Here is a 143846-nt window from a genome sequence, read left to right as displayed (position 1 = left end):
ATTAGATCTCAATTACAGGAAAAAAATTGTTAAAAATTCAAACACATGGAGGCTAAATAACACACTTCTGAATAACCAACAAATCATAGAAGAAATCAAAAAAGAAATGAAAATATGTATAGAAATGAATGAAAATGAAAACACAACAACCCAAAACCTATGGGACACTGTAAAAGCAGTGCTAAGGGGAAGGCTCATAGCATTACAGGCTTACATCAAGAAACAAGAAAAAAGCCAAATAAATAACCTAACTCTACACCTAAAGCAATTAGAGAAGGAAGAAATGAAGAACCCCAGGGTTAGCAGAAGGAAAGAAATCTTAAAAATTAAGGCAGAAATAAATGCAATAGAAACTAAAGAGACCATAGCAAAAATCAACAAAGCTAAAAGCTGGTTTTTTGAAAAAATAAACAAAATTGACAAACCATTAGCAAGACTCATTAAGAAACAAAGAGAGAAGAACCAAATTAACAAAATTAGAAATGAAAATGGAGAGATCACAACAGACAACACTGAAATACAAAGGATCATAAGAGACTACTACCAGCAGCTCTATGCCAATAAAATGGACAACTTGGATGAAATGGACAAATTCTTAGAAAAGTATAACTTTCCAAAACTGAACCAGGAAGAAATAGAAGATCTTAACAGACCCATCACAGGCAAGGAAATCGAAACTGTAATCAAAAATCTTCCAGCAAACAAAAGCCCAGGACCAGATGGCTTCACAGCTGAATTCTACCAAAAATTTAGAGAAGAGCTAACACCTATCTTACTCAAACTCTTCCAGAAAATTGCAGATGAAGGTAAGCTTCCAAACTCATTCTATGAGGCCACCATCACCCTAATTCCAAAACCAGACAAAGATGCCACAAAAAAAGAAAACTACAGGCCAATATCACTGATGAACATAGATGCAAAAATCCTTAACAAAATTCTAGCAAACAGAATCCAACAACATATTAAAAAAATCATACACCATGACCAAGTGGGCTTTATCCCAGGAATGCAAGGATTCTTCAATATCCACAAATCAATCAATGTAATACACCACATTAACAAATTGAAAGATAAAAACCATATGATTATCTCAATAGATGCAGAGAAAGCCTTTGACAAAATTCAACACTCATTTATGATTAAAACTCTCCAGAAAGCAGGAATAGAAGGAACATACCTCAACATAATAAAAGCTATATATGACAAACCCACAGCAAGCATCACCCTCAATGGTGAAAAATTGAAAGCATTTCCCCTGAAATCAGGAACAAGACAAGGGTGCCCACTCTCACCACTACTATTCAACATAGTGTTGGAAGTTTTGGCCACAGCAATCAGAGCAGAAAAAGAAGTAAAAGGAATCCAGATAGGAAAAGAAGAAGTGAAACTCTCACTGTTTGCAGATGACATGATCCTCTACATAGAAAACCCTAAAGACTCTACCAGAAAATTACTAGAGCTAATCAATGAATATAGTAAAGTTGCAGGATATAAAATTAACACACAGAAATCCCTTGCATTCCTATATACTAACAATGAAAAAACAGAAAGAGTAATTAAGGAAACAATACCATTCACCATTGCAACAAAAAGAATAAAATACTTAGGAGTATATCTACCTAAAGAAACAAAGGACCTATACATAGAAAACTATAAAACACTGATGAAAGAAATCAAAGAGGACACAAACAGATGGAGAAACATACCGTGTTCATGGATTGGAAGAATTAATATTGTCAAAATGGCTATTCTACCCAAAGCAATCTATAGATTCAATGCAATCCCTATCAAGTTACCAACGGTATTTTTCACAGAACTAGACCAAAGAATTTCACAATTTGTATGGAAATACAAAAAACCTCCAATAGCCAAAGTAATCTTGAGAAAGAAGAATGGAACTGGAGGAATCAACCTGCCTGACTTCAGGCTCTACTACAAAGCCACAGTCATCAAGACAGTATGGTACTGGCACAAAGACAGAAATATAGATCAATGGAACAGAATAGAAAGCCCAGAGATAAATCCACGAACCTATGGACACCTTATCTTTGACAAAGGAGACAAGGATATACAATGGAAAAAAGACAACCTCTTTAACAAGTGGTGCTGGGAAAACTGGTCAACCACCTGTAAAAGAATGAAACTAGAACACTTTCTAACACCATACACAAAAATAAACTCAAAATGGATTAAAGATCTAAATGTAAGACCAGAAACTATAAAACTCCTAGAGGAGAACATAGGCAAAACACTCTCCGACATAAATCACAGCAGGATCCTCTATGACCCACCTCCCAGAATATTGGAAATAAAAGCAAAACTAAACAAATGGGACCTAATGAAAATTAAAAGCTTTTGCACTACAAAGGAAACTATAAGTAAGGTGAAAAGACAGCCCTCAGATTGGGAGAAAATAATAGCAAATGAAGAAACAGACAAAGGATTAATCTCAAAAATATACAAGCAACTCCTGCAGCTCAATTCCAGAAAAATAAATGACCCAATCAAAAAATGGGCCAAAGAACTAAACAGACATTTCTCCAAAGAAGACATACAGATGGCTAACAAACACATGAAAAGATGCTCAACATCACTCATTATTAGAGAAATGCAAATCAAAACCACAATGAGGTACCATTACACGCCAGTCAGGATGGCTGCTATCCAAAAGTCTACAAGCAATAAATGCTGGAGAGGGTGTGGAGAAAAGGGAACCCTCTTACACCGTTGGTGGGAATGCAAACTAGTACAGCCGCTATGGAAAACAGTGTGGAGATTTCTTAAAAAACTGGAAATAGAACTGCCATATGACCCAGCAATCCCACTTCTGGGCATACACACTGAGGAAACCAGATCTGAAAGAGACACGTGCACCCCAATGTTCATCACAGCACTGTTTATAATAGCCAGGACATGGAAGCAACCTAGATGCCCATCAGCAGATGAATGGATAAGGAAGCTGTGGTACATACACACCATGGAATATTACTCAGCCGTTAAAAAGAATTCATTTGAATCAGTCCTAATGAGATGGATGAAACTGGAGCCCATTATACAGAGTGAAGTAAGCCAGAAAGATAAAGAACATTACAGCATACTAACACATATATATGGAATTTAGAAAGATGGTAACGATAACCCTATATGCAAAATGGAAAAAGAGACACAGAAATACAGAACAGACTTTTGAACTCTGTGGGAGATGGTGAGGGTGGGATGTTTCAAAAGAACAGCATGTATACTATCTATGGTGAAACAGATCACCAGCCCAGGTGGGATGCATGAGACAAGTGCTCGGGCCTGGTGCACTGGGAAGACCCAGAGGAATCGGGTGGAGAGGGAGGTGGGAGGGGGGATCGGGATGGGGAATACGTGTAAATCTATGGCTGATTCATATCAATGTATGACAAAACCCACTGAAATGTTGTCAAGTAATTAGCCTCCAACTAATAAATAAATAAATAAGCAAAAAAAAAAAATATGATCTTAGGCTTCCCTGGTAGCTCAGGGGTAAAGAATCTGCCTGCCAATGCAGGGCACCCAGGTTCAATCCCTGGTGTGGCAAGATCCCACATGCCTTGGAGTAACTAAACTCGTAAGCCACAACTACTGAGTCTGTGCTGTAGAGCCCAAGAGCTGCAACTACGGAAGCCTGCTCGAGCTACGGCCTGCACTCTGCAATGAGAGAAGCCACCACAATGAGAAGCCCGTGCTCTGCAACTAAAGAAAAGCCCTCGCAGCAGCGAAGACCCAGCACAGCCAAACATAAAGTTTTTTTTAAAGTATGATCTTCTCAGCTGAATTTATAACTAGTTGCACTTCAAATGAGGGTGACCCAAATGAACCCATATCTGATTTTTTCCAAATACTCTTATTTGCAAACATTTTATCCTACATATCATAAATATGTTCTTCCTTGTTACACTGTAAGTTTCAGTCACCTGAAGCTTAACATAATAATGTTATCTTGGTATGACTTTTGTTCTTGGCTGTATCTTGTGTATTTCTCAGCAATGATTTTGAGGCTAACGGAATTTACATAGGAAAGGAATGGCACACAAGCAACATCTGGCCCACAGATACCTTTTCTTCGACCTGGGTAGCATTTTGCAATTTTTAAATTACTTACACTCAAAATTTGCAAATTTTTACATAAAATCACAGGCTTCTGGCGCCTACTAAAAAAAACTTAAACGACCTTGGCAACACTGAGCCCTGAGTCCTTGTTGCTGCCTGCAGGCTTTCTCTAGTTGCAGGGCAGGGGCTTTTGGGGGGGCTTCTCTTGTTGCGGAGCACGGGCTCTAAGCACCCGAGCTTCAGTATTTGAAGCGCATGGGCTCAGTAGTTGTGGCTTCCCGGCTCTAGAGCACACACTCGGTAGTTGTAGGGCACAGGTGTAGCTGCTCTGCAGCACGTGGAATCTTCTCGGACCAGGGATCCAACCCGTGTCCCCTGCCTTGTCAGGTGGATTCCCAACCACGACCACCAGGGAAGTCCCACTGAGTCCATATTCTTTATGTCAGTCGATATTTATCATTATGCTTGTGTGGTTGTTTCCCTTACTGTGAAGAAAAGTTTTTCAAATTCTCCTCTACTATCCAATCTATTATGTTTACAGTTTTCCTTCCTGATCCTGTTATCAAATTGAGTTTGTGCCCCAATTCTAGGATGTCCAGGAAGGTACACTAACTACTTTGGTTGATGGAATCAGACATCCTGGACTTGAATGTAGACTCCCACAATTGAGTTTCAGGTTTTCATCTGTAAAGTGAGGACAGCAGCAATATTTACCTACCTCACAGGACTGAGTTAATAAATGTAAAATGTTTAAGACAGTGCCAGCAGTTTTATCAAAAGGAAATACAATGGCCCAGAAGCCCAGGGACTATGACTATCTTACTTAACACTGAATATCAGTGGCCAGCACAGAGCTTGGAAGGTCAATGCTGCTGCTGCTGCTGCTGCTAAGTTGATTCAGTCGTGTCCGACTCTGTGCGACCCCATAGATGGTGGCCCACCAGGCTCCTCTGTCCCTGGGATTCTTCAGGCAAGAATACTGGAATGGGTTGCCATTTCCTTCTCCAATGCATGCATGCATGCTAAGTCCCTTCAGTCGCGTCTGACTCTGTGCGACCCCATGGACAGCAGCCCCCCAGGCTCCTCTGTCCACGGGACTCTCCAGGCAAGAACACTGGAGTGGGTTGCCATTTCCTTCTGCGTGGAAGGTCAATAAATATTTTTAAGTAACTGGGGGCAGGGGAGGAGGGAGGAAGAGTCCTAACAATGTAGTAGTACTTAGGCAGAGGACTGACAGGGTCCACTCTCTTTGGTAGGGACACAACCACGTTATACGGAGCACTTGAAGCAACCGAGGACACAGAGCTGAATTAGATCTGGGTGAGGAAAGACTGGTTGGGGGGATGTTATTCTCACATTTTTTGCCATTCTGGGAAAGTGTAATTTTCTCACAGTCTCACTGGGGAAAGTAAGGACGAGGAGGTAGCAATAAGAAATGAACTTGGCTCTTTATGGAAAGGTTTTCCCTAGCAGCTCTGGTAAAGGATCCGCCTGCAATGCAGGAGACCCCGGTTCGATTCCTGGGTTGGGAAGATCCCCTGGAGAAGAGAGAAGATACCGACTCCAGTAATTTGGCCTTGAGAATTCCATGGACAGACGAGCCTGGCAGGCTACAGTCCATGGGGCCGCAAAGAGTCAGATACGACTGAGCTACGGAAAAGAATACGCAACCAACTCTACTAGGTACCCTGAAACGAGTACTGTGACTTTCCCGGAGGCGCAAATGAAGTGCGATCACCAGACGGAGACGCAAAAGCAGGAATTCTACCATAACGCTTTAGATTAGGGCTTCGTTCGATTAGTGAGAGTCTGGCGGGAAGAGGAGAAGGCTGTACAAAGGAAGTGATGTAAGGTGTCACTCACTTGACGCGAGTGAGAGTACACGGGCTGAGATGCGGAAGTATCGTCTTGATTGGTTATTTTCTTGAGACATCGTCCTATCTCGGTGGTTCTCGGCCTTACTTCCGTTTGCGCAGTTTGTTTTGCCCTTTGTAATGATGGCCGCCGGAGCTTCTGGCTCTCACCGGAGCAGAGGGCGAGTTTTCAGGAGCTTGGCCCCGAGAAGACAGGAAAAGGCGTAGATTCGTGGGCACTGATTGGCTGAAGCCCTAAGCGTTCTGGATGCTGATTGGCTCTGTCCTTCGCGGGAAGGAGTTTGTGGCGCCAGCGAAAAGTAGATACAGCGCGGCGGGAGCGGCAGGGGTGTTGAGGGGGTCGGCCAACCCACCAGACGGGAACCTTCTGGAACTCTCTCCTGAGAGAACCGTGTCGAAGATGTGGAACAGTATGATGGGCGGGGCGCGTGATGAGAATCGCAGAAAAGATTTAGCAAGGCGCGGGGTGGGAGAGGCCTGTGGCGGCGAGGATCGGGGAGGAGCTGGGGGCCGGCTGAGGGGGCGTGTGGGCCGGGGGTGGTGGGATGGGGCGGGGGACGGTTAGGGAGACACTGGGATGGTTAGGGTGAAGTCTGGGGTGGGGGTCGGGTGGGTTTTTCAGAGGCTTGGAGGGCGGCACAGGTGTTTATACTGTTGTTGTTTAAAACCAGGTGGATTTGAAAGCTATAGCACCTCCTCTTTCGGAGGAGCCAGCAGCTACACACAGTCTCCTGGGGGCTTTGGATCGCCGACAGCTTCACAGGCCGAAAAGAAATCCGTAGGTTGAACGCTTTTTCGTTTTATTTTATCCTTTTCTGAAATTCTTAACTCACCTGTGAGAGAAAATCTATGAGACGAAGGAAGGGTGTTAAACCTGAGCTGTAATTGTCAATTATTATCGAATTTTATAATTGAATGCTGTTAGTATTGAAAAGTGATGTTTTCCCTAATTTTGCATCCACTGTTAACTTGACTTTATTTTTAAATTTACCAATAGAACTAATGAGTCAGTCTTGTGGGAAAAAAACTTGCTTGTATAGCCTAGTTTGCATTCTTCATGTATTGAAAGTCAGTTTTCAATGAAATGTAATGAGGTGCTCTGAAAAGTGAAAGTTATCAGTCCTTTCCGACTCTTTGTGACCCCATGAACTATACAGTGCTTGGAATTCTCCAGGCCAGAATATTGGAGTGGGTAGCCTTTTCCTTCTCCAGGGGACCTTCCCAACCCAGGGATTGAACCCAGGTCTCCACATTGCAGGCAGATTCTTTACCAGCTGAGCCTCTAGGGGAGCTGCAATGAGGTGCTTCCCTGATAGCTCAGTTGGTAAAGAATCTACCTGCAATGCAGGAGACCCTGTTTGATTCCTGGGTCCAGAAGATCCCCTGGAGAAGGGATAGGCTACCTGCTGGAGTGTTCTTGGGCTTCCCTGGCAGGTCAGCTGGTAAAGAATTCGCCTGCCATGTGGGAGACCTGGGTTCCCTCCCTGGGTTGGGAAGATCCCCTGGAGAAGGGAAAGGCTACTTACTCCAGTATTCTGGCCTGGAGAATTCCATGGACTGTATAGTCCATGGGGTTGCAAAGAATCGGACAAATGAGGTGTTCTAACGCAGTGGAAAGAGCTTGGTCTTTGAAGTCTAGTGGATATATTATATGTTGAACCGTTGCTCTGCCACTCCTTGTAGAGTCTCATCGGACAAATTTCTTAACTTTGGGAGTCCGTTTTGCACCTGCTAAATGGGATTAATAATACATACTTTACAAAGTTGTGAGACTTAATATTATAGTAATATAATTATGCCTATCCCAGAGTTGATTTCAATAAGTGGTCCCAGAGAGTATTATTGAAAACAGCTTGAGTTTTGGAGCCAGAATACATGGTGTCCAGAATCAACTTTGCCTTTTAAGTGTTGGTGTGAGTTTAGTGAAGCAACTTACATCCTTAGTTTTGGTGGCCCTTGATTTTTCTCATCAGATAATAGTACTAGTACTACTCATGTCACAGGGTCGGTCTGAGGCTTGATAAATAAAGTAATGTATAGGAAAGTGATCTGTAAAAAGCTACCCAAATGCTTGTTATTCACTCTTTCAGAAATAAGTTTGCATTTAATAGCTGCTGTTGATTTCATCTTTTTAAAAATACAGAATTTGGTGTTAAGATTCAGTATTAGTCGGTTCCGTGTTTTTTGTCCAGGTTGATAAGCTTTTACCTGAGCTATTGATTCACAGGTGTGTAGGAAAGAATTCATTGATAATTCCCATACATTTGGGCATTGTTGTGTATTTTTCATATGATTATTTTATATAATCCTATAAGAGACTTATTATTTACTCCATTGCACAACATAGGCTCAAGGTGATTAAGGGACACCTGAACTTGCATAGCTAGTAAGACAGTGCACATATGATGCTGCACAAATCCAAAATCTGGTGAGCAACTTATGTCTGTTATATCTTTTTCCCAGGAAGACCAGAGGGAACTCCAAGTCCTCTAAATTTGTCTTCTTTGAGGCTGTAAAGGAAAACATAAAAGATAGATCATTGGTTCTCATCTTTTCTTCTTAAGCTTAATATTTTTCTTCATTTCGGGCTGTTAGAATTTTTATCTCAGCATCTCCACCTGACTGGGGCTGTATATTAAGACCAACTCTCAGAAAAGTGATAGTGATGGTTGTAAGCTGGAGTCTCAAACCCAGGTCTTTTGTGTTTAAATCCAGTGCCTTTTCCATAGTAAATTAGGTTAACACTCTATCTAAAAGGTCTCCTGTTGACTATAAACCTGTTATATTTGATCAATTCATGTGAAATTTCCAAAATTTATCATGTTTTGCCTTTTAAAATGGTGGGTTTTTTGTTTTTTGGGTTTTTTACGGTATTGTCAGAGTAGCCAGTGGTTCATAGTCAACTAAAAAATAATTTTTTTTCAAAATTAAACATACTTGTGCTTGCACTCTCTCTGAGACGCTTTGGAAGAAACCGGGACCTCTTTGTGATCAGTTCCTGGCGCATAATAGGTGCTCGTTAAAACACAAGAGGGCTTCCCAGGTGGTTCAGATGGTGAAGAATCTGCCTGCAATGCAGGGGACCAGGGTTGGGAAGATCCCCTGGAGGAAAGAATGACTGCCCATTCCAGTATTCTTGCCTGGAGAATTCCATAGACTGAGAAGTCTGGTGGGCTACAGTCCTTGGGGTCACAGAGTCAGACACGACTGACTGACTAACAAAACACAAGAATCCTCTGTGATTTGAGGCAAATTTGAAGGTGTTACTAACACCTCAGTAATTACCCATATATAACATTTTTACCTGAGGAATAATAATTTTTATTGAATACATATGGCTATATATAGAGATTGATATTAGTGCTTTTATGTACATTATATGTTTTGTTTACAGCTCCACAGGTTGATATCCTCATTTTACAGAATAGGTGGCAGTGTGTCCAGGGCTGTGGAGGGGGGTTTGAACACAGGTTATAGGACTGTCTGGCTCCAAAGCCATGTTCTTGCTGCTCTTACCATAGTGGCTCCTAAGTTTTCTTATGCTAAAGATACAGTGAAAATCTCAAGTGTGATAGATGAAAACAGAACCTCCACAGATTTTAAATGTATAAATACTAATATAGCATATAACTTCATTTACCAATACCATAAAATTGGAAAACATAGTTTGTTCCTTTACATCCTTATTAAAAGCTATTGCAGATAGAAAGAGTGAGGAACAATAGCTGGCCTAATAATTGCTGATATTTCTTGAGTGTTTATAGTGTGCCAGATAGTCTAGGTACTTCACCATATATTTACTTCTCATAATGATTTTTAGTGATTTTATCATTCCTTGTTTTATAGATGAGGAAACAGAGGTAAACAGATGAATAGAGAAAAGTGATCAAGGGCACACTACTCCTGAGTGGTGGAGCTATAATCTTTACCCTCAAGCTTCGCTGCCACCTTTTGTGACATATGTGCTGGTAGTTGGCTGGGCTTACTTTCTACTATCCTGGCAGTACTCACTATTCAAAATTATGCTTCAGTAAAGTGAAATGTTGCTAGTATCATGGACCTTCAGAGATAAGCTTTGACTTCTAAATCAGTTTTACATATAGAACAGTTACTGGGTTTACATTTTACTGATTTCCAACAGGAAGAACCCTCATCTTTAATGCACCTTGCTTTTTCTGTTTTGTATAGAGTCCTTCCTAAAGAGTCTATGAAAGTACATATTTGCTCTCAGTCTGTAATGCATGTTCCTTACCCACTGTTTTTTCACCATCAAAATTTTTATGCTTCAAGGTCCAGCCTAAATGCTCCCTCTTCTTGAAATTTCCAATAAACTTTCCTGAGATTCCACATAGAGTTTCTCATTCTGTAGTGTACAAAGATCAAGATAGTTGTTTACATTTGTACCCCCTCTAAGCTAGGAGTGTGTTGAGGGCAAATCCTGTTCCATTATACTCATCTTTATGTCCTCTGACCAGTGGTAGGCAAAATAAGAGTTCACGCTGTTGTTAGGTTGCTTCCGGATGTGAGTTGGGTGTCTGTCCTCTTCTGCCCATTGCCTCCTGTCCCTTTCCTTTAGGATGTCCAGTGTGACCACGCCTTAATCCCAATTCCCCCATACTCGTGTTTGATTGTCAGAACATCTATCCTAAAGCTGTACGTCTAAATTTCTGTTGTCATTTATCATGAGACTTAGAACAACTCCAAAGTTCTCTCTGTGCTGACCATTTCTCAGACCCCTTCTCATCAGTGATGAATATCCAGCTCCAGCTTGCCTTCATCCTGAAGGTGGAGTTTCTTCTTAAAAGTCTGTTCCAGAAGCAGGTCCTTACGCTGTCCACAATCTGGTCTACTCATTTTGGTGATCCCTAGTCCAGCACAGACTTATCCATTCATCAGGAACTTTGGAGTCAGACAGACCTGGGTTTGAAATCTAAAGTATGGCATTTGTTAACTATATAACCTTGGTTTTCACCTGTATGAAGTAGAGATAGGATCATATTGAAGATTCAGTGTTATATGTATAGTGCTTGGCACATAGCAGGTGCTAAATGAACAGTAGTTAATTATTTTCTTGATTGAATTTATGCATACTTTTTTTTTCAGAGAGCTCGAGCTCAGCACATTGTACCCTGTACCATATCTCAACTGCTTTCTGCTACTCTGGTTGATGAAGTATTCAGAATTGGAAATGTTGAAATTTCACAGGTATGGAAAATAATTTGTGCAAGAGTCACTTAACATGAAGAATGAAATAAAACTAACATCATTTAAAAATACATAAATGTTACTTTGGTTTCCAAGAAAACTAAACTTTTTTTCCTTCTGGTCTAGGTCACTATTGTGGGGATAATCAGAAATGCAGAGAAGGCTGCAACCAACATTGTTTATAAGATAGATGACATGACAGCTGCACCCATGGATGTTCGCCAGTGGGTTGACACAGATGTAAGTAGTTGTTTTGGAATCAGGGTGGGGTTATTTTGGGACTTTGGAGATGTCGAACTTTTTTAGTTTTACTTTTTAAAGGCGGGTCTTGTTATAAAAATAAAACATGAGCAAGACGTCAAACACAGAAACCCTAACATGAACGGTCAATACATTTTATTTCATTAAAATTTAAAATCTTTGAAACTTCCCCAAATACTATAAACAAAGTTAAAGGGCAAGTGACAGGACATACTAGAATGTAAACTTTGTGAGTACGAAGATTTTTTATGTTGGCATTGTATCCCAGTACCTAGAACAATGCCAGTTACATAGTGGGCCCTGAGTAAATATTATTCAAATGAGTGGGAAATTTTTTTGCAACATATTACAAACATTTAAAATTTTTAATTAATGAAAGTTCTTACAAAGGAAAAAGCAATTGCACCTTAGGAAACAGGGAAAGAAATGCACAAGTAATTCATAATATGTGAAATATAAATTGCAACAACAATAAAAAAGCAGGTTTACTGAACATTAAGATACCACTTTTAACTTATTAAATTGGCAAAGAAAAAAGAATGGCAATGTCTACTTCTGTTGAGAGCAGGAGGCACTTAATTTGGGGAATGGTTTGTCAGTGTTTGTCTGGGAAAGAGTATACCATCCTACCTTGATGTTATGAGTATAACCTTTCTCAAAAATCAGCCTATGATCAAGGTCACCCATCACAGAAAACTTGACCTAGCAGTCTACTGCTGGAAATTTACATTAAGGAGATAAAGATGTGTGCAAAGTTTCAGTTGTAAGTTGATCATCACATTATTTATCATAATGGAAAACTAAAAGGAATCTTGATGTTAGCAATAGGATATTATTAATTAAACCATGGCATAAATTTAAAATACTGCAAATGATGTAGAAATGTATGCATTGTCACAAAGAAGTGTTTACCATAAATGTTGAGAGGAAAAGAGCTTGTTAAAGATAGTATGTGTGATGTGGCCCCATTTTTGCAAAGCAACATGTATCTGAGTGTATGTATAAACATGGAGAAAATAGACTGAAAGAAGATATATGCTTCTTACCCTTTTATTTTTTAATTGGGCAGAAGCCTTCTAGGTTTTCGTTTTTGCTGCACTGTGCAGCTTTTGGGATCTTCGTTCCCTGACCAGAAATCAAGCCATGCTCCCTGCAGTGAAAGCATGGAGTCCTAACCATTGGACCTCCAGGAAGTTCCCAGATTCTTCATTTTTTAATGTTGTTTTAAAAGTGCATTCATTTTATAAAATTTGGATACTTTGTATGCTATTTTCACTTCAAAAGCTACAATCATCTATGAAGAGTTAACTTGATAGTTATGCGTTCTTTATTTTTTGCACCTCAGAAAAATATAGGAGAATTTATTGAACAATTATAATTGGAATACCGATTCTGAACTAGACTGCTTGATTCCAGGTAGATGAAGAATGTAACCACACAGTCCCTGCCATCAGGTGGGGAGGTGATTACTAAAGATGCCTAATACTATGTACTCATGTGAAGTGTATGCTGCTCACTTTTATAATAAGTGAGCATTTAAAGATTACCTGAAATCCCACATCCCAAAATGATGACTGTTACAGTGAAAGTGAAGTCGCTCAGTCGTGTCCGACTCTTTGCGACCCCATGGGCTGTAGCCTACCAGGCCCCTCCGTTCATGGGATTTTCCAGGCAAGGGTACTGGAGTAGGTTGCCCTGTTAGAGTACATTTTGATAAATACCCTTTCAGACATTTCTCTCTGCATACTTGTACATTTATGAGATGGATGCCTACAGTTTTACATAAAGGATAATAGGATATTCAACTGCTTCATTATCTGCCCTTTTCACTCAGAACTCCCCCATTTCTGGTGACCACCTATTCCATCATAAGGATACATCATCCCTTGCTTCTAGACCCAGTCAGAACATTTAACTTATTTCTATCATTTGTTATTATAGAATAGGCCCCAGTGAGTATCTGTGTGTATATTTCTTCATGATTATGAAATAATCTCTTTAAGATGAATTAAACTAGGTTTTCTGGAGGAAATTTACATTTTAAAATACTTTGTTTTTTGGTTAATCTTATATTTACGATTTTGCATTTTTTTATTTAATTAGTGCATGAGAATGCCCAGTTAGTTCCCCACACCCTAACAGTAGGTTTTATGAGTCTTAAATTTTTGTATGATAGTTTAAAAAATACAATCTTGTCATTGAGAATGTTATTTTTATATGTAATTTAGTTTTAGTGAGATTGAATTTTTTTTAACTATATTTAAACAAGACTGGGTGCTGACTGTGGCTCAGAACACAAACTCCTTATTGCCAAATTGATACTTAATTTGAAGAAAGTAGGGAAAACCATTAGGCCATTCAGGTATGATCTAAAGCAAATCCCTTATGATTATACAGTGGAAGTGATAAATAGATTCAAGGGATTAGATCTGATAGAATGCCTGAAGATCTCTGGATGGAGGTTCATGACATTGTCCAGGAGGTGATGATAAAAACCATCCCCAAGAGGAAGAAATGGAAAAGGCAAAATGGTTATCTGAGGAGGCTATTTGTAAGAATAGCTGAGAAAAGAAGAGATGCAAAAGGCAAAGGGTAAAAGGAAAGATACCCATCTAAATGCAGAGTTCCAAAGGATAGCCAGGAGAGATAAGAAAGCCTTTCTAAGTGAACAATGCAAAGAAATAGAGGAAAACATCAGAATGGGAAAGACTAGAGATCTCTTCAAGAAAATTAGAGATGCAAAAATGGGCACAATAAAGGTCAGAAACAGTGTGGGCCTAACAGAAGCAGAAGATATTAGTCAGAGACAGCAAGAATACACAGAAGAACTGCACAAAAAAGATCTTAATGACCCAGATAACCATGATGATATGATCACCCACCTAGAGCCAGACATCCTAGAATGCGAAGTCAAGTGGGCCTTAGGAAGCATCACTACAAACAAAGCTAGTGAAGGCGATGGAATTCCAGTTAAGCTATTTCAAATCCTAAAAGATGATGCTGTGAAAGTGCTGCACTCAATATGCCAGCAAATTTGGAAAACTCAGCAGTGACTACAGAACTGGAAAAGGTCAGTTTTCATACCAGTTCCAAAGAAGGCAATGCCAAATAATGTTCAAACTACTGCATAGTTGCATTCATCTCACGTGCTAGCAAAGTAATGCTCAAAATTCTCCAAGCTAGGCTTCAAGAGTACGTGAACCGAGAACTCCCAGATGTTCAAGCTGGATTTAGAAAAGGCAGAGGAACCAGAGATCAAATTGCCAACATCCATTGGATCATAGAAAAAGCAAGAGAATTCCAGAAAAACATCTACTTATGTTTCATTGACTATGCTGAAGTCTTTGACTGTGTGGATCACAACAAACTGGAAAATTCTTAGGGAGATGGGAATACCAGACCACCTTACCTGTGTCCTCCACAACCTGTATGCAGGTCAAGAAGCAATAGTTAGAACCGGACTTGGAACAGTGGACTGGTTCCAGATTGGGAAAGGAGTATGTTAAGGCTGTATATTGTCACCCTGCTTATTTATATGCCAAGTACATCATGAGAAATGCTGGGTGGGATGAAGCACAAGGTGGAATCAAGATTGCTGGGAAAAATATCAATAACCTCATATATGCAGATGACACCATAACTATGGCAGAAAACGAAGAACTAAAGAGCCTCTTGATGAAGGTGAAAGAGGAGAGTGAAGAAGCTGGCTTAAAACTCAACATTCAGAGAACTTAAGACCATGGCATCTGGTCCCATCACTTCATGGCAAATAGATGGGGAAACAATGGACACATGAGAGACTTTATTTTCTTAGGCTCCAGAATCACTGCAGATGGTGACTGCAGCCATGAAATTAAAAGACACTTGCTCCTTGGAAAAAAAGCTATGACAAACCTAGACAGTGAATTAAAAAGCAGAGACATTACTTTTGCCAGCAAAGGTCCATCTAGTCAAGGCTATGGTTTTTCCAGTAGTCATGTATGGATGTGAGAGTTGGATCATAAAGAAAGCTAAGTGCCAAAGAATTGATGCTTTTGAACTGTGGTGTTGGAGAAGGCTCTTGGGAGTCCCTTGGACGGCAAGGAGATCAAACCCGTCAATCCTAAAGGATATCAACCCTGAATAATCATTAGAAGGACTGATGCTAAAACTGAAACTCCAGTACTTTGGCTACCTGATGGGAAGAGCCAGCTCATTAGAAAAGACCTTGATGCTGGGAAAGATTGAAAGCAGGAGGAGAAGGGGACAACAGAGGACAAAATGGTTGGATGGCATCACCAACTCAATGGACATGAGTTTGAGCAAACTGTGAGATAGTGAAGGATAGGGAGTCCTGGCGTGCTGCAGTCCATGGGATCGCCTAGAGTCGGACACGACTGAACAACAACAACAAAATGTAAATTTGTGGGGAGATTTTTTAGTTGTCTGAGTACTTTGATTCCCTAGGAATGTTTATTTTTGTTTGCAAAAGCCTGAAAAGTAGTAATCTTTTATCATAATTATATTATTTCTCTAGTTTGTCTTTTGACTTTGAAAAGCTTTTCCTTGTTTCAAATTATTGTTTTTTAATTGTTCATTTTTCCTTCTATAATTTCTATGGTTTCTTTTCATTTTTCTATATATGATTAAGCCTTTTTATAATTAAATGATATATTTTAGTAAAAGGAAAGAAGTATAGATCCAGCTTTACTTTTTCCAAGTGGTTTTAAAATGTTCTTTGTGGGAATACAGAGTTTTATCTGTGGTATAGATTCAGCTATGTAAAGTAATAGAATGAAATGCAAATAGTTGATAACCTCCAGGTGATGGGAATTGGAATGCTTTTTATGTTTAAACATCCAGATTTTCTATTTATATTTTATATTTCTTTTTATACTCATGTATTCTCTTAAGTGGGCTTCCCAGATGGCGCTAGTGGTAAAGAACTCACCTACCAATGCAGGAGACAAAAGAGGGTTTGATCTCTGGGTGGGGAAGATCCCCTCAGGAGGGCATGGCAACCCACTCCAGTATTCTTGCCTGGAGAATCCCGTGGACAGACAAGCCTGGTGGGCTATAGTCCGTAGGGTCACAAGGAGTTGGACACAGTTGAAGCGATTTAACGCAAACACACGCATTCTAGAAGCAGAAAAGAACTGAGTCAGCTTATATATTTTTCTTATAAATAATAGGTACATAGCCTAGAAAACCCATAAAGAAATATTAAAATCATTTGTAATTATCCCAGTTAACTTTTGTTAACGTTTTAACATGTATGTTTCACCTCGTGGGAAATAAGCTGAGTCCCAATTGATGAGTCACAATTGATATTCACAGACAGTAAATAGAATTCTCCATTATCCTTTGCAGCAGTGTAAAGTATCCCGTTATATGAATGTGTACTTTTTGTTGGATATTTAGGTTGCTTTAAATGTTTCAGTAGTATTCATAACTATGCTGAGATGACTACTCTTAAAGCTAAATCTTGATTACATGTTGTTAGTAATTTTCTTAAATTTCTAAAAGTAGAGTTGCTGTGCTGAGAAGCATGTCTTACCAGAAAGTTGTGTGCCTGAGAACACTGAATGAAAAGTGCCGTAATTGTTTGCTGGTTTTTTTGTTGTTTTTTTTTTTTTATGTAGAACTTGGAACTGGAAATTACCTTTAGAAATATTATTCTAATTCCTGATTTTATTTTTTAAAATATTAAATTCTAAAAGGCAGGGAAAACTAGTTAGTACTACATTAGGATCCTTTAGCTCTTATTTTAACTTTATCTTCATAAATTTTAAAGAGGCTTTCACCAGTATCACTAAAACCTAAGTGTGTGTTTGTATTTTTTCTGTTAGGATGCCAGCAGTGAAAACACTGTGGTCCCTCCAGAAACATATGTGAAAGTGGCTGGTCATCTGAGATCATTCCAGGTAAAGTGAGAAAAAAACGAAAACAGTTAAAATGTATTTGCATGAAGCAGTTTCTGGAGTCATGCCTACGTTTGGGATACTTAAGACTTAACTAAGTCTCTGTGTTTAATGGGAATTATATTGAAGTTATTTCATTATTTTCTTCAAAAGGAAATAATGAGTTTTTTCAATTTAAAACAAAAAGGTAGAGAAAGAACAAGATCTCAGCCTACAGTTGCCAGCTATGACATTCATTAGGTGTGGAAGGGTAGACACTGGATTTAGAGACTGGACTCTTTGTTTAACCTTGGGAAAATCATTGAACATCTCTGAGCTAGTTTTGTTTTTTTGACTATATTTCATTGACTATATTTGAATTAACTTTGAGCTGAAAATTTTCAATATCTAGCACATTTTCCTCATTTAATAAAATACTGTAACCAAGAAAAGAGCCATGATCTTTTGGCCTGAAATTGACTCTAATGTGCTTAGCCTTTGTTCACATTTTTCTCTTTATTTTAATAGAACAAGAAAAGCCTGGTAGCCTTTAAGATCATGCCCCTGGAGGATATGAATGAGTTCACCACACATATTCTGGAAGTAGTCAATGCACACATGATGCTGAGCAAGCCGAGCAGCCAGGTGAGCAGTTTCGCGCTCATCGTTTTTTCTCTTCCCTGGAGGAACTGCTTCTGTGTTCGGGCTTTGATTTCCTTAACATTTTGCAGGTCGAGCCAGAAGACACGCATCATTCAGTCTTAAAAAAATTTTCTCTGTGAGCTTTGCCATGTTACTTTATTCCAGATGAAACACTAATATTCCTCTCACAATACCTCTCCACTGTCTTGAATGGTTGAGGCCCAGACAGACTTCAAGTGTAGACCCATCATGATAAGCTTAGCTCTTCGCTTAAGGATTTTCAGTCCATATTCAGAGAAAAACTCCAACTAGGACAGCATTTTGCTGCTTCCCTTTCAACCTATTGGCTAAACGAGAAAATTTATTCACCATTATTTTGTCCCTGAAATTATGTTTCTTGTTTCATGTTGAAATTTCTCAACATTTTTTTCTGTAGTATGAATTTAGTTTGACAAGTCCATGTAGGACCACATAAAAGGTTTGTTGATCTGAGCATTAGAATGCCCTTAGATGATTCTGGTAGCAAGGTAGAGGACTGGTTACAGTAGGAGGGGCTGGAAAACTGGTTTGCTTTTGCATCCTGTTCTTTGCCAAGTGTTTTGCTAAGCATTGGGGATACAAAGAGAAATTCATTCAATTTATTGAGGATAGCATATGCCTGTCATTATTCAAGGTCCTATGAACACAGCAGTGAACAAGATGGATTAAGTGTCTGCACTCAAACGTACATTCTTGAGAGAAATGGATCGTAAACAAGAAAATAAATATATAATTATATATTGTTATAGATACTCTGCAATAAGGCAGAGTAGGACAGGACAGTGATGGAGGAAAACATATGGTATAATTTTAGGTGAGAAAAGAACATTCCAAGCTGAGGAAATAAAAAAACCAGAAGCCATGAGATTGCAGCAAGCTTGGCATATCTGAGACCATTAAGAAAGCCACACTGTCTGCAGTGAAGCGAGTAACAGGAGGATGGTAGAGGGATGTAGACAAGGAAGCGGGACCCAGATGAGGTAGGGCTTCATAGCTGTAGTAGGAATTACTTTCTTCTCATTGATAGTAAACTTTTAGAAGATTTTGACTAGGGAGTGATGTGGTGTGATTTACCATTGCAAAAGCTCATTTGAGCTCTTGTATGGAGAGCAGACTGAGGCTCCAGCAATAGCAACAGCTATAATTTAGGGGAATGGTAGCAGCAACTGGGAGAAGAGGTTGGATTCTAATCTGTTTTGGAGGTAGAGCTGCAGGACCTATTGATAGTTTAGAAACAGGATCTAAAGAAAAAAGAGGATTCAGATACAATTCCTAGGTTTGGGGCTTGAGTAACCAGGTGGAGCTAGCAGGTTTTGAGGATAAAATCCAGAATTCTGTTTTGGACTTAACAAATGTGACATGCCAGTTAGACACCCAAATGGAGACCGGAATGGAAGGTTGACTGAATAAGGCTGAGACTCGAGGGAGGGGTCAGGGCTAGAGAGAGCACTTTGAGAGTCATTGTGTAGATGGGATATAAAAGCTTCAGATGAGATGAGATGAGATAACTAGTGAGTTATTAGAGACCTGAGATCTGGAACACTGACCTTTAGGAGTGTGGAGGCACAGGAGCCAGGGAAAGTCAAAGAAGTTGTCAGCTGGGCAGGAAGAAAACTGGGGACTGTGATTCCATAGGATATTCTAAAAAGAGTGTTTTAAGGACGGAATGGAGTTCACCTGGAGAATGCTGCCCAGAAGTCAGGTAAGATGATGAGAGGGGTCTGTCGAATTTGGAAACGTGGATCTCCAAAAGAGTGGATTCAGTAACGGGTAGGGGGAACATGGGTTAGAAAGAATGGGATTGAATAGAAAGTTTAGGGTGTTTATCTTATGACTGTGCTTCATAACATATACATATGTATCAAATGTTCTATGATAAAAATGGTTTTAAAGAGAATAGGTGGAAGTTGTGAGCATAGATAATTATATTGAGAAGTAAATAAAATAACCCTTTCCCTCAATGAGTTTCCTCAAGTATTGGGGGGGGGTGGTTCAGATCACTTAAGCAGTGAAGGCAGCGATGAGTGGCAAGTGCAGTATACCATGGAACCACAGAGAGGAGTTGCCTGTCCTGACCCAGACATCAAGAAAGGCCTGCTGGAGGAGATGATGCCTAAACCAAGTCATAAAATTTACATGGGAGGTAGGGGGGATACCTGAAGCAGATCATATCAGCAGAGGTATCCAGGGAAGAAATAGCATTCAGGTCAGTATTATCATAACATGAGATTTCTGTTTTACCAGAAAGCAGTGTGAAAGCATCTAGCTTGAAAACAAGAGGATCATGACTGATTTTTGTTGTTTATTTTTTTTATGACCTCAAAGCATTGGCATTTAATGGATAAATGTTGAAGGAATGAGTCTCCTGCCTGGATGGGAGTTCCCCTGATGAGCTTCCACAATGCTCTTTTACTTGTAATGAGTACTTAATATATTTGATCTTTTGTCATCTTTATTCAGTTCAATAAATTAAACATTGACTGAGCACCTGCTGCCCACCAGGCACTGCAAAGCTGAAGGGACTTGTAGGAGAAAGTGACAAAACTGTGATGGCTGCTGTGAGAGGGAATGGGGCAAGTGCTCTGAGACCCGAAAGAAAGAGCACAACTAGCCTGGCCTGGGAGGGTGTCAGGGACAGCTTCTTGAAGGCAGTGGCAGTTAAGTTGGGCTTTGAAGGATAAGAAGAGTGTTTCCCAGGCAGACGATGAAAGGAGCATTCCAGACATGGAATAAAGTGTCAGAGGCATGTGTGAATGGCCAGAAGTCCCTGTGTTAAAAGCTAGTGGTCAAGAATTAAAAAAAGACTCTGATGTCTAGTTATGGTAGGTCTTGAATGTCCAGGAGTTTCATGTTATTTTCACAGGCAGGGGAGCCAGCTGAAAGCTTTTAGGTGGAGGAGAGACGTGATCAGAAATTATTACTTGGAGCAATAAGGAGGGTTGATTGACGTAGGAGAGACTTACAGCTGAGACAGTGGTCAGGAGACTAGGGGTGATGAGGATGGACTGGAGCTGTTGAGATTGTATTAATAGGCTGTGGGGACAGACTATGGGAGATGAGGGACTGGAGATACAGATGGCTGACTTCTGCAGGACTGGGCTTGAGCTTACTAACTGGGATGGAATACATAGCGGGGCAGGCCATTTGGGGAGGAAAGGAGTGAACTGTATTTTGAAGTACATGGGACATCTGAGTGGTGGTCTTCAGTTGATGGTTGGGGACAAGGATTTGTGGTCTCAGAGGAAGTCAGGGATGAAATCCTGGGGGAACTATCAGCCTTTTGAAAGATAGGTAGACGAGGAGACTGAGAGGAGATACTAAGAAGGCAGAGTTCAAGAGTTAAGTGGACAGCTAGAAAAATACGGTGCTAGGAAGCCCAGGGACGGGTCCATTTCAAGAGGAGTGTGGTCAGCAGTGTCTCCTGAGAGGTCAAGTGTTATGAGGGACTGAAAGGGATTACTGGCTGTATTGGTTGAAAAGCGTTGGTGACTTTGGTGGGAACAGTTTCAGGGGTATATTTAGGGAGAATCCAAATAGGGTAGAAAAGTGAAAACAGTGACTATAGTCTATTATTTTTTAAAAGTTTGGTTAAAAAAAAGAAGAGGGTGATGAGAATTGTGTCTCCTTTTCTCTCCTTGTAATGCTTAATGCCTAGCTGACGCTTGGTAAGTGCTTGCATGATTGAGCACCAAAGATAGATACCACTATAGCAGAACTCATTAATTTTCTTTGCTCTTTTTCCTCTGGTTCCTCTCACATTGCAAAGAAAAGGGGACGCCAGGAAGTACCTTTCTCTCTGTTTAATATGATATATATACTTCAGAGATGACTTTATCTTATGAAATACTCATTAGATAATAGCTGTCCTTTCCAGTCTAAGCAATTGTTACTTGGAAAATTCTGCTGAGAACATTCCGTGGCGATCCAGTGGTTAGGATTCAGTACTTTCACTGCCGTGGCTTGGATTCAGTCTCTGGTTGGAAAACTAAGATCTCATAAGCCATGCGTTGTGGTCAGAAAAACAAAAAAAAATTTGCTTAAATTGTTTTTTGTAAACTACTTATTAAGCTATTTAAAAGAGCAAGAACTATGTTTAAATTGGTAAACTTACTAATGTTGTGAACTTCCTTAATTCAGCCCTCAGCAGGGAGAGCACCTATCAGCAATCCAGGAATGAGTGAAGCTGGGAACTTCAGTGGGAATAACTTCATACCAGCAAATGGCCTCACTGTGGCCCAGAACCAGGTAAACAATGGAGTGGCTCCAGACTTTGCAAGATGCAGAGCTGTAAATTGTTACTTTCTTAATGGTGCTAAGTATCTGACTCATTTCTTTCTTATAAAGAGATTCTCGCTTGATAGGAGGGAGCTAATTCATAGTAGTTATTGAAATCTTTCTGATTTGAATCTTCAGGTGCTGAATTTGATCAAGGCTTGCCCAAGACCTGAAGGATTGAACTTTCAGGATCTCAAGAACCAACTCCAACACATGTCCGTAGCCTCAATCAAGTGAGTATTTGGTTTCTGTGAGCTAAGGTTCCAGAATGTACCCATTTCACCTCACCAAGGTTTCCTTTAATGAGAAGTGAGTTAAAAAAAAGAAATAAGAGGGAAGTTGTTCAGTCATGGAAAAATAGAAAAAGGACTCATAAAGATGGTGCTGCCTGTCACTTCCCTTATCCATTTTTTCATTCAACAAATCGTAAGTCCAGTTATGTGTGAAGCATGTCATTTTGAGCAAAAATTGACCTGATAGCTCTTATAGAATTTAGTCTAGAGGAATGAGATCCTGGCTCCTGGTCCTCTGGTGTACAGTCTCATTGGTATTACTGTTCCAGATGTGGAGAGTATGCCTCATGCTATCTGGACCTAAAGCCGTTAGACAGTCCTTCCAGCATCATTGTCCTGATAACCTGTTAGATGAGCAGCTTCCTGATTCTAATGAACTCATCAAACAGAGTATTGTGTTTGTGATAGCTGTTACTATAAATCAGTTGAAATTCTAGATCTCAGTAGAGAAAAATGCTCATGTCTCATTCCATTTCCTGTCCTGTAAGATGAGGATAGTAATTCCTAAGAGTTACTGTGATGATGAGGTGGAAAATGGCGGTTACAAGTGCTTTCTAAGTTGTTACTATTATTAAATATGATACTGACACTAACTCTGAAGGCCTTAAAACCATTTCTGGAAGACCTTTTCTTTCCTTCCTGCAACTTTATTTCCCAGAGGGAAATTGGAGGGCCCATGGATGGATGAGGAGCTTTTTTTTGTTTGTTTTTAATAGCTATTTCTACTAGGAAACATTATGTGCAAGCTGAACGACTAGATCCTAGTTTCAGATGCTCATTTAGACTGGTATTTAAGTGAGGTCCCACTTTCTTTGCTTTATACAATCTGCGAGAGGGATCCAAGGCAGCCCTAAAACCATTGTCTCCGTGGATTACCTCAGTTTTGCAATTGAACTGATGTTTCTCTCTGCAAGAGCCTTCTATGAGCAAAGTGGCTGTGAATTGGTAAGGCATCTGCCTGCCAATGCAGGAGACACACGTTTGATCCCTGGGTCAGGAACATCCCCTGGAGAAGGGCATGGCAACCCACCCCTGTATTCTTGCCTGGGAAATCCCATGAACAGAGGAGCCTGGTGGGCTACAGTCCATTGGGTCACGAGAGAGTCAGACACAACCTACTGACTAAAACAACAAGAGAGAAAGTTGGGAAATGAGGGAAGTTTACATATTCAGCCATATCTAAAAGGCAGTTTCCTATCTTCTGCATTAGAGTGTTTTCTTTCTTTCTAGGCTAGCTGTGGATTTTCTAAGCAACGAAGGACACATCTATTCCACCGTGGATGATGATCATTTTAAATCCACAGACGCAGAATAACTGGATCTAACTGAGTACCTGAGATATTTTCCAGTTGGACCATTTTTTTGCAGCCTCTTGTCACCAGCTGTGCATATAATTGGCGGGTTGACTTCTAGGAAGTAGATTTCATCTGTAAAAGATCTCAACTGACATCCTTTTGAAACTTACTACTACTCTTCTGTGTTTTTGAAGCTCAAAGGGATATGGGCCTCTGAAAAGGATATAAACCAGGGCAGAATTTCTTAAAGAAGTAACAGATTAGTTAGTTACAACATCAAGCTAAATGGAATTGAAAGAGAGATGCTACCAAGAGAGTTGGGCAGTACTGCTTAAATAATGCTCAAGAGTTTCTATTCTTAAATTGTTTCCTCTTGAGAGAAGATGAGCAGCACTGGGCCCACTCACCTCTGCCTTTTTTGGTTCCCCACTTTGGTTTTGTGGTGTTACTTTCAGAATTGCACTTTTTTCACCTTGTCATAGTAGCTGCCAAAAGTGTGTTTTTATAAACCTGGGTTCTAGAGTGCTGGCTTCCTGGGGCAGAGGAGAGAAAGAAATGCGTGTTGTACAAAATAAGTACGTTCATATGTTTAATAAAATAGTTATATTATTGAAGTAACTTGTAAAAGTGTTATTTCCTTATGCTGCAATAATTAATACTTTATCATCTCAACTGATTCTTAGATAAGTTAATGAGGTGTAACATGCAAATAAAAGTTCTATAACTGCTTTAACTGTGTTTCTAAATGACGTCGTCTACCAGCAGCTGTGTGAAGGAGGCCCCACCCCCCTTGGTTTCTGACAGAGAACAACAATGTGGTTGCTCTCTGCGCTTAGAGGATACTTCCCACCTGGGGACTGTGCAGATGCTTACAAGTCAGTCAAGCAGTGTGTTTATCTGCAAGCGTGTCCATTCTTGTTTCCTAAAACAATGGCTAAAAATAGGTTTAAAAAAATATTCATTTGAATATGGAATGCATGATAGGATACTTTCATGGGTAGTCTACTTCTCTTTCTAGTTACCATGTTGACACCCTCAAATGGGCAAGGGGACAAGAGCAGTGGTTCGGGTTTTTTCTTCTTCTTTTGACTTTGAATTTGACTTAGCAGTCAAGAACTGCTTGCTCATTAACTCAGCGAGTTCAGTACCTACTGTGTCAGCCCATTTGCCAACTTCTAGGAGTATAAAGCAAGAGAAGAGACTGGTGTCCCAGGTGTTGCTGACTCCACATTCCCAGTAACACAGAGTAGCTGCCCGGTGATAGAGTTCCCTGCCATCTTGGCATTGACATGATCTTACAGGAGTTCTGTGGTTCCCGAGCACTACAGAGGCCCTTGGGACTGAGCAGAGGCAGGCCACTCCTCAGCAGAATGAAACCCCAGCCTCTGTAGAGCTTCTACCTGCTCAGGCCGGGGGAGCGTACACTTTTGGATGTTTGTGGTCACCTGGGATGTCGGGTATGCAGTGTTCTCTTGGCATGCAGTTGAGACAGAACAGCACTGTGACCCAAGTTCTCAGAAATCCCCAATGTCACGGCCAAGCCATGAGTCCAGCCTCCTCTCGGGAAGATCCTTCTAGGTGTACAGGTGGGAAATGTTGAGAGAAACTCAAAACTCTTGATACATTTTTGAGCATGCACCCCCAAGTTACATTCCTTTATTTAACAGTTATTTACATCTGTTACTATGTTAGTTTGTTATGTATATTACAAAACATTCAAAAATTAGAAATGAAAAAGGATATTAAAAATAAATATGAAGGGATACTAATACAGTTAACCCTTGAACATCACAGTGTGAACCGCACAGGTCCACTTAAACTCAGATTTTTTCAATAAGTACACACTACACAATCTGCAGTTGGCTGAATCTGCATATACAGAGGGCCAACTGTAAAGTTACATGTGGATTTTTGACTGTGTGGGGATCAGTGCGCTGACCCCCTTGTTCCAGGATCAGCTGTAATTCTTCTGTTTCCCGGTCAGTCATCGTGTGTGCTCACTTTGGAGATCACTGCTGGGGGGTGGGGGGACTCTAACCTCATTATAATACCCTCCCCCCGCCCAGTGGTTTATCGCAGAGGGAAAGGAGATGAGCACCGAGGGCGGCGTCTGCCTTTGGTCCATTCCCTGCCTGCCCCCGTTGGCTCTGGTAAGACATTCACAATGTGGTTTTCAACCATGTTTTCGATTTAAGCCCAGCTTTCCCTGCTAGGAAATCACTGCCTTCTCCTCATGGTAGCATTTGGCCACTCAGAAATGCCCTTTTGAGGAAACTGGTGGTCCTCTCTGCCTCCCTTCTGTGACCTCACTCAGTTTGGTGCCAAAACCCAGTGCGGACTTGACAGTAAAAGCTGCTGCCGTTTTGCATGTGGTCCTGACCCTAGGGGTCCTGTGCCCGGGAGGAACTCTTCTTTGCTTACTGCTTTCCCAAAGTGCGCTGTTCCTCAGCGTCCGCTGTGTAGTAAGACTGTGTCTGCGGAGGAGGGCATGGGAACTGCTGTGAAGACAAGAATGAGTGCTAGGTACTGGAGACTGGCCCAGCAGCAGTAGTCACTGCGCAGGGGTCACCTGGAGAGCTCCGTGCTGGGGTGTGGCATGGGTCCAGAGAGCCGGAGGGATGGTAGTAGGCAAAGGAAGGACACTCAGGTGTAATGCCTAGAATCCAGGAGTGGAAACTGGACCATCTATTCAGCTTCCACCTCAGCTGGAGACTCCTACCATCTATTTGTCTATCCTGTCCTCTGCTGACAATCCTGCCATTGTTTACCTCAGAGAGTTGAGAATTTAGATAGGGCTTGTAGAGTCTGGCACACAGATGCAACTTAATAAGTGATCATGATTATCATTTTTCCAGAAGCTCAGATGTAATTTTTATTCTCTGGTTTTAAAATAAAATAATACTGGATAGTCAGCTCTAGCTGTTTATGTGCTGGGTGCTGCAAAGATGAGGAAGACAGTCCCAGTCCCTCGGGCTCAGAGCTGGGGATGGGGAGTGGGAGACAAGAGTGGAGAAGGGGTGGTACATGTTTTAAAAAAACTCCCACTGCAGCGTGTGATCAGGATTGAGCCCCCTTTACCAAGAGGCAGGAGGCGCTGTGCTGCCAGCACCAAGGTGGGCCGTCTCTTGGGTTCCCTTCTGCACTAACCAGTGGGACAGCTGGTATTGCGGATGCAGGATTAAGTAGAACCCAGTTGGCTACTTGATACCAAAGCTCTGAGGCTGAGAGCCGAATGCAGGATGCTGGGCCCAGAGAAGCCAGCCCTGGTGGCAGGAACCTGGACCTGAGGGGAGGGGGTGCAGGTTTCCAGTCAGTCCCCAGATGGCCATTCCTCATCCACAGTCTGATTTCTGAGAGGTCTTGTCCAAGGTCCTCTACAAGCCTCTAACTGTCAGCTGGTATCTCAGATTCCCTGAGAAGCAGCAGTTAGGACATAAGGTTCCTTCAGTGCCTAGAGGGTTTTCGAAAACTGCTCAAGTATTTCTTCGTAATCATGTTCATCATCTGCAAAAGAATCCCGGTAAGTAAGGATCTTCAGCCTTAGATTGCTTCCCCTCTTTAGGGCACTTCCACCCCCTGGACAGGGGAGGGTTTGGTCTGGATGCTCTAAGGTCCTTGATAGCCCAGAAGCCACAATTGGTTGTGTCTGCACACTTTGCCAACATTCCCATGTGCCTCGGGGAGGGTAGTTGGGGGATGAAGTCATTTTGCTTGCCAGGGCCCTGGAGCCCCTAGGAGAAGGACAGTAAGGATCCTTCAGCCTAAGCTCACCCCATATAGGCCTGTGCATCCAACTAGGACTGCAGAAGGGTCTGGCCACAGGCAGGGCCCTGCTGAGGGTCTGGCTGGTGCCATCAGAGGCACAGCAGCAGCAGAATGGTGGGGAGGGGAGAAGCAAGGATTGGATGAACAGGGGCTGAGGGAACTCACCTGAATCTTCAGTGATGGGCACAGCGGGCCTGTGGCCCTTCTTGCGGCCAGGAACCTCACTATATAAATTGGAGCTGTCCTGGGTGACCTTTGGCAAGGACTTCGTCCTGAGTTTAGGCAGCAGAGGTGGTTCCTGCAATTTGGAGACTTGAGAGGACTATGTGGGAGAAAAAGCAGAAGTCAGTGGGATCTCAAAAAACAGGGTGGCAGAGTCCACGAAATACAATTTCCCCCAAATGTCACTTCCTCTGCTCCCCTCTGAACTTCCTTTTCAGAGTAGCACATCTCAGAACACCAGGAGTTTTTGCTACAAGCATTTGAAATGTTCTTTGGCAGGGGAAAAGGGGATCAGGATGAGGGATAATGGGATTGGGGGCCAGACAGGAAAATGTCCCTGCATTTTTCCACAGGGATTTAGTCATTGTGCTTCAGATCTGTCACCAAAGGAATAAAATGTAGTCACAAAGCCTCAGAATTAAGAGTGCAGGGCTGAGAAGCGTCCCAGAGGAAGAAGACTTTTACTGAACTCCTACCATGTGCCAAACACACGATGTGCCAAACACTGTATGCATATCGGCTCATTTCATCCTCTGAGGAGCTGTTTGAGCTCCCAGTTTGTAGGTAAGGAACCAGGCTCAGTGAAAAATGTGCCACGTCACGCCTCACGGGATCCCTGGCCAGGTCAAGCTTGGGACCCAGAACAGGTCTGTGACCTCTAAAAAGCTGCTGCTCGGGACATCCCTGGTGGTCCAGTGGTTAATAATCCGCCTGCTAGTGCAGGGGACACAGGTTCGATCCCTGGCCTGGGAGGATCCCACAAGCCACGGGGCAACTATGCTTGTGCGCCACAACTACCGAGTCCGTGCTCTAGAGCCCACGTGCCGCAACAAGAGATGCCAGTGCAACCACAATGAGAAGCAAGTACACCGCGACTCGAGAAAGCCCGCGCCCGGCAACGAAGACCCAGCGCAGCCAGAAATAAACAGAACAAAACGAAAGCCACTGCTCTTCCCGCCATGCTTTCAGGAGCAAACAGTTCCCTGGTGAGCAGCAGAGAACACTCGTGCCCAGGGAGGGAGAGTTGCTGGTTCTAGGACAACAAGCAGGAAACGGGCCCAAAGAAACCAAGGCTGGGGCGGAGGTCTCAGCTCTGGACCGCACTCTTTCCAACACTGTCACAGGCCTGTGTTTCAGAGGTCCTAGTCTATTCTTGACTCTTGTCAGAAAACAACTACCCCACCCACTGCCCACAGATATGAGCCCCTGCTGGGGCTGAGATGGCTCGGGGTCACTTTTTTTTTTTTTGCCCAAAGTCTTTTTTTTTTTTTTCACTTATTTTTATTAGTTGGAGGCTAATTACTTCACAACATTGCAGTGGGTTTTGTCATACATTGACATGAATCAGCCATGGAGTTATCGGGGTCACCTTTTAACTTCCACCACCATCCCACTACCTCCCTACATAGTACGAAATACAAGTCTCGCCACATCCCAAAACAATAGGCTTGTTAACAGTTTACAAAGTGCGTTTTATATATATCATTCTCCCCTACGCCCCAACACGCCTTAAGCATGGAAGGTGCTCAGGCCATGTGGTCAGACCCAACTTCAACCCCCAGCCTGCCATTTGCCGGTGTGTGTGTGTGTGTGTGTGTGTGTGTGCTTAGTCGCTCAGTTGTGTGTGTGTGTGTGTGTGTGTGTGTGTGTGTGTGCGCTTAGTCGCTCAGTTGTGTGTGTGTGTGCTTAGTCGCTCAGTTGTGTGTGTGTGTGCTTAGTCGCTCAGTTGTGTGTGTGTGTGCTTAGTCGCTCAGTTGTGTGTGTGTGTGTGTGTGTGTGTGTGCTTAGTCGCTCAGTTGTGTGTGTGTGTGTGTGTGTGTGTGCGTGTGTGCTTAGTCGCTCAGTTGTGTCCGACTCTTTGTGACCCTTTGGGCTGTAGCCCTCCAGGCTCCTCTGTCCATGGGATTTTGTGTGTGTGTGTGTGTGTGTGTGTGTGCATGTGTGTGCTTATTCGCTCAGTTGTGTCCGACTCTTTGTGACCCTTTGGGCTGTAGCCCTCCAGGCTCCTCTGTCCATGGGATTTTTCAGGCAAGAATACTGAAGTGAGTTGCCATACCCTCTTCCAGGGGACCTCCCCAACCCAGGGATCAAACCAGAGTCTCCTGTCTCCTGCATTACAGGTGGGTTCCTTACCTGCTGAGTCATTGGAGAAGTTCTAACTGTGATCTCAGGTAAACTCTGTGCCTCTTGTTTTCTCAACCGTAAAAAGAACTGCCAATGCCCACCTCAGAGGGAGGTCGTGAGGGCTGGGGGAGCTGCATATAAGGTGCCTTCCCCAGAGTAAGCACCCAACGAGTGAAAGTGAAAGTTGCTGGATGGTGTCTGACTCTTTGTGACCCCATGGACTATAAAGTCCATGGAATTCTCCAGGCCAGAATACTGGAGTGAGTAGCCTATTCCTTCTCCAGCAGATCTTCCCGATCCAGAAATCGAACCGGGGTCTTCTGCCTTGCAGGCGGGTTCTTTACCAACTGAGGCTAACAAAACTGCACTAAGATTTATCAATGTTATCTCAGGCTCACTAGTGAGGAAACGTGCCCAGAGAAGGGGTACAGGCCACAGAGTGAGGAAGCTGGGACGTGAACTTAGTGTTTCTGACTCTGCGGTTCTTTCCCCCTTGTGATTCAATCTGGTTCCGTTCAGACTCACCGGCAGTGAGTTTTTCTCACCTTCTCCGCCTGCCTTGGAGTCAGCGGAGCCTGCCCCACAGAACTCTTGTTCTAGCCCGAGAGACCAAATACAACTGATTAAAACTTCATGACTGGACGTCCCTGGTGGTCCAATGGTTAAGAATCAGCCTCCAACGCAGGGGACATGGCTTCAATCCCTGGTCCAGGAAGATTCCACAAACTGTGAGACAGCTAAGCCCACATGCCTGGAGCCCATGCTCAGCAACAAGAGAAACCCACAAACCACAACTCAAGTAGCCCCCACTCGCTGCAACTAGAGCGAGTGCGCACAGCAGTGAAGACGCAGCGCAACCAGAAAAAGAAAAATCGACAGGCGTAGTCCCACCTCCAGGCTACATACAGCATGCAGTGTGCATACAGATGAGGAAGGACTGTCACTGCCTTGGAAGAAATCTAAGCTGAGCCTTGCCCAGGAGTCTGAAAGGAGGAAGAACGTTCCTGGCAAAAAGACTGGCTTGCGTGAAGTGCTGAGGCGGGAATCTTGGCATATTGAGGGCGCGTCAGGAGTTGGAGCGTGGGCTGCTGACATGGAAAACCGGCCTGGGAAGGCGAGGCTGAAGTCAGCTCTAAAGGACCCTGGATACCATGTTAAGGGAGTCCATCACCCCCAGCAACGGGGAGCCACTGAAGGGTTCAGCAGATGGGGCTGAGGCCCCTCAGCGACCAGGAGAGATGTGGGAGGCCATTCCGATATCGGTAGGGAGGGGTTGAAAAGGCTGCTATAATGGTTCGGGTGAAAAATGCTATAGCGTGAGCTGGGGAGTGTTAGCAGAGACAGGAAGAGCCCCGTGAACTTGGAGTCACAACGCTATGCTCCAGTTCAGGGCCCCTGAACTGTGTAACTTGGGGCACATCTCAGAGTCTCTGAGACCTCATTTTCTCAAACGTAAAATACGGATAATCACACTGATGTCAGGATGGTCAGGATGGAATAGCAGGGACCAGGTGTGCACGTTTATAAACCGCAGGTTCCCTACAACTGGAAGAGAAGTGCCATGCCAGACAAAGAAAGAACAGCAGGACTTGAATGATCCCAACAGAGGGCCCCTCCCTGCCCGATGGGTTCTCTTGGTACCTTGACTCCTTTCTCCTTGCTCATCTGCTTCTTCTGCTCACTGAGGCCCTTACTCTTCGGAGGCCTGGGTGGGGGAGCTTGACTCTCAAAGGCCGGTAGCTTCCGCAGGCGATAGTAGAAGGCCTCCGTCAGCTCCTCCACTGTGGCTGTGGGGAGGGGCCCAGACGGCTGGCCCGGCAGCTCCTCGACCTCTGCGACAGTCAGATCCAGCCACCGGGGAGGGATCTCGAAGCACATCTCGGGGTCGGAGTCCAGGCTGACCACCAAGAAGGGTTCCAGGATCTTTTCTTCCAGCTGCAGGCCCGGGAAGGAGGGCAGAGGGTCGGCGGGGTGCCTGGGGTCCTTGGCCACCACCTTGACCTCACAGGGCAGTGAGAACTGGGCAGTCAGGTCCTGCAGGCTGTAGCGCCGGGCATCGCTCAGCTCCTCCACAAAGCCGCCAGAGAAGTAGAGGGGCAGCAGAATCTGTTCTTGGTCCTCCACCTCGTCATCCTCCCCAGCCTCTTCCTCCCCAGTCTGCTCACCTAGCCGCTGACACACCAAGACATCTATGTCCTTCTCATGTTGCCCAAGGGCCTGGCCAGACCCCAGCACCTCCAGCCTGTCACCCACAGCCAGGGACGCAAACCCCAGGTTCTCCAGCTCATCTCCCTCACAGTCCTTTGTGGTCACGACCCGGAGTGGCTGGCCCGGCTGGAAAGCTCCCAGGAGGTCATAGGCCGTGGGGAACTCTCTCGGCCGCCGCCGCAGCTTGCCCCGGTAGGCGCTGGAGATCATGAAGTGTCTGGGCACCTTCCGGCCCCTGGTCGAGGCCAAGAACCGCCAGGGCGGCGAAGCCAAGCCATGGAGGTAGAGCCTCTGGCCCTTCTGTAAGGAGCTCAGCCACGGGCTGAGGAAGCTGGGGGACCCCTCCGGAACTTCCAGGATCTCTGTGGCCAGGGGGAAGGGGCCTCCCCGGGCCAGGGCCTCGCTCAGCAGCAGCGGCTGTATGAAGTGAATGTGCTGCGAGGAGGCGGTGACATCCTCCACGTCGACCTCCAGGGTGGAGGGGATCTTGACGACGGTCCTGCGCACTGTGGAGGGGAGAGGTCAGCCCGGGTCCGCGCCCTCCTCCCCTCAGAGGTCTGGGCCTGCTGACCTCCTGCCTGTCTCCATCTTTTCCTTCCTACCAGCATTTTTCTATTGTGCCAGCTTCCTCACCCACTCCTTTCCTTCTACCTCTTTTTAAAAAGTTATTATAGGGACTTCCCTGGTGGTCCAGTGGTTAAGACTTCGCCTTCCAATACAGGGGGATGTGTGTTTAATCCCTGGTCGGGGAACTAAGACCCCTACATGCGTGCCTAGTGGCCAAAAAAAACAAAACAAAGCAGAAGCAATATTGTAACCAATTCAATAAAGACTTTAAAAATGGTCTACATTTTTAAAAAATCTCTTTAAAAATTAATAAAAAGTTATTATAGAAAGTTTTAAATGTTTACAAAAGTAGAATAAGTATTGTGAACCCTTAAGTACCTGTCATCCAGCTTCAACATTTAAACCATCTTCTTTCATTTATACCCCCATCTATCCATTCCCCCTCCACTGGGTTACTTTGAATCAGAATAATCATATCTTGCCATCTGTGACCATTTCAGTGTGTATTGCTAAAAGAAGGAATAATTAAAATTTTAATAACAACTAGGTAATGATCACATTGAAATAATCATTTGGTAATTCCTTAATATCACTGAATATCCAGTCAGTTTACTTTCAAAATTTTAATTGAATTTTGAATATAATTGTATAAATTGTCTTTCCAAATCCTTTCTGGATTTGAACAGATAAAGTCAAATCAAGAAAAACACTGACTACATGACTTTGGACAACGTCCTGCCCTGGTGTTGAAAGTGCCAAGTGCATTAAACTCTAAGAGAATGAGGAAAACTGGCCTACCCACTGTGCTGTGTGAGTCGCACCACATGGAAGTTGGAACAGGGAATGTTCCCATTTTGCAGATGAGGACACTGAGACTCCGAGGTGATGACTTCCCTCAGGTCACAGGGTTGGGAATTTTGCTCTGTGCCAGACGAGCTGATAACTGGTTGAAGCTGGGACATGGGCACATGCAGGCTCATTATATTGTTTTTGGTTTTTTTGTTTTTTTTTTTCCTTTAGAATGTTTTCTAGATTACCTGAGCTGCCTCATTCTCCAGGGCAGCCAACTTGTTATTAAAAAAAAAAACAAAAAAACTAGTAAACAAAGCATAGGTTCTTTAAGACAGTCCTCAGTGAGGCTTCTGGTAGCATCCAAAGCAGGGTTGATGAGGCAGAGGTCTGGCCAGGCGGAGGCCAAGCCTGAGTGGAGGTAGAAGAACGGGGTGGGGGTGCCCTGGGAACCTCGACATACACACCAATCCTTCTACCTCTGCTCCAGCGTGGCCGCCGACCGGCCAGACCTGGCAGGTTCTGCCTCTGCTTCACCAACCCTCTGTGTGAGGCCACCAGTCCACCTGAGAAGTGACCTAAGAAACAGCCGGGGGACTCAGCCAGACAGTGCCTTTTCCCAGACAGCAGGCCCTTCACCAACAATCCTGCCCTCCCCAGGAACAGGAAAATACATTTCTTCAGAGCAAAGGCTCAAGGTTTCACTTTGTAACACTCCGTTTCTTTGTCCTAGCAGTGGACAAGCGCACAACCCAACTTCTGCCCAATTTTATAAACTATATGGGATCTTACTTAAGTTACCCTGTTTTCCTATCTCCTTTTGCACCCAACTTCCACTGCTGGGGAATCTTCACTCCATTACATTGTATATACCAGGTAAACCACCCAGAATCCCTGGTCTGTCCACAGGGAGGGGGGCATCGTCCATCAGAGCAGCTCCCCTGGGACCTCTCTGTCCCTCCCGCCTCCCACCCCCATCCTCCTGCCCCGGGAACTCACAGTGCATGATGGCTTCGACCTCATACTGGGGCATCAAGGTCAGGGAGCGCCAGGGGAAGGCGGAGCAGGTGAGGAGGGCGGCCCTCAGGGCGGGGTCCTGCAGCACCTGGAGCAGGGTCCGAGGGGGCCCGGGCTCCAGTTTCCAGAAGGGCCCCTGCTGGGACAAGGGCAGGTGCAGAAGGACCTGCTGGGCCCCGGAGTCCAGCACGCAGCGGGCACAGCAGGTCCCGTTGTGCATCTCCACAGCCTCCAGCTTGAGGGGCTGCTCTTCAGGCACCACCCTGGCCTTGGTGGTGATTCTGTGGGTCGACATGAAGCGGATGGGCAGTAGCTTGGAGCTCTGGGTTGCAGCATGGACCAGTTCCTCCAGGGTTCCATAGCTCTGGGGGCCGGTGAGGGAGCTGAAGTGGCCTGTGGGGGCACAGCAGGGGGTGTCAGGGTAGGGCAGGCTTTTGCTCAGCCTAGGGCCGTGAACCCCACACCCAGGTCTGGCTGCAGAGAACCAGGCAGAATCCCGAGGACAGGGGTCAAAGGTGGGCCAGCGTTGGCATATCCAGGCTGCAGGGCTGAGGGACTAGAGGCAGCAAGTGACTGTATCGAGTGGACAGCGAGGGGCAGGGCTGGGGATGGCTCCTTCCGACACAGACACAGAGGGATTGTCACCAGACACAGAACAGGACAGACACGCTGACTGCCACATTCTCCCGCCTCCCAGCGCCTCCTGCCCCTGACGTTTTCCATCTTTGCCCCCAGATACCTCAGCACTGCTCTGTTTCCACACCCTAGCTCCCATCACCCTGTCCTGGGTGGGTGAGCACCACTGTCCCTGCCAAACTAGAAACTCAAGAGCTACTGGCCAAATGACCCCTGACCTACCCTTTCCCCTTCCACCCCCGCCCCCTGCCCTGTCCATTCTTCTGCCACCAGACTGGCCTAAGATACCCCATGTCCGGAGGTAATATCACTTCTTGCGTTTTCCTGCCCCAAACCCTCCACACAAATCTATTCAAGGAAGCAGCACACAAACTCGGTCTGAAGGATATTCTGCCAAAGTACTGATCTGGACTCTTCAGAAAACACTGGTATCAAGGCAAAGGCAGGCAGAGGAACTAGTTCAGCCTGAAGGAGACTAAAGGAGGCCAAACTGAATGTCACGTGTGATCTGGGGCTGAATTCTGAATCAAGGCAAACACCAGGCTATCAAGGATACTATAGGGTAGCTGGTGAAATTTGAATACAGACTGTGGATTAAACAGTAGTATTGTATCAATATTAGATTTTCTGAATTTAATCACTGAACTATAGCTTTGTGAGTGAACGCCTTTGTTTTCTAAGAGATACACTCAATATTAGGAGTAATATTTAGATGTAATAGGGCATCATGTCTGTAACTTACTCTCAAATGGTTCAGAAAAAGATATATATATATACACACACAGATAGATAAAAAGATTACATATGTACACACATATAATAGTAATATATGTTCATATGTATGCATATGTGTATATAATATACACAGAGAGAAAACAAATGTAACAAAATGCTTAATAATTGGTGAATCTGGATAAACAGTATATAGAAATTCTAGAAAGTCTTCTGTGAGTCTGAAATTATTTCAAGTTTTTTAAAAATCCTCAAAATAGAAAACAAAACACATCACTTCCCTTTTTAAAACCCTCTTTGGCTACTTAATAGCTTCAAAATAAAGACTGAAATGGATCAGTGCCCCACACAAGCCCCCCTCAGTGGTCTGGCTTCCACTCACCTCCCCACCTCTTGCTCCTCACCTGGAACCCATGCCCTCACCAGGCCCCTTACAGACCTGACGCCCCATTATATTTAAATATTACTCCTAATATTTGGTGCATGTCCTAAAAAACAAAAACATTCACTCACAAAACTGTACTTCAGTGATTAAAATCAGGAAACCATACTGAAAACAAGCCCTCAGAGAGCACCTGCTCTGAGCCCAGCCCTGTTCTGAGCGCATCATACATGGCAACTCATTCAATGCTCACATCAAACCTTGTTGCTGTTCATCGCTCAGTCGTGTCTGACTCTTTGCAACCCCGTGGACTGCAGCACGCCAGGCTTCCCTGTCCTTCACTATCTCCCGGAGTTTGCTCAAACTCATGTCCATCGAGTAGGTGATGCCATCAAGCCTGACTGCCTCATTACAGAAAACGGAGCTGAGGCAAAGAGACCGTGGGAACTCACCACGGCCACAGCTAGTAGCCGGCAGACCTGGAAGTTCCCATCCAGGCTGCTGGTTTTAGCGTCAGGGCCTGCAGACCGTCGCACACCTCCTGCAGTGACTATGCTTTGTACACATGCCACTCCCTCTAGCTGGGATCCTTCCTCCAACTCAGGTGCTACCTCCCCCAGGAAGCCCGCACAGACCTCTGAGGCAGGCCCCTCGTGCCCAGAGCCCTCTCTAAAGGGTGCCTGCTTCTGCTGCCCTCCTGCCATCCTGGAAGCTCCCCACCGGAGGAGGCTGCATCTGATTCATCCTGAGCGCACACCCCCCAACCCCTAGCACAAGGCCTGGTGCGCAGCAAGGGTCAATGAATGTTTGGTGAGTGAATGTGGGGACGACGACAAAAACAGGCACGTGGACAAAGACACAAAACAGGAAAAGTCTCCGCCAAGAGGCAGACGTCATCAGAGATGGACAAGGAGAGCACACAGCCATGCCAGCTCGGGGCACCGTCAGAGCGCTCAGGGGTCATCTGTGCCTCGGGGATGGGTGGCGGTGGATGTGAGAGGGCCGTGGGGGCCAACCCAGAGGGCTGGGGGTTTGTGCGGGGGGTCCAGTGGGTCTGAGAGTATGTCTGGAGGGTTCCGGGGCACTCAGGGAGGCAGAAGTGCCCACCTTACCCTGGAAGTTGGGAGCGAGCTCGGTGGTCTGGCCTGTCCCTGGGTTCTCACAGACCACCTTTTGGAGGCGAACGTGGGTGACCTTGATCAAGTCTCCTGTGGAGAGGCAGCACTCGTTCCCAGAGATCTCGTAGATGGAGCCTGCAGAGACACAGACTCGGTTTCGCCCATTCAGCGAATGCCAGTCACTGGGGGCCAGGGCTCTGTTCCCCCAAGGCGCCGCTCACCACACCTTTGCCCGCACTGTTCCCACCACCTGGAATGCCCTTCCCTGTCTTCCCTGCCCAGCACCCACCGGCTCATCTGTCCTCAGGCAGCATCGATGCCACTTCGCCTGCTTTTAGCGCTGACTGTACCCCTCTGCGGTCACAGCCCCCAGCCTCTGGAACTTAACTCATACAACAGGACTGATCCAGCTCACCCAGCACAGGCTCAGCCTCAAAGAGGGTGTTTTAAGTCACAAATGAATAAACCACCCAGTAAATCCCAATTCCCTTATTGCGTGCTAAGTCGCTTCAGTCGTGTCCAGCCCTTTGGGACCCTATGGACTGTTATAGCCTGCCGGGCTCCTCTCTCCATGAGATTCTCCAGGCAAGTAACCTGGAGTGGGTTGCCATGCCCTCCTCCAGGGAATCTTCCCCACCCAGGGATCGAGCTCAGGTCTGCACTGCAGGTGGATTCTTTACTATCTGAGCCACTAGAGAAGCCCAATTCCCTTATTAGACAGCTGCAAAGTCAAGCCCAGAGAGGCTCTGAGATCACAAAGAGCCAAACACCCACACTGGCACTTTCTTCTTCAAATGACTTGTTTTTAAAGGAAGCACAGGAGAGAATGGCAGGCCACTGAGAGGGTGGGCCCTGTAGGCAGGGTTCCGGGCCCCCACTTTCAAGCACAGTAGCCCCACGTTTCCTGGTTTCAAGAGCTTAAAGCAGCATCCAGAACATGGAAGGTGCTCAATAAAGATCTCTCCACTCAGGCAGTGCATAGGCCCCCACCCCGCCATCCTGCTGAACAAAGGACAGACACTGCAGGTAGGCAAAACTCGAGGCCACCTGACTCTACCTCACACCGAGGGCAGCCCAGCAGGGCCGGAAAAACTGATGAAAACCCCATCCCTTACCCCCAGGAAAATACAATCAGGCTCCAACACACAGTTTAGGCTCCAGACCCTCAGGGCTGGTAAGAACAGCAGCCCTGGTGCTGGAGACGGACTCGATGCCCACTGCTGTGCCCAGTTCTGCAGGGGTATCACCGCGCTCAAGACCCATGACTATCCTTGGAGGGAAGGACTTTTTGTTCCTATATAAGGACTTGGCAAGGATGAATGGGCGGGCAGCCCAAGATGATCAGGTAGTAAAAGGCATTACCAGGACTCGGCCGGGATGTCTGCCTCCAACCTGGGGCTCCGAACCACGCAGCAATCAGAGCCACCTGTCCCACCAGGATCACCATCCGCCCTTCTCCAGCTCACCCCCACCCCCACGCGGTCACCTTGTCAGGTTCTCTTCTCCTAACTTCCTCCACTTCCCTTCTCCCGGGGTGGGGGTGGGGAGCAGAATGACGAAACAAATATTGTGACACAGTGTGGGGTGGGGCGGGGGGAGTCAGGAGGAGAGCAAACAGCACAGATGCCTGCAGGAAGCTCCCAGAGACAGGAAGAGTGAGATTTGAACCCAGATCCCTCAAATGGGATTCCCAAGCGGCCCTGGCAGGGCCCCATAGCCTGGTGGCGGGTCCCGCCTCCGGTGGCCCTTCAGGTGTCTCAGCCTTGATCTGTGAATCCACTTGGAGCCTCAGAACGCTTTCCTGTGCGGAGCAAGGGAGCAGGTGGAGGGAACAGGATGGGTCAGGGCACTCAGGCGGAGTTTGCTCTCGAAGGAAGGAACCTTCTCCACCCCACCCAGACTCTCGCTTCCCTCTCTCCTCCGCCTCCTCCTTCCCCACTCAGCCGCCCACAGTTCCTCCCGCCCGCCCCCGCTCAGAGCTGCCGCCTCTCCCTTCACCTTCACGGCCTGTCAGTTCTTCCCCTCTAGATCTTTCAGGCAATGACTACTGACGAAGCCCCAGCTGTGCGCCACCCCTGTGAACCAGGCGGGCTGCGGCCAGGTGGGCAGATGTGCGGGCGTGCAAGGAGCCAGGAGGGCTTCCCGGAGGAGGAGTCATTTCAGCTGCGAACCGAAGAGCTGGTCGACTCAAGTACTGCCCAATGCCGAGCAGAGGGGCAAAGGCGGGATTGGAGGGACCGAAGAATAGGACACGTAGACAGGTGTCAAGGTGGGGCAGCGGAGGGTACACGGAGGGGAGGGCTGACCTGGCCCTTCAGAATCATCAAGCAACAGCTCCCCATCGCGAGCGCCTGAGTGCCGAGACCGCGCACGGTCGGACCTCCTGCAATGCGCCCGACGGTTCCAGCCCAGCTTGGCTCGGTTCCACCCACCTGAGTATCCGAGCTCAGTGACTTCCCATCGCCACCCTGCCGGGCAGTCAGCGACCACCCCCCCGCCCCCCACCAATTCCACGGAGGCCAAAGCCGTGGCCCGGAGAAGTTGGAGAGTGGCCCCAATCACACAGCTTGGGTAGCGGCAGCGTCGGATTCGAACCCCGGGGCGCAGGCCCCAGGTTTCCAAGGTCCGGGTCGGGGGAAGCCGGTCCGCGGCGAGGCCGTGGGGTCGGAGGGGTCTCGGCCCTTCACTCACCCTGGAAGTAGACCCCCGAGCAGACCCGCAGCACACGCGGGAGGGAGGCGGGGTCCAGGGCGCACACGAAGTCCTGCAGCGACACCGGCTCCATGGCCCGTTCGGCTCGCTGGAAGCTGACTGAACTGCCTGCGCGCTGTCCAGCCCGGGCCGGCCCAGCGGGGCGAGGTTGGTCTGAGGCCCCGCCCAGGGGCGTTCCAGGACACCCACCCTCCCCTGCCGGCCCTAGTTCCCGCGTCTCTACACGGGGGTTGCAGTACCCACCTCTCACACTCGTGGCGCTATTGTAGAAAGTCAAGACCAGGACCTGACACCGGGGAGTTCAGTTTCAGTTCAGTAGCTCAGTCGTGTCTCTTTGCGACCTCATGGGCTGCAGCACGCCAGGCTTCCCTGTCCATCACCTACCCCCCGAGCTTACTCAAACTCATGTCCATCGCGTCCGTGATGCTATCCAACCATCTCATCCTCTGTCGTCCCCTTCTCCTCCCATCTTCAATCTTTCCCAGTATCAGGGTCTTTGCAAATGAGTCAGTTCTTCCCATCAGGCGGCCAAAGTATTGGAGTTTCAGCTTCAACATCAGTCCTTCCGATGAATATTCAGGACAGATTTGCTTTAGGATGCACTGGTTGGATCTCCTTGCAGTCCAAGGGACTCTGAAGAGTCTTCTCCAACGCCACAGTTCAAAAGTATCAATTCTTCCGTGCTCAGATTTCTTTATAGTCCAACTCGCACATCCATACATGACTGCTGGAAAAACGATAGCTTTGACTAGAGGGGCTTTTGTCAGTAAAGTAATGTCTCTGCTTTTTAATATGCTGTCTAGGTTGGTCATAGCTTTTCTTTTCTTTTTTTTTTTCATTTATTTTTATTAGTTAGAGGCTAATTACTTTACATGGTCATAGCTTTTCTTCCAAGGAGAGTCTTTTAATTTCATGGCTTCAGTCACCATCTGTGACAAAATCTGCAGTGATTTTGGAGCTCCCAAAAATAAAGTCTATCATGTATCCATTGTTTCCCCATCTATTTGCCATGAAGTGATGGGACTGGATGCCATGATCTTAGTTTTCTGAATGTTGAGCTTTAAGCCAACTTTTTCACTCTCCTCTTTCACTTTAATCAAGAGGCTCGTCACTTTCTGCCATAGGGTGGTGTCATCTGTATATCCGAGGTTATTGATATTTCTCCTGGCCATCTTGATTCCAGTTTGTGCTTCATCCAGTCCAGCATTTCTCATGATGTACTCTGCATATAAGTTAAATAAGTAGGGTGACAATATACAGCCTTGATGTACTCCTTTCCCAATTTGGAACCAGTCTTCTGTTCCATGTCCAATTCTAACTGTCGCTTCTTGACCTGCATACAGATTTCTCAGGAGGCAGGTCAGGTGGTCTGGTATTCCCATCTCTTTAAAAATTTTTCAGTTTGTTGTGGTCCACACAAAGGCTTTGACATAGTCAATAAAGCAGAAGTAGATGTTTTTCTGGAACTCTCTTGCTTTTTCGGTGATTCAGCAGATGTTGGCAATTTGATTTCTGGTTCCTCTGCCTTTTCTAAATCCAGCTTGAATATCTGGAAGTTTACGGTTCATGCTTTGTCGAAGCCTGACTTGGAGAATTTTGAGCGTTACTTTGCTAGTGTGTGAGATGAGTGCAATTGTGCAGTAGTTTAAACATCCTTTGGCATTGCCTTTCTTTGGGACTGGAATGGAAACTGACCTTTTCCAGTCCTGTGGCCACTGCTGAGTTTTCCAGATTTGCTGGCATATTGAGTGCAGCACTTTCACAGCATCATCTTTTAGGATTTGAAATAGCTCAACTGGAATTCCATCACCTCCACTAGCTTTGTTCACAGTGATGCTTCCTAAGGCCCACTTGACTTCACATTCCTGGATGTCTGGCTCTAGGTGAGTGATCACACCATCATGGTTATCTGGGTCGCGAAGATCTTTTTTGTATAGTTTTTCTGTATATTCTTACCACTTCTTAATATCTTCTGCTTCTGTTAGGTCCATACCATTTCTGTCCTTTATTGAGCCCATCTTTGCATGAAATGTTCCCTTGGTATCTCTGATTTTCTTGAAGAGATCTCTAGTTTTTCCCATTCTATTATTTTCCTCTATTTCTTTGCATTGATCACTGAGGAAGGCTTTCTTATCTCTCCTTGCTATTCTTTGGAACTCTGCATTCAAATGGGTATATCTTTCCTTTTCTCTTTTGCCTTTAGCTTCTCTTCTTTTCTCAGCTATTTGTAAGGCCTTGTCAGACAACCATTTTGCCTTTTTGCCTTTCTTTTCCTTGGGGATGGTCTTGATCTCCTGTACAATGTTGTGAACCTCTGTCCCGGGAGGCTCTGAGTAAATAAAAACTGATCCCCACGTGTCTAGGCATCAGTGATGTACTCCATCGTGGAGGGGGGAAGAGGATGAAGATGAAGGAGAAATCCCCTACTCTCCCCTGCCCCCCATGCCCTCGTTATTCCACCACACCCACTCACATCCCCTGCCCTGGTCAATTAGAACTCCTGGTCCAGTTCTGAGTCTCACAGGAGGCACACAGCCCTGCCCTTTGGGTTTGAAGAGGAAGGTAGAGTATCAGGTCTCCTGAATCCCTCTCAGGGACACTTCATGGTCCTCGACCGATAGGGAACTCATTAACTTTCCAGGATGCTCCTTCCCTCTGGACAATTCTCCTGAAAAATTCTTCCTTGGGCTAAAGAGAAATCTGCTTAGGACAGAGACCAGCTATTTCCGGTGACTGCAGAGAGATGGATAAGGATTTTCCATCTCCCTGTCCCTCAGCAGTTAGACCAACTAAGGTTCAAATCCCAGCTCCTTCTCTTGTTTGTTACATAATTTTAGGCAAATCACTTTGATTTTGAGTTCTCATTTCCTCACATGTAAAATGGAAGAAAGAACCTTTCTGAGCTGGTTGCGAGAATTAAGTGAAGTAATATAGATACTGTGCAAAATGCTTTATTTCCGTTTTTGTCACTATGAGAGTAACAGAAGACTTCTAATCAGAAATCATAACCAACGTTTCAAATAAAAATAAAGACATTTGACAAATAAAAAGAGGACATTCTTTTCTCACCACCCAAATATAACTAACATTTTGCAGTGTTCTTTCTACTCTTTATCCTGCTTGGGAGTGTGCGTGGTGGTTTGTTTATTTGTTTTTCATTTTTGATTTATAGTAAAGTTGCAAAAATAGTAGAGAGTTCCCATATATCCCTCAGCTAATTTAAAATTCCCCTGTTGGTATCATCTCTCATTACCAGGGTGCATTTGTCAAAACTAAGAAACCAACACTGCTGCGTTGCTGTAAACTGAACTACAGACATTATTTGAATTTTATCTGTTTTCTCACTGATGTCCTTTTTCTGGTCCAGGATCCCAACAAAGATTCCATGTTGCATTTAGTCATAATGAGTCCTGTCTGTGACACTTTCTCAACGTTTCTCTGACCTTGTTTTTATAACCTTGATTGTCTTGAAGAGTACTGGTCAGATATTGTCCCTCAATTTGTTGTTATTGCTGGTGCTGTTTTCTGATGTCTTCCTATGGCTAGACTGGGGTTATGAATTTTAGGGGCGGTTACTTCCCAGGTGAGGTGCCCTTCTCATCACATCCTCTGGGGCGTACATGACATATCCACATGACTTTTCAGTGTGATGGTAACCTTAACCACCAGGAGGCAGCATCCAAATAAATTATTTGGAATTCTTCTTTAAGAAAAATTTGTCTTGGACTTCCCTGGTGGTCCAGTGGTTAAGGATCTGCCTGTGCCAATGCAGGGGACACGGGTTCGGTCCCTGGTACGGGAAGATTCCACATGATGCAGAGCAACTGAGCCCACATGCCACAACTACTGAGCCTGAGCTCTAGAGCCCCTGATCTGCAACCAGAGAAGCCACCGCAGTGAAAAGCCTGTGCACCGCAACTAGAGAAAGCCCTGACTCAGCAAGAGAGACCCAGGGCAGCCAACAATAAATAAATGAAGTTATTATTTTTTTTTAGATTTGTCTCTCCTCCCCCCCATTTATTTATTTGACTTGATTTATTTTGGTTGCGCTGAGTCTTTGTTGCTGCACCAGGGCGTTCTCTAGTTGCAGTGGGTGGTGGTAACTCTTTGTTGCGGTGTGTGGGCTCCCCATTGCCGTGGCTTCTCTCGTTGCGGAGCACGGGCTGTGGGCTGCGGGCTCAGTAGGTGTGGCGCATGGGTTTAGTTGCTCCCTAGCATGTGGAGTCTTCCCAGATCAGGGATCAAACTTGTGTCATCTACATTGGCGGGCAGATTCTTAACCACTGGACCACCAGGGAAGTCCCTCCCCCATTTATTTATTCAATTATTTATGTCAGTATGGTGGAGAAGGCAATGGCAGCCCTCTCCAGTACTCTTGCCTGGAAAACCCCATGGATGGAGGAGCCTGGTGGGCTGCAGTCCATGGGGTCTCTAAGAGTCGGACACAACTGAGTGACTTCACTTTCACTTTTCACTTTCATGCATTGGAGAAGGAAATGGCAACCCACTCCAGTGTTCTTGCCTGGGGAATCCCAGGGACGGGGGAGCCTGGTGGGCTGCCGTCTGTGGGGTCACACAGAGTCGGACACGACTGAAGCGACTTAGCAGCAGTAGCAGCATGTCAGTGTGGACTCATGTATATTTATTTTATACTTTGATTATAATCTAATACTACATTATTTGGTTGCTCAAATTCTTCCAGCTTTGGGAGCTCCTCATCTGGCTCCTGGGCCCCTTTGCCATGGCCCCACTGTTCCTTTCTCTGAGCCCTTCCTTTCTGCCTGGTGCTCAGGCGCTCCCGGGTCATCTTGTCTTCTCCCTGCCCCCACTATACAATCAGCCATTTCTCCCAGAAGCCAAGATTTCCTTCTATCGGAGAATGGTGTTTAGAAACCACACTCTGGTTGCTGACAGTCTCCTTGCTACTGCATTACCTGTTCTTTTTGTCTTTTTTTTCCATTGCATAGACATTTATAGACACCACCTCCTGCCCCATGACCCAGCTGATGTCAGGTCCAGCCCTAAGTTCCAAGAAGAATCTCCTCTGGTACGAACTTCCACTTGCAAAATAAATGAGTCATAGGAAAGAAGTATACAGTGTGGGGCATAGTCAATAATTATGTAACATCTTAGTATGGTGACAGATCATAACTAGAATCATCCAGGGGATCATCTTGAAATGTACAGAGATATTGAATCACTGTGTTGTGGTCAGGAACTAACATAGTGTCATATCTCAACAGGCAAACAAACTCATAGAAAAAGATATCAGATTTATGCTACCAGAAGTAGGGGTGGGGGGGCGGAAATTGGATGAAGACAGGCTAAAGGTACAAATTCCTTATAATATAAGTAAGTATTAGGGATATAATGTAGAACATGATAAATGCTATTAACAATTCTATGTGTTACATATGAAAGTGGTTAAGAACAAATTGTAGAGTTCTCATCACAAGGAAAAACATTTTTTCTATTCCTTTATTTTTGTACCTATATAAGCTGATGGATATTCACTAATCTTCATGATGTGTGTAAGTCAAGCCATTATGCTGACACCTTAAATGTACACAGTACTGTACATCAGTTATTAATGTATGTCCATAAAACTAGAAGACAGATAAATAAGTAGATAAATAAATACAGCTGCTGAAGGGGAAAAAGGAGGAGGCGAAGAAGTTGTTCCTGAGTAATCATTTTCAACAGAAATCTGCAAATCCTGCCTTTTCATTTGGTGTTTACCTTGTGAGCGTTTTCCTGGATTCCTGGGCACAGAAGTGGGATTACCAAAACTGAGTAGGCAAAACGTACTAGTATTGACATATAGAAACCATCTCCTTGCCAGTACAACTTGCAGTTGTGTATCTATCTGTGTAATTGTTGGGTTGGCCAAAAAACTTGTCTAGTTTTTCTCTGTAAGATAACTCTAGTAGCGCTTAGTTATCTTTAACTTCATTTGAAGCACTGTCGTTAGTTTGTATTGTGATAGCTGTCATATCAGCGTGCGTTTTTTTTTAACCTAAAAATCGGTGAATTTTTTTATAGTTTAAATATTGAAGATGGAAGAAAAAAAACATTTTTGGCCTATTATGTTTTATTATTTCAAGAAAGGTGAAAATGCAAAAAAACAAACAAAGATTTGTGCAGTGTATGGAGAAGGTGCTGTGACTAATCAAATGTGTCTAAAGTGGTTTGCAAAGTTTCATGCTGGAGCTTTCTTGCTGGACCAGACTCCAAGGTAGGGTAGACTGGCTGAAGTTATAGTGATCAAATCAAGACAGAAATTGAGAACAATCAGTGTTATACCATGCAGGAGATAGCTGACATACGCAAAATATTCCAATCAAGCATTGAAAATCATTTACACCATCTTGGTTACATTAATCATGTTGAGGTTTGGGTTCCGCAGAAGTTAAGTGAAAAAAAACCCCTTGACCATATTTGTGTATGCCATCTCTACTTAAGTGTAACGAAAATGTTTCATTTTTAAAACAAATTGTGACAAGTGATGAAAAGTGGATGTGCTAAGTCACTTCAGTCGTGTCCGACCGTGTCCGACTCTGTGACCCTATGGACTGTAGCCCTCGAGTCTCCTCTGTCCATGGGATTTTTCAGGCAAGAATACTGGAGTGGGTTGCCATTCCCTCCTCCAGGGGATCTCCCTGACCCAGAGACTGAACCATCATCTCTTGTGTCTCCTGCATTGGAAGGCAGGTTCTTTACCATTAGCACCACCTGGGAAGCCCAACATGTTTACATACTGATAGTTTTTGCATAAAAAGGACGTAAGTCTCACTACCCTCATGTTGAATTCCAGTATTATTAATTTGAAATAATGTGGAATGAAGAGATCATGGGGCAACTGAAGTGAACCACTGCCAACCACACCAAAGGCCAGTCTTCATCCAAAGATGGTGATGTTACGTATATGGTGAGATTGGAAGGGAGTCCTGTATTCAGAGCTCCTTCCAGAAAAACAATTAGTTTCAACAAGTACTGCTCCAGATTAGAACACCTGAAAGCAGCGTTCAACGAAACACATCCAGAATTAGTCAACAGAAAATGTGTAATCTTCCATCAGGGTAATGCAAGACCACATATCTCCTTGAAGACCAGGCAAAAACTGTTAACAGTGTGGCTGGGAAGTTCTAATCCATTCATCATTGCACCTTCAGATTTCCATTTATTTCAGTCTTTGCAAGATTCTCTTAATGAAAAGAATTTCAGTTCCCTATGTGTGTGCTCAGTCGTTCAGTCGTGTCCAACTCTTTGTGACTTCAGGGACTGTAGCCCACCAGGCTCCTCTGTTCATGGAAATTTCCAGGCAAGAATACTGGAACAGGTTCCCAATTCCTCCTCCAGGGGATTTTCCCAACCCAGGGATCCAAACTGTGTCTCTGAAAGACTGTGAAATGTACCTGGAACAGTTTGTTGCTCAAAAAGATTCAAAATTTGGGGAAGATGGAATTATGAAGTTGCCCAAGAAATGGAGAATGTAGTGAAACAAAATGGTGAATATTTTGTTGAATAAAGTTCTTAATGAAAATGAAAAATGTGTCTTTTGTTTTTACTTAGAAACTGAAGGAAATTTTTGGCCAACCCATTATTTGCTTAATTGCTCTTAAGCAATTAGGTAGCTTCTGAGGGGGCAGAGACCAGGGTACCAGTCTGCTTTATCCTCTCCCATTGCACTTCCAGCATATTGAACAGGGCCTGGCACACAGTAGGTGTTCAGTGATCAGCATCATTACTGATGGGTGGAAACTCCTTTCTTAGGATAGATTCCTGAGGTGGAATTTCTGGGTCAAATGATGTGCTTGTTTTTACAACCTCCAATGGTGTATTTTAGTCCTGGTGACAGGCTGCCATACCTCTGCTGGATGCAGTAAGACAATGAAGGAGAGAGACATTTTCAAGACCTGAGGCATCCAAGAGGGCTCCAGACCCAGGAGGAGCATCTGCTAAGCAGAGGAGATGGGATGGAGGGGACATTTCCACGTGTTTCCAGAAACACCATCAAGGGTGTTCGCTGAGCACCTATCCCAAGCAGGTGCTTGGAATATATATACAACGGTTCACTCAGTTAATCCTCCCTATTCATAAACAAGACAAAACTAGTAAGCAAGAGTAAGCAAGACAAAACACAGTCCCACTTTACAGATGAGGTTCAGAAAAGTGAAAGGGACTGGCCTAAGATCGGGCAATGAAAAGGGGGAGTTGCTTGGATTTTAGCCCAGCTCTGCTGCTCCTTCAGCAGGCCAGAGAAAATGGCAATTCTTTTTTTAATATATATTTTTGCTTATTTTATTATTTATTTTTCTAATTGACAGCGCTGGGTCTTAGTTGCAGCATGTGGGATCTAGTTCCCTGACCAGGGATTGAACCTGGGTCCCCTGCATTCAGAGCACAGAATCTCAGCTACTAAACCACCAGAGAAGTCCCGAAAACGGCAATTCATCTCTCTGCTGTTGGTTCAGGAGACGATGTAATGTAAGTCTGACAGATTTCTGCACAGCCCAGTCTTGCCTAGGATTACAGTAGAGGTCGGTGAATAAAAAGATGGGCTTTGGAGACAGAGCGGGGCTTGGATCCTAGCGCCATCACTTAGCTGTGTGATCTTGGGCAAGTTCCTAACCTTTCGGAGTCGGTCCCTTCTGTACGGTGGGGACTAGCAAGGGGCGTCCTGGTGAAAATGATAGAGGAACACAGGCCTCTGGGCGCGCGCCAAGTGCTCGCTCTTATCGCTCTTGCTTCCCAAGGGCCTCTTGTGTCTGAGATGTTTCTCAGAGCCCTCAGCTCTTATTTCCTTCTCCCAGCCTCCTGCTTTCTATTTTTGAAAACGAGATTCTGACTGGAAAACTGGTCTTTGCTGTTACACTATATGCAAGTGGAGGATCTGGAATTTGAAGCCAGGCCTGTGGTTGCCGTCACCTGAGCCCTTTCCAGATGCGAACACCCGTCTGGACCTCCCCTGGTCCCTCAAGAGCTGAGTGGGTTGTGGAGGGGGAAGCCCAGGCCCGCAGAGAGGCGGGGGAGGTGCTGTGGGAAGGAGCCCTCACGGAGGGTGCCTGCCAGGACCAGGGCTGGAGTTTTCTCCACGGTCTCCCTGTCAGGTTTGTGGAGTCCGAAGGTGACGGCCTGCTGTGGGCCACCAATGGTCAGGGTGATTCGGGGTGACCGGGGCCCTTGCTGCTGCGTTTGCACCATCTGCTCTGGCACGTGATGTCATGTGGCCTGGGGTCATCGGGCCACATTCAAGGGGGGCGGGGTGGTTCCAGGAAGGGAAGGGCATGCCGAGGGAGCGCTGGACATGGTGGGCCCAGGGTCTCGCTGTCTGCTTCAGTGGCTGCCAGCATGGCGAGTTGGCCCATGATGACGGAAGACACGCCAGCCGTCAGGAGGGTCCAGGCCGGTGTGGAGAGAGCAGGAGGACACCTCTGCTCAGGGGTGAGCCAGCCGGCGGAGTCTGGAAGCCCTCTGCACACTGGTTGCTGGGTTAGAAGGCTTCTGTCCTGCAGCCTGAAGCCTTCCCCAGGCTCCTGGGGACTTCTTCCTCGAGCACCAGCCCTGATGGTCGTGAGAGGTGTGCGTCGAGGAGGAGCCATGTTTGGTGGTGAAGCTTCGAAGGTCTGATTCTGCTCCGCCTTTTGTGCAGCTCTGAAAGTTAGCTGCAAGCCCTCTTCAAGTCCCAGGACCTCGGGGAAGGCATGGGGGATACTGGCCCAGGGGGTGGGGGTAGTGAGGGTCCCAAGACATCTGGCAGGACCCAGATCAGTAGGGGTGGCAGCTGAGAAGCCCTGGGTAGGAGGATCTCAGGCCTCAGAACAGGTTAGGTTCCAAAAGGGGAAGCTGGGGTGGAGCAGAGCGGGAACAGAGAAAGTAGAAGCAGGGGCCTCAGGCCTGGGGAAGTGGGTGTGAGCCCAAGAGTGTTTACCCCACACGTCCTAGCTGGGAGGGGATAGAAGCCGAAACTCCCTGCTCTCTGTGGCATTTACTTCTGTCCCAGAAGGGACTGCAGCGCCTGCGTGACTGGCAAACAGAGGGAAGGAAATGGGCTCAGTTCTGGGAGCAGGGGTCAGGCTTTGGGCTCCAAACACCACGAAAACCTCTGTGTAGTTTCTGGGTTTGGGGGAAACAGCTGGGTCTGCAGTCTCCTCTCAGCAAAGATAAAAAGAAATTCTCTGTCTCAAAATACTAAAAATACAGTTATCATGTGATCCAGCAATACTACTTCTAGGTATAACCCAAAAGAACAGAAAGCAGAGACTCAGACAGAGATTCGTACACCCACATGTTCATAGCAGTGTTGTTCACCATATCCAGGACATCGAAGAACCCAAGTGTCCCACAAACGATGAATAAGCAAAACATGGTATGTATGTAAAGTGGAATATTATCCAGTCAAAAAGGAAGGATATCCTGACACGTGCTACAACATGGATGAACCTTGAGGATATTATACTCAGTGAAATAAGCCAGTAACAAAAGGACAAATACCTTGTGATTCCATTTATGTAAGCTGTCTAGCGGCTTCCCTCATAGATCAGTCAGTAAATCATCTGCCTGCAATGCAGGAGACCCGGGTTCAATTCCTGGGTCGGGAAAATCCCCTGGAGAGGGGAATGGTAACCCATTCCAGTATTCCTGCCTGGAGAATTCCATGGACAGAGGAGCCTGGCGGGCCACAGTCCATGGAGTCACAAGAGTCGGACACAGCAGCTGAAACCAAACCAAGGTATCTAGAGTAGTCAAAACCAGAGAGATGCAGAGTAGAAGGGTGGTTGCCAGGGCCTGGAGAGAGGGAACATGAGGAGTTATTACTTAGTAGGGATCAAGTTTCAGTTTTGTAAGATGAAAAATTTCTGAAGATTGGTATTACAACAATATGAACATACATTTTAAAAAAATTAAATATGTCTCTTTAGCTGCACTTGGACTTCATTGCTGCGCACGGGCTTTCTCTAGTTGCAGAGAGTGGGGGGCTTGTGGATTTCTCACTACGGTGGCATCTCTTGTTGCAGAGCACAGGCTCTAGGGCATGCGGGCTTCAGTAGTTGCAGCTCATGGGCTCAGTAGTTGTGGCCCATGGCTTAGTTGCCCTGCAGCATGTGGAATCTTCACAACCCCAGGATCGAACCCATGTCCCCCTGCATTGGCAGGCAAATTCCTAACCACTGAACCACCAGGGAAGTTCAATGTGAATATACTTAACACTCCTGAACTATGCTCTTAATGGTAAATTTTGTTATATGTGTTTTATTATGAACTTTTAAAAAAAAGTTACTTCATAAAAAAAAAAAAAGTTATCTCAGACTGTTTCTAAGCCTAAATCTAATGTACAACGTTGTTTATTCTTCAGAAACAATCTGCCTGGTTTTGAGGTCCAGGTTGTAAATAGTATTCCCTCAATCTTGGAATATGGCTCCCAGTCTTGGAGTAACATGTTTGCTGTCGGAGTCCAGTGCCACTCTCATCCCAGACCCCTTGTGTCTAAGGGTTGAGAGCCTTCTCTCTGTCCCTGGTGCTCTGATTTTTCACATGCTCAACCCTCTGCAGGGCTTTCCTTCTTGCTTCCGGGCACTTGTGAATCTCATTAATATGGAGACTCTCATTCTCAGTTCTAGAAACTTTCTTATTTTGGTTTTTTGTTGTTGTCTGTTTTTTTGTTTTTCTCCCTTTTGGGAGTGACTTTTAGTCATATATTGTAGCTTCTGGACCAGTTCTCATCTCCTTGAGCTTCTGTGCTACTTTCCAGATTTCATAGACTTCATCTTCTAGCCACTCCACCACTTTTTAAATTTTTCTGCTTTTATATATTTTTAATTTCCAGGAAGGACCTTATGGTGCCTTCTTGAGACAGACAACACCCCATCCAAGTCCTCCACCTACCACTTGTTTGAGGACTCCTAGGCCTTCCTTGAGTTCCAAAGGATAAATTTAATCAGAGAAGTGAGAAAACGCAGAAACAAAAGGAGACTAGCCAAGCAAGACAAAATAGTAATAGTTTAACCATTAAGCAAACTCAAGGACATTTAGTTGTTCCTCAAGGGCTGGGGATAATATGCTGAGTCATATTCTTTGAGCTGTTTTTCAAATACTGAAACATTCATTATTGGAAAAAGTTAGTAGTATGATGTCCACAAGCACACAGATCACCAAAAGGCTGGAACCAGAAGTTGATGTTGACTCCTGATTTTCTCACCACTGACCAATTAAGAGAACGTCTACATGCTGATTGTGCACCCCACAACTCCCCTCCCTTCCCCTGTCTTTAAAATACTTTCCCTGAAAGTCATCAGGAAGTTTGGGCTTTTTGACCCCTAACCCCTTGGACTCCTTGCTCAGTGCCCTGCAATAAACGTTGTGCTTTCCTTCCCCATAACCCAGTATCAGTAGATTGGCTTCATTGCACACAGCGTGTGAATCCGAGTTTGGTTTGGTAACACTTCTTTAAAATTCTGCTTTCAATTCATCCTGTTCTTATTTCATGGATATTACATATCACGAGGAAGAGAGGGAGTTGTCAAACAGTTGTCTTCTGCTTTGACTCACTCTTCCAGAGAAAAAACCTTAGACGTAATTAAGAGGTGACTCTTGGAGGATGGAAGAAATGAAAAGTGCCCACCAACTGAGGAAGTTTCTGGAGACTGAAAATTGAGGCAGGCTGCTCCATAAATATATCAGTTTATTAGAGAGTAGCTTACTCACAGTGTGGGATCTGGTGGACAATGATCCAGAAGCACTGGAAGCTGCACTCTGCACCACTGAGGGGACACTGGGCAATTTAATAGTTAACCTAAGGGGTAGGGTAGGTGCTTGGAAACAGGAAGTGCTTTCCCAAATCAAGATTTATGAATGGGCAACTGGCCTGGTGGGCACTGGGAACATATCATCAAAGGTCCTCATTGTTGTTTGGAGACTAATAGACCATAGAGGCTACCTGATCATTAAACAGGATCTATCTCTAATGAGGCTAAGGATTGTTAAACAGTATCTATTACTACAAAGCCCTTGATGACAGAGAAGTTATTTACTGCACCGTCCAGTCCTGGGTAGGGTCAGTGGAAAGACAGCAGGAGCTGAATGGGCACAAGATGGTGTCAGTTATGCCAGCAGCCAAACACTCCAATCCTGACATCTTGACAATGTCTTGATGGCCATCCAGCCTTATCCATCATTGTCCCGCAGCAGCCACACTAGGGACAGATCTTGGAAGGTGGCTTTCATTTATCATTGGCAGCAAGAACAAAGGATTCCTACTAAACATAAAAACTTACTAAGGACATATGGTTCCCCATTTACTCAGGAGAGAAGTAAGCCAGTGAGTAAAAGCATCAGCAAAGGAAGACTTTGATTAATGACTGTTTTCATATGAGAAAGTGAATCAGTTATGTTGGATTCAGATGAAATTATATAAATGGGCAGCATTCCTGCCCAGTAAAGGCACAAGCTCCTCCCTGCCCAGTTGTCAAACATGTCTAAAACTGTATAGTCTGCATCACCCCTTTTCTCTTTCTAGCAGTTTCCTGGTTTAATAAAGAGATACTTTGGAGGGGGTCATTCAAAGCTGATGTGGTGAACTGTGCTTATGCCTGGATTACCAGAATGGCATTTACATCTGTGAACTGGGGAAGGAATATAGATTTGGCCATTCCCGGCATGACATACTACGATGGACGTGCCACCTGGACTTCATAGTAGGAAATTATGGGGAACTTCCAGTAAGAACATGCGTACATACACACGGCCCGAGAGGGAAAGAAACCCCACGGAGCATCACCTCATCCTCCCACAGGGCAGATAAGGCACAGATAGGCTCCACATATCCAGGTCCCCTGTGTGGGAGTCATAAAGGGGCCCCCTGTAGGAAGCTGCTTCTTTTCCTGTCTATTCAGTATTTCTTGCCTATGGGTCACCTGGCAGACTTCATCAGGAAGCCACCTATGATAGGTTTGTGATTTGTTTGGGCATGATTGGTCCTTTCTACGCACATGTGAAACCATTCCCTTCTCACTGGGACTTGAGCCCATGTGCCAGGATTCAAACCCAGCCAAAACCCACAGTCTCCCAGGTGAGATCATAGACCTGCTTTCAGGACCTAATGAAGCTCAGGTTCCTGGTGTCTCATTGCAGAAAGAATTCAGTGAAAGAAAAAGTAATAGGCAGGAAGTGGATTTACTTTTCTGTCCATCACCATCTCCCAGAGATTGCTCAAAGTCATGTCAGTTGAGTCAGTGATGCCATCCAACCATCTCGTCCTCTGTTATCCCCTTCTCCTGCCTTTAATCTTTGCCAGCATTAGGGTCTTTTCCAGTGAGTCAGTTCTTCACATCAGGTGGCCAAAGTATTGGAGCTTCAGCTTCAGGATCAGTCCTTTCAATGAATATTCACGATTGAATTCCTTTAGATTGACGTGTTTGATCTCCTTGCAGTCCAAGATCCTCTGCAAAAGGAAATGGCAACCTATTCCAGTATTCTTGCCTGAAAAACTCCATGGACAGAAGAGCCTGGCAGCCTATAGTCCATGGGGTCACAAAGAAACAAACATGACTGAGCGACTGGCCACACACACCCAGAGGTTCCATGACAGTTCCAAGACCAACCGTCAAAGATTAAAAAATGGGAGGTGGCCCAATTCCTGGAAATTTCTACCCCTTCCCCAAAATATTTGGAATAACCCTCCTACTTATTAGCCTATGAAATTACTCAGAACAGAAGAGCCTGGCAGGCTTGGCAACCCACTCCAGCATTCTTGCCTGGGAAATCCCATGGACAGAGGAGCCTGGCAGGCTGCAGTCCTGGGGGGTCACAAAGAGTCGGACACGATTGAGCACTAGCAAGATAGGGACTTCCCTGCTGCTCCAGTGGCTAAGACTCTGCACTCGCGATGCAGGGGGCTGGGTTCCATCCCTGGTCAGGGAACTAGATCCCACATGCAGCAGCTAGATCCCATATACCACAGCTAAGACTCAGTGCAGCCAAATAAGTAAATACTTTAAAAAAAAAAAAATCCAATTAACCAGTCCAGTTGCAGTGGGGTTGTAAAGAAAATGAAAAGTCCAAAAACTTCCTCAGGCTTCTGCCCACTCTTGTATTTCAAGTCCACTGAAATGAGGTCCTTGATCACCATCAATTTGGGCCAGTGTTCCTTATCTTAACTTCCAAATTTGACAGGCCTTTGACTGTAATGGCCCGTTTGGCTCTTACTGGCAAAGGCCTCCACTGATCCACTGGCTGTGTGGGTACAGGTTTAAAGCATGTGGATACCCTTCCGACACCCACCAAAACCCTAAGTAGTCCGCTCGCCATCTGGGAAGAAGATGGTCAGAGCGTCTGATGTTACCTGCAGGGGTGTCTCAAGGTTCAGCACCTCAAATGATCTACAGCTCGGGAATCCATATATTTGAGGGTAAACGGAGCCTTTTTTCTTTCAGTGGAGCCATTCTGCCACATCAGAGGGGGTCTGTAATTCCTCCAGTAATAGGACTCTTGATCTGGTTAATGCACTAGAAGTATGACTGCCAGGTAGGGTGAAGGGTGAATGGGCTGAAGTGAGCCACACAGGCACATGGGCACCTGGTTCCCTGCAGGCAGTCCAAATATCAGCCCGTAATTCAATCCCCGCAGAGGTTTATTGAATGTTTTCCAGTTATCTTGATGCCACTGAGACATCCACATTGCCAAGCCTTTCCACACTACCCAATGCCAGTGGCAAGGTTGAGGGGCATTGGACTGGTGAGTAGTCACCACCCTGAGTTCTGCCCGACTACTTTGTCCAGTCCCTTCCTGAACCAGATGACATCAGAATCCAAACGAGTTGTCCAGAGGTAGGTTGTCCCTACAGCTGCCCTCCATGTACCATGCATGAGCAGGGGGCGTTCCAAACCTTCTCATACCTGTGCTTTACTGAGGGTGCCACAGATGAGCGGCAGAGCGGTTCTGGTGGTCACTGGGCCCAATGAAACCTGAACACCTGAGCGAGGGGATCGGTGTAAAAGGCGCTTCTCTGTTGAAGGTATGAATGCGCTCGTGTAAAGTGCTCAGATGTGCACAGGCACACTTAGGTTTCGAAAGCAGGTCCTTAAGCCATCGGCCCACAGGCAGAGGAGTCAGTAAGCTGAAGGGTGAGTTGGTGGTCAGATCCTCGGTTTGTTGTAAACTAGGGAAGCTGCTATGAATTGAAAATACCTCCTGCCATATCTGGGCTTCCCTGGTGGCTCAGTTGGTAAAGAATCCGCCTGCAATGCAGGAGACCTGGGTTGGATTCCTGGATTGGGAAGATCCCCTGGAGAAGGGAACAGTTACCCACTCCAGTATTCTGGCCTGGAGAATTCCATGGACAGAGGAGCCTGGCAGGCTACAATCCATGGGGTTGCCATATCAGTAAGAAATGACACAGCCATCAGCGATTTCTGCCATCCAGCAGATGCTGCCACCCCCTACGGTGATGGCTGGGGAGCTGAGGGAATGCAAGAAACAGCCATTTGCCATTCCTTTAGGTGAACAAGGAAACAGGATTGGCCCCAGATAGTTGAGGTGCATATGAAAGGAATGAGGAATGAATTCAGTGAGCCCAGAGATTTGCATCTTCCCATAGGTAGAATGCCAAATTCTTTAACTTGATGCCTGATCTTTGTTGTTCAAACTGCCTGCTCCCTTTGTTGCCTGCCTCCCCACCCCTCAGCCCCCCACCTCCTTGGAGCAGTTTTCTCAGAGCTACTGAAATGCTGTCTCCTGGGTTCAGAGTCCTAAACATTCCCACCAAATAAAATGACTCTCTACTTTCCGGTTGTGACAATATCTTTTAGTTAACACTGCTATGGATTGTTTTTTTATAGGACTAAACCAGTTCTCTGGGCACCACCGAGGCATCACTGACTCGATGGACAAAAGTTTGATCAAGCTCCGGGCTTGGTGATGGATAGGGAAGCCTGGCATGCTGCAGTTCATGGGGTCGCAAAGAGTTGGACATGACTGAGCGACTGAACTGAATTGAACTGAGACCAGTTCTCTGCCCCTTTCTGTAACTGAGACCAGAATCCCAGCAGGGCTCTTTTCCCATTTTGTTGCTGTCAAACAGTTCCCATTCAAACCATTCCAGATGTACACTTATAGCCAATTCACTCCTTGTGTTCAACATTAACACACTCTGTCTTTGGACATGTTTGACAATCCATTTGGTCTTTTCAAAAGACTCTTGTTGTGGGATATTCCAGTCCCAGATTGTCACTTTTTTTACTAAAGCATATAGGGTCTTAATATCTGAGCAAGTGGGGATGGAGAATAAAAGGCCAGCAGTACCCTCTCAGCCCTATAAAGGCTGGTAACTCTTACACTGCAGGATGTGGATATGCCTGTGTTTTTATCAAAGACAATCTCAGGCATCCCTTTGGTCTCACCAGACCAGAGGACACCCAAGAACTTGACCAACTGTCCCGGGCTTTGCGTTTACTTGTCAGCATTTACCTCTCATCTTCAAGATTTTAAATGTTCCTGAAAAGATGCAGTGGCTTGGGAAAGACATCAAGTCATCACAGGTTATCAAGATATCATCAGTGTAATAACAGAGAACAAAAAAGGGAGAAAGTCCTGGGCCACCATCCCATATAGTAGGACTGTGCGGTTAACCATGAGGCAAGACAGTAAAAGTCCATTGTCTCCTTTCCCATGTAAAGGCACATTGGTCCCTCTCCAAGGGCAAGCTGAGAAAGGCATTAGAAAAATCCAAGACACAGTGATATGTCTTGAGAGACAAGATCGTATCCAAGACTCTGGCTGTGTTTGGAACTCTCACACAGATATGGGGTGTTGGCTTGTTAAATTCTCTGTAGTCTACTGTCATATACCAGGTGCTGTTTGGTTTTTCATCCAGCCACATGGGGCTATTGACTGGGCTTTGTGTCAGTCTTATAACCCCTGTGGGTACATGCAGGCATGTTAGGGGGAACACACTGACTGAAACTGCCCACCCTGGCCAGGCACCATAGTAACGATTTGCGTGAGCTCTTTTATGACAGGAGGTCCCGGCAAGGAACACAGAGCTAATAAGCCACCACCAACCGGAAGAGTTCGGGAAAGGTCAGGAGGAGACATCACCATCTCCCAGAATCCTTCTCACTGACATCCATCTTGGCTGAACAAGGCGTGCACCACCAGGAAGGACTCTGAGTCAGAATGATTGGCTAAAGACAACCCGGAAACTAATCCTATCACCATAAAACCCAAGACCAAGTGCCATGAGCCATGAGGCAGAGCTCTTCTCCTGGGTTCCCTTACCCTAATGCTCTCCACCCAGGCACGCTTTCCCAATAAAATCTCTTGCTTTGTCAGCATGTGTCTCCTCGGACAAGTCATTTCCGAGTGTTAGACAAGAGCCCAGTTTTGGGCCCTGACAGGGGTCCCCCTACTGCAACAGGCGTGCTAAGTCGCTTCAGTCATGTCTGACTCTTTTGTGACTCCATGGACTGTAGCCCTCCAGGCTCCTCTGTCCATGGGATTTCCCAGGCAAGAATGCTGGAGCAGGTTGCCATTTCCTACTCCAGGGGCTCTTCCCAACCCGAGGATAAAACTCGCATCTCTTACATCTCCTGCATTGGCAGGCGGATTCTTTACCACTAGCACCACCTGGTAAGCCCCTTATAACCCCCACCTTCTCTAATTCCTTGATGGTAGCCTGTTCTTCCTGTCCCCCAGATAGGCGATATTGTTTTATTGCCACCATTCTCCAAAGGACAGGCAGTGTTACAGGGTCCCCTTTAGCTTGATCGCTGGCATCTGTAAACGGAACTCACCCTGGCGATTGCAAGAAAGTCCCAGGTCCTGTAGGACTCCCACACGCACCTGATGGGGTACGGGCGAAATATAAACCAGAAAGGGGCAGGGAGGCAGCCTTCTGATTTGTAAATACACGTGCATTTGTTTCACCTGTAACTCTTTGGCCTTCATGTTCATCAATGGCTCGTATTTCCCTTTGGAACTTGGATGGATTCCCATGAATCAGGGTATACTCAACATCAGTATCAGCTAAAGCCAGAATAGTCTGTTTATTGATGTGGGATAAATAAATAGTTCAACAGGGGGCCTCCACTTGCCTCCTGTAGCCGGCACCAAGAAGGAAGCTTGACCCCACACCAATGTCTAGGAGTCGGGGTACCCACCCCTGTTCTTCATCTTCCCACAGCAATGGAACACAGGGGTGTGCCTCTTCCCCTTTTACTCATGCTATTAGGGGAATAAACTAGTTTCGTTTGGGTAATGCTTCTCATAGGGTGAAAAGGACTGAATTAGGGTGTTTATCCATATTCTCCTTAGAGGGTCCCAGCTAATACAGTTACTGAACCAAACTTGGGTCCACTTGCCCAAGGGCAGTAAAGCCAGTCTTCTGACACCAGGATGTGGTAAAGGCAAGTGCAGTGTTTACTGCAGGGTGCCAAGCAAGAAATCCAGGGCACCTGATGCTCAAAAGACCCAAACTCCCCAACGGCTATTAAGGAAAGGTTTCTAAAGACAGGATGAGGGAGAGGATTTTGAGGTGTGTGATCAGCTCATGGACATTCTTCTGATTGGTTGGTGGTAAGGTAATCGAGAGTTAACATCAGCTTTCTGGTTCTAACTGATCTGGGGTCTACGTGCTTATGGGCAACATACAGAACTTCTTCCAACTTGTGGGCTTTCAGTTTCTGCAAAACAGCTCAAGACAGGGCTCAGGATATTATCTCTAGCCCTAGAGGAGGAGCTAAAGGCCCTTAACTTTGTTTTATGGATAAACTATTATTATTTTGTCTTGCTTGACTCTTTTCCTTTGTTCCTGCATTTTCTCAACTTTCCTGATTAAATTTATCCTTTGGAACTTGGGGAAGCGTAGGAGGCGCAAGTTTTTCTACAAACAAGAGGCGGGGGAAGTACATGGTAGGGTTCTGTCCTGGGAAGGCCCCATAGAGTCCTGCTCACTCATGATACTGGGTATTCTCATAATTGTTTGCGAGAAATTCTAGTTGGGCCCCTTTCTTAGTTGCCTCACTTTTTGTTTTTCTCTCCTTGGCTTTATCTACCCGCCTACTTCCCTTGTGTCAGACCTTTTCAGAGTCACTCAGATGAGCTGTCACAGCTGCCACGATCTGAATGTGTTGATTAACCATGGGGCCAAACCTGGAACTACGGTCCAGTACCAAGTTCCTGGAGTGGACTGCAGGATATGATCCTTCACACTTGCTGTAGATAACTTGGAAATTAGGAGCATAGACGGCACATTTCATTCCCGACTCCCTCACTATTTCCTGTCTGTCTTCCACAGAGACCCGTCTTAAAGGTGAAGGTTACACCTCCCCCTCATTTGGCCAAGCCAGGTGTATACCTGCAGGTATCCCTTCAGTCAGGTCGGCGAGGCAGCCCTGGCTTTCTCCCAGCCCAGCTGCACGCGAACGGTGCCCGAGGGCAGTCGGCACTGCTGTTGCTATTCAGCCACTCAGTCGTGTCCGACTCTCTGTGACCCAACGGACTGCCGCACGCCAGGCTTGCCTGTCCTTCTCTATCTTCTGGAGTTTGCTCAAACTCATGTCCATTGAGTCAGTAATGCCATCCAACCATTTCATCCTCAGTCGCCCCCTTCTCCTGCCCTCAATCTTTCCCAGCATCAGGGTCTTTCCCAATGAGTCGTTTCTTCACATCAGGTGGCCAGCGTATTGGACCTGCAGCTTCAGGATCAGTCCTTCCAATGAATATTCAAGGTTGATTTCCTTTAGGATTGACTAGTTTGATCTCCTTGCTGTCCAAAGGACTCTCAAGGGTCTTCTCCAACACCACAGTTCGAAAGCATCAGTTCTTCAGTACTCAGTCTTCTTTATGGCCCAACTCTCATATGACTACTGAATGACAAGTTGATGACAACTCTTACATGACTACTGAAAAAACCATAGCTTTGACTATGGGGACCTTTGTAGGCAAAGTGATATCTCTGCTTTTAAATTCACTTTCTAGGTTTGCCATAGCTTTCCTTCCAAGAAGCAAGCATCTTTTAATTTCGTGGCTGCAGTCACCGTCTGCAATGATTTTGGAGCCCAGGTGCTCGCTTCGGCAGCACACATACTAAGATTTTGGAGCCCAGAAAAGTAAAATCTGCCACTGTTTCCATTCTTCCCCCTTCTATTTGCCATGAAGTGGTCTTCATTGTTCAGCCACACCTCACAGCTTGTGGGGTCTCATTTCCCCAACCGGGGATTGAACCCAGTGAAAATGCTGAATCCTAAGTACTAGACCACCCGGGAACTCCCGCCTGGGTTTTAGTTTCGATCAGAGGTCATGCTCGGGTCTTCTTCCTATATAATTATGTCCTCATCTTCTGATGAGTGTTTATCCCAAGAACTCCACCTCTTGGGGTTCCAGTTCTCTCTCTCTCACTTCTGTGTGCGTCCCTTGTTGCATTTTCTTTGGCAAAACGTCTGAGGTGGTGGAACAATGAGGTGTCTGGATGTCCCTCTCTAAAGCCTGCACCTTGTTCCTGACTTTAAGGGAAATGCTTTCAGTTTTTCACCATTGAGGATAATGTTTGCTATGGGTTTGTCATATATAGCTTTTATTTTGTTGAGGTATGTTCCTTCTATTCCTGCTTTCTGGAGAGTTTTTTTTATCATAAATGGATGTTGAATTTTGTCAAAGGCTTTTTCTGCATCTATTGATATATTATATGGTTTTTATCTTTCAATTTGTTAATGTGGTGTATTACATTGATTTGCGGATATTAAAGAACCCTTGCATTCCTGGGATAAAGCCCACTTGGTCATGATGTATGATCTTTTTAATATGTTGGATTCTGTTTTGCTAGAATTTTGTTAAGGATTTTTGCATCTATGTTCATCAGTGATATTGGCCTGTAGTTTTCTTTTTTTGTGGCATCTTTGTCTGGTTTTGGTATTAGGGTGATGGTGGCCTCATAGAATGAGTTTGGAAGTTTCCCTTCTTCTGCAATTTTCTGGAAGAGTTTGAGTAAGATAGGTGTTAGCTCTTCTCTAAATTTTTGGTAGAATTCAGCTGTGAAGCCATCTGGTCCTGGGCTTTTGTTTGCTGGAATATTTCTGATTACAGTTTCGATTTCCGTGCTTGTGATGGGTCTGTTACCACTACACGCTAGTCAGGATGGCTGCTATCCAAAAGTCTACAAGCAATAAATGCTGGAGAGGGTGTAGAGAAAAGGGAACCCTCTTACACTGTTGATGGGAATGCAAACTAGTACAGCCACTATGGAGAACAGTGTGGAGATTCCTTACAAGACTGGAAATAGAACTGCCATATGACCCAGCAATCCCACTTCTGGGCATACACACCAAGGAAACCAGATCTGAAAGAGACACGTGCACCCCAATGTTCATCACAGCACTGTTTATAAGAGCCAGGACATGGAAGCAACCTAGGTGCCCATCAGCAGACGAATGGATAAGGAAGCTATGGTACATATATACAATGGAATACTACTCAGCCATTAAAAAGAATACATTTGAATCAGTTCTAATGAGATGGATGAAACTGGACCCCATTATACAGAGTGAAGTAAGCCAGAAAGATAAAGACCAATACAGTATACTAACACATATATATGGAATTTTAAAAGATGGTAACGATAACCCTATATGCAAAACAGAAAAAGAGACACAGATGTATAGAACAGACTTTTGGACTCTGAGGGAGAAGGTGAGGCTGGGATGTTCTGAGAGAATAGCATTGAAACAAGTATACTATCAAGGGTTAAACAGATCGCCAGCCCAGGTTGGATGCATGAGACAAGTGCTCAGGGCTGGTGCACTGGGAAGACCCAGAGGGATGGGATGGGGAGGGAGGTGGGAGGGGGGATCGGGATGGGGAATGCATGCAAATCCATGGCTGATTCATGTCAATGTATGGCAAAAACCACTACAATATTGTAAAGTAATTAGCCTCCAACTAATACAAATAAATGAAAAATAAATAAATAGATAAAGCCTGCACCTCTTTGTCATCTCTAGTACCCTGCTGAGCTGCAGTGCCTTTTCTGTGCTAATCCTCAGGACACACACAGGCCAAGCAATAGCCGATAGCTAGCTCACTTTCTTTTTTCCACGTTTGCTTTCCCACCACTTGGGTTAATACTCTTAGTAAGCCCTCTGGCATTTTCCTGTCACCCTGTGCCCACTCACTGGCCTGGAAGCATTCCACAAACCTCACCAGGTCACCCCGCGTGGAAGCAGCTTGCCAGCCTGGGATTCCCCACCACCAACAGGCTCCCTCACCCCAGCCCCTACACTACCCCTTTGCCCATTTCTATGTCGTTTTCAGTCTCCTAGCTGCTTTGCCAACTGTTGGCTACAGGAGGTAACAAAAACCAAACTGAGAAGTATGTCTTTTTTTTTGGCCGTGCCTCAAGGCTTACCGAATCTTAGCTCCCCGACCAGGAGTCAAACCCAGGGCTGTGGTATTGAAAGTGTCGCGTCCTAACCACTGAACCTCCAGGGAAGTCCCTGAGAATCAGGTATCCTGAGGTCAAAAAAACGAGGCAGGCCACTCCATATAATTGGTGGATCGGTTTATTCTAGGGTCTCTTCCTCACAGGGTGGGATGGGACAGACAATGAAATAGAAACATTTGCAGCTGCAGTATTCACTGCTGAGGGCCCACTGGGGAGAGCTTTATGGTTAACCTAGGGTGTGGGGTAGATGCTTGAAAACAGGAACTTTTTATAAAAGTTACCCATTTACAAACCCAAGTCAAGATTTATAAGTGAGTAACTAGTCTCATGGGTACCGGGAATAGTCAGCAAAGGTTTTCACCACTGTTTGGAGACTAACAGAGCATAGAACCACATGGACCTAACAAGTAATAAACAGTATCTATTACTACACAGCCCATGATGACAGAGATGTGACGCACCACACAGTACATTCCTGGCTAGGGTCAGTGGAAGGAAGGACAAGAGAAGCTGAATGGGCCCAAGATGGTGTCAGTTATGCGAACAGTCATACAATTATAACATGATCATTATAATGTTACCGAAAGAGTGCAGGATCTGGCTGCTCGCTGCTCAAAAGCCAATAAATAAGCCAAGTTGGCGGAAAGGAAAGTTTGCTTTATCTCAGATGCTGGCACTAGAGGCAGGGGTGAGGGGCAGATGTCTGTTCAAAGGCCGACTCCCCACCACAGGCAGCCAGTGGCAAGAGGTTTATAGACAGAAGCATGAGGGAAGTCACTCAGTCGTGTCCGACTCTTTGCGACCAGGCTCCTCCATCCACGGGATTTTCCAGGCAAGAGGACTTTACAGACAGAAGGAAGGGGCTACGTGCAGAAACAGCACAGTCAGTTCTGACAGTCGTCTTCATATTGGTCATCAGTGGTCTGACCAGTATCATCTTGATTGTTTCAGGGACAGTTAATCTTCAGTTCCTGGGTGGGTTTGTTTCCCTTTCTTTGAGGCCATTCTCGGAATTGTGGCCACTCATGTGGTGGGTAAAGTGGGTACATTCTGGTCATCGTGCAATTAACTTCTCCACCTGGGGTTTCAGTATCTATAAGCTCACAGGATATGACTCAGAATATTATGTATAGCCACTGAGAAGGAACTAAAGATTCTTGACTATGCTTAATGACTACATTATTACTATTTGGTCTCCTTTGTTTTTCACATGTTCTCATTTCTCTGATTAAATTTTTTCTTTTTTTTTCCCCAAATCACCACCAATGCATTTATTTGCGGGAGAAAGGGTCAGATCTTATTAGGTACTTTAAACTGGATACAACTAGAGACATTGATCTGCCTAACATCTGAGTGTTCATGATTGCACAGACAACCATATCCCGCATGCAAGGCATCACCATTAAACTGAGGAACCTTTTTTTTTTTTCACTGAGGAGCCTTTGCCTTGAACAGGGTAGGGTAGGGGCGAGGGTGGGAATACATTCTGAGCAGTGACACGATTTCCCATTTAGAAGGTGCTGTCTTCTCAGACAAGCAGTGTTAAGAAAAACAAAGATAGCCTCCTAGCCAAGGCCTGGACGTGACGGTGGCCTGGTGAAAGGGGATCACATCCTATTTACAAAGCAAGAGCGCGAAACTCCCAGTTGAGCTGCGTGATGTGAGCAGGGGGTGACTTGAAGGGTGTGAGTGGGAGGTGGGACCTGAACTCATGAGCCTCTGCCCATGCAACGTGGGCCTCCACAAGCCCATCTCTGGCCCCCTGCACGAGGCAGACTCGGGAAATCTGCAGAGTAAGGGGATTGAGCCCCCGTTCCCCAGCTCCACCCCACCTTCCCCAGGTCTAAGAGTGCCCAGTCCACCGGACGCAGCCTCACCCCCACCCAGTCCCTGCTTCTGGACAGATGCATGGGAAATATGAAAACTGATGTCCAGCCGTGCTAGAGCACCTGGAGGTGATGCTGGGGTGGTCGTCTGACAGGAGCCCTGAGATGATCAGGCCTCACTCGAGGTGGCCAGGCTGAGACAGCGTGGTTTGTTTTTTCAGGTGATTCAACTTACTCCAGGGCAAACCACACTCCTGATGACACCCGGCGGAAAGGCGGTCTGGAGCCTTGGAAGAGCTGGCCCTGCATACTCAGGTTCTTCCAGCGGTGGGTCCAAGATTTGAACACTGGGGACTAAGGAGGGAGCCCGGCCTGCAGCCCACAGTCGTTCACAGCCAAGAAATCACCGACCAGCAGGAAGGAAGAGGTGAGCAGGCTCATCGCAATCCCCATCACAAATTTGGTGTTGGCCCGGATGGTCAGCACCTGACTAAACTGGGAACCTAGATTCTGGTCGTTCCCCAGCCTGGGGCATCACTCACGCTGTCATCCACCAGGCAGGCATTGATGAAGTGGGCCAGCAGGTTACAGCCCCACAAGAAAATCTCCCAGGAGGTGGGGGGGTTAAGCCCATAAAGAATCCCAGCAGGCCCTCTTCTTTGAAAATCTTCCCAACGGAGGTCAACACGCCGCTGGACTTGGCCTCCCATCCCACAAACTGGACCGTGCCGCGCGCTGAGATGACTTGCGGCGGGGGGGCCAGCATGCACAACCACCCAAGGCATCATTATCGTGTAGGAGGTCTCCTTCACCACCTTCTTCAGAGACGTCTTCATGTCATCCTTGTTGGAAACCTGCTGGATCTCATCTGGTACCTTCTTCCTGCTGCCCTGGGTCACCGTGGAGAGGGCACTGGACGTCAGCCTGGGGGCTCAGGCTTGGAGCAGCCCTGTCTCTCCGTCCACTCGCATCGTGCTTGGCGTGCGAGGTAGAGGACCTTCCTCCCCAGCACGTTGGTCCCAGTGGTGGGGGGCCTCGTCTCATGACCCACCTGGGTGAGCAGCAGTCACGCTCAGTGGTGACTGAGCACCATCACTCCTGCACCCAGCGCCACGAAAAGAGCCTCAGTGGTCAGGGCGTTGTCCCCGGAGCCCAAGCCCCCAGAGGCGCCATCCATCCTGTGGGCAGAGGGCTGCGCCGCAGGCTGAGGGTGGCACAGAGGTGCGAGCAGTGGATCTCCGAGCCGGGGCCTCAACTCCCGCCACGGGCTCGGGCTCCAGCTGTGGCTCTTGCCCTCCCCGCGGCACCGCCGGGAGCCTAAAGTTATTCTTTGACTAAGTTTTCCACAGACAAAAGGCAGGCCGAGGACCCGGGGGGAGGACCATAGCATCCTGCTGCCTTTCAGTGAGTATCCTGGCTCAAATGATCAGTTAAAGTAGCCAGCTGCCATCCCAGTCTTAAGTCAGAAATTTAAAAGCTACTTGCACAGAATGTTGAACAATCTGAAGCCTGGCTGTCTTTTAAGACTGCGAAGAGCCCTTCCAAGGACTGACGTGCATGAACAGAGCTAACACATTTCTCATGCATAGCCCCACAGTTTCTACAGCTCAATTCAGTCACTCAGTCGTGTCTGACTCTGCAACCCCACGGACCGCAGCACGCCAGGCCTCCCTGTCCATCACCAACTCCCCAAATTTGCTCAAACTCACGTCCATCAGGTCGGTGATGCCATCCAACCATCTCATCCTCTGTCCTCCCTTTCTCCTCCTGCCTTCAATCTTCCTAAGACATTGGACAGGAAAACAAGTTGGACATGCTCATGGAATTTCTTGCTTTCACCTCTATCATGTCTGATCCTTAAATTCATTTTTATGATGGAGTATAGTAAGTATTTCTGTTTCTACAGGTACTTCAGGGGAGAAAAGACAGGTCCTCCCCATCTTTCTGAGGCTTGTTTTTATAGAAGTTGAGATTTTCATTCTTAGGGCCAGGCACTGGAATTTTGTTAGTTAATGCAGTGAGAAAGAGCAGGGCTGAGGAGCTAGGATTCTAGAGCTAGAGAAAAAAAAAATTGTTTAATAACCACTATTTAACCATACTGGAATCTAGAGTATTTAGTTGTTTTCTACAATATTTTAGTTTGAGGTCAGAAATATCTTCTTAGAAGATGGAGTTCTTATTTCTTGTTCTCCTTAGTGTGTGTGGGTGTGTGTCAGGGGGCAGGGGGATTTTCAAGAAGAAAAGAGGAAGAAGATGTCTTCAACCTACTATCTTGAAAAGACAAACTTGGAGCACTTCCTCCCACCACAGGACTTTGCATATACCATTCCCTCTGCCTGGAATACACTCCACCCTCTTGCCTGGATAACCATGTCGGGAAAAGCCCTATCTTCTCAGGGAATTTCCCCCGTGCCAAGTAATTCTCTGTGATACCAACTAGAATTGTGCCCTAGAATTCAACTGCATTCTGACACTATCACCCCAGAGATACAATCAGACTGTACAGGTTAAGGGCTCAGTCCCTTAAGACTGCCCCTCTCTACACACTTCAGAGGCTAGTCTGACCAGCCGTCTACACATCAACAGTTCCAATGACCCCCTCCTAGGGTTCGATCCATTTGTTAGAGTGGCTCACAGAACTCAGGGAAGCACTTACTTACCTTTAGTAGTTTATTAAAGGTTACGACAAGGGATGCAGATGAACAGCCGGATGAAGAGACCCGTAGTGTGCGATCTGGAAAGGTCTCCAGCACCGGAGCCTCTGCCCCGTGGCACTGGGGTGAGCCACCCTCCCACAGCACGGATGTGTTGGCTCATCTAGAAGCTGCCCAAAACCCATGCTCTGGGGATCTTTATGTGGACATAATCAACTATTAACCTCCATTTCCAGCCCTCTCCCCTGGAGAAGTTGGCATGGGGTGTGTATGTGTGTGTGTGAAAATTCCAAGCTTATAATCACGGCTAGCCTTCCTGGTGACCAGCCCCCAGCCAGGATCCCAGCCCCCACTCCCAACAAGTGACTACGATAAAATGAAAGATGCTCCTAGTGTTCACATCAGTCAGGAAATTACAAGCTTATAGGAACTCTGTGCTAGGAGCCAGAGGTGGATATCAATATCGATATATAATTATTATCTCACAATGACCTTTTTCTTTTTTTTTTTTAAATAAAAAAAATTGCATTTACTTAGAAGCATTCAGAAGGTCAACAAAACAGCTGCAACTTTTTTTCTTTTTCTTTTGCAATTACAGAGTGGTATTCAGTTAACGGAACAACGATTATTCGTATAAGCTGCATCAGAGACAACTGAAGATGAAAAAACTACCGTCCCCATATATAACTAATTTGTTCTGTGCACCAATAAGAACCTGCTTTAAATTTCCATGCCAATTTACAACCCCCATACTGTACCAGGCAAGGTTAGTGGCTATTGAAAATACCACCAGGACAGGGCTATCTAAAGACACCTTCGGTAGTGTGTTAACTATACAAAAAAACACTGTACAGTTTAAAAACAAATCTTACACAGCCTTACATTTCAACTTTTTTTCTTTAAAAGGAGTGAGTTGTGTACAGGGGGGTTAAATGCTTTATAGACAAGAAAAAAAAACTGCGCTAGAACCAACTTATTCATCATCATCTTCTTCTTCCTCCTCCTCCTCCTCTTCATCTTCCTCCTCTTCCTTCTTTTTCTTGCTTTTTTCGGCCTTGACAACTCCCTTTTTGCTGCATCAGGCTTCCCTTTAGCTCGGTATGCAGCAGTATCCTTTTCATACTTTTCCTTCAGCTTAGCAGCCTTCTTCTCGTAAGGCTGCTTGTCATCTGCAGCAGTGTTATTCCACATCTCTCCCAGTTTCTTTGCAACATCACCAATGGACAAGCCAGGATGTTCGCCTTTGATTTTTGGACAATACTCAGAACAAAACAAGAAAAAGGCCGAAGGAGGCCTCTTGGGTGCATTGGGATCCTTGAACTTCTTTTTTGTTTCCCCTTTAGGAGGGATATAAGTTTTCACTTCTCTTTCATGACGGACTTTGTCCGCCTTTGCCATGTCTTCAAATTTTCCTTTCTCTTTAGCAGACCTGCTCTTCCACCTCTCTGAGCACTTCTTAGAAAACTCTGAGAAGTTGACTGAAGCATCCGGGTGCTGCTTCTTGTGCTTCTCCCGGCAAGTTTGCACAAAGAATGCATATGATGACATTTTGCCTCTCGGCTTCTTAGGATCTCCTTTGCCCATGTTTAATTATTTTTCCTCCGCGAGGCACAGAGTCGCCCAGTGCCCGTCTGGCTCTCACTTGCCCCGGCGCTGTCTCTATGGAGCTCAATGTACTGCAATGGCTGTGAGAGCGGGAGCCCCACAATGACCTTTTCCATCCTGAGTTTCAACTTAAGCATCACATCCTCAAAAGACCTTCCTGATCCCACAGAGGGTGCATCCTCCCTAGCTACAACCCTGCACAGATCCATGAACTCCTTCTCCACAGCCCTCTTTACAGTCATACTGTAATATTTACTTGTGATTTCTTTTCTTAGCATCTCTTCCCTAGTTGGCTATATGCTCCCTGAGAGCTGGCTGTGTCTCTCTCTCTCCTGTTTTCACAGAACCTGGTGTTTGTTGAGCGGATGATGGGAAGATGCAGGAATGTGGGATCTACCCTCACTCCCTGACCTCATTGGGGTAGAAAAAAGGGTGTCAGGGAGTTGGCAGCCCTGAGTCCCTGGCTTGTCACAACCTTTCTTGTGACCTTTGCTTTATTTATCTGTTTATTTTGGGCCGTGCCGGGTCTTTGTTGCTGCGTGTGGGTTTTCTCTAGTGCCGGTGAGCTGGAGCTACTCTTCGTTGCAGTGTGCGGGCTTCTCGTTGCAGTGGCTTCTCGTGGCGAGCACAGGCTCTAGGGTACATGGGCTTCAGTGGCCGTGGATGCATGGGCTTAGTTGCTCCACGGCATGTGGAATCTTCGTGGACCAGGGATCAAACCCGTGTCTCCTGCATTAGCAGATGGATACTTAGCCACTGGACCACCAGGAAAGTCCTTTCTTGTGATCTTGAGCCAAATAATTGTCTGCGTCTAAAGCACGTGCCCTCAAAGCCTACATTCAGTGTGGCAGGTTCAGGAGAACTGCAGTACCAACCTTGGCTCCAGGTAACACTCCGACAGCAACTCCTACCACCTCTCAGCCTCAGTTTCCCCAGCTGCGATGACAGGGTGTTGAAGGAGGCCACAGGTCCCCCCGCTTCCTCTTGTTAGGACTTTCAGGTCTTCCTCAGCCCCAGGGCGCTATCCCACATCCCCTAGTCAACACATCTGCCCTGATGTCCTCTGTCCCCTCTGCTGGGTCTGGCCCAGCCATCCTCGGCCTGGATGTGGCACACACATTAATTTTCATGCGCAGGAAGGTGATGGGAAGGCCTGGGAAGGAGAACTTGGCTTCCCATGCACCAGGCGCCGTGCAAAAGGCTCTTGGTGCATGGCTTCGCTCAGCTCACCATTCCCGAGACGGTGCTATCTGGTGCTTTCTATCTTGCAGGGGAAAGGTAAGCAGTGTGCCTGAGGTCTGCTGCTAGGAAGGGATGGAATCAGGTTCCCAGGATCCAGCAGCTCCTCTGCTGTTCGCTGTTCCAGGCAGGAAGCCCCAGGCAAGTTCCCTTTCTCAGGGGCCCTCTGGAGCTCTCACACAGAAACTCTCGGTCTATCTCATTACCCTCACTTCCCCTAAGGGACTGGGAACTTTGATGAAACGTGACTTCAGTTGCTGGTGTCTCCTCCCAATACCCTGCCAGGTCACAGAGTTCAGGGCTGAGACCCTCCGGGTGGCACTGGAGGGGTGGCAGTCTCTGGACTTGGCTGCCGCTTGTTGCTGGCATGGAGGGTAACACCACCTGCTGACCCGATCTAGTGGGGAAGGACCCAAGGATCTGGGGAGGGGAGAAGGTGGAAGTGCTTCATGATACATTTTCGTTCAATGCCATCCCTATTGGCTGGCCAACTGTGGGTTTGCTGGGAAACTGTGGTCAACACCACAGACCCAGACTCTGCCTTCCAGAAACCCTGGTGGAAAAAACTGACAATGAAGTTTATTCAAGCTGACCTTCCTCCAGCAACCTGGAGACCAAGGAAGGTCATTCAGAGGAAGTGATGCAAGCCAAGGGTGAGTGGGAAACGAAGTGGGAGGGCCCGAGGGAGGATGCACACTGGGGAACTGACAATAAAAAAGTGTCAAAAAAAAAAAGGAAAAAAAAAAAAAGTGTCAAGTGGGAGCCTGGGAGTCCCCAGGAGAGTTTGGCCTCTGATCCAAAAGCTTTGGGGACAAGTCCCTGCTTGAGGGACATCAGAATGAGGAGTGATGTGCTGTGAACTATATTTTGAGAAGACCCCAGAGGAGGTGTGGGACATGGCTTGGTAGGCAGGGAGGGCCACTCAGGGCTGCAGACGCTGGTGCTCCAGGAGGTAGGAGGGAAGACCTGCCCCGCTGGTGGGCAGATGGCAGGGGGAGGCAGAAGGAAGTGGGTTGGAGCCCAGGGAGCCTGGGTTAAGCCTTCCCATCTGAACAAGGCTGCCTTCAGCTCTAGTCAGAGTCTCGGGGGCAGGGGGCTGGGGCCGTTGGGGTGGGAAGGGAGTGTGCCAGCCTGTGCCAGACTTGCCTCCCAGCCCTGCTGTCTGGGAGCTGCTGACGGTGCCGTTGTGCCCAGACTGCCTCTGGCTGACCCCTGACGTGGTCCCGCTTCTGAACTTTCCCAGAATAATGAGGGCTGGAGTCCCAGGGCGGTCCGGGCTGCCATCTCTGCCCCCAGGAGGAGCTTTGGTTCCAGAGCAGCTACTGCTTCGGCGGTGGCCATGTGTGCTGTGTCCCACACAGAGCCTCTCCCACTCCCTCCTAAACAAGCCAGGGGCGGTGAATTATTAGGAGAGATTCTTCTGTCCTAGCAAGTGATTCCAGGCATGGCGGCCAGGGGGCTCCAGGGAGCAAAGTGAGACCTAGAGACCCCCAGAGAGAGTGGAAAAGGGGTGGGGGGTGTGGGTCTGCGTCCACCTTTCCTGACACCCTGCCTGCCCTGAGCCCCCGGGGCTGCGGCTCCTCAGGCAGAAGTCTTCAGAAATCTCCACCAAGGCTTCAGTCCCACTGCGGCCGTCTTCCGAGCCGGAGTCTCCAGTCCGACCTTGAGCTCCAGGTATACAACAGCCCACCTGACATCTCCCCTGACGTTCCCCTGAAGGCGCTCACACTCAGTGCCTTCCCGAAGCCCGTTCCATGCCCCCCTCCGCAGTGAATGGCACCCCTGAACGGCCGGATGCCCAGGCCAGGGGTCTTCCTTCTCCCAGGACTCCGCCCCCTCCCTGCAGCTGCCACTTCGACCCAGGTGGTGTTATCTCACCTTCCTTCAGTCTTGCCACACTGGTCTTCCCACCTCCAGCCTCACCTCTTTGTCAGCACCGTCCTGCCATCTGCCCTTTAAATGCTGCCTTCTGGACTTCTCTGGTAGTCCAGATTAAGAATACACCTGCCAGTTCAGGGGACACGGGTTGATCCCTGGTTCAGGAAGATTCCACGTGCTGCGGAGCAACTAAGTTCGTGCACCACAACTACTGAGGCCGCGCTCCAGAGCCCACATGCCTCACCAAGCGGAGGCCCTGCTCCCCGTGACCCTCAGGGTGAAGTCTGAGCTCCCAATGACCCAGCTCTTCTGGCCCCTGACAACTCTGCAACCTCATCTCTTGCCCTCCCCTTCTAGAACTCCCCCTTCAGCCTCTGAAGCGCTTGCACTCCATCCGTCCTGAAATACCCCCTCGCTTCCCCAGGCCTTTTGCACCTGCTGGGAAAGCTCCTCCCCACTTTCATGCAGGATCACCTCTATTCCCCCATCAGATCCCAGCCTTCACACCCCATTTCCAGGGAAGCCTTCCTGATGGCCAAGTTGGTTAGGAGTGCCTGTCCTAGCAATGGTTCTTTCATTCAACAAATATTTACTGCTTGTTTAGATGAGCTAATCCCTGTCCCAGCCATTTTGAATACATCCGGAAACAATCCCGACAACCATCCATGCCCCTAGTGGAGCTCACATTCAAATGGGGTTGGGGATGGGTGAGACAGGCCATAAACAATACAAAGTGAATAAGCAGTTGATCCAGTGTGGGTGAAGGCAATGGGTGCCACGAAGAAAATGGAGTGAGGGAAGCAGGAGGTAGGAGAGGTGGGGCGACGGCAGTCTTCACTGGAGATGGTAACCTTTGGGTGAAGACATCATCAACGACCTCCAGCCAAAGACCACCAGGAAGACAGGGAAGTTATCACGTTGGGTTTCTGACTCGTAGTGAGGGACAGCACCCTCCGTGGGGACCATGAGGACCATGGGGCCACTCAGAGAGTGTTAGAAAGGACTCACTCTAGGGTTTGGACTTGGGTTAGATGATTTAGGAGGGCTTCAGGAAGCAGGACTTTCCTCTGGATTGGATGATGTCAAGAGTGGGGGCAATTCTATGACTGGGGATCTTAATGAACCTTAATGAGGAGGGAAGACCAGATCCAGGTTACTGCTATCATTAGCATGACACAAGTTTTCCTTATGAACCATAGGGGGATGGCCATACCAGATTACCAAAAACTTGGTGGCTTAACAGAAATTTACTGTCACGGTTCCAGAGGCCAGAAGTTTACAATCAAGATGTTGGCAGGGTTGGTTCCTTCTGGAGGCTGTTTCATGCCTCACTCCTCACTTCTGGTGGCTGATGGCAGCCCTTGGTGTTCCTGGGCTTCTAGATGCATCATTCCAGTCTCTGCCCACTTCTTCACAAGGTTCCCCTCTGTGTCTTGATGTCTTTCCCTGTCTTTTACAAGGACAATTATCATTGGACATAAGGCCCACTCTTATCTAAGATGATTGCATTTCAAGATGCTTACCGTAATTACATCTGCAAAGACTCTTATTCTAAATAAGGTCACATTCTGAAGTTCCAAGTGGATGTACCTTTTGGGGTCATGACTAGTCAACCCACTACAGGGATGGCTGGTCCTTTTTACGGTTCGGATGCTTTGTCCTGAAAATACCAATTAAGTCTAACCATTCTATTGTATCATTTAGGATCTCTGTTGCCTTATTTTCTGTCTAGAAGATCTGTCCATTGATGTGAGGTGTTAAAGTCTCCTACTATCATTGTTTTCCCATCAGTTTCAACCTTTAGGTCTTAGTATTTGTTTTAGATATTTGGGTGCTTCCGTATTAGGTGCCTTTATGTTGATAAGTGTAAAATCCTTTTCTTGTATTGATCCTCTTACCATTATACACTGTCCTTCCTTATCTTTCCTTAATAGCCTTTGCTTTAAAGTCTATTTTGTCTGACTTGAGTATTGCAACTCCAGCTTTCATTTGTTTCCATGAAATATCCTTTTCCATCCCCTCACTGTCAATCTGTGTGGGTCCTTTGCCCTAAGGTGGGTCTCCTGTAGGTAGCATATTTCTAGGCTCTTGTTTTTTCATCCTGTCTGCCACTCTATCTTTTGATTGGCGCATTCAGTCCATTGACATTTAAGGTAATTATTCCTTTTTGTAGTTTGGATAACGTTCACATTTTGTCTGTGTTCAGACATGATTGTCTTGACCCATCCTGGTCAGAGTGGCCTTGTCTGGACACTGATGTTCTGTGAAATTGTTTATGTGCAGGAGGAGAATATCAAGGCCTAGCTGTGGGAGCCAGGCCAGCCACTGGAGGCCAGGGCCTGCTGTCCTCTTGTTCAACTTGAAGGCAGTGAGGAAGAGAGCCATCTGGGGGAAGAGTTCCAGCCACAAGGGAAGGATGGGAGTGTGCCTTGAAGGGCCAGCTAGAGGGGCTGGGGGACAGAGAGGCAAGGGAGGCGTGCAGAGCAGTGCGCACCGTGGCTCTTAACACTGCACGGAATAAGGGGCCTTGGGAATGCTCTGAGCAGAGCAGTGAACACCAGGACGGGAGTCATCAGCAGGCCTGGTTTTGATGGAGCGTTAGGACAAAAGCCTGACTGAAGTGGCTTTGAGTGCGAGTGGAGGAGAGTGAAGGCACAAGATGAGACAATTCTTTCCAGAAGTTGTACTGAAAAGTGGAGCAGAGAAACAGGAAGTCGCTGGTGAGAAAGTGGAATCAAGAGAAGGTTTTTTGCTTTGTTTCTCTTTGAAAGCAGTGATGGTGCATCTGAACGCTGCTGGGAAAAGTCTGGAGGAGAACCCGTCTTGACAGTGTCAGTTGGAGCGGGCATAACCGGAGGGGAGAGAAGACAGGCTCCAAGGGCAGGTGGTGGCCTGGCTGTGGAGGAAGACCACGGTAATGAGGACAGGGGTGGATTGGGGGTGCTGAGGCAGGCCAGCTGGCTGGAGACTTCGTCAGCAGAGGCTCTCTGTGGAGAGCCTCCCTCCACATCTCAGCTGCACTTCCTGTCAGTAACCTTGCCCCCAGGCCACGAGTGTAGTAATAGTGTCTGCAGGGACCTTTAGACACCCCACCTGGCCCAGCTGTGGAGACAGCACTTGAAGCTCCACAGACCCCAAAGGGGACCAGAGACGGAGACAGAAGGGTAGGAAACAGAAAGAGAAAAACCAGAGAGGGATCAAAATTCAACCCGGTCTCCCACAGACCCCAGGCACAGGCAGGGGCCGCAACCTGAGTCAGGAGCTACCCTGTGCTGTTCACAGCCCTGAGCATCAGGGCCAGGTTTGAATTGCTAAGAAATTCACTTGTCAAGCTGAGCACTTTCTGCGAGCCTCAAGTTCCCAGTTATAAAGGGGGGAACACCACCAACCTCCTCTTGGGTCTTCTGGGAGAATTTAGGGGTTATAAAACACATAAAAGTACCATCAGGGTGCCCGACAAGGAGCCAGATTTTTTTTCCTTCTCCCCTCTCATCTCCCACCCTGGGGGACCATCCTACATCTTCACACCGGTTCCTACAGCAGCTCCGAGAATGGACGCAGGGCCCCGCCTGCTGGCTGACTCTGGAACTGCTCCTCTGCCCCGGTTCAGAGGTAGAAGACTGCACGTCCAATTCTTCCAGCAGTTTCACTCCATGGCAGCAGATACCATGCAACTTCGGTAGGTGAGCACGCAGGCCTTCTTACCACCCCCACCACCACGGGGCAGGGCCTTTAATCCACCCTGACTCCCTCCACTCCTGCAGCTGCCCCTGCCTGGAGTGCCCCCACCTCCATCTGGAAATGTCAAAGGTCTGAGGCTTTCCACGACCCTCACCTGTTAGCGCCCTCTCCCTCTCACAGAGAGAACTACTGGGGAACTTTCCCACATTCTCTCAACATTTGGGCTTAACCTCTGGCTTGGCTAAACCGTGTGGAGAGAACTGAAACACCTGTCTCCCCTGCTTTGAGACTCACCTGAGGGCAGGAACTGCCTCATTCATCTAACACCAGAATCCTATCAATCACTGCCCTGCCTGAAACCTCCCCAAGGATGTCTCCCCACTCTGGGTGAGAAGGCTGCGTGTCTGTCTGTATGTGTGATGTGTATGTCTCTAGATTTTTCCCATATTTATGTCTTCACACATTTTTTTTTTAAGGGAAAAAAAATCCTTCACTGACTTCCTTATACCTTCCAATTCCCCAGCAAAGCTCACAGCATGGGACCTGGCCTCTGTCTTCCTGATTGCTCCCTCCTGCCGAGTAGTCATCCCCTCATCCATCTTCCATGCATCTCACTGGTTCCTCTCCCTGGAGAACCACAGATCACACTACTCCATGCAGCAAATCCCTACTTGATCATCAATGCTCAGCGCAAATGTCATCTCCCTAGAGGCCTCCCTGATGCCCTGGTCTCGCTCATCTCTGCTGTCCTCATCCCATCTATCCCTGTTGAAGCTCTCAGCATCTGAACAGCAGCACTGAAAGTGTGCCTGTTTTCCTCTAGAAGGCAGGCCTCTAGTGGGCAGGGGTAGTGCCCTTCCATACGCCCACCTCACACATGTTTAATCCGTGTTAGCTGAAAGTCCCCACTGCCATTGTTTGCTCACAAGCAAAATCAGGGATCCAGCCAGGATCTCACAAACCCTCCTGACTCTAAAAATTCTGAGTTGATAATGACAAGCATATTTTAGGCAAGCAGTTACCAAACAGTTGCTCTTAAACTGTGATCAACCTGTTGTTTTCAGCCAAAAGGTCCTTCTCCATGGGGTTCACCACCCTCTCCCATCATGGGGAGTAAACAGGAAGTCATCCCCTCCCTGCTCAGCAGAGGGGCCATTAGGGGCATAGGACGCTGGGGAACCAATAGTCGCTTCTCATCTCTGCATCCCTCAGCACCACTGTGCTCACCTGAGCAATGGAGACCATCTGCCGATCCTGGTGGTGAACAGGAGGGGTTTACCTCCCCACAGTCATCGGCTAGAGCTGTGTTAGGGGCGAGAGGCAGCTAAGCCGCTTCCTGCAGTATTGCCCTTAGAGGGGCACTAAAACAGGATTGGAATAAATCAGCAATCTGGGTGCCAGGGAAGCCAGGTTTCCATACACGTGCCTCTATTTGCTGTGTAACCACCAAATTCAGCCATTCCTGCTTCCACTAAAGTCAAACGGACCTTTGAAAAGAAAGGGCTTTGCAGGCTTGGATATTCTCTACTGAGCCTTCTTTGAGAGACAAATTCAAGTTTTACTCTGCAACTCAAATTCTGAAACGAAATAACAAATGGCATGATCTCTCACCAGAAGGATTTTATTATCTAAAATACATCTAAATCCTTTATTATACCTTCTAGTAAGTTGTCCAGTTTGGGAAAAACTTGACTTTCAATTTCCAAACATCTAGCTCCAGCCTACATAGCCCGATGGCAAGCCAACTACAGCTCATTCACCCTTCCCCTTACCTCATCCCGGAGGCCGCATTAACCTGTGCTCGGGCTCTGGAGTCAGAATCCAGTTCCAATCCTGATTTCACTACATGAAATCATAGGGAAGTTTACTTTATCTCTGAACCTGTTTTCTCATCTGTAAAATAGGGATAAAAACAGTATTCCTTAGGGCTATGAAAATTAAATAAATGCTGTAGATGGTCGCTTGACAGTAGGCAGGTGCTCAACGAATGATTTTTAACCAGGACTAACAGTAACCTTTGCTATGATGACAGGAAGGTATCCTCATAAGATGAGGACAGACATCGTTACGGAAGCCGGCAGAGAAGTTAAACTTCTGTCTAGCTGTGATTTTATAGATCTCTGTTCCTTTTGCCAGGCTGCTCCTGCTGTGAGTCCACACTCTCAGCCTCCGGGGTCTGGAACCTAGTTGGCATTTCCACCACAGTCACATACGTTGTCTCAGCATACACAAAGTGTACTTCCTGCCACACACTGTTCTAGTACGCAAGACACCTCCATCCAGGTCAGACTCCACTGAAATGCCTCCTAAACGTCCTCCCCTTTGCTGCTCTCATCCCCGTGCTTCCTGAGCTGTGGCTCAAACGCACACGGCTGCAGCCAGAGGGTGGTGGTCACACCGGGACAAGGGCGCCAGTCTCCCTGTCAGGCTGAGGCTCTGCCTGCTGATGAAGGGCAGCAGGCACCTCTTAACCCACTTTGCTCGGTGAGGCTTCCTCAAGGGACTGGAATCTCTAATTAGAATTTCCAATTTGTCAGGGGGCATCTTTATTTGTGGTAATAAAATGGGGACACAGAGCCACCTCCCAAGCCTGACAGCTGTACCTCTGACAAATATTCCCGTATGGCAGTGGAAGTAGGTGATGGCAACTGAATCACAAACTGCACCCGAATGACAAAAGTTACGTTTAATTTACAATGTAATAAAGGTTACAGGTAAAAAGCTACACATAAAGCGTGAAAAGGCCTATTACACAAATGTACAAATCTCTGTACAAAGCTCTCATCAATGTGGCCTACCTTCGTCTCCTGTGTTTGTTAGCCAGGTCTTCTACTCTTGGAGCTCTGGGTCGAGTGGGGGAAAGAGCCTCCGAACCATCATCTAAAAATGTCCTCTTAGAGACATCCGTTACTTCAAATTAAAAATCTTTTCCTTTTTAATTAGAATTGCTCTAACTGATCATATCCTTTAAAAATTGCCTTCATAACACACTCAAAAAGGAAAGTAATACCTTAGAGAGTAGAGGACAGTACCCTGAAATCAAGTGAGAAGTTTCCGCAAGTACTCAGATTTGATAAGAAAAACAGGTAAAGTTCAAACAATACTGTAAGTTTAAAACTATCAACCTGTGTCTATGGCACTGGTCACAGATGAAGAAAAATCAAAATGTTCTCATTCTAACAGAAAGAGCAAAAGAGAAAAGCCTAACTACTGGACCTCAAAACCACTGACCCAGGAAAACACTTTTGAGTTTAAATCTTAGCTTAACTGGAGAATTTTAAACCCTCTTGTTAAGCAACCTGGAATCCGTGGCAACCCTTCTGCTACCTGGACTTGCAGGGATAGTAGGTATAAATTAGGCCACTGGACCGACAAGGTTGGTGGGGCTTCTGTCACCCCCACAGCTCTGGATTCAACTTGAGGGCCTAGAGTTTCTCCCTGGGGTATGTGACCTTAAATAAAAATGACCCTAGAAAGAGGGAGAAAAGAAAAAAGGAGAAAAGGAAAGCCTGGGGAAAAGCCAGGGCAATCTATTTAAAAGGATGTATGAAACATTTCTCTGCAATGAAAGTGTTCTGAAGACAGGTCTTTCTGGGATATTTCAACTTCACCCTCCGTTTTAATATTACATGGTCAGGACCCCAGGAGACCTTCTGAAAGACGATACTGCGCACATGAAAAGTTTTTCCCCCTAGTTCATTAGCTCCCCCATCACCCTTCCACCCCATTCCCACCCAAGCCCACCCTCCTCCATGACCAAAAATATCAAATCAGTAAGGAAGGTGTGGGCTTCTTGCCCGGCCACGCCTCTTTTGCGTATTTCTTCTTCTTGGGTTCGTTGACAGCTTCGGGGTTATAGACAGCAGGGTTTGGTGCAGGGTTCATGTTCACTGCTGACGGCACAACAGGAGTCAAGTCCACATCAGGAGCGAGGTTCGGATATGGCATGGGCAAGCCACCAATGAGTGCTGTCCCATGGATGCCGTGTGGCTGGGAGCCAGCTTCACTGTGTGTGGGGGGCAGGCCCCCGTAGAGTCCTCCACTGAAGGCAAAGTTCTGCATGCGCCTGCTTCCTGACTCCTCCAGGCCCAGGGAGCCAGGGCCCTCCACCCGCTTCTTCTGTGGTTTACAGAGGAGACAGAAGTGAGACAGAAGAGTGCTGTTAGGTTCTTCTACTGTAGTCCGAGAAAAACTGGGAAAGGCCCCTGAATCTCTAACTCGTTTGTTTCCCAAACAACCCATCTCACTGTCCTGAAATCTCAGGGTCTGAAGAGACCTTACAGTGGTCATCTAACATGTGGCTCCTAAACACTGCTCCAAACAAAGTGTTCACCATCTTATGTCAAACCGAGAAAAATGAGGCCAGTGTGTGAACTTTTCATAAAGTAAGACTTATCCAGTTTAAGTGACCATTCTTTACCCTAAGGTCATGCCTCTCTCTCTCTTTTTTTTTTTATGTTAAAATGCCCTTTTAGGAAACAAAGGTGATTAATAGATGGTTGCAAGTATTCTAATTTTTATTTTGGGGGGAAATACACAGCAGAAAATTCCAAAGGAAGAAGAAAGAAGAGAAAGGTGCTCGAGGGGAAACGTGACACAAACTCTACGGAGTTGTATGAAAAATTTCATCTTGTAGTTTTTCACATCGGACTAAAGTTCAATGAAAGATCTTCCTGAAACAAAGACTAACCAGAAACTTGACACATTTCTCGAAATAATATATTCTGAAGACTAGAGAGAAAAAAACAACTCTCTCTAGTAGCTCTGATCAGCATCTTCCAATCACCATTTGAACACCTCTGCCAACAGGGATCTGCTTCCAGGGGCCATTTGCTCCCTTTTGGAGCCCTAGCTATCAGGTGGTTCTCCATGTGTTGAGCACTCAGAACATCTCTGTAGCTTCCACTTCTTGGTTCTTCAATAGAGCTATCTTTAAACCTAACCCAACATGGGCTGGCTTTCCTATCTGTGCCACTCTTGTTCACAAAATAAAGCCATGGCAAAAGCCAGAGGTGCCATGCCAAAGGCAACTATGCCTCCTCTTTGCCTAACAGCTTACTCCAAGTTAAGAAGGGAAGACTAAAGAGAGGTGGGTATCCTACCTCTCTGCACCCTACCCTGCTGAGAGGTAAATTTACAGATTTCCATCACATTATAATTTACATGCAGCATTAAGCTGGCTCGTCACCTGCAGTTTCTCTATGGCACTCCAGGATCCTGACACACAGATGGGGTAAAAGTATTCCCAAAGTATGAAAAACAAGAAAGGGACAAAGAAGGTGTTTTAAAATTAAGCCCACACACCGAAGAGTGGGTTTTTAATCCAGATTATATAACATTTCAAACATGCTTCCTACCTTGACTGGGACCACTGCAGTCTGCACCATGTTCCGAAAGCGACCGACTGAAGGATCCACATCCTCTGCAAAAAGACATGAGGGCAGGGTTAATTCAGTAATCAACTGGGAGGATTAAAGTCACATGTCTCAGTGTGAACAAAGCCATCACAATAACTCATATTAAAACAGTAAAATACAGCTAACCCTTCAGGTGTTTACTGGGTATGTGTTCAATCCTCATAACAACCTCATGAGCTAGGTACCACTAGAGTAAACATGTAATAGATGAGAAAACAAACTCAGGCTTGGAGGAGGAAAATGACGGACCCAGTCACCTCACTGGAGACGAGCCAGAATATAAATCTCAGCATCCAGAAACAGGCCTGTGCTCTAGACCACTTTCCCATTTCACATACTTCCCTCTTTCGAGGGGAGATTTAAAAAAAAAGTAGACATCATCAATCTCATGTTAGTAATAAAAGAGGGACACCTCTTTTATTACTCACCTCAAGAGGTCACACACTTTGCCTTTTGAGCTGAACACCTGTATACAGGCATACCTCGCTTTACTGTGTTTCACTTTACTGTGCTTTGCAGATATTGAAGGATTTTAAAAAAAAACCACAACAAAAACAATTTGAAGGTTGGTGGCAACCCTGCATTGTCAGATGATAGTTTGCATTTTTTAGCAATAAAGTAGTTAATTAAAGCATTGTAAAGAAACAAGGACACGGGTTTTTTAAAGATATAATGCTATTTTTTAGACATAATGCTATTACACACTTGTAAATGTAACTTATATATGCACTGGCAAACCAAACAAATCTGCGTGACTTGCTTTGACATTTGCTTTATTGAAGTGGTCTGGAATGGAACCCATAATATCTCCAATGCATGCCTGTACAAGGAAGACTCACTAAAGGATCTGAAGCCCCTGCCCAAGCAGGGTGGGAGAGCTTTTCACAGCTTAGACACACACTACTGCACCCTCCAAAGCTTCTAGCTTCATTCATTCACTCCGCCAGGAGAAAGGACTAAGATCAATTTAAGGGACATGCTTGCAATCAGTCTCTCGTTTATTGGACAGAAGACATGGAAATGAAGAACAAGACACTGTCCTGCCTTTAAGGAGCTCAGAGCTATAAAGCCAGATGGATCACAATACAAGGGAGGTGCTTCAAGAGAAGTATGAAAGTAGTGATCTTGGAGCACAGAGGGGAGACTGGGTTGGATGACCTACAATGAACAGTTTTCTCACTGAAGACAAAGTGTGGGGAAACAGGCAAGCACAGACTAGAACATTACTAGAAAACTAGAAAACACAACTCCCCAGCCCTTTTATCTTAATACAGTGGTAGGAAAGGAGTTGTTTCCCTAGCAGACATTGTACACCTTATTTTAATGCATTGAAGGTGTTTGCTATTTAAAGAAACACTCCTGTGAGTCCCTTTGGGATATAAAGTATTCCTTATTTAGTTGAAGAGCCCCTGGTTTATTTAAGTCTGGCTTTTCACATATTACTGCTACTGCTAAGTCACTTCAGTCGTGTCCGACTCTGTGCAACCCCATCCCTGGGATTCTCCAGGCAAGAACACTGGAGTGGGTTGCCATTTCCTTCTCCAATGCATAAAAGTGAAAAATGAAAAAAAAAATGAAAAAAAAAAAAAGTGAAAAATGAAAGTGAAGTCGCTCAGTCATGTCTGACTCTTCGCGACCCCATGGACTGCAGCCTACCAGGCTCCTCCGTCCATGGGATTTTCCAGGCAAGAGTCCTCGAGTGGGTTGCCATTGCCTTCTCCGTTTCACATATTAGGATGCCTCTAAAGAATACACCCTGGAATTACATACACAAACAGTTGTTCAATGAACGAACGAATGAACAGCTTCTATACGGAAAAAGAAAGAAGAAAAGGTACCCAGGCTCATCAGGAAGGAGACAAGGTCTCTAAAAAAAGGCACCCTTATTTTCTCTCATTACCATGGGAGCCCTGTTCCAATCATCCCTTCAGGAAAGCTAAATGAAGTGCAAGAGCAACTGGAGCCCAAGAAGCATAGCTAACAGGGTATGTGCCCCACGAACAACACAGGCCTGTGGAAGTGAGGACAAGGCCATCGAGGAGACCCTGTCCTGTGCTGGCTGAACAGTGTGCGGGCCTCTCGCCCTTTCCTCACTCTTGGGCCATTCAACTCCTGGAGAGGGAGTCTACCTACTGCAGGAAATCTCTGCTCCTGGAAGATCTACCAAGAAGTTCCTTGCCAGGTCTACTTCTGGTATAGGAAAGTCTACACAGGTAAATGCAAAAGGGCTGGCAGATGACTGGGATAATGGCTAACATTTATCAAGAGCTACTGAGTGCCTGGGTGAAGCACAAGCTGGAATCAAGATTGCCAGGAGAAATATCAATAACCTCAGATATGCAGATAATACCACCTTACGGCAGAAAGCAAAGAGGAACTAAACAGCCTCTTGACGAAAGTGAAAGAGGAGAGTGAAAAAGCTGGATTTAAAACTCTACATTCAAAAAAGGAAGATCATGGCATCCAGTCCCATCACTTCATGGCAAATAGATGGGGAAACAATGGAAACAGTTGACAGACTTTATTTTCTTGGGCTCCAAAATCACTGCAGATGGCAACTGCAGCCATGAAATTAAAAGACGCTTGCTCCTTGGAAGAAAAGCTATGACAAACTTAGAGAGCATATTAAAAAGCAGAGACATTTACTTTACCAACAAAAGTCAAAGCTATGGTTTTTCCAGTAGTCATGTATGGAGATGAGAGCTGGACTATAAAGAAAGCTGAGCGCCGAAGAATTGATGCTTTTGAACTGTGGTGTTGGAGAAGACTCTTGAGAGTCCCTTGGACTGCAAGATCAAACCAGTCCATCCTAAAGGAAATCAGTCCTGAATATTCATTGGAAGGACTGATGCTGAAGCTGAAGCTCCAATACTCTGGCCACCTGGCAGGCAGAACTGACTCACTGAGAAAGATCCTGATGCTGGGAAAAACTGAAGGCAGGAGAAGGGGATAACACAGGATGAGATGGTTGGATGGCATCATCAACTCGATGGACCTAAGTCTGAGCAAGCTCTGGGAGTTGGTAAAGGACAGGAAAGCCTAGTGTGCTGCAGTTCATGGGATCGAAAAGAGTCAGACATGACTGAGTGAGTGAACTGAACTGAGTGCCAAGCACAGATCTGAGGTATTTTCCATGTAATCATTTAATCTCCCCACCAATCCTGTGGGGCCAGAAGTCTGACAAGTCACTTGGCCAGAGGGTCACAGAACTACCAAGCAGAGACATGAATTTCATACCCAGGCCCTCTGATCAGAGCCCACACTCTTAAACACTCTGCCATACTCTCCATAAACATACTGCCTTCAGAAAGTTCCAGGACAATAATTTTCTTCTTCTTCATTTTAGCCGCACCATGTGGCATGTGGGATCCTAGTTTCCTGACCAGATACTGAACCCACGCCCCCTGCATCAGGAGCACAGAGAACCACTGGACCACCAGAGAAGTTCCACAATAATTTTCAAGAGAAAAAACAGAACATATCAGACCCTAGGTCTTGAAGAAGACTTAATGAATTATCTAGATCAGTCATTCCCATACTGTTGGCTGTTCATCAGTACAAATAAGAGCTTATTAAAACTACAGATTTCTATGTCCAACGTCTAGAAACTCTTATCTGGCATCCAGAAATAAACTTTCTAGATTAGTTATCCAGCTCCTGACTAAACATTTCCCTTGGGCATTCACTACTTTGACAAGTAATTCATTTCACTTCACACATCATCAGAAAGTGAACAAAAGTCACTAGAATGAATGCTCCAATCTCTTTCACAGGAATTCTTTTAATTCTTCTTCCAAATATAAGGATTTGTTGTTGCTTTTTATGCCGAGCTAAATACTTGCTTCTCTCAGGCTCTGGTTTCGCCTACTCATTCCTCGCGAAGGTCAGCCTTGCAAACATCCACCCTCAGGGTGCCTCCCCCCAATCTACTCTCCTTCATGCACATTTCCCAGCATTCAGGGACCACTGTCTATAGCTGGGAGTCTCCTTCCCCCTTAAGACTACAAAACACATTTAGTATTTTAGTAGAAGTTATAGCCTTAAACAGGCAAGTCTTCAATTCAGTTAATAGTGGCAGAAAGTTCTCCAATTTTAAGAGTTACCAGTCATACACAGAACCCCATGAAGACAATAGTGTCTGCTCTAACCTATACTTAAAACTCTACTATGATACAGACATATTGCATCAGCAAAGGAGAACTACAGCCATGCTCTGTACACTGAATCGTATGGGCCCTTCCTCTAGCTACTTCTTTCACACTGCAACTCAATAATGCTTGAGTGTTCAGGGCACTCCATCAATGAAAAGGTATAGCTTGTTTTATTGTACTTCACAGACACTGAGTTTTTTATATCGATAAATTTGAAGGTTTGTGACAACACTGCATCAAGTAAGTATTTCAGTGCAATTTTCCCATTCACTCACTTCCTAGCTCTGTGTTACATTTTGATCATTCTCATGTTTCAAACTTTTTCATTATTATTACAGTTGTTATAGCAACCTATGACCAGTGATCCTTGTCGTCACTATTGTAAAAAGATTACAACTTGCTGAAGGTTCAGATGATGGCTGGCATTTTTTAGTAATAAAGTATTTTTTAATTAAGGTATGTACGTTGTCTTTTTAGACATGATGCTGTCACACACTTAACAGACTACAGCATAGTGTAAATGTAACTTTTGCGTGTACTGGGAAACCAAAAAATGTCTGTGTCTTGCTTTACTGAAATTCTTGAACCAAACCCACAATATCTCCGAAGTATGCCTGTACTGTACAAAAATATCTCCCCTCAAGCACCTGTTATTCTAAACCTTGTTGAGAAACAACTGACCTAAACCTAGAGAGTGTAAACTACTCTCTAGGATCACAGCCTTTTCATCAGAAAAAACTAGGAAGATACCTCACCTGGGTTGATGATCTCATCATCCTCACTAAAGGTCACCCGTGAGTTCTTCCTCTTCCTCTTTGGTCTCTGAATGTCCAGATTCCCCTCCTCAATGGTGAGAGTGGAAATCCGCTTGTTGTGGGCAGTGTTGAATTCTGTCAGGTTCTGGGCCAGAGTTCACACAGGAAAGATAGGAATAAGTACACAAGGAATTTGAAGGAGGATATTACCAAACAAAGAGCAGGAAGGTATTAGGAGCTAACCTTGACCTCTTCACACAGATGAAATTCTCTTCTGCATTCAGAAAAGATTCATTATTGTCCCTAAAGAGCTAATACCAGCAAGCCTCATTTGACAGAATGCGAAACATCTTCAGTGACCAGTGAGGCAGTGATATTCAAAAGGGGCTGAAGGACCTTGAGCTGAAAAGAAGTCATCTGTGCAAAAACCCTTGAGTTGAGGTTTGGGGGTTTTTTGAAGAAGGTTATCATGTCTTCATGCTGAGAATTAAATGAATGCAACTGGGAAGAAATTCAAGAACTGTTTTTAAGTAACAAAACAGATGAGAAAGAAAAACTGATAGTTTCTTTCCCAGTAGCTCTCTCCTTTAAAACTAGTAAGGACGCTGCCAGTGCACTGAATATTTGGCATTAATATTTTGTCACTCCCCATCCCTGTCTGGCCCCATTTCTGTTCATAACTATCCATCCATCTCAGTGATTAACTTGGCCTCAGCACTGCTGCCTGCCTCTTTTCAATCCCTTGGACTTATTCCAATCTGCACTGCAGTTTGAGACATCCCAAATGTCTTGAGAACAAGACCTAGAGATGACAGGAGGAGGCATGGAAGCAGCCTGGAAAAGAATGGGCAAGAGGGACTGCCAACCAGGACCCTGGCTACGAGGCTACTTATTTACAACCAACTAACTTCTGAGTTGTAAGATTTCTACTGTGCTTTTTTCTTCCTAACATCTGGGAAACTGCCTCTGTATACAAGAAGAGTAAATGTATGTGGGTGGTTAAGGACAGGCTGGCATTTGATCTACCTGGATAGACCAGTCACACCAATGCAGTGACAGGCATGTGAAGACAAAAGCTACACCACAAACTACTGGGGTCAACTCTAGACAAGGAAAACCTTAACACATTAAAGTTAAATGTTGTAAAATTCAGGGCAGCCAGGTCCAGACAAAAGCAGTCTAGTTCTACTCAGAAGATTCTTGGGCTGATTGGATGGTATCAAAAAAAGCTACATAAATGAATGAAAGCTTCATTCTCTGTTAAGCCAGTGCTGTTCAAACAAACTTTCCGGATGATAGAAATGTTTTCTATCAGAGCTATTTAGTATGGTTAGTCACTAGCCACATGTGACTACTGAGTACTTTGAATGTGGTTGGTGGCTACTGCATTGGATAGTGTAGCTCTTAAGAAATGTAATTCCTAGCCTTGGCTTCCAACACGCAGCAAAGGTGCACACAACAACCATAAGGGTCTACTGGCTAGTCAGCCCTGGTTATATATAACCAAACCCACACAATGCAGATTTCCAAGGGCCACACCACACTGCCAAAGTGGCAAAGGCTTATCACTCTGTTCAAGAAAAACTCCAGCTGCTAAGTCACTGGCATTTCAAGCTACACAGAACAGCTACATACTGCAAAAACCGGAGTCTCCAAGACATAACAATGACATGGACAATAGAATTACATCAAGTTCTGTTTCCTCCTCTGGAAGCCCCAGTAAGCCCTTGAGTTCATCATCCTCTCCACCCATCTTCTCATCTCCTTTCACAGCTGATGGCAATGTCTGAGGCTTCTCACGCAGAGTGTATGCCCTTGTGGATGCACCAAATGAGACCGTGGAGTCGATGGGAATTTGCTGAGGCTTGTGAGGCTCCAACCGAATGTGACCCAAGAAAGTGCCGTGTGCTGGGAATAACCAAATCAGAAATATAAGAGAGGAAAAGAAAAAAACAAACAAAAAACAAACCTGAGTTGCAAAAGAGAAGCTTCTGCCAGCACATCAGTTTTGCTTTTCAAAACAGAAATGGCATTGGGTCCACTCTGCATCCCTTGTCATGAGTCACAACGAAAAGGAAAACTCCTTCACTGAATCCTGAATCACTACAGTGGATTTCTTACACATCTTCAGACCTGCTGTAACCCCACATAACAAGTACCTCTGCAGCCAGACTGGCTCCATTCTGGGTCCAGCAGGAAAGGCTCCAATCCAGCAAAAGCCATGCCCCGCAAAGAGGAGGACAGGAACTGCTGCGGTCTGACCTCTCCAGCCCCAAGCCTAAGGAATATAGGAACTGCTGGATGGGTAACAGTTATACTTGGGGTTTCCCCAGGATAAGAAATGCGGCTGGCTGAAACAGGTGCAATACCAATGGCAAGGTAGGCCAAAAATCCTACTGGAGAGTCTGGATATTTTTCCATGTCTACATTCTGCGTATTATGAAATGGAGAGAAAAGAGATAAATTTGCAAGTACGGACTTATGAGACAAGGCTCTCCAAAACCATCATATAACCGTACTGGGGTAATGTGTGCATGTGTATGGGGAGGGGGAAAAGGAGTAAAACACGATCAACCCAGGAAGGAGATCCTTTACATTCCATGCTGCAATTAATTATACACAGGTGAAAATGAACAAACTTCAAGGCCCCATGTAGTCACGTTTTAACTGCATTTCTGAGATTATCTCTGACAAACTTGAAAATCTTATAGTTGGAGTGTGCTCATAGAATTAAAATTGATATTAGTAGTAGTAATCAAAGCAAAATGTAGCTGAGATAAAGAACCTATTATAAAAAATGAACTTGCTCAAAATAAGGATTCTTTTAATAATGTCCTGTACCCACAACTCTACTACATTAATGGAGCTAACCACAACTTCTGCTTAAACTGGATCTCAAGGGCCTACGAACACATTCCCTAGTTCTTAGGTGTTTTTTTTGTTCTCCCTATATACCTATTACTCTCCTCAGGAAAGCACTCCCTAATATCTTCTTCTCTTTCCACTCATCAATTATTTCAGTAAAATAGGAAATACCACAGGAATGGAGAAGGACTGATTAAAAAACCAAACATAAACTTCCTTGATGAGCAATAAAACACAATTCCAAATCTGAAGAACCCAAAGAGCATCTCCACACTGCCCAAAAGGGAATGTATAAAACGGGATGGGATATGAGTTACTTACTACTGTTGAGATCTATTAGGAAAACTCTCTTCAGATGCTTGTGGTAGACCAAGGCAGCGTGGACCCGAGAGCAAGACTGGTGGTCAATTGTGAAGTCACACAAATCAGGGTTTCGCCCAAATAAGTAATACTTCTTCTCATCGATAATCAGTTTCTAAATAAATATAAAATACTACTTAAAGTTTGTTTCAACAGGGTTTAGCAAAAATTCTTCCAATAAAAGTAGAGCATATTAAGGTAAAATTCCTTGTCAAAGTAAAAAAAAAAAAAATATATATATATATATATATATTTCCTATTATTCTTCAAGATAAACAGCTCAGAAAAATTTAGTAACATTTCTGGGGTTATTCTCCCCAAATATAGTGGTCTAATGTTGAGTGCTGATATGAAAAGAACTTTCCCTAATCCTATTAAATGTAAATGGCCTGCAAGAGAGGCTATCTTCTTTTCATTGTAAATTTAAGATTTCACTTAACTTTAGGTTGAGCAGGAAATAAAAACATAAGCCATGCCTATAAAGGAATAAGACGTCTTTTCAGAAAATATATATTCAAATGAAGATTATCTACTGGTTCACAAAGGAAGGGAGGTATAAACACTTACCTATATTCTAATCATGCTGCCAGAGCCCCAACTTATTTTTGCAAACCCCTTGAAATCAGAATTACATTAGACATCCCTGTATGAGCCTCTAGATCTAACTTTATGGTCCCATTTCATTTTGACCACAAAAAAGCATTACTCAGAGTTAACTCTAAATGAGTACTTGCTGTGTCCAAATATGGTATGACCTCACAGGGCAAAGATTTTCCAGGTTTGAGGGAAGAGAATATAGAGATTCACATTTATTGAAGGGCTATTTTTTGCTAGGCATTTTAAGCATTATCTCATTTAATCATCAAAACAAGTCTGTGAACTAAATATCACCTTTATTATAGAAAGTGAAAGTGTTAGTTGCTGAGTTTGTCCAACTCTTTGCAACTCCATGGACTGTAAACCCGCCAGGCTCCTCTGTCCATGGAATTCTCCAGGCAAGAATACTGGAGTGGGTTGCCATTACCCGCTTCAGGGAATCTTCCCGACCCAGGGATGGAACTGCAGTCTCCTGCACTGCAGGCAGATTCTTTACTGTCTGAGCCACCAGGGAAGCCTATCACCTTTATTATTAAACATAAGAAAATAAATTCAGAGAGATGAATCTAGTCATTCAAGGCAGTCAGGCTGGTTAAGTAGCAGATGTGGGATTTAAATTCAGGTATGAATAACTTGCAATGCTAATATTCTAAACAACAGTGCCATGGGTCTGAAATAATTCTGAGAAGAACTCCAAAATGTTTCTAACCACTCCTGTGAAACTGGAAAAAACAGAACTATATAATGTCTCAATATAATAGCAGAAAAGAGGATTTTGCAGAGCAGCAAACTGTTACTTTAAAAATTGTAGGGGCTGATGTAGCACTATTAAGTTTTATTTTACCAATAAAGAACTTTCTTTTACAATTGTCACCGATCATTTTATAAAAGAAAGGTCATTTTAACAAAAAAGCAGGAAGGACAAGGATAAAGGGCCACTCTTTGAGTTGGATTTAGCTTTATGAAAAACTCACTACACTGTCTTTTTCTTTTAATCCTAGATCAGTAAAGCTTTTGCCACATATTGGTTGTGGACTGGGCTGTCAAAGATGAAGGACTCTAGGTTAAATTTTTGCTAACACTTCATTCAGTTCTTAAGGTCTACAATTTGAGCCTTTGAAGAATAACCCTCATTCATATACATTATGTTGTTCCTTTACAGTTTTTATTTTTATCTGCACCACATGGCTTGTAGGATCTTAGTTCCCTGATCAGTGACTGAACCCATGCCCTTGGCAGTGAAAGCGCTGATCCCTAACCACTGGAATGCCAGGGAATTCCCTGTTTTTTTCCTTTAAACAGAATGTCTCACTAAGCTCTAGTTCACATTTCACACTATGCTCCTTCTAAAATCCCTGAGAGAAGACAGCACAAAGCTGAGTAAGGAAGTACAGTCAAATTAAGATGATACCAGGCTAGGAATCAAGAGGCTTATTTTTCGTTCCTGGCTATGTCACTGAACTCACAGTGGGCTACTATTCTCCTCTATGCTTCAGTGTTCTTACAAAACCAGAAATGTACCTCACAAACTGGTAACAGTTAACAACTGCTGAGTACTTAAGTGCACACATTGTACTATGAGATTTATGCTATGTCATTTCATCTTCACAGCCACACTGTGAGATAAGTAGGTACTATTATTCCTATTTTTATAGATAGGAACAGTGAGGCATAAAGAAATTAATTAATATATGCAAGTTCACACTGCTAGATATTTATAAACTGGATTAGAAATTCAGGTCTGCCTTCACAGAGTCTAAGCTTTTATAACCACTATATATTTTCTTCACTCTTCCTGCATCAAAAAATCCACCATATGGCAAAAAACATTTAAGGAGTGAACAAGTAGTATAGGTCACACTCTTAATTTTTTTTTTAAACACTTACCCAGTTCCTTGCCAGCTTATACTTTAAGGCTCAAAGGGATAGGGGTCACTTTTGGGAAACTCTGTCCAGCAGAGCCCACTTGCTGCTGGCAGAGCTTGTCTCAGGCCCCTAGTGCTAGGGGGCACCAAGATTCAAAAACAGTCTGACAGCTCAATCCCACAATCATCCCACGCCTGCTTAGACCCAAATATTAAGACTTGGGTTAAAAATAAGATATTGTTTTAGAATTGAGAGAGCCCTAACATGTCAACATGTTATTTTCTCTAGGTAATATCTATGCAAATTGAATCTCATAGATGCATTTCCCATTCCTATCTATTTGCACATACATGATGTCTTCACAAACTTAAATTTGCTAACCACAGAGCTCAAAGGCTGGACTTAAACAGTCATAAGACCACCAGCTCTTGGGTTCTAATACAAAACTGATCACCTTCTATGATTCCAGGCTTCCCTGGTGGCTCAGTGGTAAAGAATCCACCTACCAATGCAGGAGACACAAGTTTGATCCCTGGGTTGGGAAGATCGCTGGAGAAGGAAATGGCAACCCACTCCAGTATTCTTGCCTGTGAAATGCCAAGGACACAGGAGCCTGGTGGGCTACAATCCACCAGGTCACAAAAGAGTTGGATACAACTTAGCGACTAAACACCACCACAAGGTGAAAATACCAGAGATTTAGGTGTTTAGAGAAGGAAAAAGAGAAAAGGCCTCCAAATTAAATATGCACATTCACAATTAAAGGTATCTCAATTATAGAAGTGTGAAAATGTAGAGAAAAAACAGTATGCCTCAGAAGCATGAGTCAATTCTTAGACAACTTGCTTCTTCTGTCCAAGTGAATGAAATAATGCACTGGCCCTTCAGTAGTCACTAAACCACAACTGCTTAAACAGCTATGGCTAATACCATTATCCAGTTGTGCCTCTGAGTTATAACTCAGAGTGTAGCTTTACACCCTGGGCTTAAAAGACTCATGGCTTTTGTTTTAATATTGCACTTCTTAAACCCAGCTATCACAACACATCACAGGCCTCTGACATAAGGCTTGGACATAGATAGCTCGGTTAGTATCAAGTGCTGCCTAAATCCTTAAATAATAAGTAGATTTGGAGTCTATTTCTCTCAGAAACAACACAGTGATGCCTACGGATTATAACATGACACCTCTGTGGCAACTCAGCACACCTAAGAGCACTGAAAGACAGCATTACCAGTTAATGGAAACCAGTAATCAGAGGGATGTTTGACAAGTTAAGAGTGCTTTGAAAATATAAATTATTTCTAAAAAAAATTATAAGTTATTTCTGAAAAGAATTATGATATTATCATTAAAGCTAGGCTCCTTATATGTTTCTCCCTATTGCAAATTAAAGATTTATTAAATTCTGGTTAAAAAAATAGATTCCTATATGTCTACTGAGCAACATTTTATATGTGTGGAACAATTTATATTTTAAAAAAAAAAAGACATTTTAGCTAAATAATTCCCTTGAATAATCCAGATATTTTGTAACCTTTAAGATAGAAGAACCCATGACAAAGTGGTTCTAAGTGACTGGCTAAGGGCTTGATAAATTCATCATAACTTCTGCCTTAATGTTTTGCAAAATACATGTATCACTACAACATCCTGAAAGTGAAAACAATGTATTTATAGAACATCCTTCAGGAGATCTCACAGACAGTTTTCATTACAGAGTGCAATGTTTTTACTATATACACCAAAGAAAAATAACTGCACTCAATAATAGAGCCTTTAACTTAAATATCTGAGCAAGCAAACATAAAATTGGTTGAATACACGAAGACTCACAACTAGATGGCCACAATGGGCTTAATCCCCATTTCTTGGTAAATAAATGGCAACAAAAGAATTTAAAAAAAAAATCCACACAACCTAATAGCTAATCAAAATTCGTGTTCCCTTGCAGTTCTACGTGGTTTTCATTCTAGAGACTTGGAGAAAAGCTAGAATGCTGCTACACTTGTTCTTTATAGTACTTACTTCAATTATAATCATGTAAATTTTTGTATGGTTCTGTGTTTCCCACCAGATGATTTCTTTGAAGACAGGAACCATGTTCATTTTGTTCACTGCTGTATTCCCTATGCCGAGCACAAAGACTGGCACATAGTAAGCACTCAGTAAATGTTTTAAATGAATGAATGAATTTCATCACCATTTCCATTCTCTTTTTTGAACATGTGTCTTAGTTTACTATCTTCTATGAAGGGCTTTAGCTTGAATCTCATAAAAGCAACTTAAAAGTTGAATTCAATCTATATCATTCACTTTCTTCTTCAATTATTGCAGACCTTGCAACTTCCACACAACTCCACATACTCAGAGAGAAGGAATTCACCAAGTTATAGGGCATCCAGTTTCACTGAGGCCTACAGGCCCACGATCTATTAAAACCTTTCATTTGGAAGGTGAGAGAAGTCACAAAAAAACACAGTATCAGTGAAGATACACATTGGCATGTGTTTTATCACTATGTGCTTTTAATAGAAAAGAATCAGGATGAACAAAAGTAGCATTGCTGGAAAACAAAGCACAGGAGAGGGGGTGGAAAAGTGAGTCACCGGAAAGAATCTTTAGTGTGGTGGGGAAAAAAGAGAAGACGTGTATTTCCATACCTCAATTAGCTTGTCTCCTTTGACTACATCCAGATGTAAACCAGGAGGGGGTTTACCTGCCCTGAAAAGTAACAGTGAAAAAATATTTTCAGGATGAGTTTGCAAATGCCATTTACAATCATTATCCCATTCAACACTGCAGCTCTCCTACCAGCCTATAATTAGTTCATGTTCAAGCAGAAATGTCATCTACTTCACTGTTATTATAGTTCCTTTCTGCATTTGACACTTACCTCCCCAGTGATTCAACTACTCTAAAACATATTTCAGGGGATCTGCATTTAGAGCACCACCAAAGAAACCTGTATTTTAACACTGAATTATCTACCTTGGAGAGAAAGCAGCACAGAGAATGCAAGTACTATAGTTGGGGTTGTCTGGTCACTTGGAGTTTGATTCTAAGATTGCCACTACCAATAATACCATACAAAGGTAGAATAAATCAGTTGGTGTCTGGGGTTGATCAAGGTAGGACTTATCACATAATAAACAGAGGATATTGTCCTGAGCTCTGAGGTCAAACCAGACACATAATTTAGGCAGTTAGGGCAATCCAAAACTATGCCATGAAACCAGGTACTAATAAATACAAAAGATATTTGTTACCCTGAACAGGTCATTCTACAATGGCATGTATAAGGGAACTTTTCTCTATACTCCTATAACCATACCATCCAAGAGAGACACATATATGTCAAAGCACCTAACACAGTGTCTGGTGCACACCAGAAGTTAAGGAAATGGTAAGTGATCTTACACAGTCTCTTCTAACTATAAATTTACTATCCTGGCCCAGTAAACTTATAGTTAGAAGACATAAGTAAACATTCTGAAATCAATGCGGCAAGGAACCGAAATGGACACAATTTGCAGACTGGAGCAACTGTGTGTTGCAGAAGTGCAAAGGGACTCAGAAAATAGCTACACATTCACTTGTTTCCTGTGTTTGCTCCTCTGAAGTTTGAAGGAAGAACAATCTTGCCAGAGCCCCAACATCTACGCACACACGCGCGTGCACACACACAAAACACAAATGCATTCATTTACATCTAACTGAAGAGACAACAAAGTCATCTCACAAGTCTGACCCAACTCCTCTATGGTGGTTGCTGGGAGGACAGTGCATTGGACAAAAGCCCATTTTGTCTGGAAAACAGGGAAAGCCAAGTTACATCCAAAATATGCTTTCTGAACTCCTACTATGTGTCTGGCTCAGGCCTAGGAACTGTGACCATACAGATGCATTAGGCAGCCCTTGCCCTTGAGGGGTTCAATATAACGGAGCCAGAGAGAAACACACACATAACAATGCACTGTGATGAGCAGAAATAGCTCTAACTCGGATGGGTCGCCTTGCCAGGCAATTCATATAATTCATCGTGTACTCCACTCAAAGACTAAAATTATTCCATTATTCCCAAGAACTTGCGAAGGGAAGAAAGGGGTTCTTCCTAACAAACAAGGATGCCCTCTGGCGCCCGACTTCGCGCCAGTGGCTGAGAGCGCAGAGGTAGGTCAGAGCCGTTCCTGCCCTCAGGGAGCTCCCAGTCAGCGAGAGACAGGCAAGGATCGCACCAGGCTGCAGTAACAACCGCGGGATGCGAGGCTCCGAGCGGGGATCGGGGCCAGGAAGCTAGCTCGCGCGCGCTCGGGACAGAGAGCGGGGGGCAGGTACCGGGCTCCACAAGAGCACCAGGCACTCAGTCAGGAGTTGGGGTAAGTTCGAGGCCAAGGCCCCGAAGCGCCCCGGCAACCGGCTGACTGCCCGAGGGGCTGCCTAAACCAGCGCCTCAGAGCCCCCAACTCTGGGTTTCCTCAGTTTCTGGGCCCGGGCTCCGAGCTCCAGGTTCCTCCACACGCCGCCCGGCCCGACGGACAGTTCTCCCTCAGTCAGTCCCAAGATGTCTGGGCCGTTCGGCTCGCCGCGAGAAATCAGCCGCCCGGCCGGCACAGGCCAGCGCAGGCCAGGCCACTTCAGCGCTGGTCGCCCCGCCACTCACCAGGTCGGGCAGTCGAACAGCGGGAGGCTGGAGCCGGAGTTCGCGGCTGCCGCCATCTTGCGTCTCCCCCTCCCATTTGGCGGGCCCTAAGCACGCTGGGAAACTGGAAGACCCAGAAGGGGAGAGGCGGCTTCCCAGCGGCCTGTGCGTCTGCGCGCGCACACACACACCCACGCACGCACGGACGCACCGACGCACAGCGCGTTGTAGTAGCGGTGGAGACTGGGATCCTGTTCAGGGATGTTTTTCAGGGTTTGAGAGTTGAGCTTCTCTGAAGGCCAGGGCTTCTCTCGGTCGGCAGCTTTCTGAGGAAAATGGGCTCGTAGGGAGGGGTTCGGTTTCCCTCTACGTTCTTTTTTTCAAACACGCTCCCAGGCTCTAAAGTCTTATGATGCCACCCTTGCTCTGGGCTCGCACCGTCAGCCTTTTTACTCCCAAGACGGAGAGAAGTTAGAGGGTATAGGGCTTAGGGATTGGAAAAACACCAGTCTGTTGTTTCTCCTCTAACGGTCCTGAGAAGCTACCTTACGGGATCGTGTAAACTCTAGACAAACAGGAGCCAGGGACGGATCCAACCAGATGGCAGGCGTCCAGATCATCAAAATGCATGAATGAAAAGCTTATTTAATCAAGTGGAGGCCTCTTTGGATTTTAAAATTTTGGTCATAGTGACTAGATTGTATAAGGAACACTTAGGATTCAGGTCTGCTTTTGTCCAACAGCTGAGTGAACGATCATCAGCAGGGCTTCTGGTTGTAATGGCCTATGTCTACTGAGTGCTTATTTGGGCTAGAATGTAGTTTATATGGATCATCTCATTTAATCCTCAAAACTCTCTTTGAAATAGGTATTATGATCCCTGAGGGGAGGCTCAGAGAGACTGAGTTGCCCAGCCTCACACTAGAACGAGTGTGATTCAAACCTAAATCTGAATGAGGCCAAAGCCCATGCTCTTGAATCATCACTCTCTCTCATACTTTGATGTTGGTATGGTCATATTTATTATTAGCATGCAACTGAAGCCCAACACTTTTTCAGTTTTGTAGAAAACATGAGAGGATTATCCAACCTGTTTTTTTCTTTTAAGGAAACCAAATGCAAAATTACTGTTCACCTATAAAAAGGCATTGCATGGCAAATTATCTCTTTCTCTGGTGGAGTTCTTGTCCTGATTTCCTACTAGTGGTCCTCTAGATTTTATATCGAACATCAGCCTGTTCAAAAGATTTTGCCCTGGGTGACATCTCCAGGCATCAAGATTTAACTGTAGCATAATATTAACTTAGAATTTAAACTGATCAACTCTTAGGAGAATACCATTTTCCACTGGTCTTCAAAAGCACAATAAACTCATCCAGCAAGGATGCTAACTGGTCAGATCACTTTTTGTTGTTGTTGTTGTTGCATCCGTGGCTTTCAGGATCTTAGTTTCCTCACCAGGGATTGAACCCAGGCCACAACAGTGAAAGCACCAAGCTCTGACCACTGGACTGCCAGGGAACTCCCTCAGATCACTTATCAAGTGAACAGGTTAATATACCCCCTTTTGCAGCCCTGCAGTTCCAAAGATAGACTAGGCCAATAGTTCTAAACTTGGTTTCAGGAAAACAGGCTGTAGCTCCCTCCTCTGAGCACAAGGACTTGATTCTTAAAAAGAATTAAATTGTCTCAAGTGTTTTGAGTGTAACAGAAAAAGAGAAGGTACTTTTATCTGGAGAGATTGTGTGGGCCTTTGAGGTCCTATGCCCTTTTCAGGCATGAGGTGGTATTGAAGCCATTTCTAGCTGTCAGTGACCTTAAGAACATGTCAGCTTCGTCTTTCAATTTCTCAGCTTCCTTGGGTGGTCCATTATTTAAACCCTTATAATTTAATCCCTTATAAAGAAACCTAAAACTACATTCTTACCCTTATAACTTATTCCTCGGCCATTTCCCCTGTTTTCAGCACAGCTAATATTCACACTGACTGCTGATGTCATGGCACACTTACCTAGGCCTTATAAAGCAAAATGCTCTTTGTTTGGGCACCAATGATGTCAGTACAGATATGCAAACTAGAGGACAGCAGTCTAGGAGGTGAACCTTTTGAAATGTAAAGACTGATGGACTAGCTGCCAATGGGTTTTGGTATCTCAAAAAAGATTAATTTCTTAGACTTTGAGACTTCCTCAGAATAGAATCTAAAGACATAAGGAACATACTGATATCAAAAAAACTTCCTTAGAAGATCTTTGATATGATCAAATGGAGACACTGAAAAAAATGTTTGTATACAGATGGTACATCAGGAAACTTCATTTAGCCGGGTGGTGAACAAAAAATTTACAAGGTGCTAAGAAAAGAAAAGATGTTCATGAAAAGTGAATAGAAATTGCCATTACTCCAGATAGTTAAAGCTTTGTTCAAGAGGTGGTGGGCAGGACAGTTTGTATTAGTGATGAATGGAGACAAGTATATAGTGTCTAAAGGTATGGTTTTAAAGTCTGTATGCTTGAGATCAAATCCTGGCTCCACTGCTCCTAAACTGTGTGCCCTTGGCCAGGTCACTTACTATGCCTCAGTTTCCTAATCCATAAAAAGAGGACAAGAAAAATAATCTCTTCAATGATTTTGTGGCTATAAGATGATAAATGTAAAATGTTTAACATAGTGAATTGTTTGTAGTAAGGGCTTCAATATCACCCCACAAATGACCACTGAGAGCATTTCCACAAGCCTTTAAATTCCTGCAGCAGACCACCATCCTTGGCCTCAGCTTCTTCAGCTGTAAAGCGATGGGTCTAGTCTAGATGAGTGATTCAGACATTAGAGATGTCATGGACTAGGGGAAAAAGAAAATACTACAGGGGCGTCAACTTTTATTTTGCCAACTAAGGAGATTTTTAAATGAAGACTGTGACCTAACATCACCACCTTTTCATTTTCATAATCTTTTTAAAAAGTGAGGGAGCCATTAGCTCAAAGATGGCACTTTAAAAAGCCCACTAACATTATTTTTCTCATTTCTCCATGGACTGTAAAAATCTGGTCCTCAATCAGAGTCTCACATTAAAAATTCTATTATTTCAAGTTTATCTCTTTTAATAATTAAGTACTATTTTGTCAATCAAATTTCATTTTGGATAAGGATTCAAATGAACTCCTCAGTTGACCTAAAAGCAGATCAAGGGTTAGAATCAAAATCTTTCAAGCTATTCCCTGGCAAGGTGGAGATTCTGAAGTAGTTGTAATTCATCATACTGGAAAGCAATACTGAAAAATTCTTTGAAACCTAGGGATACCCTAAACTTGCTTAGAAAAGCAGGGATGAAGCAGGTGATTCCTACTCCTAGAAACATGATAGAACTGGGTTCTATTTAACACTGAGTTGGGTTCTGGTCTGCATTTAGTGACCAAAAGTGAAAGTTTCATTCCCATGGCTGAGAACTGCCTCTGAACAGAAGAAGGGGAAAAAAAAAACAAACCCAAAACAAAAACTGAATGGAGGAGGCTCAAGGTGTTTTAATTTGCACTGACTGAAGCATAATTTCATTTTTATATTTTTGCCAGTGGCACAAGGGAGTGTATCTCCACTCCTTAACAAAACAAAACCTGTTCAGGGAGCACAGATCCAGCAGCTAGCAAGTTCCTGTTCTCGAATATTCAGAGAGGAAGTGGCCCACAGGACACTTCTACTCTACCCTATACTACAGTACTACAGTTTTAATTCACTTGAAGAGAAGACATTCCATAAAGAAAGGAGAAAGGGAGAAAGAGAAAAGGAAAGGAATACAGAGACAAACAGAATCTGTATGTTCAGACTAAACCCTTGTGATCCTTATAATCAGAGAATTTAAAGCTATAATTTAAAGTTACTATAAAAGAGTAACTGAGAACACTTGTGGCCTATGGGTTAAGAAACTTGTTCAAATACCTACACTGAGTAAACAAGAGAGTTAAGATTCTTCAGGCCTTCTGTACCCCAGTCTAGTTTTTGACCTCCAAACCAATGGTTTTCAATCATGGTTATACCTGAGAATTATCTGGAGCTTTAAAAGTCCCTATATCTAAGCTATAACCCCCACTAACTAAATTAGAATCTTGTGGCAGGAGGTACCAAGATATCAGTATTTTTTTGTTTCTAATGTGAAGCCATAGTTAAGAACATCACTGCCCTAAACCATGGTGCCTCAAGGTGGACGAAGCACAGATAAGGATGATTCTGTGAACAGGTTTCTTAGGCCCATTTAGCAGAAGCTCTTGGTAACTACTACAAGTTCCAGGCCATTGCAATTCTAGTCCAAGGTCATATTTGCGACCCAAGATTACTATTACCACACCACCATGGGATTACATAGTATTATAGAACAGAACTATGGTAGCTTCATTTAACCCAAACTGAAAAGTGTTTTGTTTTGTTTTTTACAATCAAGCCTTTTTTTTCTTGCCTGGAGTGTTATAAATGATGTATTCAGGTCCAACTATAATTTAGAGCTGAAGGGGCAGTGATTGTAGAACCAGTGAATTAGCTCCGAAGCTGCTGCCTGGGCCTCTGCGACACCCCAACAGCTCTATTCTGTTCTTCAAGGAAAGGGCCTCTTCCCCCGACCCAAACCAGTCCTCACCTGATCCCCAGTTTTCTTGCAGGTCTCAGTTTTTCTCTGGACAGCACATCATCCGGCATCTACTGCATTAGGATGTTAACACATAGAAACTTATAATAGAAGCTTTTAAAATGTTTATTTGTATTACGATGGTGAAATGGTGCAAGAGTGCAAAGAAACTAAAGTACTTAGCCCTTGTTTCCCTGCTGTTCACAATATTTTAGTAAAAGAAGATTAAGTAACATTAAAAGGAATGGAAGAAGTAAATATAAATATACCCAGCCAAATCCTCTAATTCACTAAAGGATGAACTGAAATTGTTGGCCCAATTCATATTTATTGAGAACCTAAAAAAATTACTTCCCCTGTAACTTCCCTAGACCTGTGAAAAAGGGGAGTGGACAACATTTATATTACAAGACAGCAATCTTTTATTGAAACATTTTTTGTGTGTCTAAAACTATGCATGGAGAGAATAACCTCTTGTTCATAAATTAGGGTAATTCTAACATCACTATTCCAAACCAATATTATTTACAAAAAAAGAAACTTTTCTTTGCTTTCTTGCCAGTTCACAGGACTAAATTTTAAACCAACTTCAGTCTAGCTTTTAAAATTTCCCTGCCACCATATGCCCAGCAAACCTTATTAGGGTAGGGGGCAGCCTTTTGATGGCAACAGTCATCATTTACCAGGAATGTAGAACCACAACTGAGCAACAACAACAAAAGACTAAATCATTCCAAACAATTCCTATTTGCTTTCCAAAAGCATGCTTTGTCTAATTCTCCCATTCTATACAGACAGGTGGGAGAGGAACGCCACAGAGCATCGTAATGTTAATTAAATTAACCTCTTCAAAAAGTGGACAAGATGGTTTAGCGTATATATGGATGAACTGCAGTCAATGACACTAACAAGTAATAAACTTTAAACCTAGATGAACACATATCCCCAGTAGCTGGCCAGCTCAAATCATTACTTCTCATTTAATCTGGATCACATGTGCAATTTTTCACTCTCTAGTTAAATACATTGCCAAAATTTTTCAAAGCATATAGGGAACAGGCTTCTTAGAAATTCAAATTACAATGTTAAATAATAAAAACTGCTGGCTTATTATACAGTTTCTGACAAACTCCAATGTGCTGGGTGACAGAAAGTAATTCTATCCCAGTTGCTAGTAAAAAGGTAAATCTTGTATATACATAAAAAGACAATATTACAAGACTGTAGTGTTAACCTACTAAAACAAGAATATCTAGAATGGAATTTTCAGTAAACACTTGGGATGATGAGCAATCAGAATACAAGAGAAAAGAAAATCCACATAAATTAATTCTTAATTTGAGAAATCAATAAAATGTATACACAAACTGATAAATACTGTCTCCATAGGTCACTAATTCCAAGGACTAGTTAGTTAGTTTCTAACTAAATTATTACAAGACATTCTGCTGTATTCTCTCTTCTTATGATCAGTTTGTTCTGGCAAGACTCCAACAAGCACTTGCCCTTGAAAACAGCTCAGCGGGAGAAGGCTGGAGGCAATCACTTCATTTATTAACTATCCACAAAATAAATCCCAAGATTACAATAATCACTGTCAGGACAAGCACCAGGATACAGATCTTCTTGCGAGATTTTTTCTGAGGAGAGAAATATGTAAAGAAGACGCTCATGAAACAAGTAAAAAACGTTTATAAGACTCAAAGAGTGCTTCATCAATCGGCCTCCTGGTAATGCAAAATGAAACTCTGTGTATGATTATGCAGACACTGTCTCAAAAATCTCAAGGTACCAGTGCTAGACAGCAGTGCAAGTTCTCATTCAATGCTCCCAAATACAATTTTGCAAAGGAACTGTTTATGTTGCAAGGTGTTACTTGCCATAAAACAAGTTATTTGTACATGTGTATTTGAATAAAGGTTTTATACCTATTATAAAATTTTATGTTCAATGTAAAAAATACAGACAAGCAGAAGAGAAAATAATCACCCACAGATAAAACAGCTGACATTTTAATTGTATTTCCTTCTGATCTTTTATCCAGGCACATTTATCTGACATAATTGGGACCATACTGTATCATGTCTGATGGTTTTCTCACTCAATATTTTAGAATAAAATTTGTGATATTATAAACTCTTCATAAACATCTCTTTTAATTCCCACATAAAATAACATGAAGTGGATGTATATAATTTACTTGACTGTTCTTTACTGTTGGATATTAAAGTCATCACTCAGTTTTTAAAAGGAAACTATTGTTAAATACAAATTTCTTTAAGAACAGTCCCAGGGGAAATACAATTATCTTAGGAACATGGTAAATGACTAAATGCTATTTGTTTCTAAAAAGCCATGCAACACCAGGTTGAGGAGAAATGAGAAGAACCTCATTCACAACATGTGTAAACTGAGGTGAAGACCTGGATAAAGTTCGTAAAACCAGAGTTTCAACTAGTATGTAGAAAAATACCACTTTACAGAAAGTAGAACAATTAACCCCTATTTGTTCACAGCAAAATAACCCCCATATGATAAGCCCCAATTAATTCATACATAAACAGCAGTCCAAGTTGAGTCTGTCCATTTTCTGTGGCAACAGTCAACATACATTATCTGCAAAGTCCTACTTTGTACCTATATCCTAACTGAAACAAATTTCAGCTGTTTAGGTTAGAAAATTAGCCTTACCCTAAATCAGGCATCATGCTAGCTTAAAGGGATAGCTTTGTAGCTGAGAGGCTTCTATGTCAGTTTATTCAAAGTTTGATACCTTTTTTGTAGATCTCTCTGCAAAGGAAAATACTAAAAATGGAGCTGGGATGGCAATTATGACTACCTGCCTCCAGCTTAAGACTAAACAAATGGCTGCAGCTGTTCTCAACGTGTCAGTGACTCTGATGGCCCCCAGAGTCTACAGCACAGAGTGACTTTCTTTTGTACCTGCTTTTACCTGATAGTAAGCAGCTCGCTGTAGCTGGTCAGTGGCTCTTTCTACATGCACCTCTGAGCTTTCCACGTTGGCTTCTATGCTGTCTGCAAAAAAGAAGGGCAGTGGATGTTTTACCACAGTCAGATGTTTCAAGACTGCAAACTGAAGAGAATTCTGATGCTAAGGATCCTGTTCACCACCATCACTCCAACTATCCAGCCATGAGATCAAAAGTTACCAGCCCCATAAGAGAATAGCCCTCTTCTTTGGAAATAAACACTGAAGAATTATTTAGACGTAGAGGGTTATGAAGTATGCAAATCATCCACAAACAGTTCAGAAAAAAATCAGGTAAATACACAGAAAGAGTGCAAATAAAAAGCAAATGTGGTAGAATGTTAACAAGAAGTAAATCTAAGTAAAGCTTATAAAGGAGTTCCTTGTTATTTTCATTTTTGCAACTTTTTGTGAACTTGAAATTATTTCCAAATAAAAAGTTTTTTTAAAAAGGGTTTCAAATCCCATAGTTGTGCAAGTTTCTGAAGATAAAAACTGAGAAGCTGACAGCTATTTCCCTAAACAACCAAAGACTTACCATGAGGCTACGGCAAGTAGCTATTCATGGAAGCCTCATTTTAACTCCCACATTTGACAATGTAAGAAAATTGCTAAGAAAATGAATTTAGTGATTTTTAAATGGTATTCCTAGATTCCTAAGACACAGCTTACTGACTTCTTTGCATACAAAAACTATCCACTCACCTTTATGTTAAAGGTATCAATAATACATACCAATGAGATCACCTTGGTCGTGGATCATCATGGCCAAATCTTTAAATATCTGATTGACATCCAAAATATCAGCCTAAGGAACACACACACAAAAAAATTAACCAACATTAAGTAACATGTTGGAAGATTCATTTCCTCTACTTACCTAAAGTTCTGGCTACTAACAACACATGTGTTTTTAAAGCTTATAAATCAGGCTTTCTTTATAAACAGAAAATGAAAATGAAGTTAATTTATTAATACTTACTAAATGACTTCTGTATGCAGAGTACTATGCCAGGTAGGAAATTAGAAGCACAGTCTCTTGGAGCCTGACTATCAGTTACAGAGGACTGTTAACCCTCCACAATCTTGTTCAACCTTAAGAACTTCTCTGGACCTCCCTACTAAAATGTGGACAATGACAGTACCCATCTCATAGGATTTTCAGAAATACTAAATAAAAAGGTCTTAAAACTATGCAATAACCACTTCGTAAGTGTTAGCTATTATTAACTATTACTTAACTGGTCCTCTGGAGAAGGAAATGGCAACCCACTCCAGTAGTCTTGCCTGGAGAATCCTGTGGACAGAGGAGCCTGGTGGGCTGCTGTCCATGGGGTCACACAGAGTCGGACATGACTGAAGCGACATAGCGTGCATGCGTGCGTAACTGGTCCTCATGAAAACCCAATAACACATGTATTATCTCCATTCTACAGAAGAGGAAAGTCAAGGCTCAAAGAGGTTTAATGACTTGTCCTAAGGTCTCACAGCTACACGTGGCAAAACTGAGAATTAAAAGTTCATGATGGGCTTCCCTGGTGGTCCAGTGATAAAGACTCCATCTGCCAAGGCAGGGGACACACGTCTGATCCTTGGTCTGCACTCTAGAGCCTGTGCTCTGCAACAAGCGAAGCCACCACAATGAGAAGCCTGTGCACCACAACGAAGAATAGCCCCAGCTCTCTGAACCTAGAGAAAGCCCTCGGGTAGCAATAAAGACCCAGCACAGTCGTAAGTAAATAAATAAATAATCTTTTTAAAAGTTCACGATGTTTGAATTAATCATTCAGTAACTCTTATGAAGTAAATGTCTTCTTTGAGGATAATGAGGCTCAGAGAGGTTATGTAACTTGTCTAGTCACACAACTCATCAGTGAGGAAACATAAGTTCTGCAGCCAGGATTATATTCCTAAAGCCCACGCTCTTTCAATAAGCAATGTGCTGCCTCTCAGATGCCACAATAAAAAAATGATACCTTCAAAGCAATGACTTCCTAATCACAACTTGGCAAGAACAGTTCTAGCCAGCACCTCCGTTACTTGTTAAGAGTCTACTATAGTTAGGACAGTTGGCTAGTTGCTGTGAATATAAAAGGGCTTAATAATAGTTATCTGGAGGTGGAGGTGGGGTGGAGGGATCAGTATACAATAAGAGAAGTATGAAGAAAGGGTATTGTATGGTAAATGACTAATAAATGGTATAGTATTTACCTCAAGCAGAGAAGGAAGATTATGGCAGAAGAAGCAGGACTTAAGAAGACATATACATAGAAAGGTAACTGGGTTAAAGAACAAACAGCCCAGTTTGGCTATAACATGGGTGTGATATTATGATTCATAATAAGAAATATATATTTGAAAAAAAAAAGAAAGAAATATATATTTGATCTTTGTCCCAATCCCAGCACAGAGCTCCTAAAATTTTTTTCTAAGTGATAAAAGAGATAAAGATGTCCTTTTTTATTCAAAACAAACCCTTTCAACCACTCCTGAGTTTATGTTAATAGCTTGGCTTTTGGAAAACCCCTAAGGATAGGGGCTAGTTGCCAGGGGAACCAACCTGGTGTTTAGTTGGTTGGAACTTTCAGCCCCAGTTCCGACCTCTGGGGAGGGGAAGAGGGCTCAAGGTTAGATCAATCACCAAAGGCCAATTATTTAATCAATCATGCCCATGTAACCAGAAGATCAGAGAGCTTCTTGGTTAGTGATCACATGGAGATATGGGGAGTGAAGTGCGCCTGGAAGCCATGCATGCGTGCGAGCTCAGTCACTTCAGTCGTGTCTGACTCTTTGTGACCCTATGGACTGTAGCCCACCAGGCTCCTCTGTGCATGGGATTCTCCAGGCAAGAATACTAGAGTGGGTTGCCATGTCCTCCTCCAGGGGATCTTCCCGACCCAGGGATCGAACCCGCGTCTCCTGAATCTCCTACATTGCAGGCGGATTCTTCGCCGCTGAGCCACTGGGGAAGCCCCATGGAAGCCATGTACCCTGGCCATATACTTTGCCCTATGCATCTCTTCCGTCTGGCTCCTCCTGAGCTGTATCCTTTTATAATAAACCAGTAAATGAGTAAACAGTTTTCTTGAGTTCTGTGAGCTGCTCCAGCTAATTAATCAAACCCAAGGAGGGGGTCGTGAGAACTTCCAATTTCCAACCTGTTGGTCAGAAGCACAGGTGATAACCTGGATTTGCGACTGGCACCTGAAGTTGCTGAAGGGGGGTCAGTCTTGTGGGATTGAACCTTCAATCTGTGGGATCTGAGGCTAACTCCAGGAAGACAGTATTAGAACTAAGTTGCACTGTAGCACATCCTGATAATGTGGCAGAATTGCTTGATGTGGGGGAAAAAACACAGATTTGGTGACCAGAGTGTGAGAAGTATAGAGTGGGAGGAGAAGAGAAACACAGGAGTGTGTTGCTGCACTGTTAGAACAGGGTTTGCATGTTAGATGCAGGAAATGACTGGATACGAAAAAGCAACGGCTAAGGAATTAGACCTTGCTTCTGTTGAATGTGAAGTGCCCATTACACTCCTCTCCTCAGCTCCACACATCTCATTCTACTCTCGGCTAGACAGGATTTCTCATGTTAAAGAATCAATTAGATAATTAGTAGCAACAGATGAAAAAGAAAACACATGACATCTTTGAAGTCAAACTTTGGGCTTTCCCCAATGGCTCAGCCGGTAAAGAATCCACCTGTAATGCAGGAAACACAGGAGATATGTGTTCGATCCCTGGGTTGGGAAGATCCCCTGGAGTAGGAAATGACAACCCACTCCAGTATTCTTGCTTGGAGAATCCCTTGGACAGAGGCGTCTGGCACGTCCATGGCGTCGCAAAGAGTCAGACATGACTAAGTACAAGCACAAGGACGAACTGTTTCATCAAAAAAGAGAGGGCAACAACAAAATTCTGTAAAGCAATTATCCTTCAATTAAAAAAATAAAAAAAGAAGTATCAAGAAAAAAAAACAGAGGACTCTAGGGCAGTGTGTCTCAACCTTGACTGTACTTTGTAATCACCTGGGAAGTTTATAAGATAAAAAATGGCCCCACCCAGGGCTTCCTGTGGATTTTTGCCCATTTTTAACCTATAAAAATTTAAGAAAATCACACGCAGTTCAAACTAGTAATTGGTGGGTGGATGAGAAGAGCTGGGGCATTAAAAAAAAAATCTCCAAGTGATTCTAAAAGTGCAGTCAAGGTTCAGAACCACTGCCATAGATGAAAGTCAAGGAGGAGGTCAAAGTTTCTCCTCTCTACAACCCTCCTCCCCTCACTGCCCCCAAGATGGCAGTCTTCCATCTCCATGGAGAAAAGTACTCAAGTTTAAGGATATTTTACTGGTCATCATGCAAAAAATTAAAGTTGGAAACTCAGGTAAGAAAGGCCTTGAGACCTCTCTCTCAACACTCACCTCAAAAATTGTTCCTGTTTCTCTGACTCACTGAAGAGATACCCACAATTTGGGATTGGGCTTTCAGATGCACAAAAATGGAGCAAACTTTTTGGCCTGTCTTTATTCTGGGTTATTCAGACTAAGCAAAGGACTCTCCATAGAGCCCCACCGAACCTAGAGATTGGCACTGAGGTTTGGGACAATGTCTTAATAAAATATTTGCTGGCCTTGCTCTGTTCTCTGTGGGTATTCTCATGCAGACCATATAAAATATGGTGACTGAGGAGGGGGTCCAGATATCCTCATGCACCATGACCAATACCATCCTAGTGAAGTGAGAAAGTTGCTCAGTCGTGTCCGACTCTTTGTGACCCTGAATTCTCTTTGTGGTCTGAATTCTCCACGCCAGAATACTAGAATGGGTAGCCGTTCCCTTCTTCTTCAGGGGATCTTCCCAACCCAGGGATTGAACCCGGGTCTCCCACATTGCAGACGGATTCTTTACCAGCTGAGCCACCAGTGAAGCCCAAGAATACTGGAATGGGTAGCCTATCCCTTCTCCAGGGGATCTTCCCAACCCAGGCATCAAACCAGGGTCTCCTGGATTGCAGGTGGATTCTTTACCAGCTGAGGTCCCAGGGAATCCTGATACGATCATAAGAGTAGTTCATATTCACCATGATTACACTGAGACATAATATGCAAACCATATAACTCATTTCATCCTTTCTCATAATTACTGAGAGAAAAACCAGATTGCAGATACACTGAGTCAAACAAAAAACATGACCTGGCCCTCACCTCCAGCTGCCGAATTGCCGTCTCCCTCTCCTTAATAAGCTCCAGGTCCTGTTCGGTGATGGCCACCTCATCCTCCTGTCTCTGCATCTGGTTCCACTCCTCATGGCTGCAGAGAGACAGGCACATGGGCTGATTCCTCCCCGCAAAGGTGGTCATAAGACGTATCATCTCTGCTGCCAGCAGAGCCTGTCCAAAGACAGTACCAGGCCTCCAACTCCTCTGGTAACAATACAAGTCCCTGGGGGTTACATTCTTCACATCCAGAGGCAAAGAACGGGTAACACCAAGAAAACCAGGTCTCAGCTTTCATGGGCAAAACCAAGAGGAGGCAGAATCACAAGGGATGGGGCTCCTTGCTGTTTCCATTCAGGAGTACACTCTATAATCTTGCTAGACAAGAAGAGGGCAGAGATGTTAAATCTCTGGCCCATTCTCTCCCAGGGCACTCTCTCGAAGTACAAGCTGTGTTGGTATCTCAGGTACTAAATGGGTAGAGAAGAGCAGGTTAAGTGATCTGTCAGTGCTTCACCAATTAGTCTGACAGAATCACATCTCCCGGTTTTCAAGACTCTCTTCGAGGCTGTTAAATGTCTCTTAATAGAAAACCAAAGTAAAAAAGCTAATGAAATGTTACAACTCTTCTTTTCTGGTACCATATTTAGTATTTAGAAGAAAGGCATATGACATACGAGACATGCACTTTGAAAATTCAGTATGAAGCGCCTTTCCAGTAGTACACATAAATCACATGTCATCTCCACAATACTTAGAGAATTTTCTCCATGTTCTGGAGATACAAAGCTGAGAGAGAGAGCACTCCAGGCCTCTGAGGTACTCATAGTATAGTGGTGGCAAGACAGATGCATTCCTGTGACAAAATACTTTATGTTCTGAACTAATACCATCAATACATTTCTATGGAATTAGTTAATACGGTTTGGAGGAGAAAGGAGATGTTTTGTAGATACAAATCGTTTGCTTTTTCTAGGGTTGCCTCCATTTTAGGGGTTAGTAAACAGAAACCCAGGAACTTTGAAGAACTTAAATCTGAATTACAGGTAAAATTTCAACCCTCCTAATTTGTAGGTTTTGGGGCTTCTATTCCTCTTGAGCCAAACCCTCTCCTCAACACACAGACATCAGAGATTTCTTGAAAGTTTTTTATTCACTTTGAAATTATCCCTTTCATAATTCAAAGATCATGGAAAAGCCCACTGTTTTGACTTTTTTAATTTGATGGATTATAAACTACCTACCCCAGGGCTCTTGAGAGTCCCTTGGACTGCAAGGAGATCAAACCAGTCAATCTTAAAGGAAATCAGTCCTAAATATTCATTGGAAGGACTGATGCTGAAGCTGAAGCTCTAATACTTTGGCCATCTGATACGAAGAGCTGACTCACTGGAAAAGACCCTGATGCTGGGAAAGATTGAAGGCAGGAGAAGGGGACGACAGAGGATGAGATGGTTGGATGGCATCATCAACTCGATGGACATGAGTTTGAGCAAGCTCTGAGAGTTGGTGATGGACAGGGAAGCCAGGCGTGCTACAGTCCATTGAGTCGCAAAGAGTCAGACATGACTGAATAACTGAACTGAACTGATCCCAGGGATTCCTTTATTTTTCCTCCTTTTTTTCTCACTGATTTTTAAAATTAAAAGTAAGTATAAAGTATAAAATCCCATCTCAACTATCTACCTTAGAATAATTCCTTTACCTGTCAAAGGAGACGAGCTGTTCCTCTCTCTGCCTCTCCTCCGCCTAGAAAGTAGATGGCATTATTGCTGCTGTTATTCACAAACATGTCACAGACACAGACACAGACACAGACACACACACACACATACACACAATGGCCTCCTTTAGCTACAGTATAAAGAAGCAACATCCTTTGGCTCTGATAGGATCTGTAAGATGACACAGGGCTCTGGCAATCTGTCTTGACTAGGAAATGGGTGTAAAGTAGTCAAAAGCCAATCTGCATTCCACTTTGGGTTCAGAATCAAAACCATACTAAGTAGGATGAAGAGAACATGGTAGGAGAAAGGAATAAAAATTAATAACAATGACAACTTATTTTAAAATTTGGAGAGAGGTGGATTAAGGGAAAGAATTAAAAAGGTGCAAGCAAACAAATTTTCAGAACTTGTAAAGATTTTTTTTTTTAAATAGACCTTTAAAGCATATCAGGTTCTAAAGTGACAAATTGACTTCAAAAATCAGTTTAATGATACATTACTTTTGTAATTTAACAACTAAGAAAAAAAGTTAAAAGAGCAATCTATTTAAAAAAAAAAACCTTCCGTTTTTCGTGATCACAGTAATCAAAAAGTTAAGCAAAATAAAGAAAATTTCAAAATTCTACCCACCCAGAGGAATACAGTGGGTTTTTTAAAAATTATTATTAGTTTTCACTCTTTCCCCTGATCAAGAAACGAAACACGGCTAGTGTCCTAGAGCCTACCTCTGTGCCCTTCTCCAATAACAACCACCTCCCTCTCCTCCATAGTAACCATTATCCTGACTTTTTGGCCACCATTTTCTTGTATTTTTAAAATATTTATACATATCAATATTGAATATTTTATCTGATTTTGAATTTTACATGAATGGAATTCTACTGTTTGTATTCTTTCATGCTTTGATTGGATCACATTAGATTATGCCAGATTCATCCCTCATGCTAAATATAACTATGGTTCATTTTCTCTGTTGTAATATATTATAGTACCACCAAGTATTTCTCTCTTCTATTGTTAACTGACATTGGAATGTTTCTGATTTTTGACTACTACAAATAATGTTGCTATGAACACTCCTGTACGTATATCCTGGTACAAACACACAGTTCTCTGGGGTAGAACAGCTGGGTCATAAGGTGTGCGTGTGTTCTGAAGTTACAGCCAAAATGTTTTCCAGTGGCTGTTCCAACTCATACCACCACTGGTCAGGTAGGAAAGTTCCTGCTGCATTACATCCTTTGCGTACCCTGGGCTGTTCACTACACTGCAAAAATTATTTGCCAGTATTCTTTGGGGGCTAGGATAAAGGTGTCTGAACAGAGACAATTTGTATTTGCTTTTGTCTGGCATGAAGGTACTCGACCAGACCAGGACTACTGGAAGCTTCAGGCTTTTGGGCCATTCAGGTAGTATGAATTTGGGCAGCAAATCTGCCTGAAGGTTACTTTGTGGTACAATTTACTGTGGGGATTTCCCCTCCCTCCTGCCATCCTCAGTGCTAATGCAATTTTTTAGCAGTCTGCTAGGGGAGAAGAGGGCTTACTTTTCATTTTTTTTAGGGCCCAGCTTAATTTGAGCAGAACCTTCTTTTACAATATTCACCTTGCATGGACACATTACTTTGACTTCATGCCATAAGGACATCAAAACTGAATTCACGTTTGCTCTCAGTAAATGTACTCAGCGGAAAAGTAGGTTTTTTTGGTGCTCTGCTTATCTCTATGGGTTCACACTTTCTCTTAGGCTTTGATCTTAATATTTTCATGGCTCTTCGATATTTTTGAGACATTGGGTTGTTAAAATCTAGTATGTTAATTCTTTTCAAAGAGAAGGCTAGTCCAAATAACCTAGCCTGCTACATTCTAGGAAATGGATTTATCCTTTCTTTTTAAAAAGTTTTTAACATAAGATCAATATGACAATGAGAAAGAAAAAAGAAAATTACACATAATTCTACCTGTCATTTTTGTAAATCGTTGTGCATATTCCTTTCCAGTCTTTGACCATATGTACACTTTTTTAACAAAGGTCATACCAATCTGACATTTTCATAGCAGCTAATGTCCATGTTTATTATTTGGAGGAATAGTAAGCAAAGACAAATGGTCAAAAAATTTTTTTAAACTTAGGAAAGAACATCCTGAAATTTACAGAGGTCTTCTTTTGGAAATAAACTCACAGAAAGACGAGATCCAGCTCTTGCTCGGGCAATGCTCTCCTTCTCCTTTTCAGACACCCTTCTCTGCACAGCCTGGAAACTGTTTAAGGCTGCAGAGAAGTCATTCATGAGACGTTCCTTCTGAAGTTTCTGCTGGCGCTGGGAAATTAAACAAGAACTTAAAATTTCATATTAACCCAGAATCATTTCATTTTAATTCCCTTTAAAGCAAAAGTATACCCCCTAAAAATTCCCAACTAGGAAAAGAACTGTGAAATAGGCTCTTCCTTAAATGAACGAACTTGCTCTTTTCTAACTCAAATCTCTGGTTAATACTATAAGCCAAGTCAGAGTTTTCCTTCTTTCACTCTGACAAACCTGTGAACTGGGTGTAATTTACCTTGTAAGGGAATCTCAGAGGGAACCACAGTTCAGAATTTTGGTTCCCAGGAGAATCTAAAAGCAGAATAAACACCTATGGATTTAGACTGGACTCAAACAGAGACTGTTTCCTTGCTAACGTGTTAAAAACTGTATTCATCTATAGTTAGTTCACAGCTTACCTGAACACCATAGAATCATTTGCCTTCACACTGTAGTGAGGTTCAAAATCTTTGAGAACCTAAAAGCTTATTCCGTAGAGTTACAGGCTATGTTTACTTAGTAGCTTACTGATACTATGTCTCAAAAAGCACATACTGAGAGCACTTGCTATAGTCAATTGGTACTATACCTTATACAGAGGCAAGTATAATCAGTAAGAATCCAAGTGGCCAAGGCCTCAAGAGGTGGTGGACACTAAGGGAAGAGTAAGGCATGAATAGCAGAGAGAAGGGGAAAGGCAAAGCCATGCAGGGTAACTGTGAGCAAAGGCACGGCGGCAGAAATTTGCAGAGGATTTACAAAAAGGTAGTTTGACTGGAACCAAAGGTTTTTTTCATGAAAATAGCTAAAAGATAAAATTGAAAAAATAGGGAAGGGGCTGGTCACTGCAGGTTTTATTTTTCTTTTTTAAAGATTTGCTTACTTGGCCACACCAGGTCTTAGTGGCACACACAGGATTTTTGATCTTCATTGCGGCATGTAGGGCTTCCCAGGTGGCGCTAATGATAAAGAACTTGCTTGCCAATGCAAGAGACTAAGAGACTTGGGTTCCACTCCTAGCCTGGAGGATCCCCTGGAGTAGGGCACGGCAATCCACTCCAGTATTCTTGCTTGGAGAATCCCATGAACAGAGAAGCCTGCAAAACTACAGTCCATAGGGTTGCTAAGAGTCAGATATGATGGGAGCGACTTAGCACGGATGCACTCAGGTATGCAGGTTCTTTAGTTGTGGCCTGGGGGGGTTTTAGTTGTAGAATGTGAACTTGGGCCCCCTGCATTGGGAGGGCGGAGTCTTGGCCACTGGACCACTAGGGAAGTCCCCATAGCAGGTTTTATTTTATTTTTTAGTTTATTTTTGGCTGTCCAAGTCTTTGTTGTTGCTTCACGCCGGCCTTCTCTAGAGCAGGGGTTACACTTTGTTGCAGTGCGAAGGCTTCTCAAAGCAGTGACTTCTCTTACTGCGGACCACAGGCTTTAGAGCTCAGGCTTAGTAGTTGTGGCTCACAGACTTAGTTGCTCTGTGGCATGCAGGATCTTCCCAGGTGAGGGACTGAACCCATGTCCTCTGCATTGGCAGGCGGATTCTTAAACACTGGACCACCAAAGAAGTCCACCCGCTGCAGGTTTTAAATGCCAAGCTAATGAGTTTGGGATTCAACCTCTAAATAACCAAGAGCAATGAAGATTTCTATGAGGGGAACATGATGTGTACAAAATGATAACTTAGAAAAATGAGTCCATGATGGTGAACACAATGGAATGGAAAAATGAAATAAGTCAAAAAGATGACCACAATAATCAAGATTTAAGGTTAGGAAGACATGGTACCAGTAATGAGATTTCTTTATGTTCTATAAAGAAATGAATCTAAAAAACATTATGCGACTGGCTGTGGGGAAAGGAGGATAATTTCAAAGGATGACTCACATTTCACACCTGGGAGAGAGATGGTAACACTGAAAGCAAATTTAGATGAGGGACTTTTTATCCTGAGATTTTAATTTTTACATAAAAATTAAATAATAGAGGGGGAAAAAACATCATTCCCCAATCTCACTATCCAAAAATATTATCTTTGAAGTATATTATTAACATTTTCCATGTTAACATACTCTTCACAATTTGGTCTTTGCTACATAATACTCCACTAAGTTGATCTAGTAAATTTTACATAAGCATCCCTTCTAGATTGTTCTATTTTTAACTATTATAAATAAACAAAGCTAAAGCAAGCCCTATTGTAACAGCTAATATTTATACAGTTCTTATCACATATCATATTGTTATAACTACTTTCTATAATAACTCATTTAATCCATATATCTACCTATACTATTAAAGTACCTATTTGACAGATCTGGAAAATGAGGCACAGAGAGGTTAAGCAGTTCGCCTAGGATCATATAATAAATGGCAGGGGCAGAATTTAAATCCAGGAAACCTGGCTCCAGAGTGCGCAGCTGGCTTTTTTTTCCTTAGAACTTAGAAACATTTGCATGAGTGGAAGTATTAGGTCAAAAGGCACAAACATTTTTTTATGACAATAAGTACTGTCAGTCAGCTTAGTGAGGGGTTTGGGTGAAACAGGAGGGGTTCATTAGCATATCAAAGAGGAGATGTCAGAGCAGGAATTAGCAATATGGGCCAAGTACTTAGAGGTGCAGGGGCAAGGGATAGAAAAAGATTTGGGGACCACGGTCATAAAAGTCACAGGAAGCTAATAAAAGTAGAAAAGACTCCTGGGGGAGAAAGCATAAAATAACAAAATTACAGGATCACTGGTAGCGCCTTGGGGCACACCCACTTCTAGGAAGACACACAGAGAAAGACGCTGAGACTCAACCTGGGGTAAGAGAGACAAAAGGCCAGAAAGGAGTCACCAGAGTTGGGAAACATGAAAACTATCTTGTCATCTTTACTATGGAAATCATGGGAAGAAAAAGGAAGTTTCAGTAAAGACAGGATGAACAGGAGGATCAAATAAAACAAAGAGAAATGAATAAAAACTCAAAAAAAGTCCATTGGATTTGGCAATTAGAAGATCACTGATAATAGTGCATAAGTATGAAAGAAATGTGAAAGTAGGATGTATGGTTTGATAGTCAAGTAGCAAAAAGATGAGTGACAGGGCTAAGATTAATTAGATAAAGAAACAGTTGAAAAGGAAAAGAATATTCAGCACAATAGGAGGAAGGGAATCCAGGATTTATATTTCACCAGAGGTAATACCTCTGTGGATTTATTTCATGTTCTTAATGATCCAAACTTTGCCAACAAACGTCCATCTAGTCAAGGCTATGGTTTTCCCAGTAGTCATGTATGGATGTGAAGCTGGACTATAAAGAAAGCTGAGTGCCGAAGAATTTATGCTTTTGAACTATGGTGTTGGAGAAGACTCTTGAGAGTCCTGTGGACTGCAAGGAGATCCAACCAGTCAATCCTAAAGGAAATCAGTCCTGAATATTCATTGGAAGGACTAATGTTGAAGCTGAAACTCCAATACTTTGGCCACCTGATGCAGAGCTGACTCATTTGAAAAGACCCTGAAGCTGGGAAAGATAGAAGGCGGGAGAAGGGGACGACAGAGGATGAGATGGTTGGATGGCATCACTGACTCAATGGACATGAGTTTGAGTAAACTCCGGGAGTTGGTGACGGACAGGGAGGCCAGGCATGCTGCAGTCCATGGGGTTGCAAAGAGTCGGATACGACTGAGCAACTGAACTGAACTGAATGATTCAAGATAATGGAAGGAAACAAGAAGATACATAATCCAAAAATAATTTCTATTTGATTTTGGAACACATTAGATTTTTTTCTTAAGTAGATTGAACTTTCTATTTTGCTTAGGCTACTATTTAACACTTTGCTGTTGCTCAGTCACTCAGTTGTGTCCAACTCTTTGAGACCCCGTGGACTGTAGCACACTCTGTTGACATATCAGACTAAGAGATTCCCTTTTTTTACTGCTAAAACTATCTACAAGTGTGTATTCCCTATGTGCACAGCTGGGAGGAGGAAAGGGGTGATTTGGGAACAATATGAAAGAATGAATGGCAAGGGGAACTGGTCCAGTATGAGAAACAGCCAACACAAATAGCACACAGAGGCAGAGTCAAAGGGTGATTATGTTAAGGTTACTACTTTGTAGCAGGATGACAAAGTACCTAGTTTTGGTTCTTTTCTTTTGGGAAAGGGGATGCCAAAAATCCAAAGATCGAACACATACTTCATTAAACGCCTTGCCAGGAATGAGTTAAACTGATGATTTTCAAACTTTTTGATGGAGATCCAGAATAAAAATGTGACATCTTGACCTAGCATCATATACACACACATGTGTGAAACAAAAGTTTCATGTAACAGTATTTCCCTCAATTACATGGTTACACACTCTGATATTTCTATTCTGTTTCATTTCTTTTAAATGGTGATCACAACACACTAAAATTATTTTATGTTCCAACAGTTACAATTCATAGACAATCCAGGAAGGGGTGTGGTAGGCTTCATCTTTAGAGCCATCAGAGACAAAATATCATCATTTAAAAAATTCACTAATAAAAAACAACGTAAGTTAAGTGCCCCCATGAATGGTATAGAAACTAAAGCAAAATAAAATCACAATAGTCTAAGATAGAGAAGATTTTTGTCCTGGAAGAGACAGGATGTAAGGCAGACCATGAACAGTAGGTTAAAAAGTCAAGCTACAATGGAGGGGACACATTAGACTTTAAGAACAAGTGAAGTAAAGGCATGGCATATCAAGGGAACAATGAATTCCAGCAGAAACTGTGTCTTTAAAGGATTTAAATGGTCACTGAAGAAAATGACCTGAGTAGAGAAATCTATTTCTCAGAGCATTTCCTTAACTGGAAATCTACAAATGACTTGATGTGACATGAAAGTGACTGCAAAGTGAAAAAGACGTTTGCTTGAAATTTATAGACACTGGATACAAGCCAACTAGAATCAAGCCAGAAAGCATAAAGCTGCTAATCAAATCCCAACATGATGCAAACACTGAGATTCTTCTTCAATTAAACCCATTTTACTAATATATTAATATATTACTGCTAATTATCGCAGCAGCTACCCATATTGTACCTGCTAATACCTTGCAAGATCTGGTACATGCACTCTTTCTGTTGTCACAATAGACACTTATCCATTTTATGGATAAGGAAACTGAGGTTCAGTGTGAAGGCCAAGTTTGTTTCACATACCGCCTCTTCAAAAAAAAAAAAAAAAAAAAACAGTATTTTTCTTATTCAAAATAAACAAATCAAAACCCCAGAAAATACCAACCTGTTCTGAAGTAGATAAAGGAAGGGGCAAGGATCCCAGTTCCTTCAGTAATTCATTTGTTTCCTTGGCAAGCTGATTTGTAGAGTGTTGTAACTGTTGCCTAAGAGAGAAAAGATATGTTTTAGGATATTCTCATTTCTTGAGAGCTGTTAGCATCAGTCTGTTCTCAGAGTGTCTCATGATGCAGGGAATGAAAGGGCACCTGAAGGAATGGGTTCCCAGATGCTCAGATTCACAACAAAATTCCCAAAGTACGACCCAGTCAAACTCACTTCAAGTTGTCTTCACGTTAACGAGTAGAAAGAACCTACCTCAATGAAAACTGCTGACTAGGTATTTTAATTCTTTGGGGAGAAAAGAAAAGCATTCTCAGCAGTTCTGATAGAAATACAAGAGCAGCTGCCCCCACACCTCAATCTAATAGTTTTAACATGTTGAACTCTCCAAAAATTCTCACACTGATTTGCCCAAGAGTTCTGCATGGTTACTGTCTGTCACAGTCCACTGACTAGTGACAGAATCCACGCACTGGGGGTTGGATGAAAGGTGCATTAGAAGCACAGATTCTACCCGAGGGAACAACCTCCAAAGATCAACTCCCACGTTTGTGCTTAAAGCTGGTGCTTTTTCAGCTTTATCTTTGGCTCCCTACCTATGCTTTATGCTAGACTTTCTGGTTCTTTCCTCCAAAACAAAGAAGCCCTATATTGTATAAAAAAAAAAAAAAAAAAATGGAAGGAGCAGAGGGGGAAGGAAATTAAAGAGGGAAAAATGTGCGGGATTGAAAGGTACTAGAAATACAAAAAAGATTCCTTTCAGTCATGGTTTCTTCTACTATCTGGCCATTTCTGCAAAGGTTTTAAGGGAGGACAGAGAAACCACACTACTAATTACTAATATTTTTTCACTGCAAAGGGATCTCCAAGATAGAAGGAAAAAAAAAAGCAAAACAAAACAAACAACAACAACAACAACAAATGAGAGTCAAAACCAAGAGGGAGTCAAAAAAACAAAAAACAAAAATGGGATTTCCTGGTGGTTCAGTGTTTCCCCCTTCCACCGAACAGGACAGTGGATCAATCCCTGCTTGGTGAACTAAGATCCAACCAGCCATATGGTACAGCAAAAAAAATAACAATAACAAAACAAAACAAAAAAGCCCCCCAAAAGAGTCAATCCGAAGCCTGAGCATCACAGACAGTACTAACATACCCACAGCTACCTCACATCTCCCTCAAAAAAGCTCAAAGTACTAACAATAAGTCATTCTCTCACTTCCCAATGTCTAGGACAGGAAACAAAAATACTGTCAAAGATGAAAACTAAAACTTCTAACAGCAGAGGCGGAGTCAAGAAGGACGTAATAAAAAGAATCTATTCCACTATTCTCTCCTCGGGTCATTCCGAATACACTTTTCTAATATTATATACAGTTGGAAATCCAACAGATTAGGTGAGCACTGTGCCAACAATGAAGCTCATGTAGGCAGAATGCAGAGTGGTAGGGATTCCCCCTCTACTTCCCTAAATTGTTCTGCTAAGCTGCCCAAGGGAGGAAGAAAAGCAGAGTCCAAGGACTCTGAGAGGCAGGGGAGATCACAACCCATTAATGTATTTTGTTGCTCCTCTTCTAGATCCATCTATGACCTCATGTCCCACTGCCTCTCATGCCCCACTGCCTCTCATGCTGAATCACAGGCCTGAAACCTAAGCTGCCAAGCAGCAAGAGCATTAAGTGTGTCCCCAAAAGGCCCTCACAAATCCCAACCTTGTCAGGAAGCTACTCACAGATTTTCCTGTAGCTTGCTTGAATCCTGCTTAGTTCCTAGTTGGCTCATCAAGTTCTTTATCTGAGCGGCTGGGGAGAGGAGAAAAACAAATTTATTAAAAAGAAAAATACATTCATCACAAGCACCCTGGGGAGGGGGGAAGGGATAAATTGGGAGACTGAGATTGATGTATACATACTACTATATATAAAGTAGAAACCTAATAAGGACCTATTGTATAGCACAGGGAACTCTACTCAATACTCTGCAATGGTCTATAAGGGAAAAGAAACTAAAAAAGAGAGTGTATATATATATGATTCACTGTGCTGTACACCTAAAACTAACACAACACTGTAAATCAATTATACTTCAATAAAATTTTTTTTAAAAAACAAGCACCCTAATTCTCAGATCACTGGTCTCTCCCCATATCCTGAGTAAGTATGTACAACCAATAGAAAGCATGCTATGATCAAGACCCTGGTCTTGATCTTCTATTCTCTTCTAAATCTACCTGTGAGATCTACCTTTCTCCTAGAGAGTAAATATGCCACCAAGCAGAAGATGGTGGTTCTGTTCCTCACTCCCAAAGAACTTCCACATTCTGCCAGATTTCCAGTGGCACTGGTTAAAATGTTTCTCTCTTTTGGAATGGCCTTGATACCAAGTATCAATTCACAACAATAAAAATTTAAATTCATGAATACAAAATAATTTTCTACAGCAAACATTTTTGGAAAGACAATGTACATTTATTATTGATAGTAAGTTACCACTAATTGAGCACGTCTATGTGCCAAGTACTATATTAGGAGCTTTGTATACACAATGTTATTCATTTTCATAGCAACAGTCTGAAGTGGATGTATCTTCATTTTGCAGATGAGGAAATAGATTTAGAGAAGTTAAATATCTTATGTAAGTGCACACACAAAAAGAAGTAGGGCAAAACATTCAACCCCAGGGACATCATACTCCAATGCCTATGTTCCTTTAAAGCTATGCTGTCTGTAGACAAATAGTACATTGCTTTGTTCAGATTACTCTACCAAGATACTGTACTAAGATTAGGAATGGTCATATTTGAATCCTAGATGTTTAAGCCCCTAGCCCTGGACGAGGAAAGCAGAGTTCTAGAGGAATTGATAGTCTATCAATAAGCAGAAACAGACTGCCTGGGAATCTGAACACCCTTGTCGCTCACTGACTTCTACAACAGGAATAGAGCCCCTGTTCCTATGTCCTACTTTCTATTCTCTTTATCTGTTGGCAGAGAAGATAGGGGAGATTCATTCATTCATTCATTTATAGAGCTTGAAATTTTATTGTATGACTTTTTTGTTTGTTTGCATGCTTGCATTTTAAAAGCATTCACTGTCTTCTATAGGGCTTCCCAGATCACTGTGCCATCATGGGTGTTGCAAAGCAAAAGTTTCCACAGTCCAGAATATATACGTATGTAACACTTCAAATCATGATTTTATCTTATTTTAAGACCATCTTTTAAGCAAAAATATAACTCCAATTTTATAACAGAAATATAAATGATTAAAGTGCTTAAATGATTAAAAATGATTAAAATTCACATGATTAAAAAGTTGCCTTTTGACAAACTTTCCTAAAGTATAACTATTCTATTAAATTTTAGCTTAATGGTTCCATAGGAAAATGTAAAGCACTATAAAAGATTGCATTCTGCTAAAAAAGCATTATGTGAGATATAAATAACCATTTTTCATCACTAAGATGTATAATGTCCTTCTTACCTAAGTCTAATGGGAATTAGAATCAAAGCTATCAACTGGCTGGCCAAACAAATAATTTAAGAAAGAGGACAGACATTATCATCTACAGAGTGTTCACCATGTGCCAGACACTGGGCTATGTACTTGATGTGGTATAATAAAAAGTATATTTGGTCTTTGTCCTCAGTTCCTGGCAAAGAGTTCCTAAAAGCCTTGGAATGTCCTGAGTGATAGGAGTGTCTTTTGTTATTCATAAAGGGCTCCTTTGGAGCATACAGAGCTTACCTATTGAGGTGACCTAAGCCCTGATAGCCTCAGGGTGGGTAGGGTTTGTCACCAGAAGGACCAAGTAATTAGCAGGTTGGAAATTTCAGTTCCACCCACCAACCTCTGAGAAGGGAAACTAGGGGTAGGGAGAAGTACAGGTTAAACACTAAAAATTCTTGAACTAGATTTGATGAGCTTCCAGATTGGTGGGCTCCCCAGGTAGTTCAGTGGTAAAGAACCCACCTGCCAAAGCAGGAGACTCAGGAGACACGGGTCGGATCCCTGGGTCAGGAAGATCCCCTGGAGGAGGGCATGACAACCCACTCCAGTATTCCTGCCTGGGAAATCCCATGGACAGAGGAGCCTGGAACAGTCCAGGGGGTCGCAAAGAATCAGACACGACTGAGTGACCACACACACACAAGCACAGACTGGTGACCACATGCAGATACAGGGAGGGTGTCAGTGCCCAGAGAGAGCATGGAAATTTTGAGCTCTTCCTACATACCTTCTTCTAGGAATCTCTTCTATCTGGCTGCTCCTGAATTACATCCTTTTATAATAAACCAGTAAGTGAATGTTTTCCTGAGTTACGTGAGCTGGACCAGCAAACTAGCTGAACCTGAAGAGGGGCTCATAGGAACACCTCGAATACAGCTCACTGAGCAGAAGGACAGATAAGAACCTAGATTTACAATTGGCATCTGAAGCGGGGGGGCGTCGGGGGAGCCTTGTGGGACTAAGCCCTTAATTTGTGGAATCTGATGCTAACTCCAGGTAGTGTCAGAATTGAATCAAATTGTAGGACACCCAACTTAAGCCCAGAGAAACTGACCACTGGCGTGCGGTAAACCCACACATCTGGTGTCAGAAGTATTGAGAGCGGAGGAAACACCAGAAAAGTGCCTTTCCTTCGCTCCTGATAAGCATTATCTCACCGTTGTTGCTGTGCTAGTTGTTCAGTCGTGTCCAACTCTTTGTGACCCCACGGACCGTAGCCCGCTAGGCTCCTCTGTCCATGGGATTCTCCAGGCAAGAATACTGGAGTGGGTTACCATTCCCCTCTCCAGGGGATCTTCCCAACCCAGGGACTGAATCCCGGTCTCTCGCATTGCAGGCAGATTCTTTACCGGCTGTCCCACCAGGGAAGCCCCTTATCTTATTAGGTAAGCATTATTACAGGTGGGGACACTGAGCTCACGCTGTTACAAAACTCATTCCTTCACTCGGAATACCTATTCTCCAGTTATGTGCTCTGGAAGATATTGCTCTCAAGAAGCTTTCATTCTTAGGAGAAGAGATAAGAAGCATGTATCAGGTAGTGATAAGTGCTATAAAGAAAAATAAAATCAGGTACGGGCAGGAATAACAGGGTAGGGAGAGGGGACTAGTTCATACAAGGTAGTCAGAGATGACCTGATAAGGTGACACAGAGCAGAGACCTAAAGGAAGTGAAAGATCAAATCCTGAAGAATATCTGGGGGAAAAGCTTTCTAGCAGAGAGCTGAAGCACAAAGTGCCCAAGGCGAGTACACTTGTGATGGAGAAACAGGGGGCCAGTGTGACTAGAGAGAGATGACAGAGAGGGGAGCCAGGACACACAGGACCCTGTAAACTAGAGCAAGGCCTTCGCATTTTAATGAAGTGGGACGCCACCAGTGGTTTTAAGCAGGGTCATAAAAACCAGAATTCAAATCCAGGGCTAATTCCAATAACTATATTTTTTTATGTCACATTAGATTCTCTCACAGGCAAGCAGACCTTTAAAGGAAATACACAGAATACAGTGACTTAGGGCAGGCTTCCATTTGCCAGTGTTGCCCCACCCTGCTTATCTGACAGGTCCCTAACTTAACAGCTCTCTCTCCTCCATATAGGCTGATGCCCTTGCTCTAACCTGCTCCCTTCCCTAAGGCCCTGCCACCTTTGGGAAGGTTCCTTCGTACTTACTGGAGTCCAGCAGAGTGCCAGCACCCAGGGAGCAGTAAGCAATTGCTGATTAATTGAGTTAGCCTCAGTTTTATGTCATGCCACTTTCAAGGCAGAAGATATGAACGAACAAGAGCTAGGAATAATGAGATCTAAACTCTAAGCCAAACAGGACCACTAACTACATGTACGGCACCAGATAAATCATTTCATGTTGCTGGGTCTCTTTCACCAATTGTATATGATATTCAGGTTTAACTAACACATATCAAGTACTTATTGTCTGTCACAGTACTTACTCTTTGTGTGGGTGGGGCTTTTTTCCTCATTCAATTATTACGACTACATAAGGACTAAATGACCTCTAAGTACTCCCACCACTGCGCAATGATAAAAGTCAACAATAATGAAGAAGCTCTAGTCCCAGAATGATGCTGTGTAACCAAGCAGTTTTTTTGCAAGCCACAGTTTGGCTGAGAGAGACTCTGCCTCTCTGTACAAATGGGACTGGACTGACTATACGCCTCTGGAGAGGAGGGACCACATTCTAACTCATTTTTGTGTTTGCATAACCACACATGCATACACACTCCTCCAGAAAATAACTGGTTACAGGGTGACACATAAAGGTAAATGTTACTAGTATGTAACATGAATGTTACAGTTCAAGGAAACAGATCTCATCTTATTGACTGTCTTTACATAGAGCATTCTCTTTAGAAACTCTAGAGATTTCAAAATTTCAAGTTGTTAATCACTGATCAAAACGTATTAAATGCCCTAGACAGCAAAGGGGATTTTATAGACTATGGGGGAAAAGTCAATTTAAAATCAGCTGTTCTTGGTTTATCCTCAGCCGAGAACTTTTTTTACCTAGTCTTTTCTGACTTCGTTTGCTGAGATGTGTAAATCAGGATGGGGGGACTGGGGTGGGGGGATGGAGGAGGACTTTATAGCGTCACTTGTTAGCTAAGCACCAGAATGAATCCAAGCTTTCATCAATTCTATTCAAATTCCTGAATATTGATATTTTCCTAAAAGTTTCCAGCAAGATGCCCCAAAACTCAAATGATAAGGACAGTAGCCTCTTTGTTTACTGGAAGTAGAATTCTCTGTATACTGCCCTCCATAACCAACATCAGGGTTTATTTGAAAATAGTGACTCAATGACCCATCTGTTTCACAACCAAGAACTGTATCACTTGAGACTTCCCTGATGGTCAAGTGGTTAAGAAACTACCTGCCAATGCAGGGGACATGGGTTTGATCCCTAGTCTGGGAAGATCCCACACGGTGGGGTACAACTCAGCCTGTGTGCCACAACTATTGAGCCTGAGAGCCTAGAACCTGTGCTCTACAAGAGAAGCCATGGCAATGAGAAGCCCACACACCACAACTAGGTAATAGCCCCCGCTTGCTACAACTAGAGAAAGTTCACACACAGCAACAAAGACCCAGCCCAGCTATAAAAATAAACAAATAATTCTTCTTTAAAAAAGAAAAGAACTGTATCCCTTAAACCTAAATCACAAAAAGAAATAGTTACATACACACTTATTTTCCCTTGAATGCACTTAAGATGTTAAAAAGTAAAGTGATACTTTTTGGAATAATTTTTATCAAAATGGGTTAAATCTGAAAGAGTTTTCTGGTCAGCTTGGTTAGCCTTTTCTAAGCATTCTAGTAAATAAAAGTTTTACTTTTAGATTGATTTGTTACATTTTGGATGAAAATCACTGGGTATCTATCCTCTATGAAATGCTACATAATCTGGAAACCAGATGACTAGGCCAAATGTAAACAAAAGTTCTTCAGTTCTGTGTAAGCAATTTTGTTATTTTTAAAACTAGGCCTCAATTTCTCCTATCACTGACCTCTCATGTTTAAAAGCATGTCCTGGCTAAAACTTTTTATAAGACTACGAAGCAAACCAATTTATTGCACATTACAGCTAACATCCACACTAGGACCTACTCTAAACTGAACACTCTTCATGGACTTTTAGCTGATATCAGCTTTTAGCAGAATCTGAATCTCCAAATGAACCTTAGTCCATATCAAAGTCTAGACACATTGAAAGCAACCACCATAAAGGTAAGCAAGCAAACATATATTCTAAGAAAGAATCGTGTTTACATAAAATGAGAACATGATAGCTTATGTTATGACATAAATCATATGACAATGAAGTCATCTCAGTGTCTTACTCTGAAAATTAGGTTTGCAATGTTTTTGCAAAGCTACAATGAAAATGACCTGACTTTTTAGCTACTATAATAGGAAAGCTCTAAACTAAACTGAACATGAACACTGAATATCAAAGGTATAATCTTCTATTTACCATACCCATGACAGAACACACAATGGGTTAAGAACATAGACTCTGAATTAAGACTGCCTGTGTGTTATTCCCAGTTCCACACTTCCTAGTGAAAGGCTCCACTCCTTTGTGCCTCAGTTTCCTCACCTAAAAAATAGGAATAACAAGAGACTCCTCATATGGTTGTTGTGAGGCTGACATTAAGATAATATGAAGCTAAATTCAGAACAGTGTCTGGCACTTAAAAGAACTCAATCAAGCATAGCTATTATTATCAAACTCGAGACCAAGAAAAATGTACTTAGCGATGATAAAAATCAATTAAGTACATACTGAATGCCAACTATTAATACATATCCACTGTGGTGCCAGGCCCTGTAGCTAAAGAGAGCTGTACAATGCATGGTCGCTAGCCCCACAAAACTAACAGTGATCTCTCAGTTGGAATAACAAGGTCAAAAAGCATGAATTAATTACAGAATACAGAATAAAGTAAGTGCTAAGCTTGCGAATTCAAAAAGGAAAACAAAATGACAGTTAATATTTCTTAAACAATGTTGCAGGCCTGCTTCAAGCACTTTACATAAATTTCCTCATTTAATTCTCAGGATCCTATGAAGTAAAGACTGTTATTAACTCCATCTTATAGATGAGGAAACTGAAACAGAGAAGTACAGCAATATGCTTACATAGCTAGTTAGAAGCAGAACTAGGACTCAAACCCAGACAGTCTGACTCCTGAGCCCGCTCACTTAACTACTAAACTATAGTGGAGCAGGGGACTCAACCATTAATATTACCATTTATGGAATGTCTACTATGTGCCGGGCACTATACTAGGCACTTTCAAATATCCCATTTTACCAACAGCATTCATTTTACAGATGGGGTAACAGACAGAAAGGGGAACTGCTCCAGGCTAATGGTACAACACAGAGGAGCAAGAACTCTGTCACAGATCTGCTGAGCCTAACTCCCAGGCTCCTGTTGACTTCATTCTTTGAAAAGCAAGGGAAAGCTTAGTTACAAGGGGCAGGATTTAAGCACAACTCAAAGGATTTGTATAATTTAGGTGGCTTGCAAGGTAGGAAACGATTGAAGAAAGGAGGAATAGAATGAGCAAAAACTTGCTGCAAAAAACAGTGTTTAGGGATGTTAAGAAAAATAGCAAAGGGTGACGAGTAGGAGAAAACATGGCTAATTTGGATTAAGATGACAGACAATGGAAGCAAAGTGGAATGCTAAGACCTGATGCAGCAGACAACAGCTTGCTGCTGGATACATATGTTGAGATCATGAAGACTTCACAAAGGGGCAATGAAATAAACAGCAAAGGGACAATAGGGAAACAATTTTGAAAGAACAGCCCACAGGATTTCACAAAACAGTCAATTTCAAAAGTTTAGCTGCTTTTAATTTTTTAGTAAACAAAATCATATCAAAATTAGCAACATTAAAGAACAGACATGCTGTTCTTTCATCTCTTCAGAGATAACTTGGAGCCTGTTAGGTTATTTCCCTCTATCTGCCTAGACCCTTCGTTTCATAACAGGCGGAGTCAAGCATTTTTCTTCTGTTGCCCACACATACTGATAACAACCGTTTGTGCTAGGCAGTCAACCTTAGCTGTACCTATAACAACCCACACAGTGGCCAGCCGTATTTCAGCCTGACAGGCTCAGCAATTCCAAACCCACAAATGCAGCTAAAAAGTTGAGAAAAAAGAATAAGCTATTCTCTCGTATTTTCAATAAGTACAGGTCCTTGCAGGACTATATGGATGTGGGCATATGTCTGGGGCGGGGTGGAGCGGGAGTGTCACATCTAGACTGTATACTTAGGTACACTGGCCAAGTTTGGGGGATGGGTACCAGTCTGATAACTGGGTAGAGGCAATGTCACCCTACCAATTTCCCATTCCCAGAGCCTCACTAAACAATCCCAAAGGGAAAATTGCAACTCACACTGCCAAGGGTCATAAGATGTGGTAGGAACCACATAGCACAAGGTAAATGAGGCAGGAAGAGTTCCAAAATGGTGGAAAAATCTCATTCATTCAAACCTACTAAATACAATTTACTGAGCATCAAAACCCTAAATAATATGAGCCCTGGCTATCTCCACGGCCTCTTTTCCTACTACGCTCCCTTCTCTAACTGCAGTCCAGACACATTAGTCTCCCTGCCATTCTTGAAGGCACTGAGGTCTTTGCTCTTGCAATTTCCTCTGCCTAGAATGCCTTCCCTCAGTTACTCACATGGCTCTCTCCCTCACTTCATTCAGATGTCTACTCAGAGAGGCCCTCCTTGACCATCTGGTGTAAGATAAATAGTGCTTCTTCCTCGGGTTACTTTGTGTCTCCTTATCCTGCTTTATTTTTTCTCCATAGCACTTATTATTTCTCCATATTAGTTATATATGTGTATGTATGCATATGTATGTATATACACACATTCATACACATATATATACACACACAATCAGGGCAGGGTTTTGTCTATCTTGCTCATCACTCCATCCCCAGTTAATAGCAGGTCCTCAAAGAGTATTTATTGAACAGCGAATGAGTGAATCTATCATATGGATAGATCTGAGGTAAGTACTAGAAATATAAAGATAAATAAGTCAGGTCTCATTTCTTTAAAGGAACTAACAATCTAGCAGGAGAGGTAGACAAACCACAAGAGGAGAAAGGTCCACAGCTCAGGTATTCCCCATAGCATCTTATGAAGAGTAAAAAAAAAAAAAAGTCACTTCTAACCTGCTGAAGTGTTAACTGCTACAAAACTGTAATATTAGTTAAAAACTATAAAAAGGCTAAATGTTGGTCATAAGAGACAGATATGGTTTCAAATTTCTTAGCCTGTTTCCTAACCCATAAAAAGAAATAATACTGGTCATTACTTCACAGGGTTGTTACAAAATCAAGTTACATGATGCCTGTAAAGCACTTACATCGCCTGGCACACAGTAGGCACCAAAAGTGTTAGCTATTAATGTTATTAATGGCTGAATCCAACTATTACTTGAGCCTGATGCCTAACCAAGAGCTAAATCTTATGAATTCTATTGCCAAAGACACCTCTCCTATCCTTTCTTTCTTTTCATTTTCAGTTCCTAACTGGTGTCTCTGATTCCAGCCTCTCCTTTCCAACTCGACTTACACATTTCTATAGAATTAAATCCAAACCTATGAGGTTAGCACTTAAGGCCCTTCATATCTGGGTCCCAGCTTAACCTTTCCAAGCCTACTTTGCACTACTTTCTAGAATCCACCACGTTAGCCAAATTAAACCACTCTACTTTTCTATACACAGCACACGCTTTCCCCCTACCATGCCTTGTTCATTTAATTCCCTCTTTAAAATGCCCTTCTCTTATTTATTGTAAAAAGTTCAAATCCGTTCCACCATCTTTCCAGCCAGACCTAACTCAAATGCCATAATGCCTTCCCTGGTCCCTCCCAAATGAAAAAGATGTCTCTCCTGAATACCTATAACTTTACTTTATCTCTTCTATAGCACCAAACCCTTTCGGTTGCTATGTACGCCACAGGCTCCCTGCCAGTTCTTACACACAGTACATGCATGATACTCAAATAAATGCATACAGAATGAACATTTCACAAATAGACATTAAAATTAGATTTGGTCTCAACAATAAATCTTTGGCTTTGAATCAGAATTTTCTGATCTAGCCTGTATTACAGTTACCTCACAAAAGGAAACTGGAACACAAAGTACTATACTTCCTAACTAGTGGTCATATATTTTTAAAATATTTTTATTTTTTGGCTGCATCATGCAGCATGTGGGATCTTAGTTCCCCAACCAGGATTGAACCCGTGCCCCATGCAGTGGAAGCATGGAGTCTTAACTTCCCTGGACCACCAGGAAAGTCCCACCAGTGGTCATATAAATGTTTGTTTCAAATTTATGGATTTCACAGATCACATATTCTTCTTTCCACTTCCAAGGCGCCAAGACTCAAATGATTTCCATCAGAAATTTTCCCTCTCTCAAATTCTACGTTACATATTAAATTTAAAAGCTAAGTGGTATTTTTTTCTTTAAAATATAGAACATAATTGTGATTCAGGACCAATTAGTTCTACCTATTAACAGGGTACAGCCAAGCTCACAAAAACACAATAATAAACAACACGGATGATGATACCATTCCTTCCAAGTATTTGCTGCTGCTGCTGACCTCCTGTTTATAAGGCTCTGAGTTGATTTTCAGGCACAAGATTTAACACATTCATCTACAGTCTCATTTAGACCCTAACAGTGGGGAGGCAGTTTTAAGACAAGCAAAGACATTCCGAAATCCACCACCAGCTCTACCATGTCTTACTTGCTATGTGACTGTGGCCATGTCCCTGAGCTTCTGTGTATCATGCTTGTTGAAAAGAGTAACTAGACGGGGAAGGAAAACAAAAGACTCATCAGCTTGAAATCCAAAAACACGCAAATCTTCTGCTACAAAAGACAAAATACTGTAAACTGAAGTGTCTTTGGTGAATTCTCTTTATTAAAGTAGAAGTCATCAGATCCCTTGAATACAAGTCATTGTAACTGACTTCCAAACATTACAAGAAGAACTGTATTAAAGTCACCAAAACACATGCATTCTCCAGTCTGCTTAATTGAAAGCAGCTGACTTTCAAGAAGCTGAGCAGAATGTAAAGTCTAAACCGGTAAACAACTCCCGATCCAAACTGGTCAAAGAGAAGTGGGTGGAGGGAAGCAGATGACAGGAAAAACTCGGCTGACCGCTGCATCAGGTCGACTCACTCACTGCTCTGGAGCAGACAAACACACCCTCCCACCCTGGGGCTGTCAGGACGGCTGTCTCAGCCCCAAAACACCTTAAGGGCAGAACTCCTGAGAAGAAACTCGAGCTTCAGTTGAGGCTCCGGACCCTCAGGGTGTCTGGGCCTGGCAGATTCGCGGATGGCAGCCCACCGTATCCAGAGCGGAGCGCCCGAGACGGCCTCAGGTGTGGCTTTGGCCGTAGCCCCGGCTGGACTCCGCGGTCCCGGCAGCCTTGTCAGGACGGCCCCCGCCCCCCAGCCGCCGCGGTACCCCGGCTCACTGGCTTGGCTGATCCGCTGGATGTTGCCGCTGCACGTCTGGATGATGCTGTTGAAGTCCCGGAGCGGGGGCCCCGAGGCCCCCGGGTTCCGGTACATGTCTAAGGGACCGTAGGACATGACGAGGAGCAGACACCGACTCGCCCTGCACCGCGCTCCTACCGGAAACAGCCGCCAGACCCGACCCGCAGGCTGACAGGGAAACCGGGAAGAGAAAGGGCGGGGACGGGATGAAGCTGCGTGCGCACCAGCCCCGCCCCCTCGCGGCGCGCTCGCGTCCGCCCCGGTTCGACCCACCCCGCATTTGCGCAGGCGCCGCTGGACCTGGTGGCTGAAAGGTAGCTTAGAGACGCGACGCCCTGGAGCTTGCGAGGCGGAGCGATGACGTCATGCCGTTGGGACTTGGATGGGAGAATGTGGGGTGGCGGTGTTGTTTATTGTCAGGGCGCGGCGACAGAAGGCAGGAATTTTTCGATTAGCATAAAATTGTACCAGATGATCTCAGCTCTAACATCCTATCCTGTTCTATTCTGAGAACCCAGGCCCAAATATGGAGAATTCGACAACCTTGAAACCCAGATCCGTAACCGAACTCCTGAGATGCCTCACTCTGTTTTCATCCCCTAGGGCTTTGGGAGGATTTTTGAAGCACTTTTATGGTTTACAAATCACTTTCATTTCTCCCTCCACCCGTTTTCTAGTCTGAGTGCTTCGTCGCTCAATCGTGTCCGACTCTTTGCGACCCAATGGGCTGTAGCCCGCCAGGTTCCTCTGTCTATGGAAGTTTCCAGGCAGAAATATTGGAGTGGGTTGCCGTTTCCTTCTCCAGGAGATCTTTCCCCACCCAGGGATCGAACCAGCGTCTCTTGTGTCTCCTGCATTGGCAGGCGGATACTTGATCAGTGCGCCACCTGGGAAGCCTAACAATAAAATAATAATAATGAAAAGATTTTTTAAGCACGTATTAGGTGTGACCCCCCCCCCCCCCCCCCACACACACACACTGCAGTTCAGTTGTTCATAAGCTGTTTCACACCAAGGGACGATGTCCTAACTATTCTTACCTTCAGACTAGATAACGGACAATCGATTTTTAAATGTTGAAGTAAAGTAACAACAATACTTTCGGCCACCTCATGCGAAGAGTTGACTCATTGGAAAAGACCCTGATGCTGGGAGGGATTGGGGGCAGGAGGAGAAGGGGACGACAGAGGATGAGATGGCTGGATGGCATCACCGACTCGATGGGCATGAGTTTGAGTAAGCTCCAGGAGTTGGTGATAGACAGGGAGGCCTGGCATGCTGCAATTCATGGGGTCGCAAAGAGTCGGACACGACTGAGCGACTGAACTGAACTGAACTGAAAGTAACAACAGAACAAGCATCATCATTTTCCCTATTTCAGGTGAGAAAGTTAATGCCACAGAGGTTAATTTGCTTTTCTGAGATTTGATTGCAAAACCCAAGCACTAAACTAATCGTATTGTCATCTTGCTATGTCCTTAAAATGCATTCTCATATTACCAAAATCATTATCCATCTAAATCCCCTCCAAATAGCTTCTTCATCTATATCCCAAACTAGGATTTCTTGGAGAACTAGATTCTCAAATTTTTAAAATCATTCCCTTAAGCAACTTGTAATGTATGACCTCAGTGTTTCCACAGAAGACTGCATTTTGTGAGCTTATGGTAAATGGAAAGACAAGGGTAGATTTTGCTTTGGGAGGAGATCAAGATAGACAGAAGTGAGGGGAAGCTGGCAGTGTTTGTTTTCCATTTTCTCCACCCCACTTCACCCCAGTCTGCTTTGCAATCTCTGGGGAATGACCAAGAGAGGAAGCTGCTTGCCTATGTGGGAGGGGGCCCTTAATGGGTGAATGAGCCTGCATTCAGCCTTAGAGCTTTTATAAGCAAATCTGTCTCTATTTTTTGTTGAAGCATTTATAAGAGCATTTTTTTTTTCTCTTTAGAGAAAGACAGATGACATTTGGGGGCTCTCATTCTGGTTTTTAAAACCATTTTTTTTTTTTTTTTTTTAGAATCCTTAGTTTTATATGTTTGCCAGCTAAGTCGCTTCAGTTTTGTCTGACTCTTTGCAACCCCTTGTCTCTTCTGTCTCCTGCATTGGCAGATGGGTTCTTTACCACTAGCACCAACTGGGAAGTCCATAATTTTATATATCTTGCCGACAAAGGTCCATATAGTCAAAGCTATGGTTTTTCCAGTAGTCAGATGTGGATGTGAAAGTTAGACCATAAAGAAGGCTGAGCTAAAGAATTGATGGTTTTGAGCTGTGGTGCTGGAGAAGACTCTTGAGAGTCCCTTGGACAGCAAGGAGATCAAACCAGTCACTCCTAAAGGAAATCAACCCTGAATATTCATTGGAAGGACTGATGCTGAAGCTGAGGCTCCAATCTTTGGCCACCTGACATGAAGAGCCAACTCATTGGAAAAAACCCTGATGCTGGGAAAGACTGAGGGCAAGAGAAGGGGGTGACAGAGGATGAGATGGTTGGATGGCATCACCTACTCAATGAACATGAGTTTGAGCAAACTCCAGGAGATAGTGAAGGACAGGGAAGCCTAGTGTGCTGCAGTCCGTGGGATCACAGAGTTGGACACAACTTAGCACCTAAACAACAACGGTAGTATTGTATGGGCTTCCCAGGTGGCACTAGTGGTAAAGAACCCCATGCCAATGCAGGAGACCTAAGAGATGCCGGTTCGATCCCTGGGTGGGGAAGATCCCCTGGAGGACGGCTTGGCAACCCACTCCAGTATTCTTGCCTGGAGAATCCCATGGACAGAGGAGTCTGGTGAGCTACAGTCCATAGGGTCACAAAAAGCTGGACATGACTGAATCGACTTAGCACACAGCACACATAGTAGAGTAAATCAGTATTCTTGTCTGGGAGACTCCGTAGACAGAGGAGCCTGGCTGGCTACAGTCCATGACAAGAGTTGTACATGCCTTAGCAACTGAAACACCACCATAGTAAATCATGTATATTGTACTTTTTACCTAGAAAGTAGTCTTGGGAATGTTTTCATTTACATTTGACTGTTTAATGAAGTGAAGTTCAGTAAAGATTTTCATCCTGGTTTCAGCAAAAGTGGTGGTTGTTATTGTTGGTTTTTCTTCAACTAAAATAAAAAGTGGTTTTCCATTTGTGCCGTGGCTATCTTGTGCTGTCACTTGTAGAAATACATTTGTGCCTTGCAAATACTAGATGTCAAATGAGTATATATTGAATTTATACATGAATAATAAATAATAATTTCTTAAATGCCTATTAAGGCAATGTGAACACATTGTACAAAGTTATTGGTAATTTCTAAGATGAAACCTATCTGACAGAGACCACCTATGGTCTGACAGATTTATTAACTTAATGCTGCAAAAGGGACTACAAACTAGAGGAATTGTGAGGCGTCTCACCAAGCACAGGGAGAGAGAATTATTCTAGAATTTTGAAGGATGGACTGTAGGTAAAATTTAAAAGAAGCAGTGTTTTTGATAGCCGCAAAACATACCAGGCTATGTGTAAAGGGATTATCATCGGGCCTGAGCTAACAAGAGGACTCAGAATCCTGTTTCCTTGGAAACTAACAACATGAAGATAAATGTGGAATGCTGTATCTAGAAACCCCTTATCTGAAGCTCTGCACCTGGGTTGGAAATTGAGGCTGCTTCTCTGTGTCAAAGTCACTCAGATGCTCCAGGCAAGGGTGGAATATTCTGGTCTTACTGATATTTCAAATAGCAAATTTTCTGAAAAAGCACTGCTTTTAGAAAATGAGATTTCTCAGCATTATGTCTTTTTTGCTAATTGACAAAAACAGTTTTTCTTGGTTTAAACCCATCAAGGTGAGATTAGCTCCTTGGTAACAGATGAAGAAACTGGTGTTCTCTAGAGGTCTGGATGCTTGCCCACAGTCATGCAGCTATTAAATTGCAGAGCCATGATTCATGCATATTCTATGACCCAGTAATTCTACTAACTATATACTCAACAGGTATGCATCCATATGTGTTCCAAAAACCAAGTATAAGGAAGTTCATACCAGCATTTTTTTATGACTAAGCAGAATTCATCTGTATTAATTTTTATTGTGTTATTATTAACATACAATAGAATGCACAGATATTACATGTTCATTTCAATGAATTTTGACATTTGTATATACCCACATACTGTGTTAGTTGCTCAGTCATGTCCGACTCTTTGTGACCCCATGGACTGTAACCTGCCAGGCTCCTCTGTTCATGGAAATTTCCAGGCAAGAACAATGAGTGGGTTGCCATTTCCTTCTCCAGGGAATCTTCCCAACCCAGGGATCAAACCGGTGTCTCCTGCATTGCAAGCAGATTTTTTTCCATCTGAGCCACCAGCCACCAGGGAAGCCCATACACCCACATAACCACCACCCAAACTGAGAAATACAACATTTTCATTGTTATCAAAGAAAGTTTCTTCAAACTGTGGTCCTTTTTTTGTGGTGGTGGAGGGGCTACACTGTTGCTGCACTTGGGCTTTCTCTAGTTGTGGTGATCTGGAGCTGTTCTCTAGTTGAGATGCTTGGGCTTCTCAATGTGGTGTTTTCTCTTGTTGCAGAGCATGGGCTCTAGGGCACATGGACTTCAGTCATTAGTTAGGGTTGGGGACTCAGTAGTTGTGGTACATGGGTTTGCCCCTGGACATGTGGGATTTTAGCTCCTGGACCAGGAGACCAGGGACTGAACCTGTGTCCCCTGTATTGGCATGTGGATTCTTAAACACTGGACCACCAGGGAAGTCCCATCTGTGCTCCATTCTAATCAATTTCCCTCATTCCCAGAAATCACTTTCTGATTGCTATCATTACAGATTGGTTTTGTCTATTCTCAGGCTTCATCAAGAAGGGATCATACTTTATGTTTTTGTTTTTTGATCATACTTTATGTATTCTTTAGTGTTGGCTTATTTCAATTAATATGCTTCTGAGATATTTCCATGATGTTGCATATGTCAGTGGGTTAGTCTTTTTTATTGCTAGTAGTATTTTATCACATGATTTTACTACAATTTGATTATCCATTCCCTTATTGATGAACATTGGAGTTGTTGCCAGTTCAAAGCTATTATGAAGAAGGCCAGAGAAGCATTTATTTTTTTTAGATCTATTTCTTTTTTATTTTTTAAATTGTGAAAATATGATAACACATTTACAGGAGAGTTGGAAAATACATAACAAGGTTGCATATAGTTCTATTTATATTACAGTTATTTTTTAAGTAGATAAATTAATTTTTTGGTTGGAGCTTCAATATCAAATTCTCAAAAATTAATAGAATGAATATACAGAGAGGTTGAAGGATATAGTAGACCTGAAAAGTACTATGAACCAATTCAACATAATTAAGATTTATATGATTTTCATGCAATGATAGGATACAAATTTTAGTCAAGTTCTCATACATTATAAACTAGGAGACACTGGAACATATCTAGGGACATAAAACAAGGTGCAAAAATTTCATGGTCAAAAGGCATTGAAATCATATAGAATCTGTTCTCTTATCACTGTGGAATTATGTTAGAAATCAATATCAAAAGACATTTGAAAATAATTTTCAAGTGCAATGTGACATTTACCAAGAGAGATCTTTGACTTAGCCTTGGAAAGCCTCACTAAAGTTAGAAGACTGAAAAAATGCAGAGGGTGATTGCAGAGAAGAGAGCATTTTAAAGGAGATATTAATATCAAAATGAGAAATTAATATCAAAGATACTTTTAAAATCTCATGTATTTGGAAACTAAATGTCCATTTTTAAATGATGGCTGTATCTAAGTCATAACAAGGAAAATTAGAAAATATTTGCAAAGAATAAAAATGAAGAAAGAATTTACCAGTTTGTTGTACACAGCTGAAGCTGCTCAATACAATTAAATACAATGTGGAGTCTTGAATAAGACATGAAAACAAATAATGCACACTGGCATAAAATTTTGTGAAATTTGAACAAAATCAATACTGTAGTTAATAATACTATTCAGTTCAGTCGCTCAGTCATCTCTGACTCTTTGCGACCCCATGAACCGCAGCACTCCAGGCCTCCCTGTCCATCACCAACTCCCAGAGTCCACCCAAACCTATGTCTATTGTGTCGGTGATGCCATCCAACCATCTCATCCTCTGTCATCCTCTTCTCCTCCTGCCTTCAATCTTTCCCAGCATCAGGGTCTTTTCCAATGAGTCAACTCTTCACATCAGGTGGCCAAAGTATTGGAGTTTCAGCTTCAGCATCAGTCCTTCCAATGAACACCTAGGACTGATCTCCTTTAGGATGGACTGACTGGTTGGATCTCCTTGCAGTCCAAGGGACTCTCAAGGGTCTTCTACAACATCACAGTTCAAAAGCATCAATTCTTCCATGCTCAGCTTTCTTTATAGTCCAACTCTCACATCCATACATGACCACTGGAAAAACCATAGCCTTGACTAGACGGACCTTTGTTGGCAAAGTAATGTCTCTGCTTTTTAATATGCTGTCTAGGTTGGTCATAACTTTCCTTCCAAGGAGTAAGCATCTTTTAATTTCATGACTGTAATCACCATATGCAGTGATTTTGGAGCCCAGAAAAATAAAGTCAGCCACTGTTTCCACTGTTTCCCCATCTATTTTCCATGAAGTGATGGGACCTGATGCCATGATCTTAGTTTTCTGAATGTTGAGCTTTAAACCAACTTTTTCACTCTCCTCTTTCAATTTCATCAAGAGGCTCTTTAGTTCTTCTTCACTTTCTGCCATAAGGGTGGTGTCATCTGCGTATCTGGGGTTATTGCTATTTCTCCCAGCAATCTTGATTCCAGCTTGTGCTTCCTCCAGCCTAGCGTTTCTCATGATGTACTCTGCATATAAGTTAAATAAGTAGGGTGGCAATATACAGCCTTGATGTACTCCTTTTCCTATTTGGAACCAGTCTGTTGTTACATGTCTAGTTCTAACTGTGACTTCCTGACCTGCAAACATTACTGTATCACATGTTAATTTCCTTTTTTTTTTTTAAACAACATAGTATTTATTTATATTCTCAGAACTGGATTAGAAGTTTCAAGTTTCAATCCTCATTCAAAAATTTTTTTTTAAAAATCACTAAGATACCCCCCGGCTTGGGTGCCTTTCTTCCCCATGGCGGGACAGCTCGCTTCTGACTTTGCCTTCTCGCCCCCGCCGGGCGGTGGAGGCGATGGGCCGGGAGGGTCAGAGCCGGTAAGTTTAAAAAAAAAAAATCACTAAGATAATAAATTTTCTAGACTTTAAGCAGTAATATTAGATGCCAAAATACATGAAACTATATCAAAGTTTTGAGTGAATATAAATTAGAAATCTGGTATTTCTATTCATAGTATGTCAAACAAGTGGAATCAAATGGCAAAAATTCATAAGTTTTCTAAAATATATATATTATACATGACTATATATGTATACATATTATACATACTAGTTATGGGTATATTATATACATGCATACACAAGTTTTTCTACTACACTTAATAAAATCTTGGGAAAGAACAACAGTGATAAAAAAAGAGGTGCAGAAATTGGAAAACATAAACTAAATGAAATGGGAGCACTGAATATGAAATAGGAAAAGTGAAACAACCAGATAAAAGCAAAAGATCATTATACAGTCCAGTTGTTTTTAAACGCGGTTGTTCACTAGAAACACGTCTGGAGCTTTGGAGGAAAAAAGCAATACCTGAGCATTTGTATTTCTCAAATAATTGCAAGATAATTCTGATATGCATCTGGATTTTTTAAAGTAATTACAGGTTTTCCTATTAAATGGTAGTGTTATTGATATAGAATTCTATTGTTTTCTGTTGCAGAGCAGCATTTATGTCTACAAGTTCCATACTGGAAACAACCTAAATGTCCATCAGCAATAGGGTGGATAAATTGTAGTATCACAGAGCATGAAAATTACTGGCCTATTACTATGTGAACAACATGCGTGATTTCGTCCAAATATAATGTCTGGCAAAAGAAGCAGACCAAAATGAGTACATTCTGTATTATCATCCTCTGCTGTTCCCTACTTGTTTTGCCTTCAATCTTTCCCAGCATCAAGGTCTTTTCCACTGAGTTGGCTCTTTGCATTAGATGGCCAAAGTATTGGAGCTTCAGCTTCAGCATCAGTCCTTCCAATGAATATCCAGGGTTGATTTCCTTTAGGATTGACTGATTTGATCTCCTTGCAATCCAAGGGACTGTCAAGAGTCTTCTCCAGCACCACAGTTCAAAAACACCTATTCTTTGGGGCTCAGCCTTCTTTTATTGGACCATAAGGAACAATGAAGGACAGGGAAACCTGGCATGCTCCAATTCATGGGGTCGCAAAGAGTTGTATACAACTTAGCGATTGAACAACAACAGCTTTCTTTATGGTCAAACTCTCACATCCATAATGAATACTGGAAAAACCATGACTTTGACTATATGAACATTTGTCAGCAAAGTAATGTCTCTGCTTTCTAATATGCTCTCTAGGTTTGTCATAGTTTTCCTCCCAAGGAGCAAGTGTCTTTTAATTTTGTGGCTGCAGTCACCATCTGCAGTGATTTTGGAGCCCAAGAAAATAATATCTGTCATTGCTTCCACTTTTTCCCTTTCTATTTGCCTTGAAGTGATGGGACCACATATCGATGCACTCAATATGCCAGCAAATTTGGAAAACTCGGCAGTGACCACAGGACTGGAAAAGGTCAGTTTTCATTCCAATCCCAAAGAAAGGCAATGCCAAAGAATGCTCAAACTACTGCACAATTGCACTCATCTCACACGCTAGTAAAGTAATGCTCAAAATTCTCCAAGCCAGGCTTCAGCAATATGTGAGCTGTGAACTTCCAGATGTTCAAGTTGCTTTTAGAAAAGGCAGAGGAACCAGAGATCAAATTGCCAACATCCGCTGGATCATCGAAAAAGCAAGAAAGTTCCAGAAAAATATCTATTTCTGCTTTATTGACTATGCCAAAGCCTTTGTCTGTGTGGATCACAATAAAATAAAATAAAATAAAACTGTGGAAAATTCTGAAAGAGATGGGAATACCAGACCACCTGACTTGCCTCTTGAGAAATCTGTATGCAGGTCAGGAAGTCACAGTTAGAACGGAATTTGGAACAACAGACTGGTTCCAAATAGGAAAAGGAGTACATCAAGGCTGTATATTGCCACCCTACTTATTTAACTTATATGCAGAGTACATCATGAGAAACGCTAGGCTGGAGGAAGCACAAGCTGGAATCAAGATTGCTGGGAGAAATAGCAATAACCCCAGATACGCAGATGACACCACCCTTATGGCAGAAAGTGAAGAAGAACTAAAGAGCCTCTTGATGAAATTGAAAGAGGAGAGTGAAAAAGTTGGTTTAAAGCTCAACATTCAGAAAACTAAGATCATGGCATCAGGTCCCATCACTTCATGGAAAATAGATGGGGAAACAGTGGAAACAGTGGCTGACTTTATTTTTCTGGGCTCCAAAATCACTGCATATGGTGATTACAGTCATGAAATTAAAAGATGCTTACTCCTTGGAAGGAAAGTTATGACCAACCTAGACAGCATATTAAAAAGCAGAGACATTACTTTGCCAACAAAGGTCCGTCTAGTCAAGGCTATGGTTTTTCCAGTGGTCATGTATGGATGTGAGAGTTGGACTATAAAGAAAGCTGAGCATGGAAGAATTGATGCTTTTGAACTGTGATGTTGTAGAAGACCCTTGAGAGTCCCTTGGACTGCAAGGAGATCCAACCAGTCAGTCCATCCTAAAGGAGATCAGTCCTAGGTGTTCATTGGAAGGACTGATGCTGAAGCTGAAACTCCAATACTTTGGCCACCTGATGTGAAGAGTTGACTCATTGGAAAAGACCCTGATGCTGGGAAAGATTGAAGGCAGGAGGAGAAGAGGATGACAGAGGATGAGATGGTTGGAAGGCATCACCTACTCAATGGACATGGCTTTGGGTGGACTCTGGGAGTTGGTGATGGACAGGGAGGCCTGGAGTGCTGCGGTTCATGGGGTCGCAAAGAGTCAGAGATGACTGAGCGACTGAACTGAACTGATGGAACCAGACGCCATGATCTTAGTTTTTTGTTGAGTTTCAAGCCAGCTTTTTCACTCTCCTCTTTCACCCTCATCAAGAGGCTCTTTAGTTCCTCTTTACTTTCTGCCATTAGAGTCGTATCCTCTGCATAACTGAGGTTGATGATATTTCTCCCAGCAATCTTGATTCCAGTTTGTGATTCTTCCAGTGCAGCATTTTGCATGATGTACTCTGCATATAAGTTAAATAAGCAGGATGACAATATACAGCCTTGTCGTACTCCTTTCCCAATTTGAACCACTCAGTTGTTCCATGTCCTGTTCTAACTGTTGCTTCTTGACCTGCCTACAGGTTTTTCAAGAGACAGAAGGTGATCTGTTACTCCCATCTCTAATAATTTTCCACCATTTGTTGTGATCCACACAGTCAAAGGCTTTAACACAGTCAATAAACCAGATGTTTTTCTGAAACTCCTTTGCTTTCTACATGATCCAACAAATGTTGGCAGTTTGATCACACAACTTCAGGCGTGTATGTACTAAGTCATTTCAGTCATGTTCAACTCTTCATGACCCTATGGACTGTAACCCACCAGGCTCCTCTGTCCATGGGATTCTCCAGGCAAGAATACTGGAGTGGGTTGCCATGTCCTCCTCCAGGGGATCTTCCCGACCCAGAGATTGAACCTGGATCTCCTGCATTGCAGGTGAATTCCTTACCCACTGAGTCACTGGGAAGCCCTCACAGCTCGTACATCCATCAAAATCCTTTGATCTATACACTAAGAAGGGTAAATTTTACTATATGTAAATTATATCTTATTAAAGTTAAAAATGGCACTCTAAAGATCAATGAAACGAAGTTGCACACATGAGGTGGGTAATATGGAGTTGGGAAAAAAAGACATATTAATTTTAGTTTTTGTGAACGTTCTGGTGACCTAAAAGTGATCTTGGAACCAAGTAACTTTGGAAACAAAAAACAAGTGAACATACGTGTTCATTCTATTTTGTCACTGTTGTTTTCCCTCTCAAGAAACAGAAAATATAGATTCTGTGGGAGTCTTGCATAATAATAACTTACCAAATCTAGTGCATACTATGTGTCAAGCACTGTTCTAGAGACTTCTCAGTTAAGTTCAGTCACTCAGTTGTGTCTGACTCCTTGCAACCCCATGGACTGCAGCCCACCAGGCTTCCCTGTCCATCTCCAACTCCCAGAGCTTGCTCAAACTCATGTCCATTGAGTTGATGTTGCCATCCAACCATCTCATCCTCTGGTGTCCCCTTCTCCTCCTGCCTTTAATCTTTCCCAGTATGGGGGTCTTTTCCAATGAGTTAGTTCTTCGCATCAGGTAGCCAAAGTATTGGAGCTTCAGCTTCAGCATCAGTCCTTCCAATGAATATTCAGGACTGATTTCTTTTGG

General features: G+C 43.7%; 4 protein-coding genes, 1 non-coding gene and 2 pseudogenes across 6 annotated transcripts; 1 reads left to right on the top strand and 6 right to left on the bottom strand.

Annotated features, from left to right (window-relative positions):
- Window positions 1–6102: 6102 nt before the first annotated feature.
- On the top strand, window positions 6103–24458 carry RPA2 (replication protein A2). 2 transcript variants are annotated; one of them, XM_043909428.1, is made up of 9 exons: window positions 6103–6250; window positions 6623–6729; window positions 11055–11156; window positions 11283–11396; window positions 17246–17320; window positions 17825–17941; window positions 22115–22222; window positions 22391–22485; window positions 23776–24458. In XM_043909428.1, the coding sequence occupies exons 1-9, from the start codon at window positions 6199–6201 to the stop codon at window positions 23858–23860; spliced, it is 855 nt and encodes a 284-aa protein (XP_043765363.1). In that variant the 5' UTR covers window positions 6103–6198; the 3' UTR covers window positions 23861–24458. The 2 variants fall into 2 exon arrangements, with proteins under 2 accessions (XP_043765363.1, XP_043765362.1); XM_043909427.1 differs by having other exon boundaries at window positions 6206–6361.
- Window positions 24459–25464: 1006 nt separating this feature from the next.
- THEMIS2 (thymocyte selection associated family member 2) lies at window positions 25465–40246 on the bottom strand. The gene is made up of 6 exons (XM_043909426.1): window positions 40092–40246; window positions 37395–37535; window positions 34515–34925; window positions 31593–32665; window positions 27771–27927; window positions 25465–27344 (listed from the first exon to the last, which is right to left on the bottom strand). The coding sequence occupies exons 1-6, from the start codon at window positions 40183–40185 to the stop codon at window positions 27292–27294; spliced, it is 1929 nt and encodes a 642-aa protein (XP_043765361.1). The 5' UTR covers window positions 40186–40246; the 3' UTR covers window positions 25465–27291.
- A 25354-nt stretch (window positions 40247–65600) lies between these two features.
- LOC122698889 lies at window positions 65601–67741 on the bottom strand (annotated as a pseudogene).
- Window positions 67742–68867: 1126 nt separating this feature from the next.
- Window positions 68868–69717, bottom strand: LOC122698429 (annotated as a pseudogene).
- A 9380-nt stretch (window positions 69718–79097) lies between these two features.
- PPP1R8 (protein phosphatase 1 regulatory subunit 8) lies at window positions 79098–97252 on the bottom strand. Its single transcript, XM_043909424.1, has 7 exons — window positions 97102–97252; window positions 95102–95162; window positions 89936–90089; window positions 88437–88657; window positions 86750–86894; window positions 81784–81848; window positions 79098–80545 (listed from the first exon to the last, which is right to left on the bottom strand). Exons 1-7 carry the CDS (start codon window positions 97155–97157, stop codon window positions 80192–80194), a joined length of 1056 nt encoding a protein of 351 aa, XP_043765359.1. The 5' UTR covers window positions 97158–97252; the 3' UTR covers window positions 79098–80191.
- On the bottom strand, window positions 93376–93541 carry LOC122699009. The gene has a single exon (XR_006342503.1).
- Window positions 97253–102091: 4839 nt separating the features above from the next.
- STX12 (syntaxin 12) lies at window positions 102092–132570 on the bottom strand. Its single transcript, XM_043909425.1, has 9 exons — window positions 132329–132570; window positions 120987–121056; window positions 119199–119298; window positions 113808–113945; window positions 111604–111647; window positions 109887–109992; window positions 105418–105490; window positions 104647–104729; window positions 102092–103333 (listed from the first exon to the last, which is right to left on the bottom strand). The coding sequence occupies exons 1-9, from the start codon at window positions 132444–132446 to the stop codon at window positions 103241–103243; spliced, it is 825 nt and encodes a 274-aa protein (XP_043765360.1). The 5' UTR covers window positions 132447–132570; the 3' UTR covers window positions 102092–103240.
- Window positions 132571–143846: the final 11276 nt, after the last annotated feature.

Source organism: Cervus elaphus, chromosome 8 (assembly GCF_910594005.1).
Source record: "Cervus elaphus chromosome 8, mCerEla1.1, whole genome shotgun sequence".
Lineage (NCBI taxonomy): Eukaryota > Metazoa > Chordata > Mammalia > Artiodactyla > Cervidae > Cervus > Cervus elaphus.
The sequence above is the reverse complement of the archived record's forward strand: the minus strand, read 5'-3'. Positions and strand labels throughout refer to the sequence as shown.

Bases quoted from the DNA above. Each gene is read 5' to 3' on its own strand.
- STX12 (XM_043909425.1), bottom strand. From the start codon at position 132,446: ATGTCCTACGGTCCCTTAGACATGTACCGGAACCCGGGGGCCTCGGGG. The intron at 111,648-113,807 runs GTGAGTTTATTT...TCTACTTTCTAG, and splicing joins GAGCTGGATCTCGTCTTTCT to GCGGAGGAGAGGCAGAGAGA. The intron at 103,334-104,646 runs GTAAAAGCAGGT...TTCTCTCCTCAG, and splicing joins AGCGAGCTGCTTACTATCAG to AAAAAATCTCGCAAGAAGAT.
- THEMIS2 (XM_043909426.1), bottom strand. From the start codon at position 40,185: ATGGAGCCGGTGTCGCTGCAGGACTTCGTGTGCGCCCTGGACCCCGCC. The intron at 34,926-37,394 runs GTAAGGTGGGCA...GTGCCCCCACAG, and splicing joins GCTCGCTCCCAACTTCCAGG to GCCACTTCAGCTCCCTCACC. The intron at 32,666-34,514 runs GTGAGTTCCCGG...TCCCCTCCACAG, and splicing joins GGTCGAAGCCATCATGCACT to TGCGCAGGACCGTCGTCAAG.
- RPA2 (XM_043909428.1), top strand. From the start codon at position 6,199: ATGCTGATTGGCTCTGTCCTTCGCGGGAAGGAGTTTGTGGCGCCAGCG. The intron at 6,251-6,622 runs GTAGATACAGCG...GTTTAAAACCAG, and splicing joins GTTTGTGGCGCCAGCGAAAA to GTGGATTTGAAAGCTATAGC. The intron at 11,157-11,282 runs GTATGGAAAATA...CTTCTGGTCTAG, and splicing joins GAAATGTTGAAATTTCACAG to GTCACTATTGTGGGGATAAT.
- PPP1R8 (XM_043909424.1), bottom strand. From the start codon at position 97,157: ATGGCGGCAGCCGCGAACTCCGGCTCCAGCCTCCCGCTGTTCGACTGC. The intron at 95,163-97,101 runs GTGAGTGGCGGG...GTTACTTTTCAG, and splicing joins CTGTTCGACTGCCCGACCTG to GGCAGGTAAACCCCCTCCTG. The intron at 86,895-88,436 runs GTAATTCTATTG...ACTCTGGCCCAG, and splicing joins AGGAGGAAACAGAACTTGAT to AACCTGACAGAATTCAACAC.